Source organism: Cryptomeria japonica, chromosome 1, assembly GCF_030272615.1.
Source record: "Cryptomeria japonica chromosome 1, Sugi_1.0, whole genome shotgun sequence".
In the NCBI taxonomy this organism is placed as follows: Eukaryota; Viridiplantae; Streptophyta; class Pinopsida; order Cupressales; family Cupressaceae; genus Cryptomeria; species Cryptomeria japonica.
Window position 1 is genome coordinate 72,224,113 of NC_081405.1, and position 144,179 is coordinate 72,368,291.

The window sequence follows — 144,179 nt, forward strand, 5'->3', positions numbered from 1 at the left end:
GCTAAAACCTAGAACAACTACTGAAAGCAAGAAAGATGGGTCCCGGCAACAAGGCCTGATCAGGTACCCAAATACAATGAAATCTCTATGAAACGGAGAAAAAGGAGAAAACCCAATGGGAAAAAACTCTTCTCCAAAAAGAGATAAAAGAACATGTTGAAAGAAATAAGAAAGAAGGAAGGCCTCATAAAGACCCCCCAAGGACAACTTCCTTCACCCCTAGCATAGAGCGCAATTGAAGATAGCACGGCGATGCAAAAGGTTTCGTGAAGATGTTTGTAACCTGCTCGGTAGTGGGAATGTACTCCAAAATGGGAGAACCATCTCGAATCAACTGGTGGATAAAATGCATGTGAAGCTCAATGTGCTTCATCTGTTGATGCTCTACCGAGTTGTGAGAAATATGAATAGCACTCTGATTGTCACACCAAATAATAGTGGGATTATCAAGAGGAAAAAAAAACTCAGTCATCAATTGTCAAAGCCATAAGATCTCCTGATTAGCGAGCACAATAGCTCGGTACTTAGCCTCTATAGATGATAATGCATGAGCAGTCTTCTTCTTGCAAGACCATGTAATAGGACCAGAGCTAAGACAGAAAAAAAAATCCAGAAGTAGACTTCTGATCAGTGACATCACCAGCCAAATCTGAGTTAGTGTAGCCAACAATGTGAGGTTCCCCTAATGTGTAGTGAATGCCATGATAAATAGAGCCCTGAATGTACCATGAAATATGTTTGGTAGATTGCTAATGACTCATGAGGATCATGGGAGAATCGAGAGACAAGGCCAACCGCAAAGGAAAGATCCGGACGAGTGTGTGTTAGGTACAACAAACTGCCAACCAATTGTTTGTAAAGTGTAGAATCTACTAAAGGAGTGGGACAAGTAGTAATCAAAACAACCCCTGACTGAAAAGAAGTGGGAGAAGGCTTTCAATCAAGCATGTCAAAGTGTCGAAGCATGTCAAGAGCATACTTCTGTTGGTAAATGTAGATCCCATCAGAAGACTGAATCACCTAAAGACCAAGAAAATAGTGCAGAAGACTGAGATCTGTCATCTCAAAGTAGTCCATCAAAGCTCGTTGAATATGCTGAATCATAGAGGATGAGCTACCTATGATGAGGAAATCATCAACATATAGCACAAGAATCGGGATCTCGCCCTCAAGAAGTTGAATGTACACTGTGTGATTGGAATGACTGTGGGTGAAACCAATGGAGAGAAAGAAAGAATCCATCTTCTCATACCAAGCCCGAGGGGCCTATTTGAGACCATACAATGAACGCCTAAGTTAGCAAACCAAAGAACTGTCCTACATAAATCCCTGAGGCTGCTCCATATAGATTTCATCCTGTAGGTCCCCATGCAAGAAATCACTCTTCACATCCATCTGAAAAATGGGTCATCTTTGAGAAGCTACAAGAGATAGTACAAAGTGAATAGAGTTCATCTTGGCGACAAGGGAAAATGTCTCAAAGTAATCAATACCCTCAACCTATGAGAAACCCTTTGCAACAAGACATTATTTGTACTTATCAATCGAACCATCAGCAGCATTCTTAGTGTGATACAACCAGCGACACCTAACCATCTTTCTACCCTTAGGAAGAGGACAGAGATCCCAAGTATGATTCCTCATCAAAGAAGAATACTCCTCCTCCATAGCACAATCCCACTCAGGGTGTCCTATAGCCTTTGAAAACTTCTGAGGATCATCTGAAATGGCATGACTCAAAAGACTAGAACCCACAGTATGAGAACGGGTTCGACGAGTATCCGAAAAATCCTCGACCATAGATCTTGCCACCTCAACAATAAAGCGAGCCCACTTGGGCATCTAAGGTGGAGGCAGGGATGGTGGATCATCAACAATATAATTAGAATCATCCTCAAAATAATCCTGAAGAGATGCAATGGGAGGATTAGGTAGAGGAGTAGACACTAGAGACATAGCATCCACTGTGGGAAGGTGCTCATCAAACTGAACATCCCATCGAAATAGGACCTCTCTGGAATCAGGATCAAACAGCCTGTACGCCTTAACATCCTCACAATAGCTGACAAAAATGAGGGGTTGGCTCTTCCGCTCCATTTCTTTCCTCTGAGCATCGGGAATAAATGCCCATGCATCACTGCCAAACACTCAGAAAAAAGAAACATCAGGCTTGTCATGAGACCAAGCCTCCTCAGGAGTCATATGTCGAATCGCCTTGTGAGGCATCTGATTCTGAATATAGTTGGCACAATTGACTGCCTCGGCCCAAAAAGATGAATCCATGGACCTGAACTGAATCATAAAATTCACCATCTCCCATAAAGTTTTGTTCTTGCACTCAGCGACACCATTCTGCTGAGGGGTGTAGGGAACAGTAAACTGATGCTGCAAACCATGCTCAGTGCAAAAATATTTGAAAGCCTAATTCACATACTCTCCCCATTATATGTACATATCCACTGAATAGAACAACCAGACTACTTCTCTACAAATGTCTTGAAGATTCGAAATGAATCAAAGACATCAGACGTGTACTTAAGAAAGTACGCCCATGTACGTCTGGAGAAGTCATCAATAAAAGTGAGTACATAATTGGCCCCATAAAAAGGAGTAGGGAATGACATGAGATCACTGTGAATCAACTCCAAGGGTGTCAAATCATGAGGGGCTCTTCCCTTCAGAAAGGGATCCCTGTGATGCTTACCAAACACACAACCATGACAAACACCATCAGTGCAGGAAATCGGTGAGAGACCAAGAACAAGTGCATGTGTACTCATCTGTTGAAGATATCTGTAATTGACATGGCCCAAGCACTCATGCCAAAGATTACTCACTGAATCTACATGTGTTATAAGAGACAAACCTACACCCACAAAGGGCTCAAATCCATCAAATCTATAAAGATGAGATGCAGTATCAACATTCCCAGTAGCCACAACCAAATCAGAGTCATGGAGGTCCCAAATAACCACATCATGTGGTAAGAACTCAATTGTCTTACCAGAGCCAGAATGGAAAATCTAATAAATGGACAAGAGGTTTGTTGAGATGTTAGGGACAACCAGAACATCCTGCAGAGTATCCCCATCCAAAGAGATAGAACCTGAACCCAAGACTGAAAGCTGCATTGAGTCACCTACTGCAATCTGTGAAGTACCACAAAAGGAAAGAGAAGTAACCAACTGTTGAGTGTGAGTCATATGGTGAGAAGCACCAGAATCTAATATCCAAATGGACCTATAGGTCGAAGCTCAAGCAATGAGAGCATGACTTTTCCCTGTGGAAGGAGAAGATGCCTGAGGTGAGAAGATGTGATGCTGCTACATGGCTTCCTCTAAAGCCTCTAAGAATTTCCAACACAAGGAAACTGGATGTCCTTCCTTTCCACAAAAACTGAAAGTGTCGCTAGATTTCTTCTTAGTCTTGGAGAAAGACTCACCAGACTGTGAAGATTTCTCATGTTTTGGAGGAAATGGTGGTTTAGAGTCAAACTTAGGAGGTTGCTTGGAGGAATGCTCACTACCTGCAGAAGGCTTCTTTGGCTTCGGTTTCTGCTTTTGCTTCTCCTTAGAGGACTCAGCAACCAATGCTTTGTTCTTGGACCCTGAGAGCATGTCCAGCTGAGAAAGGTGAGAATGCTCACAAAACACATCAAAGGTAGGAATGGTGAAATGAGCACCCAAGCCATCCATGGTGGAGTAGAAAGCAGAGGCAAAAAATTGAAAAATGACCTTGAAGCTTCAAAAGAATCAAGTGAATGCACTCTATGTCTGTCTTGATCTTGCCACAGCCATGGTAAACAGATCTGGTACTCTTGAACTTGTTCAAAAAATATCAATTGTGGGAAAGGAATCAGGTGACAAGGAAACCAACTATGCCTCAATCTATAATGTCTGAATCTCATCAACCCTCCCGAAGAGAGACTCAAACTTCAACCAAATAGCGCGAGGAGTGATAAACTCATCAAGGTGAAAAAGAAGACTATCGGAGATATGCAAAGAGAGCAAACCCATGGCCTCATCCATCTTGTTTCTATGTTGAAGAAGCTCATAAGGACGTTGCAATAGAGGTCGAACCTCATCCAAATAAGATCACAACCCTCGTGCCCGGAGAAGCCTCATGATGCGGAGCTTCCAAGTGTGATAGTTGTGTGATGTCAACAACTCAACTCAAGGATTTGCCATGAAAAATCTACACCTACACCTGCTTATGGTTTTTTTTATTATGTGATCTTTCAGAATAGACAGAAGATGCAGAAGGATTTGTTTGTTTTGAGATTTTTGGTGTTCTAGATTTCTGATATAAATGACAAAAAGCGAGAAAAAAAACACCCCCCCCACAATAGATAAACCCAAACCCTAGTACATACCGATGAGAAGGTAGTGCATAAGCAAAAAAACCTCAAACTGAAGTCTCATGTACTTGACGAAAAATCTAAGAATCAAGATCACATATCTGAATAGAGCATGTTGAGATCTTTCCAACGCCTATTCATTTTCAAAAAATGGAGTTTGTTTTCCCATTCTACAGCCCCGGAAGTGCAGAAAAGAGACCCCACTTTAATTGGAAAAAAGTATAGTCAAACAGAAAATTTGGAAAAAAAAACTCCAACACCACGAGGTCTGTCTTGGAACTAGCTTTCCAACGCCTATTCATTTTCGAAAAAATGACTCTATTGCTCAAGTTATGAAGAAAAAACCAACCCCCCCTTCAAAGGCAATAGGGATGGGCAACAGGGGCTCACTGGTGGCTGGGTCGGGCAGAGGTGGCACTCTGGCGGTGCTCCGGTGACGCTCTGGGGTGGAGCGACAGAGGCACGGTGGTGGGGAGTGGTCAGTGAGTAGTCAGCGAGCGGCACGGCGGGGGTCGGCGGTGGGAATGGTGGTCGACGGGGGTCGGTGGGCAGGGAGGCTGTCGGCGGGGGCCGGAGGCCGGCGCCGGCATACAGACTATCAGGGGGTACGGGGACTTGCGAAACCCCTTAAAAAAAACTTTTTTGATTTTTTTTTTAAAAACCTTTTGCCTTTTGAATTTTTTGTGATTTTCTTTGCAAAAAATCAATTTTCGGCCTGCATGCCGTAAAAAGGCAAAAAAAAAAGAATTTTTTCTTGAATTGCATGTCAGGGTCGTACGGCCTTGTACTGAAGAAAAAATATCCCCAGAGGCTCGGGAGTAAAAAATTGTCAAGTTTTATATTACCATAGGGGTTTTTGGGCCTTCTGAGCACTATGGTGAGGTTTGTTTAGGCCCAAAGTGCTCAGAAAAAAAGGCCTATCCTTAGGTGCATAAAAAAACTTCTTAAAAAAACCCTAGATCTACTTCCAATGCAAAAAATATCAAAACAAGAATAGATAGTTGCAGATCTGAAGCTCTGATACCATGTGAGAGTTGAGAAATACAACACCATAGGAGCCCAAAAGATCTCTGCAAGTTGAATAAACCTGTTACAAGGAGAAGCAAGGAAGCAACAATAGAAAAAGAAATACACAAAAAATATGCTCAAAAAGATGAGAGCTCAATATTCACAAAAATTATAATATGATAATGATACAAAGAAAAGAAAATTAATCTCTAATAGGTCAAAAACCCCTAAAAGGGAAAACCTAGGCTTGCACATAATAATTAATAAAAGAATTAATTATTAAGCACCTAATGTTAACTTAAGTGTAAAAAAAGATAAAGGGAACTTAAATAATTAAATAAATATTGTTTAATAAATCAAGTAAAGACCCGATTACTCTAACACAATCCATCTGCAGATATCACAATCCCAAATAGACTAACTCTTCGTTCATGACACTGCACTTCTTAATGTTTATCAACAACTTTTTTTCTCTCAACCTCTGCAAAACTTGTCTCAAATGCAACATATGTTCTTCCTTGGTCTTATTGAATATCAAAATGTCATCCAAATACACAATAACAAACTTACCTAAGAATTTATTCAATACCTCATTCATCGACCTCATGAAAGTACTCAGTGAATTAGACAATCCAAAAGGTGTCACCAACCATTCATACAATCCTTCATTTGTCCTGAATGTTGTCTTCCACTAATCTCCTTCTCTGATTTTGATCTAATGGTATCTACTTTTCAAGTCTATCTTTGTGTAGAATCTGGCTCCACTCAAACAATTCATTATGTCATCCATCCTAGGCAAGGGAAATCGATACTTCACTGGGATCTTGTTTATTGCTCTAGAATTAGTACACATCCTCCATTCTCCATTCTTCTTAGGTGTTAACACTGCTAGTACTGCATAATGTAACGTAGTCAAGGTAGGGAGATCTAATGAAGGACAACCCAACCTTGCAGCTTAACACATAAATCATGCACAACATATCGATAACCAGTAACAAGGTTCCTAAAACAAAAGAAAGAACAACTGGTAACAACAAAGAACACAAAACCGGTAAACAATGTGAATGAATCTTATTATAGTCTGAAGAATTACACATGCCACATGTTGGATTGCAGTCCAGGATACAAATGATGCTTACAAAAAAATTATAAGATCCGCAGATCATCCACATATCATATCGGCTTCTAGGAACGGTTTGGCTTCGAGGAATAGTCTATCGGTTCTACCCTAATCCGGACCTTAGCCTTCTGACCTCAATCCTACCGGATCAGAATCTTGTCGAATCTACATCTTTGCTCGATCTCATAACTCTATCTTCTATCTTCTAACTTCTATCCTTGAATGATTCAGAGGCTTCCATTTATACCATCCGCAAATAATTACAACTCAATCAAGTCAGCCCAAAGACCAACCGGTTCACGAAATGTGCAAGGGTAACATGTCGGCTCAAATTACTAAGAACAACTCCAAAGCATAAAACAATGTACGGACTTCTGGAAATACCATCCAACACCCACAAAAACATGTCTAATGATCCGCAAGTCACGGAGAACAATCGCAACCCGAAATCATCTTCACTCAACACGCTGCCAGACTAACCGGTAAGAACATATCAACCGAGACAATATTGGAATCCACATCTCACCAGAAACAAGCCCAAAAGCTATGAAACTCGAACATGGTAAAGACCATGAACACAAGAGGATAAACCTAAAATTGTGCAATGCTAAACACTCACACATGAAGGAATACCATGATCTCCAAGCAATTCCACTGAAAACTGCTCAACCAGCAAGAACTAGACTGGTGCTCCTGCATCATACTCTCAGGGTAAATTAAAAAGTGAGTACCATCACTTGATTTGGTTCAGTGATCGGTCAGTAGGTACTTGCAACTACCTCAGGGGGCTCGATGATCTAACCATAGCTTCTGGTTGCCTCTCCACGGCGATCTACTGGTCCAAACTGTGGCCTGCCTCAATCGGCGATCTGTTCAAGTCTCCACCCACTAACTTTATCAAGCTCAAGCTTTAGGATCGATGGTCTACCTAAAAATATTTCTCTGCCTCATGTTCGGTGATTTGAACAAGTCCACAAGTTTCCTTAATATTCTCTCCAACCAACCGGTGCACAAACAACACTCTATCCAACAATAGGTTCACAAACCAACTCTAATACCATTTGACACAGTCAAGGTAGGGAGATCCAATGAAGGAAAGCCCAACCTTGAACCTTAACACATAAATCATGCACAACATACTGGTAACCGGTAACAAGGTACCAGAAATAGCAGAAAGAACAACCGGTAACAACACATAACACATAACTAGTACACAATGTGAATGAATCTTATTACAGTGTGAATAATTACACATGCCACATGTTGGATCGCAGTCCAAGATACAAATGATGCTTACAACATAATTACAAGATCTGCAGATCATCCACATATCATATCGGATTTTGGGAACAGTCTGGCTTCAAGGAACAGTATGTCGATTCTATCCTAATCCAGACCTTAGCCTTCCGGCCTCAGTCCTACTGGATCAGAATCCTGCCGAATCTAAATATTTGCTCAATCTCATAACTCTGTCTTCTATCTTTTATCTTCTAACTTCTATCCTCAAATGATTCACAAGCTTCCATTTATAGAGTATGCAAATAATTACAACTCAATCAAGTCGGCCCAAAGACCAACTAGTTCATGAAACGTGCAACGATAACAAGTTGACTCAAATTACTAAGAACGACTCCAAAGCATCAAATGATGTGCGGAGCTCCATAAATACCAAACAAGGCCCACAACAACATCTCCAATTATTTGCAAGTCACAGAGATCAACCGCAACCCAAAATCATCTTCGCTCAACACACTGCCAAACTAATCGGTAAGAACATATCAACTGGGACAATACCGGAATCCACATCTCACCGAAAAAAAAGCCAAATGATATGAAACTCAAACACGGTAAAGACCACGAACACAAGGGGATAAACCCAAAACCATAATGCTAAACACTCACACATGAAGGAATGCCACGATCTCCAAGCAATTCCACTGAAAACTGCTCAACCGACAAGAACTAGACCGGTGCTCCTACATCACAAGGGCTCAAACTTTCTCTGATCAATCCTTTTCTCAATAACTCCTGCACTTGTCTGTTCAATTCCTCATTTTCTGTCGGTGTCATTTGGTGTGCTTCTTTATTAGGCAAACTAGCTCCGGGAATCAGGTCCATGCAATGACTGATACTTCTTAAAGGGGGTAATCCATCTGGTATATTATTTGAAATGATGTCTCCATACTCTATCAGCAACATTTTTATTTATTTTGATTGTTCTCCTTCATGCTCTGATTGTCAGTCTTCTTAGGAACTAAGGCAAAACACACTTTCTCATGTCTCATCCCATCCAATAATTTCCTTCCCTCCACCAAAGAAATTCTAGTACTTGTACAAACATCAGTTCTCAAAGGCTCCTCCTAGGGTAACAAGGTATGTGTCATCCCATTTGCAACAATTGTATATATGTTCTTCCTCCCATCATGTATTTCTTGTCTATCAAACTGCCAAGGTCTACCCAATAAGATATGACATATATCCATAGGCATGATATTACACAAAACTTCATCATGATAAGATCCAATTTTCAATTTCACCAAATATTGTTCACTTACTAGTATCTTATGATCATTATGAATCCATGCTATCTGATAAGGCTTACGGTGCTTCAATCTCTCCAAATTCAGCTTATTCACCATCTCCTCCGAAACAAGATTATCTGAACTACCACTATCAGTAATGACTTTACAACACTTATCGAATACTTTACATCTGGTCTTGAACAAATTCCTCCTCTGCAAGGGCTCTTCATCCTCTCCAATATGATACAAATCTCTCCTCGTCGCCAACAATTCCTCATCTTCCAGTTTCTTAGCTGATCTGGTATGGTCTTCTTCTACCAATGTTTCTCTCCTACTGCTCTCTGCCTTCTTACATTCAAAATCACAATGTCCTTCTCCTCCAAACTTAAAACAAGTTCTTCTAAACACTCTTTTATCTTGTCTTTTGTCTTCTTTTCCATAACCCTCATTCTAGTATTTATCAAGTTCTCTTCTTCGGTAATAATTTCTAAGATCCTTCTAGTACGAACTACTATCTCTTCTAACTTCTTTGTCTCTTCTCTAATCTATACAAGTCCTCTTCCTCTAGAATAGCTTCTTCCTCCTTGAAATTTTCTATTGTCTTTTGTTCAACTTCTCTTCCGCTTTCAGCGCATATTGATAAGCTTCCTTAACACTCTATAACTTGATTAGACTGAGTTCATCTTGTATAGACATCTAAAACCTATTCATATACCTAGGAACTTGTTCAATCTCATCATCACTTTGTCTGGATCTAATATTCAACTTGTAAAATGCTTCAGTATACTCCTTCACACTAGATTCCTTTTGCTTCAGATTCTGCAACTTCCAGAATAGATTCACTTGATAATCAATAGACATAAACTTTGATTTCAACTTGTTAACCATCCGCTCCCAAGATTTAATCTTCTCTTTACCTCTTCTTTGTCTATCTACCTGAAAATGTTCTTGCCAAAGAGATGCATGTCCTTTCAACTTAGTGCAAGCATGTCTTACCTTCCTATCTTCAGTAGTGCCTTCAAAATCAGAATACTTTTCCATCTTCGTGATCCAATCTAGCAATTCATCCTAATCTAATTTGCCATCATAATCCAGTGGGATAAAATGTGGTCTAGTATTCGCTCTAGACAATGCTCTTATAAACCTTTCTTCATCCGGGTCATTCGTCACTAGGTTTTCTCCTTGTTCTCCAGCTACTTCTTCTTCCTCATCTTCACTCACATTTTCAACATGTCGACCTCTTCTTTGGGTCATTTCAACAACTTCCAATCAAGTTGTAATTCCTCTCAACATTTCCATCACAACAGGGTCTGCATATCCACGCACTCCACCACCTCTAATATTTCCTCTTCGTGCCATCTTCATGCCAGTCGTCTGTAGTTGTAGGTCGGATCCTCAATCTGCCACCCTACAAAAAAGTCTAATAGGACTCTGCAATCTCAGAAATGAAATCTTTCTCTGATACCACTCGGTGCAGTCACGATAGGAGGGCCCTCAAAGTTAACAATCTAGACCATGCAAGAAGAGTTCACACAACAGAAGCAACACAATGTGATGGAGGCAATGCAGAAACAAACTAGATCATATCATGAAATCAATTACAAACTTTCGGCAACATGTGGGCTTAAAAGATTTGACACTCTAGCATGATTACATACATACTCAAGTACAATATCCAGGCTCCAGCAAGAATGAAAACCAACTTCGGACCTCTTAACCTTCAAATTTATCTTCTATGTGCTAAGAACTGACTTCTACAAGTTTAATTACATTGATTTATATGATCAAGAATGATATTTGTCGGCCCAAGATCAAACGAATGTCGATGAACAAGATGTAACATGTAAAATAACAAGGTCGACCTCCGCCAAAGAGATCCTTCCAAAAAATTCATAGAATGAAGTGTGGACCCAAAGGAAAGTCAACCACACACCAAGGAATGTTGGAAACAATAAACTAAAGCTCCGCAAGCTATGAAAATTGTGTAGGGGAAAAAGCGAGACTAGGTTAACATGCTCTAATCCTACCTTTTGACACACATTACGGAATACGAAAGAGCCTAGAGGTATCACACAATTGGCTACTTCTTTGTGAAAGAGAGAGCCACGGGCTACCTATTAGGATTTCTATTCCTTTGTTATAATTGAAAGATAAAATGATGCAAGTTCAAGTCCTAATCCCAAAATGAACTAATAACAAGATTGCAGAATTGAGATTAAACAATGAACAGTTGTAAACACAAGGACGAAATAAGAATGCAGATGCATACCCAGAGTCAGAATCTGAGTGAAAATGTTCGGGACGGGGGCGCGGGCGCCACTGTCCTGATACTGTGCCGGAAACTACTCCTGAAACTGTTGTCTTGCACTCTGGAAAACTGTCAGAAATGTTGTCTGTCAGGAGGACCAGGGTGCCCAGCGCCTCTGTCCTAGGGACCAGGGCACCCAGCGCCCCTGTCCTGGCAGGACCAGGGCGCCCCACGCCCCTGTCTAGGTCTTTTGCTCTGCAATTTGGTGTGGAGTGCTGTCTCGACCTGCTCTTCCCGGATCTGTAACCTGCGGCGTCGTCCGAGTCCCGAAACCTGCACTTGTATCTGAAAAGGGTATGGTGGGCGGCTATATAGGGTTTTGCCTTAGTCAAACCCCCGCTTCGGTGATTTCCACCTCCACGAATAGCCAAGTTGTATTGTAAAATGTATTGTGTGTGCAGACCTTGTGTGTGTGCAAGATCCTAAAATGCAAGTAAGCAAACTAGAGCAACCTAGAAAGTAAACCCTAATTGCTTGTAAATGATAATGTAAATGCTCTAAATCAAGATGCAAAGTGATCTAAAGCATGAATAAATGATATATTGAAGCTTATGCAAAGACATGAAAACAACATGAAATCATACCCAACCCCCAAGGGAGGGGTACAAGCCAATCTTTAGTCGGTAATCTCCTATTGTTCTTCAATGTCTTCCAAGCCCTAAATGGATGAATGAAATTGATAAATGCTTGATAGAGGGATGTTGAATGTTGTTGAAGTCTTCAAAGATCTTCTCTTTCACTGCATATGAGGTTCCTCCAAACAAAAACCGGATCCTTTCAAATGAAGAAAGAGAGCTCTTATGTATGAAACCCTAGGTCATAATTTCATCTTTTGGCCGACCTAGAGATTGAATCTCCGACCAATTTCTTGGGGTTAAGCTTTATTTTATGATTGGATTGTGCTCCTAAAATTTTAGGAAAAATGTCCGGGACCATGTGCACTCCGGGCGCCACGGTCCCGACAACTTTTCACCAAATTTTCAGGGCCGTCGGATATGATGATTTTAGAGAGAATCCCGAAGTTACAAGTGATTTCGAGATGTTTTGACCCCCGAAACCAAGCCCCCAAGTTAAAAATAGGACTTAATTAGGGTTTTTGATTGAATTATGTATTGGAGGAATAAAATGAAAAGGGCACACTTTAACGAAAGGGCCCAACTTTATGATGTGGAGAATGGTGAAATAGGACCTTAGACCTAATTAATTTGATTAATTAAGTGCTAAAGGAGAAATGCAATGCAAAATGTAAAATGCACCAAGGCGGGTGCTAAACTAGGTGTGAAATTGTACCACCCTAGCAAGTGCGTACAATTTACGACGCTACAAAAATGATCTGCAAGAATTGCCAATAGCAAATAGGTCCAAGCGGTTCTGGTGTTCCATGCTAGAAAACTGTCTCAGATTCTGGAAGTGATAACTTGCCGAAAAAAAATATAAACATCTCGCAAACTTAGGATAACACAGATGAACATGTCCACGAACAAAATCCAACTCCACAAGATCTAGTGAGAAAATGCAAAGAAACGCATAAGGAAATGTTGAAACTACAAAACAGGAAACAAACTAAAAAGAAAATGTTTTTGGTTGATGCGAGATTGCTATGAACTAGGGATTCTCCTGCATCATTTAGGCTCAAGACCAAGGATCTCACTATACCTGATTTAACTTGCAAAATAAAGGTGCAAAACCTTAGGGCAAGATACAAGGGACTTAGAATACTGAGAAGCATAATCTCAAGTTAACTACATAGACTACTAAAGCACCCATTATCTTTCAATGGGTATAGGGAAATAATGAATCATAATGAACAATATATCCTAATCATGAAACTATACTTGAACCACTATGTCAAGCAAACAATATCATGGCAAACATCTTTGACTTTATTCATTATCTCAACACACTATCGCAATGAAGATATAATCATCAAAGCTCATCACAATCTGAAATTTGCACATCTGGTACTTGCATATCATTCACATCCAATTCACAACAATCAACACACTAAATCACACATTTTCACTTCCATTTATACAATTTTATAGATTAAACCCTTAACTAGGTTGGCCACAGACAAAATATACATGAATTACATGAAGTTGGCCACCCGAACCAAAAATACATAATGTAGTCCACTTCAGGAGATAAAGGGGACCCAAACATATCACAACACATCTTCCTAAGTCGCTTCCAACAAACCACACACACTAACACTCCCTCCAAGGTTGACGACAAAAGTAACATGTATAAAAATAATGAAGCACATTAACCAATCAAACCAAATGCATCATTTGATGTAAAATACTCAATGAAAATATACACACACCATGGTGAGACCCATATCCATATTCTAACTCAACTTGTAATGCATATCCAAACCAAAAAGTATGATCCAAAAAAGATACACCACCTGAATCAGCCAAAGACCAACACAAATGACATCACTAAACATAGAACAACATAACTTCACATGTTGATCAAACCAACACCAGAAAAATAAAGTGGAACACTACACAAACCATATGAACATATCCTCCAAGCCACAACTGTTGAATCAACATAGTGGAGCTCTCTATACCAGTCATGATAGACAACCTTACTATCAACAAACTGCCACAACCAACTTCATCAACAAAGCAACTAAGGACCTCAAAACATAATAGTGTAATATCTATAGAATGCATACATTATATATATAACCACAAGCCATGAACATCAAGAACTAGAGGAATGCAAAGTATTCTTCCATAAAGACATTTAAATACTCTTTCTTGCATATTGAAACTTCCACTACACTAGCCTTCTGAAAACACCTCATACTTACTCAACATCACCACCAAACAAAAGAACAACATCTGTGTGAGGCCCTACCCCGATTCAGTTTGACGTTTTCAGTTATTTGCATATTGAGACTATTATGGATGCTTTATTTTATGCATTATGGACTTAGAACTTATATGATTCCATGATTTGGATCTCACTGACATATGTTGATGTTTTATTTCATGCATGATGATTATGAAACTTTAGATATGTTACTAGAGTAGAATTGCATTATGATGGTGAATGTCATTATTGGAAATTTGCAGGATTTTATTTTGATGAAAGAAAATGATGCTTATTTATGAATGGTTCAATTTTGGGAAATTATGTTAATTGTTTATGTGAAATTGAATTTGAAAACAAATGAGATATTGGATTATTGTTGCCTAATGTATGAGTGTTTGATTTGCAATGGAATCCATGTAATTTGATTATGAATAATTGTGATTATTTGGAGTTACTAATGTGTTAATTGAGATGCGCAGGAAAATTATCCATGTGACCATGGAATTTAATGGAGAACCAAGCCTAGACCAATGTGCGTTTGTTAAGCCGGGAGTTGTCTATTTGGAGAGACAACACCCCTCCCCTTGTAATGTATTTTATTTGCGATGTGTATAATGCTTGAGTGTAAAATTTAATTTATATGTAATTGTGTAATCCTTCAAGAGACCCATTTTCCATGTGTGATTTTTATATTGTAATTTTGTTGTGTCACTTGACACATGTGTTGATTAAGTGTCATTGATGTTGACTTGTCTCTTGGAGGGAGTTTTGTTTCTACCCAAGCCATTCAAAAACTTGAGTGTGGTCCCAAATTTGTCTTGGGTAGGGAGTCATGGGAGTGGTCAACTCAAGCTTGACCCGTAGGTAAACTTCAGAGGGGTTTCCAAAGGGTTTAATGGACTCCTAGGGTAAGTTTTTAGGCTTTTCCAAAGGTCCAAAGGGTATACCTATGGGTTAGGGGTGTTTTGAAACATGTGGTTTCTCCCATGTGACTATGAAGTCACTTCAAAAAGTGGTGTTTTCAAGATGCACGAAAATTGAACTTAGAAAGTTCTCCCTAGGATAGAGAACCTTCCCTTTAGGAGTTAAGCTCTCTTCCCCACCCTCTTCCACCTTTTCCCTTTCCAATTTGAGTAATGTGCAAGAGTTTGGGAAGGGCAACCAATGGGAACTCACACCTCACCCAAGGGGTTGGGAAGTGTGTGAGAGGCCTTCTTAGGCAAGAATTTGTAAACTTAGTGAGTAATCACCCACTCTCCTTTCTTGGAGATTTTGCTTGTTTTGAAAAAAGTTAGTAGGAGTTTGGCATTTTTAGTGGAATTTTGGAGAAAGTTAGTGTGGAATTGGGCAGCTCATCCCCAACTAAAGTTAGCAAACCTTTTGGCAGAATAAGGTTGGTTACTCCCTTCTTTCTCTTGTTATGTTGTAAATGATAGTTTGTGTTGTTTTGTGAAAGGAAAGAGTTGCTTGTAAGATTGTGTTTATGAAGTTTTTAGTTGAAATTAATATGTGTAGTTTTCTTTTCTATGTATTTGTTTGTGGTTCTTGTGGTTTTTGGGAGTGTCCAAGATCTCCTATCCTTGGGAGGGTAGGAAGATCTTGGGGTGGAAGGAGTTTGACAGCCATGGGTGAGAGGCTCTCCTTATGGAGAGTGTTCTCAAGGGAGTCCTTGGTGACCCTTGATGCATAGCCTTGTGTATGCATTTGGGGGTCATAAGGGGAGCATATATGGCCTTGAGCCTTTTTGGGGGGGCATAAGGGTTGTGAAAGCTTTTGGGTTGCATTTGTGTTGCCATGAGGTGGCTAATGTAGTAATGTTTTTGGTATGCATTCTCCCCATTGGTACTTGGTCCACTTCCACCCATGGAAGAGTCACCATGAAGTGGTGAATGTGTAGCTTGGGAAGGGGTATTTGCATGAAAGTGTGTTTCTATGTTTGTTGTGGGGTTGCATGTTTGTATCCCGTCTAGTGCTTGGTTCTCCAAGCTCGGGGGTGGCTTCTAGTAAGACTAGGCTGGGAGGTGAGCTTCCCATGGTCAAAATATGTTTTATTGCAGGTTGCATGGGAATGGGAAAAGAAGAAATAAAGGATTTTGTTGTTGTTCTTGTGTTGCAGAAAAAGAAATGTTTTAAAATATATATATATAGGGAAGAAATGGAAGGATTCAATGTTGTAGTGTCTAAAAGGAGCATGTGAGAAATTTTAGTTTTTACTTTCTAGAAAGAGAAAAGGATGTATTATTCCCATTTGTATTCATGATTATTTTGTATCCATAAAGTTACTTGATATCTACTTGATAATGAAATATTTGTTGTTTTCCCTATTTTTAGTAGTTACAAATAAAAGAAAAATAATGTATTAGTTTTGATGAAAATTTTTATGTTTACAAAGTGAAGCCATTTCATTTATTATGTTTTCTGCAAGGAAATGGATTTTAATGCTACATGTTCTTTACAATGTTAGGCTGCTGTAAACTTAAGTAAAAACAGTCTTTAATTTTTCTGTTCATTGCAGAAATGAGATCTGTAATATTAATCTTTTCCTTGCAAGAATACAAAAGAATATTTAGCTTTTAATATTTATTACTTTTAAATGTTATTTGGACAAACTGGTTTTAGATACAGTTCTGATAATATTTTAAAACAGCAAGAAAATCTATTAACCTTGTTAAACCAGTCCTTTTAAAATATATATATATATAACCATTAAGAATCATTTAAGAAGAATCTGTTTAAAAAAAAAAATACTTTTCCAGATCTGTTATTACCAAAAAAAAAAGGGAGTAAACTGATAATATGATTAAGAATATCAAATATAGACACGGGTATATATATATATATATATATATATATATACATATATATATATACATATATATATATATACATATACATTTTTATATATATATATACATATATATATATATATATATATATATTTATTCATTACAAAATCTGCCTGTTCCAAAACAGAAAACCTTATGCATTTTTATTTTTACCAGTTTATATACACATGTATAAACATGTATATATATTTATATATATATATATATATATATATATATATATATATATATATATATATATGTATAAATATATATATATATATATATATATATATTTATACATATATATTTATTTACAATGATGCTATTACAAAAAAATATATTATAGAAACCGGATCGTTCAACCTTGCTTTAAAGGAAAACGAAATAAAACGTTTAACAACCATTAAACGTTTAAGTGAAACGAAACCCCTGCAAGGTCGGCTAGGCGCGGGCCGCAGCAACCGGCGGCGGCGGCCGCAGCCTGCGGCATCCGCAGACTGCGGGCGGCGACGCCGCAGCCTGCGGCATCCGCAGACTGCGGGCGGCGACGCCGCAGCCTGCGGCGGTGCCGCGGCTGCGGTGGCTGCTCCGCCCCTCCCTTTCTCTCCGCCGCGTGTAGACCCTGCCTGCGCCGTGTTGAAAAACTTGCTCCGCCTCCCCGCGCGCGCGATGGTTGCTATGGACTCTCCGCCCGGTTCCTCTCGCTCGGCCCTACTCCGCCCTTCCCTCACCCACACTCTTAGTAAAGAAAAAAAAAGAGGGATGTTATTTTAGACGCCCTAACCCTAGTTCGGGTTAGGGCAACACTCATAAAGTTAATCAAACATGTGTGTGTGGTGGAAGGGTTGGGGGGGGGAAAAGTTTTTTAAAAAAAATAATAGAATAAGGGTTTCACTCTCCCTCCTTCCCTTTTGGGATTATAATTAAATTCATAAGTACGGGGTTTAAAGACAAATGAATAATTAGTTGTATAAATATATTTATATATATATATTTATATATGTGTGTAAATATAAATATATATATATATATATATATATATATATATATGAAATGCACATAAGCAGTCTTAAATGGGTATTCATTAAGAACTAAATTTGTTAATGGTTGAACTAAGTCTTCAAAAAAGGCCACATGAAGAAGAATTTTTGCAAGGGAGGATTTATTTCCTAGAGGGGTTTAATTTCCTCGTTTAACTAGAGTCATATATTTGATTTTAAAATTTAGTAATGCTATTTTTTCCTTTTAAATTATTAAAGAAGGTAGAAGGAATTTTATAAATAGGGTTTTCTCTTAAATTAATGATAAATGTAAGAGCAGTTCAATAAAGTAAATAATTAAATAAATAAAGGAGAGAGTGAGATTTTATATTTTGGGGGGGTAACTTTTAGAGGATAAATACCTCTATGTTGGCCCCTCTATTCTGAGAATTAATGGGCTTGTTTCAAACTAACGAATATTTAATTTAACAAATTTAATCAACCTAAGCGTTAGGATGAGTCAACATTTGACCCACGGGTTGGATGAACTATAGTAAGTTTTTACCTTATTTTAGAAATCTTATATTTAGTTAAAACTTTCTTATTTGAGAATTTAACCATTTAATAGAAGATTAATAATCTCTAATTGGGGAGATAAAGGCTCGTTTTCAACATAGGATATTTTGACTCATTAAAATTAGTTGCTTGGTTACAATGAGACATAGTTAAGACCCAACAAGTTGCATTACTTTATTTAAGTTAATCGTACTTAGATGGATATTTTAATTTAAGTTGCATTATATTAATTAAGAAAGTTGATAATTAGTTAAGTATTTTAAAAAAAAAAATTCCGTTCGTGCCCAAGAGTGGGCATGACAATCTGAACACTCATTTTCAAGCCATCTACAACATCTCCACAACTAAACAACTACAACTACCACACATAGTGACATCAATGGCAATACCAGACAAGTTGACATCAATGACAATATAAGCAACACAATTTAAGTTTCCAACAATATTTAATGTGACAATAAAGGTATTGAATAAACGTTTGATTTATTACCAAAACCCTATACATCAAGATGGTCTAATTGGGACATTCAAGTGTCATTGTTTATGTCTTTATAGGAAAATGTATAAGTAGTTTGACTTGAAGATTTTATTCAAATTAACGTATGGACACAAACAAATTAATTTGGTAAATAATTTGGCACCAAGTCTAAGGTTGCATATTTGATGATGTTTAATAAGGAGGAATCTTTCATATCATATAGGGATGGCATAGAGAGAAGAAATTTATTTTGGTGAGATGTAGTAATTGTAATGAAAATATAATTTCATTTGCAATCATAAATTTAATTTATAATCCTCAATATATTTTTAAAATTCATTAAAGTTACATTTGAGAAGGATAGGATTTAACAATTTAATTCATAAATTCTCTCGCATGAGCATGCAAACCTAAGAATTTATAAATAAGAAAGTTTGATAGAAATTTTAATAGTAGTGGTCTTACTACAAACAATAAATTGTTATAATAGAATACAATAAATTTTGGTTTCCATTAATTGAATATACATGATAGAAATGAATGAAATAATTATTACATTCAAGTTTTATTTCAATAGTGAAAAAAAAATGGAAAAGAAATTTGGAGGAACAAAGTAAAGAGGACTAATAATATTTGATATGTAATGTGATTAGGTGATGAGAAATATTTTTTATAAAATTGCAAGTAAATAAATATAATGAAGTGTGTGTGTGGAAATGGTTATTAAAGAAAATATCTAGATTAAATATCAGTAGAGATAATATGTTAGCATAATTAAAAGGAAATAGAAAAAGATTATAACAAAGAACAACAAGAACATCCATCACTAAAAGACAACTAGTGGCACCAAATTTCATCCATGACTTATCTACATTCTTTGTTGTATGTGTCATTAACAACTAGTGGCACCAAATTCCATTTGTTGACTTATCCATATTCTTGGTTGTTGTATTTGTCATAGTTTTCCAAAACGCATTGTTAGAACATAATGTTATTAGGGATCACATCCTTATAATATTTATATATAATGTTCTAATATAAGATTATAAAACCTTATATATTATATGTTTTATAAGCATATCCCATTTGAAATAATTATAATCTAATAACTATTAGATTATTAATTATTTATGAGTGGGGGCTATTGAAAAGGTGTGACTAGTGAAGCCACCCTTCCTCCTATATTTAAGGAGGTTCTCTCTCATTTGGGAGTGGTGATAATTTGGAGCTTTATAGTGAGTTGTATCACTATGAATATGAGGTATTATTGGTCATGTGGAAGTATTGGAGGAGTGTCCCCAGGTTTGAGTCTATTTTATGATAGACTATATTTGTAAGTGTTTTAATAAAATGATGCTTTATGAGGTTTTTTACCCGAAAGGGTTATCCCCATGTATATCTTGTGTAATGTGTAGATTTATGCATGTATTATTCTCATTTCATTTATTTTATGATCTTGTTTATAATGATTAGTATCCTAAGATCCTAATATGGTATCAAAGAAGGTTAGGCTAGTACTAATCATTTTTATAGGTTATACTAGAAGACATATAAAACTTGGTGGAAATTTTATTTATGCTAAATCAACACACATGCAAGGCCATTTGTGCTATATATTTAGTGTGTCTTCTCTATTGATTTAAAATCGATTTATCAAGGTCAAGTAAGGAAATTCTAACTATTCCTTTTTATAATTGTGATATTTTCAATAATATTTCATTTTTTTTAGCATTGGTTTGTGAGGGTCAAATATTTGATTATTAAGTGAAGTATAACATATATATTTTTAATAACATTAAATTTCATAATCTTATTAACTTAAAATTAGTCCATTATAAGAGAAGTACATAGTCACAAAACCCTTTTTAGTGCCAATTGTATAGAAAGTTGTGCTTTAGTTACTAGATCAAGTCCTTTAGAAAGTTAGATGTTGTTTCTCTTTAGAGAGATATGTGAGGTTAGTAATTATAAAAAATAAGATTGATATAAGGCTTATAAATTGAGGTGTTTAACCTTAAAATTGAATTCATGAAGTCTTTTATTAAATTTGATGTCTTTATAAAAGTCAAAAAACTTGTTTTTCAACTTATCAAACGAAAATAAAATTCATAGCTCTTGAACATGACATTTCAATCAAACACCATTTTACTTGTAATTTGATCATAATTGATAAAAGATAATGACATTTTCTTTTATGAAATAATATGAAAAATACATTACAACATTCAATCAACATTTTAATTTATCCATATATTTAAGTTTGTTAAGTATAAACTTAATCAAACCATTATTTTATAGGAGTTATTAAATGAAATCTTCAAATAAATTGAATCACTTATTGAAGCCTTCATCTATATCGAATTTCTTATCTTCATGAAATTCTTCATACAATTGTGTGTCCTTATATTACTCAAGGAAATAGCACTTATCCTTATAAAAGTCAAAAAGGTCTTTCTTTGCAACTGATTGAAGGTAAATGAGTCGCAACCTTTACTAATTCATTTTTGTTAGGTGGCTATCTTCCCAACTGACACCTCCTTTCTCACACTCCCTATATAGGAAAATCAAATTCATTTATTTTGTACCTACCCAACTATCATCGCAGTCCATGAGATATAATCTATTTGAGGAATTCTTTCAAACAATTTGCTTACCTTCTGCATGATGATAAAAAATGTGGATTTAACCTTTCCACTAATGAAGCATTTCCATAAATATATTTTGGTCAAACCATGCGATTAGATCTCATTGGAGAATTATATCAAACACTTCAATTGCCCTGAAAATTCAAACCTCTATTTATATCAGTCGACTTCCACTAATCAATGCTTGCCTCTGTCCGAGAAACACCCCGACCATGCTCTCTATGTCCTCCTTCATGCTACCATTTTCCCGAAGGCTATTATTGTTTATGGTGAATGATTATCTTACAGTTTTATGATAATCCTAGAAGCACCAAGTAACGCACACATATACTAGGTAGGAAAATTCATTTATTTGTCAATCTGCATGAGTATGGATTTGCACTTTTTTTATAGTAGAATGTGTAGTGTTAAAAAAAATTATTTCATAGATATTCTTATCCATGCACACTTATTTCAAATTTTGTGCTCATCCATGCTCCGTCGCTCAAGAATCTTATCAAGCCACCAGTAACTAATATAAAAAAATTCTACATTTTGGGTGTTAATAACCTTTATTAAGCCTTTGTTCATCTTGTTTCACGACAAACACATTCCTTTCAGATCGGATGGTAACACTGTCTATATAAAAAAATCAAAGTTATGGAAAAATTGTTGCCTATGGAACTACAAACAAAGTCGAAAACATTCAATGATTTATGCCTCGACAATGTCGTAATCAAGAACAATTCTTGTTAAGATGGTAGGGTATGTCTCATTTTGAATCCTTCCCCAGTCGTATGCATCTCTAATGTGACCATGTTACTATGTTAATATTTTGAATAAATCACCACTGTTGAAGCAATAGAAATGATTCCTAAGACTAGGGAGCTCAAGACAACCAACCCATCCATAAACAACAAAACTTTTGATAATTACCTTCCTAAAATATTAGATAAGATCAATTTATTGGTTGAGTAATATCTAGTTTAAAATGTGTATTAGACCTTTGGCTGGCAAGGGATCATTTTTCTATAACTGTTTTTCGGAGAAGCATGAGGACAAGGGTGACAATAATGACCATAGTGGTCATGTGGCAATGGATAGCATGGATGGGTAATATATTGAGATCATTCTTGCACTCTCACCATGTCAAAATAATTTCTCACCTTTGATAGCTGGTCATGTACCTCCTTAATGAGAAGTGACAATATTTTTCATTTCAAAATTTTATAAAAAATTTTATAGTTTTTAACTTCATGTTCAATAAAATATTGGTCTACACTCCTAATCATGATATATGAACATGTGAGTTTACTTGGTAATTTTAATTGGAGCATGATCTTAGATAGCACCTACAAGAGAATGTTTAATATATGGATTATATAAACATAGTTGGTAATAAACTTAAGTTCCAACTTCATGCTATTAAATATAATTATAAATTGTTTTCAAGGAACAAGTATTCTTGTGTGTGCAAGCCTTAAGAAGCATCTATTTCTATATAGTAAATATGATATTGTTGCAATATGTGGGTTAAAAGGCACTTTAATCACATTGATTTTCCCCCATGAATCTAGAAAAAATTGCACTATTGATGACTATAACATACCTAATAAGGCAAGGGTTATGGTCAATATATGGGAAATAAGAAGAGGCCCAATTGCATGAGAAAGTCTCTTAATCTTACAACTTAAAAATCCATGAAATATTCTTCGAAAGGAAAAAGTTAAGACTTAAGCTTGCCCCCATTTTACTATTGGAGTGTGAAATTTTCTCAAAATTTGTAACCACATTAAATAAAAAGATAGCATGATATCTCATTAATTGTTAATTGACTATAAGATTAAACATGATAAGAGGTAAAATATTTACCTATATTTCACATTTTTTTATAATGTCATGTATTGAAAAAACCCTCTAATACTTCTTAAGTTTAATGGACCTTATTATAATGGGTGGCTATCGTCCTTATAAACTGTCTGAGGAGCAAACCTGGAAAGGATAGCTCACCCGTTTCCTTAATTTTTTATGGATCATTACTATATGTAGTAGTATGTCTATTTTTTAAACAAGACAACTAATTATTCATGCTTATTCTCTTGAAAATATATGTTGATCTCCTTGCTACGAATTATTAGACTATATTTTACATTTAAGAGGAATATTATATGATCTTTGACAAATGACAAAAAAATAATATTATGTTTTTTCTTTGCACCAAAAATGAAGTTGATTACTATGTTACTAACTATATTGTTTCTTCTATGGCGAGGTTATGCCTTCAAAACATATGGTGCAAGTTCTATTACATGGATGGTGTAATACTTTAATGAGAAGACTAGCTTTTGTGTCTTTTAATCAAATGGGCAAAATATGAATGTAGCTCTTGAAGAATCAATATGGCCTTGAATATTTATGGAAGAGTTCCATTTGGATACATATGAAAGTACCATATTACTTGAAGTTACTTTACTCTTTCTAGAGAATATCATTTCTAAAGATCAAAATGAACATTGAAGATCATGGGCACCTCACTTAAGTGAAATCATTCTATAATAAAGGCACCTTGAAGATCATGGGCACCTCACTCAAGTGAAATCATTCTATAATAAAGACACTTTGAAGATCATGGGCACATGCTATATGTTGAAATTTTAGCCATCACTTTGAAATCCTCTATGCAGTGATTGGCTTTAGGTGATGCCATTAAGGGGGAGTGTACATGACACCACCTAGTGGCTAAATCCTAGATGTAAGACCTAATAGGCATAAGACCTTTAGGTATTATATGCTCCAAATCCAAATAATGCTTGGCCTTAGGTGATGCCATTGAGGGGGAGTGTGCATGTCAATGACACCACCTAGTGGCTAAATCCTAGTTTTTAAATCCTATGGGTAGGCATATGTCCTAATAGGTATGAAATAAGACCTATATAGGAATTAGTAAGTCCTTTAAGCCTACAGATAGGCATATGTAAGTCTTTTTTTATTTTAAATACTGCAAGTAGGCATTAGTAAGTCCTATAGGCACATTTGTGCTTAAGTTCTACGGGCATATTGTAAATTCTTCTCCTTGTAAATCTTCCACTTGTGAAAGCATTGTATTAAGTCCTACGGGCACTATGTAATGAACCTAGGGAGAGGCTAATTTGAGGAGACCATCGCTCCAATATATTTTTTTAAGACCTCATAGCATCATTTTTAAAACACCAATATTATAAATTATGACAAGATGACTTTCATGTAGTCTGGAATGCATGATCTTCATGTTGGCATATATTTATGTCCCTATTTATCATTGTCAAAGAAGACCTACATTACTGGGGTACTTTATTTTTTCTTTTATAGAAATTGACATGTGATCCCCTATTAACATTAGGGGGAGTGTTAGAACATAATGTTATTAGGGATCACATCCTTATAATACTTATATATAATGTTCTACTATAAGGTTATAAAATCATATATATTATATGCTTTATAAGCATATCCCATTTGAAATAATTATAATCTAATAACTATTAGATTATTAACTATTTATGAGTGGGGGCTATTGAAAAGATGTGACTAGTGAAGCCACCTTTCCTCCTTTATTTAAGGAGATTCTCTCTCATTTGGGAGTGGTGAGAATTTAGAGCTTTATGGTGAGTTGTATCACTATGCATGTGAGGTATTATTGGCCATGTGGAAGTATTGGAGGAGTGTCCCCAGGTTCAAGTCTATTTTATGATAGACTATTTTTGTAAGTGTTTTAATAAAATGTTGCTTTATGGGTTTTTTTACCCGAAAGGGTTTTCCCCATGTATATCTTGTGTAATGTGTAGATTTATGCATGTATGATTCTCATTTCATTTATTTTATGATCTTGTTTATAATGATTAGTATCCTAAGATCCTAATTTCTAACATGCACTCACAACAAAAATGAGAGTAATCCCTAGAGTACAATGTCTATGTGTGACTATGTACTAATGACAAAATACAAAGCTCTTGTTTTCTCTACCCTCTTGCATCCATGCATTGGTCTTCTATCCTCACATACCAAACTTAAATTGTAGTAAATAAAAATATTTAAACTCAAACTAAAAGATATATAACATTAAATTCAAACAAGAGATATCTAATATTTCCCAAAACATTTTGTGTAGAATGTATCAATGTGTTCTTGAAGATATGTTGACCTCATTTGATGCAAAGTGTTACATACTATGGTGGTGTGGAAATAGGGTTCACTAGTCTAAACATACAAACTAGGAATCGAACCCTTTCACATCAACATACATGAAACAATAATCAATAGGCCCAACTTCAAACCCTTGGGAGATTTGGGAACAATGATTGAGTTATTCTCTTTTTGTGCTTTTGATATGACTAGATGAGATGCATTGAGAAAATACAAGAACTAGATATAAAGATGCAAATTTGACAGTAATCAACATGAACATTAAGCTATAGAATAGATATGCAAATTATGAACAAAAATATGAAAATGGGATTCAAAAAGGAACCTATGCTACAATTTGATCTTGAAAATGCTAGACTATGTAGCTAGGCGCCACTGTCCTAAAGGTGTCTAATGCAAATTATGTGAATAAATTTCAGATCAAGATGCTCTACAGATTATCTCTATGAAATTTTGTCAAAAAAGTGTCAAACATTGTAGCTAAGCTACAACGTTTAGGGTTTTCTACTTCTCTAAAGTCTATATATGTTCATCGTAGTCTCTAGTTCACAAATCTATAATCCAAATTCACCAAATCTAAATCCTACACATTGAAAAGAGAGAAAATGGTATTGGGTTCTATAGGGGCTTGGCTAAATCAAACCCTAGGTAGGAATTAACCTCCCCTACAACAAAATGGATATAAAAGAGAGCTCACCCTTGCAAGGCATAGGCTGAAAACCTTAAGGAAAAGCAAAATTGTAATGTTAAACCTTTACTATGAATCTTCTTGCCTCGAAGTCTCATGAAAGATTGATGTTTCTAGGTGAAATCTAATGCATGCCTTCATATGAACTTAAACATGTATTCCATCTTGAATGCTTGATTGCTTGAATTCTTGATCTCTCCTTCACTGCCTTGAATGTGACTAAATTCTTGTTCAATTTACTTGATGATAATTGAATTAGGATATGAGAGATGTTTCAAATGAGGGGGTAAGACATGATTTTATACTCAACCTCATGAAACGTGTTAAAATTTTGAAAAAGGCTAACGTCAGGAAGAACTATCTTGCTAAACATTTTTTGACCACTAGAGGGTTCAAATTTAGGCCTCTTTTGGTTGGACCGTGGTGCTAGCTTGTGTCAAAGTCCAAGGGAATAGGATACTAGGCATCTTAGTTTAGGAGGACTAGGGCACTAGGTGCCTTAGTCTAGGAGGACTAGGGTGCTAGGTACCTTATTCCGAACCTCCTAGGTTGAGATTTGGCTAGAGAGCAAGAAAAAGGTGTTGAATCTCCAGATTTAGGCACTATCTTGAGTTGAACCAATCAAGTTTGGGGAGGAAGGGAGAAACACTAAAGTTAGCCCCAAATGAGTATGATATTGTATGAGGATACAATTTATGACACTAAATTTAGCCCCCACTTTAGCGAGAGTATGACCTTATACTCATTCTCTCAATAAAGTACAAGATAGCATCAAAATACGTTCACCAAGACATTAAAGAGATAAGAAAATGCTAAGTCCTTAAGGAATTAGGATCTCATCGATCTAAAATATCAAGATAAAGGAGCAACATGATCAACATAGGTTAAACAAACATGGAGCATGCAAGAAAATAAGAGATATGCAAGGTCCAGTAAGGAATTGCTTACTATGAGTCATATGAGAGAAGAGAAGAGAAGAGACATGACTTCGTGGTCTAATAAGGCTACTTTTAAGTCATGTTAGAGAAAGGAGAGTCAAACTAGTCTAGCAAGGTGTGTTATGCTAGTCAACTCTTGCAAACGATTACAAAGAAAAACCTCAATTTGCTAGATAATATGACAAAAAATGACTACAAAATGGGTCTTGCAACATGCACCAAACACAAAGATTACAAAACAAAGCCTCAACTTGCAAAGTAATCGGAAAATGTGATTGCAGTATGCACTAAGCATATCATGGTGTGTGGTTAAAGTGTACAAACCAAACTTCATGGTGTGTGGTCAAAGTGTACAAACCAAAATTTATGGTGTGCACACTAAGTGTTAACATATAGTGGATTATATGCTCGTACGTTAAAGAATGTGTATGTCTTACTAGGAGCAATTGCTTTAAGGTAGCATATATGCATTTGAAAGGAAAACACATTACAACAATGAAATGCCCCCAAACATAGGCATATCAAAGGTGAAAGTCACAAGACATGAAAGAGAACATAAGGGATCCATTATCTAGGGTCGATGTGTGCATCAAATAAATCATGTATATCAAGTATGATTGTTACAAATTTACCTCATCCCTCAAAAGTAGTGAAATTGCGAGCACAATGGAAGAAGAACACATAAGATGAACAACACAAGGCTTTCTAGGTCAAAAAATGGTTTAGATCTATCAATCAAGGTTTACTAGCTTACTAGCTAACACCCTATTCAATATTCCAAAGTCACTCAATTTCATGGAAATTGTAATTACACATATCCAAATCATAAATTAAACATTATGTATACCCACAATTATATTAGGGATTCATCCATACCAAAATGCATTAAATTCAAAATTCATGTTTATTCGGAAACCCTTCTCTCTAGGTTGCTTCTACACTAGAATCTTCCTATCACATTATAGGGTTTCAACATCAATAGAGACATTAATTGAGAAAAATACAGCTTATTTATTAGATTTAAAAATTATTCTTAAAATATTTTTGGAGAACTTCAAATCCAAATTCATCTAATATCTTATTTCTCCTCTAGGTTTCACCATGTTTATCCCTACACAACTAAGCCTAGTTTTTTCATCAAACTCAATCTAGTTTTGAATTTTCAAAAATTTAATTTTTCATAATTTTTTCAAAACATTTTATGATTCTTCACTATCGTGATCCTGTCTAGTTTGAAATCATAATTCCTAATTCTAACAAATTCACAAATTTTCCATTGTTTTTTATTGAACAAGAAATGCTAATCGAATCATAACAAACACCTCTTTCACATTCAAGATCCTATATTCTTTATTAAAAAGTAAGTGAAATGTCTATTAAACTAATTCCATGTTAAAATCCCACCTCAATTTCTTTAGCAAATTAAAAAATAAATTGATGAAGAACCAAAATCCAATCACAATCCTTTCTAGAATGCAATGCTAACAATCTCCTCTAAAGAAATTATTCTTGTCTTCTTTTATAAAAAAATATTTTTCTATTCTAATCCTAATTATAGAATTAAAATCAAGAAATTAATATTTTATCTTTTATTAAAAGCATTTACATTAAAATGTCATTTCTTCCTTCCTAGCAAAAACCAATTAATATTAAAATAATTATTTTTCTAGTTATTTAATAATAATATTTTTTCTAGATCATATTTACTCATAAAATCCACTCATAAACTAACTTTAAGATATTATTTATCTTTAATTTTCAAATAGAATAAATATAATAATTTAGTTTCTTAAATTCTTATTATACAACTTTTACATTCAATATTTATTATTTAATAAATAAATTCAAACAATCAATTTATTTCTTTTTACCAAATACTAATAAAAAATAATTAGCAAATTAATAAATAAAGTAGTTGTATGCACACATCATACATAGAAGGAAGCGAATTCATCTCAAAGGCAATTTCAACATAATTCACTAAAGAGACAATCCACATCTAAATTATCGTGGAATTGGATAAAACATCTAATCATTTATAATGAAGGATATTAAGAAAACATGGCATTCCTCTCCTTGGCATGTGCTTGGGCACTTGGGCGACTTTTTTTAGTGTTTTGAACCCTCTAATTATGAAATTCTCTCTTTGGTACACTCTAGAACACTAGTGTGTTTTTTTCAAAATTAAAATTCTCCAAAAAAAATTGCATCTTCTCTATCAAGACATTCCATAAACGTTGATGGTCAGTTTTCTATCTTAGAATATCTTTGCCTCTCCTTCATCATTCAAATTTTCATGATCAACTTTTTTGATCAACTAGAAAACTACTTCTGTTTGCCTTAGAAAGGTGTTAGCAAAAAATGACATTGACAATATTAACAACCATTACTTGAACATGGACTCCAGCATGATTTTTTATTTTTATTTTATTGAAATAATGCAGGATAAAAAGAATAATACAAGGGCAGTAATATAACTGCCAGCAGTAGCAGCAAGAAAACTAAACAGTAGCAAAGAAGACCATCTGAAACAATTACAAAGCATAAAGACAACTCAGTTGCTCAACAACCTAATACATGATAATAGCATAAACTATACCTCTAACTTAAAAAAAAGCTTGATACATAAGAAGCTGTACAATAGAACAGCTGTAAGACAACTAAACAGCAGCAAGGAAGACCATCTATAAATAATTACAAAGCACAGTAGACAACCAAGTTGCTCAACATCAGCCTAATACAAGATAATAGTTAAAAACAGGACCTCTTAACATAGACAAAATCTTGATAGATAAGAAGCTTACAATCTAAATTTTAAAATAACTTTGCATCTGGACTAAACAGAATAAGTCTTCTTTGTGAAGCCTGAAAAATTGAAGTTTACATTCTTCCAAAATAATTCTGGACTTAGTCTGCTCCTTGGAGGCCCCATTCAAAATTTAATGTATCTTTGGTTAATCAAGCATGACTTAAAAATGAGAGATGACAAGATTGTGTTTTACAAGTTGACATGGTACGAAAAAATGTGTACAATATACATCTAGGGGCACGTCATTATGAGTAACCAACTTGTAGCACACATAACCCTTGTTTAAACATATAGATATAATGGACATTTTTTGTATTTTAGTTATGTCGATGTTACATTTCAATTTCAATAATTACAATTTTTATTTCATTTCTAACAACTAAAGCTTACTAAAATAATACAAAGTGTACGCAAAGTTGTTATTTGAAGTACGTATTCAAGAAGAACACTTCTAGTTTAAATAGCAATTATAGTAACTTCGCACATGCTTCTCCAAGGCACTTTGATTTACTAGATATGACTCATTTCATTATACGTGACTGGGGAGCTTGCGTTTGTAAACATACTACATCTGGAGCAGAAAAAAGCAAGGTGGGGGGTGATCATCCAAACAAAATCAATAAATAAATTAGACCAAGAAAGATAACCCAAATCCAATTTGGTAAGAAGAATTCATTGATTTACATGTTCATTAATGTCCTAAGAATCATAGCAATCATTGTGATAAGGATGGACACACCAATGCAAAATGCTCAAAGTCATGTCAAAAATTGCATTCAGTATTCTAAAAAATCAATGGTATCCTTGCAAGTTAATGAGGGGTGGAGATGGACTATAATTGTAATATAGTTGAGAGAGTGGATTGCAATGCTACCAATATAGCTATCATAGAATCCAAAAGAGAAAAAATAACGAGGATCTTCATAATTATGATTGAAACCAAAAAGACTAAAGTATATGTACTAATGTTGGAGTTTCATTGATAATTGTGACTTAGATTAGTCACCCTTCTATTTTTTAGTGTTTAATCAATAACTATAACTTGGATCAGTCACCCTCCTTTGAGAAAGAACGAGCACAATTACTTCAAGTTAAGAAACAAAGTATGGATATGTCTTCTCAAGTTGTGCTCTAATGAGCCATTGATTTTAGTGAGTGATATGTCACACTATAACAACTTCACATATACCATCTTTTTTGCTTCATAGTATGTTTGATGTTCACGTCTATGATTGACCCATCTTCATAGGAATATTATAATCAAGATTTGACCCTTTGTGTTGGTCTTTTTGTTGCTACACCACAAAGTAGCTGTAAACCAAGATAGAGAATAAGGTTGAGTTCAGAGGAACCATGGTACCCCCTTGGTGAAATTAATTGGCCCTTAACATGTAAGCTTGTTTTTTCATGATGGTGTCTATTGCGGATGTAGTTAGGCTCTTTCACTAGTTCTCTTTTAGCGTGGCTTTAGCTGGCGGATCTTCAACAGTAAAGATGAAAGATTGGCTTGCAAGCTTGTGGATGAATTAAAAAGTTTCCCTTTCTTTCAAAAATTTCTACACGTCAGATATTCGAAGCTTCAACCAACAAAAAAAATTTATATAATGTTCACAATTTTATTTATACTTGTGAATGGTTGTAATTCCATGCACTTGTAAGTATATTTGTAATTTGAGTGACATTATTGTCTGTTGAGTATGTCAGAAACTAATTCCATTCTTCTTAACATATCACATGGCCTTGAAAGAAAAAATTCGTAGAAAACCACAGTTTTTTATCACTAGAAATACTGTAAATTTCTAATTTGTAGAAATCACCACATTTTGTCAATGTTATTTTTATTATAGAGAAAATGGCACCAAAGAGCTTAACTAAATGTAATCCCAAAAATAAAATAAAATTAATTGTAATACCAATTGCTCACTGAAGAATGTATATTGCATTGTCAACAGAATAACTCTTTAGAAGGCACAGTTCTAGAGTTGGATAAAGAAACGTGGTTGGCAAAGAAGCTGTAATGATTCTATTTAAAAGCTGCATCCCTAAGAATGAATGTTGTAACATCTTCCTATGTAAATGCTTTTCTACAAGTGCCGAATGCATTTCTAATTTGTAGAAATCACCACATTTTGTCAATGTTATTTTTATTATAGAGAAAATGGCACCAAAGAGCTTAACTAAATGTAATCCCAAAAATAAAATAAAATTAATTGTAATACCAATTGCTCACTGAAGAATGTATATTGCATTGTCAACAGAATAACTCTTTAGAAGGCACAGTTCTAGAGTTGGATAAAGAAACGTGGTTGGCAAAGAAGCTGTAATGATTCTATTTAAAAGCTGCATCCCTAAGAATGAATGTTGTAACATCTTCCTATGTAAATGCTTTTCTACAAGTGCCGAATGCTTTTCTAATTTGTAGAAATCACCACATTTTGTCAATGTTATTTTTATTATAGAGAAAATGGCACCAAAGAGCTTAACTAAATGTAATCCCAAAAATAAAATAAAATTAATTGTAATACCAATTGCTCACTGAAGAATGTATATTGCATTGTCAACAGAATAACTCTTTAGAAGGCACAGTTCTAGAGTTGGATAAAGAAACGTGGTTGGCAAAGAAGCTGTAATGATTCTATTTAAAAGCTGCATCCCTAAGAATGAATGTTGTAACATCTTCCTATGTAAATGCTTTTCTACAAGTGCCGAATGCTTTTCTAATTTGTAGAAATCACCACATTTTGTCAATGTTATTTTTATTATAGAGAAAATGGCACCAAAGAGCTTAACTAAATGTAATCCCAAAAATAAAATAAAATTAATTGTAATACCAATTGCTCACTGAAGAATGTATATTGCATTGTCAACAGAATAACTCTTTAGAAGGCACAGTTCTAGAGTTGGATAAAGAAACGTGGTTGGCAAAGAAGCTGTAATGATTCTATTTAAAAGCTGCATCCCTAAGAATGAATGTTGTAACATCTTCCTATGTAAATGCTTTTCTACAAGTGCCGAATGCTTTTCTAATTTGTAGAAATCACCACATTTTGTCAATGTTATTTTTATTATAGAGAAAATGGCACCAAAGAGCTTAACTAAATGTAATCCCAAAAATAAAATAAAATTAATTGTAATACCAATTGCTCACTGAAGAATGTATATTGCATTGTCAACAGAATAACTCTTTAGAAGGCACAGTTCTAGAGTTGGATAAAGAAACGTGGTTGGCAAAGAAGCTGTAATGATTCTATTTAAAAGCTGCATCCCTAAGAATGAATGTTGTAACATCTTCCTATGTAAATGCTTTTCTACAAGTGCCGAATGCATGGGCATGGCCATCAACATTGTTAACATGGTTTTGAATGTAATGTAATCCACTATTCAAATAGATTTTTTGGTTTTTAGTCATGAAAAAACGTAGAACCAACAACCTCCAGCCTAATGATGTGGTAGCAAACACTTTGCTTGTCACTTCTTTGACCACAGCCAGCAAGTGATATTTATTTTGTTAAACATTATGATATGAATCTGTCATAGTCTTCTACTATGCTTGATCCTCAGTATCCCATTAACCTGGTTTGTTTTGGTATGATAACCTGGAGTATACCTACATGCCAGTGATGTTTTCTTTGCAACAATATAGATTTTTTCCAATTAAATGAAAGAATTTTACGAATAAATAGAACTAGTCATACTATGGAAAATTAAAAAACATAAGATTTTGTAGATTAAGAGTGCAAATGAAGACAAACAACAATTTAATATTAGGGAAAAAAATCACAAAGCAGTTCAAAAATTTAAAGTTTTAAGATGAGATGTACTGAAATTAACAAACATGATATTCGAGAGAAAAATAGTAGTTACAGACAATTTTGCTTTGACAAAACAAATTCTGCCATATATTCTCAAGCAAAATTTATTTTCTTCTGTTTTCCACAAACCAATAAAGGATTTGTAATACATTGGACTCCCTTAAAAATTTCCCAACCTGTTTTCATCTGTTGAGTACTAAAAAGACAAATAGATTCTGTTGATATGTGCATATTGTATTTGATATAATTTAAGTGGGGACACTCAAAAGAATTGTCAGATTTTTTACAGAGTGAAAGGATTCACATTAGGTAATAATCTTAATAAGTAAGAAACAGACAGGCTTTCCTATTATACCTCGATCAAGAAATTTGCAGGATTGCCTTTCTAATATAGAAAGTAATAATACGTAGTCCAGCCAGACAAGCTTTCCTATTATACCTTGATCAAGAAATTTGCGGGATTGCCTTTCCAATATAGAATGTGATAATTCCTAGTCCAACCAGCGAAACAACAAGGGTGACTGCCAATACTGTTACCATGGTTGTGAATGTAATGTGTGGACTAACAAAGAATACAACAGCAATGGCACCACTTTGCCATATCTTCAGTTGAGAAAATGAAGCTTCCTGTTGACCACACAAATCAGCATGAAAACATAAAATACTTTAGGAGTGCATCATCAGTTTGGAAATACCCATAAAGCAAGAACCAAATTGCAAGAATAGTACCAAATGACATTATGAATAAAGGTAGCAGTAAATTGCCAATTTGCAAAAGCTTGTCAATCAAAACCAAAGTGAAACATTACATGCATATAATTAAAGGTCACGTACAGATGAAATTTCACATCAATTATCTACAAAAACATAAACCTAATCAAACACTCAAATATCCTCAAATAATAAGCAATGTTCCAAAGGGATGCATCCACCCTGGAAAACCATGCATTTCCGAGATGGGGACGTCCCCAAGACTTGGAAACTCCAAGGGAACATTCCCCCACCATCCCTCCACCACCACCACACACCCTCTGTTGTTTCCGGGACGTTTTCTCTGATAGGGAATGTCTTTGAGATGTTTCATGCTGAGAAATGCCATAAGGGGACACTGGGATTTCCCCAAGACTCCCAAAACGTCCCTTGACCTTGGAGGGCACTTGCAAACTGACTAGCAAATTTTTAAGGCTATTTGGTATCATTGAGTCTATCTCAGGCTGTTTGGCATTATCTGGGGGCAAACATGGTTGCATAGAGTGAGTTTTAGGAGGTTTTAAGGGATTGTTTGGACTTACAATAGTGATGTTCCAGACCTGCAACATATTTTCCAGTTGTATCAGACCTGCATTGTCGTATACAGTAATTTAAATGTGTGTTCGCTACCTGCTGTGATCATTTTAGCTCTCTTTTCAAGGTATTTTCCTTTAATGTTTTCTATTGGGCACTAGTTTCATGCAGTAATCTAGCAAGTGTCTTTTAAATGTGCTGCCCTGTACCAGCATTTGTATCAGCTTGTAATCGTTATCAATACTTAAATAGCAGAGATAGCTTTGTTTCGGTTTGCATGGTTCTTATGCTTGTTAAAAAATAAAAGATCATCTAGGTTGGTCATTACACATATAAAGATGTTTTTCATGACGACAAAATTGAAATAGATTTGTGCTATTATTTCCATATCTTGAGCTGAAATGATAGGGATAATTAGATCTTTTACTGTCTTTAGGATTAGATCCTTTTAAGATACTCCAACACAATCTTTATAGGGGTTCTAAAAAAAGCTCTGAGGAGTCTAAGAGGATTTTTGGGGCGAGATTAAATTGTCCTGCGTTTATTTTTGGGAAATAACAGTTCATGATTTATGCAATTTACTGTAATAACACTACATACTTTGATCTGGAGCATATATGAATACAGGCTCTCAATGTGTATTATCTCCAGATTGTGATACAATAATTTTTGGACAAAATAATCAAGGATTGTAAAGTCCATCAATGCACATTTGCTGCATTTGTATTGTTTTCATTGTTAGTCTTTGCTCAAGGAGCACTATAATTTCTTCCATTGAAAATAATAAAATTTTGCTGTCACACAATGGATTTTGATGTAGGATCGCATTATTAGCCTTTTACAGGTCAAATTGTTATTAAGTAACTGTTCCTAAGTGACCATTGAGGTATATTGATGTGTTATGAAGTGAATATGTATGTCGTAGTGACTTTGTAACCTTGAATAGGCACCAATCAGTTTTGTTTACCCATAGCCCCAGAATTGATTTTGAAACAATAAATCTTAAACCACCTCTATATTTGTTTCATGTTATTGTTTGAATCCTCATATCTAAATCAAAGTGATTACAAGGAACTTGCATGTTTTATGACATAATTCACAAATCCTTGTCAAAAGTATATGAGAGTTAATCTACTAGGCACTGGGTAGAGTTGTTGCATATGCATAATCAATGTCATAAAGGGAAACCCACGTAAGTTTTGTAGAGCTTTAAGTGTACAAGAAAACATAAGTGAAAGTGTTTCTTGTTTGTTGGCCTAACATCCAACAGCTTTGAGCATAACATCAAGTTGATGTTTTAGGAGTTTCTGGAATACAAGTTGGGGAACCAATAGATTGGCAACTCTGTTGGGGAGAGATGAGTAATTTGTCATGGGTTAGAACCTAAAATGTATATATCTAATATGTTGCCAACAATTTTATGAGATTTTTTATTTTAATTTCCCTTCTTATGACTACGACTTTGTCAAAGGTCAACCGGTGAAATTGCATAAATAGCATCAGACATGGACGATAGAAGATCTCTATACAAAATAATTCACAAAAGAAATTGGCAAGATACTTGCAAAAAGACAAACCAACGTGGAAAGCTAAAAATAAAGGTAGGCATTCCACTCCTAATGCTAGCTCTCCAAAGAAAAATGAGAATATTAACGATAGAAATAAATCTTCTAATGGTGATATTGATAGACTTGAGAATGGATTAAACTTGGATAAAGATGAAAATGCTTGGATGGGTACCAAATACCATGAGATCTTGAATAATCTTGAAAAAGAAAAAGAAAGGATATAGATAGAGAATTTATTTTCTTGAGCAACTCCCCATGAAACTAATTCTAGAGATGTTGTATTTGATAAACATGTTTTGTTGAAAAGCGCACGATTACACTGAGAGGGGAGGTGTTGTGACCTAATCACACATCACCCCATCCTAGATGGAGACCCCCTACTTTTTAGGCCCTCTCAATCGTTTGGTTTTGTTTTTTGGGGTCTTTTGGTGGCAGTCTCATCAGTCTCTCTGCTTTGCAAGTGTTTGGGGGTCAAATTGATTGAGTCTTCTTTTCGTTTGAGTGAATTTGGTGAAGTCTAGGGCATGTTTTGTCAATTTTAGGGTTTCTACCTTTAGTCCTAGATTTTAGGGGTTTCTATTAGGGTTTTTGAAAAACTGAACATATAAATGGAATCAAGACCCTTCAAGGAACCTCCGAGTAAAATTTGAGCCAAAACGGAGCAACTTTCTATTTTTAGAAAGTTCCTATTTTTTAGGGATTTTATTGAGTCCCGGAATGTCTTCATTTTGCCAAAAATCAAACTTACTATTTTTAGTAAGTTTCTATTTATAGTAAGTCATTATGTGTCCTGTTTTAGGGCTCAAACACTGACGTTCTAAAAAGTTTCTATTTTTGGAAGTTTATTTTTGGCAGGACCATTCAGGCAAGGTGATGAAGATCAAGCATCCACGACTACTTCTAATTCCGGAAAGTCAGAAAGTAGACAAAATCACTCAAAAAAATGGCTAAGTGTTAGAAATCCATTCCTGAAAAGGAAAGCTCAAGAAATTAACCTATGTCCGAAAGAAGCAAGATTGAAAATCCCTTGCCCGGAGCAATTCACACCCAACTGCCAACCAGGGCGCTAAACTGGAGGTGTCATGGAGGATTCAAAGATCACAAAATTCCATGACATGCAAAATTCAGCCCAAAAAGTTGAAAAGGTGCCAAAGTGTATTATGGATGGAAGGATGGTAAAAATAGTGAAATCCATGCCAGGGGTGTAATAGCGCCCAAAGGTGATGGAGGGCGCTAAAACCAATGAGTCTTGGAATTCATAGTAAATCAATGAATTCCTTGCCTTAGTCAAAATTGCGCCCAAGCATTGTGGAGGGCGCCAAATTGGGGGGTGCAAGGAATCCGTGGAAATATTGAAATTCCCCACCAAGTGCAAAACGCCGCCCTAGGAAGATGTAGGGCGCTAAACCTCAATGGTCTTGGAAAATGGTGCAAGGCATGAATTTCCCTCCTCAAGACTAAAATGCACCCATGTCCTGGTCAAAACACTATAAGGAGGTCAACGTGGAAAGCATGAGGAATGATGAATTCCATGGCCAAGTCAAAATGGCGCCTAAGGGTGATGAAGGGCGCCAAATCCAAGGGATGATGGAAAATCCAAACGAAGTATGAATTCCTCCACACATGGAAAAAACCGCCCTACTCCTCAAGAGAGCGCCAAAATGGTATGCTCAAGGAAAATGGACAAAACAATGAATTCCTTCCTCAAGTGAAAATGCCGCCCTAAGGCATGGAAGGGCACCAAAGTGGAGAGGTTAGGGAAGCATTGAAAAGGTATGAATTCCTCCACCTATGCAAAAATCCGCCCACAAGTGAGTGAAGGCATCAAAATGAAGTATGTAAGGAGAACTTTAAAATTTGTGAATTCCATTACCTTAGCAAAAATCCGACCAAGAATGTCATAAGGCATTGAATCCAAGGGATGATGGATAATTCAAACAAAGCATGAATTCCTCCTTCAGTGTGAAATTCCGCCCATGTGCATGAAAGGGTGCCAAAATGCTTAGGTTTTGGAAAATGTGTAAAGGAAATGATGATGAAATTCCAAGGCATAGAGAATTCCATGACTAAGTTGGAAAACTAAATATTGTCTAAGGCATGAAAATCCAAGGGTCAAGGAGGAATAAAGCAGAAATCCCCTCCGGAAATTTTTTGAAATTTCCATTTTTAGACACCAAATCTTGTCAGAATACCGTAATCTTTATAGATTTGGAATCGTGAGATATTTTTCTCTCTAACGGGCCCGAGTCCTAAATTTTAGGGAGATCCCTAAAAAAATAGGAGATGTTGGAGAAGCATGGAAAATTCCCTCCGGAGTAGGAAAAGTCAAGCTAAGACGATGAATCAGGCGAATATTGAAGAATATTCCAATTTCCCTCAAAAATTTGAAAAAATGGAAAGTTAATGAGTTGGTAGAGGGAATATTCTAAGTATGACGCATGACTTAGTGCATTAAATGAAATTTCCAAATTCGAACTCAATTACAAGGGAAGTTCCATTTGCATGGTGCGGTGATTGGGAAAGTATGACGCATAATAAATTCAATTGCCAAATTAATGCCTCCCAACTTAGCAGCACGATTTGAAGAATTCTATATAAGAGTGGAGATGCATTTCATTTCTCACGTGTAGGATTCAAGAAAGAAGGATTGGAGAAGTGAAGAAAGGTCATACTTAGTCGATTTTCCATCATTTTCAAGGTGCTTTTCAGGATGGCGGAATCAAATAAGGCGGCTACTATCACCAGGCAAGCACTGATCAAGGCAGAAATGAAGGGCTTCCTTCCTATTTACCAAATAAATTCCAAGTGGAAGGAAATCAGCAATACAAATTTGGGCACATTCAACCTGGCTTCCTTCAAGATCAGAATGTTCGGAACAGTAAGATATAATCCATCACCAACGGCTGTCAAGTTTGTCAAGAGCAGAATTGTTGCGGAAGCTGGTTTTCCTCCTGCTATTCAGTGTCCAGATTTGATTCTGGAATGTGCGAAGCATTACAATCTGAAGCGGAAGAGAATTTCAACATCAGATGGCAGGTTGTTGGCGACATTGACTCCGAAGTCAATTGGTGAAGCTTTCGGAATCCCTTCACACCATCCATGACATACAGGACTATTAGCAGAGCTCAAGCAGTGTATGATGCGGGTCCTGCCAGGTGTGCTGACATGATCAACAAACAGTGGCTGCTAAAGTCTAGGCCACATATTTCCAAAATGCCAAAGACTCTCACTATCTTTGAGTTCAAACTGGAATATGTGGACCTAATAAGATGCTGAGCAGGGTAATGGGATGTTCACATACTGTGAATTTTGAAACATGGATGTTCTTCTACATTGGCTAGATCATGAATGCAAGCGGGCTAGTCGATTGGGCCAGATTGATTAGTCATTACTTGCACGAACAGCTGAGGAACTTGAAAGAAAGTAAGTCTCAATCCTTCTTCATGAGCTCCTACATAATTTATATGCTTGCACGAAGGGGAGGATTTGATGGTCTGCCAGCAAGTCGAATCATGGCTTGCGGACCAGCACAGCTAAAAGTGCATGAGTGTTATCCTCAGCTGCATCTTCACAATGTTAGTTCTTACAAGCTGGCAAACGACACCTTCACTATGTACTTGGTGCGCCTTATGCAGAAACAACTGCATGTAAGGGTGTCACCACAAGCAAGGGCCCTAGTTCAGAAGTATGGAGCCATGTTCTTACAGTTTCCAAAATTCACCTACATCAAGACGCAGGGATTCTCATTCCAGTCATACAAATTGCCAAGGTATCCATCCGACAAATTCATATTGTTGGAACTCATGAGGCAGCTAACAGCCTCTGATCAAGTATAGAAGAAGAAGAAGCAGTTTATCGAATTCCCAGTTGTCCTAGGAGATTTCACGGAAGTGTGCCCAGGTTTGGAAGCAGCTAAGAGTGCAGCGGAGGAGTTAGCATTATATCGCCTGCCATTTTATACATCTAGAGCTCAGTATGATCCTTGCCGCCAAATCAAAAAGGTTGCTGGTATGAAATTCGTACACAAATTTCACTTAGAAGATTATTGGGCAAGTGTCGAGGATGACCTTGAAGTCCGGAGGAAAATGTATTTCAGACTGCCCCTTGACACCATCAGGATAAGTGAAATTTACCAAGTGTTGAATCAGGTGAAAGAGGATTTGGACCTAACGCAACCTGAATTTGAGAAAGTGAAAGATCAGCCCATTCAACTACCAGACTGGTCGGAGCCCGAAATTGATGATTTGAATATCCTGGCTAGACCAGTGCTGAAATTCACTAAACACTAGGTTGATCGATAGATAAGGAAGTTGACGGAAGGAAATGTTCATTTGACATATCAGTTGATGGGAAGTCTGGATTCCCATAGTGAAACAACTGAAGGATCTTCGCAGGCCCAGGCAGAAGGAGAAGTCTGGCTTGATAAAGGGAAAGGTGCTCCGAAGAGGCCAAGGACAGGAAGAAAGATATCCAGCAAGAAGTTCATCATGAAGCCCAACATGAAATCCATCAGGAAGCCCCTCATGAAGTTCAACAAGAAATGCAACAGGAAGAACCTCTGCAAAAGAGAGCAAGGGTATAAAGGGTGCAGTCACCGGCAAGTTCTTCCAGTGTACAGGAGGTAGAGATATTCGCACAAGAAAATCCAACGGATCCACCTCCAGCACCAGATATACTCAGTATTAGTGCTTCACACAGAGCCAATCAGCCAAGAGGTCAAAGACAAGAAAGTCCTCCACACCAGGAAGAGACTCGTCAGGATAGTTTCGTAGAAGCCATCCTTGGCGAAATGGAGGAAGAATCACAGGAGCAAGAGCACATGGAAATCCATAGTCACTCCATTCTTGCTCCTAATTGGCTGATAGAGAGGTTGAGGAGGGAACCGGAAAAAGAAAATGATCCAACTCAGGAATTAGAAGAGTTGTTGAAGAGGATGGATCAGCCAATAGAAAGGAAGGCTCCCCGGAAATTTTCCGAAGTCATGAGGGATGAATCCGGATCCCGGACCTTGCACATTGTTGAGCCTGCAAAGGATAAGGACGGGAATGAAATTAGGCAAGAAGATTATGTTATCAGACAAGTTGATCTTGGTCCTGCTTCCACAGGACAAGTAATTGGAGACTTCGAAGGATCTTCCTTAGCCATGAAGGAAAAGATGCTAAAGACAAAGGCAAAATGCAAAAGGCCGAGGGAAGAAAATAGAGCTTTATGTGAGTACATTAGAAGTCTTAAGCGGCCACTCAAGGAAGCAAGTCCTTCATTCATTCCTCCTTCCCTCCATCAGGAAGTTACTGATGATGCTGAGGTAATTAGAGCAATGGCACGGAATTCCAAAGATTGGATAGAGGATGTCTACACTGAAGCAGGAAAATTCATTGAGGACTTGGGTCAGCTTCATTCAAGGTTCGTAGCCCTTCTTAACAGATTGGAGGTAGCAGAAGGATTGTGGGAAGATGTTCACATTTATCAAGACTTAACCATTCCACGGCTCAAGGCTCTAACAAAGATTCTAAGGCAAACACTAATTGATGGGAAAGTAATTCAAGAGAGCGAGGTTTATGACTTTCCCCGGTGGTTCTGCGTTGTTTGCTCGGGAAAGAACACCTTTGACAAATTTAGCATGGAGTCTTTAGCCTTGAAAGACTCAATCAAAAGCGTGCAGGAAGAAGTCATCAATGCAATTGAAGCACTGTTCGCAAAGAGGCTCAATGAGAATGGAGTAACAGTGAACTCCCTAAAATCTCAGTTGCACGAGTTCTTCTTCGTAGGTTCATTCACTAAGGAACATTTTGCAAATGCTTCTTCATTTTCCAGTACAATGAAGAGGACACTAGAAATCATGATGGAATGGGAAAGCTTATTTTCCAAGAGCGAGGAGGAAATTACCTTGATGGAGTTTGATATTGAAAATGTGCCAAGTATCTCCATCAAAGAGCTAGAAGCCGTCATCAGTAAATTCATTGCATATGCAATTAATGAACGGGATAATGGTCGTCCATTCTTGGATGAGAATCTTTTGATTAAGTAGTGGCAACGCATTTACTGCTAGAATATTTTTGACTTAATGGTGGCCCGATCAATGCATGTTGAATGCATGAGGAATCTTTTTGCATGAAGCCATCTTATTAATGGTTTTATGACAAATTCTCTACGCATGTAGCCGTCGCATGGGGAATGATGGGCATTTATTTCTTACATGGGAATATTTGTTGTATTTTGGGCAAGTCTGATGTAATGGGGTGCATTTAATGCACCAATAGACGCCATTTTTGGGCTTTTTGAATTAATTATATATGGGCATGATGGGTATTAATTGCTGATTCCCACCTTGTTGCATCTTGAGTGGAGAATCTTTTTGGAAAAAAACCTAATTAGGGTTTGCATGTGGCCAAGGCCAGAGGCCTATATAAAGGGGTGACCCCCCTCATTTGAAAAAGAGGAGAGATTGTTGTCTAAGATTGTTGCTAAGAGTTTTTGAAGCAAACACTTAATACATTGTTCCATTGTTTGTGTGTTCTTGTGTTGCTTTGGAGCTTGCATGGTCTCACTCTCTTTCATAGATTAGATTTGCTTTCATGTTGTTAGATGAACTGGATTTGATAGGATCGCTTGTTGCAAAATTCGAGCTCACACTTTTGGTGTGCAATTGATTGTTGCATATTGTGCAAAGTTAGCCTAAGCCTCCGTTATTTGTGTATGTTTAACTTCGATTATCAGAAGAGATTGTTCGGTTTGATGGTTTCTCTTGATAATTTGAAAATCGTTAACACACCCTCTGAAGATTGCACTGCCTTCGTGTAGTTGTGCATTGCTGGCGAAGCGAAGCGTGGTTGGATTTTGCATAAGTTATCCCATCTCCTTGTTCGTAGGATTAGATTAGTCTTAGTCCAGTTTTTCTAAACCCTTTCCTCATTTACTTTTTTGCACATTTTAAATCCAAAAAACCAAAAAATAGAGCTTCCATTGCAAATCATTCGCATAGAAATCCTTGAACTTGCATAAATTTGTTATCCTCTTCAAGTGAATACGTAAGGCCCCTTGGGTTAACAACAAACCCATCAACCAACTGAGTCACGTCCACGTGCGAAAGGAACCTTGAGATTAGCCGTTTGATCTTTCTTTGCAATCTTAGCATACGGTCTAAGTTTAAACAAGAGAGAGTGAAGTGACTGTTGGAAACTTTATTCTGTGTTCGACGTAGTCCAAAAAAAACACGTCAACAGGAGGGTGAATCCGTATAATATAATTCTCTACTTTTTAAAGCTTAATACCATAATCATATCAAATGCACAATATCAACAACATAAGATGCAAAAATTACGCAACACAAGTAGAACACACGGAAACTCTTAAGGGAGAAAACCATGACACAATATTGCTTATATATAAAATCTCTTACAACTTTGTAGGCATCAACCCAAAGGAGACATCAATCCCCTCAATTCATAAGCACCAATGTACTAGAGGCACCAACCCCCTCGTCTAAGCACCAACTTAGTGAGAGACACCAATCTCTCCTTTTAGGAAGCACCAACTTCCAAAACAAAACTAGGTTCCACCTTGAATGTGGCTTCTTCAATGGTTGATGGACATTATGATCTCCTTTACTTATTCATTCCACAATTCCCCTCTTCTCATTAACCTTAAAATAAACATACTTGTGCAATCACATATACTTGCACATTCTTTTCTTCATTACTTCTCCTTGAATGATCTTCATATATCTTCTATTATGTCCTTTCTTTAAATCTGCTGGTTTTTGTATGATGTATCTTCTATTCTTTACACTCCTTCAATAATGAATGATCTCCATAGGTCTTTTGTACATTCTGTTGCAAGGTGTGCGCCCTTGGTCTCCTTGTGTTGTGGTTGTATCGGGCATTAACAAGTTGATCTTTTGGTGCAACGGCAACCACACTTGTAACAAGTGGTATCAAAGCTTGGTCACACGTGCAAACCCCTTGCTTGCGCTGGGGGGGATTGTTGCAAGGTGTGCGCCCTTGGTCTCCTTGTGTTGTGCAGCGCAACGCAGCACTCGGGTTTGTGGCATAGCTTAACTGCCTCCTATGGATTCTATAAGTCTAGTGGTTGTATCGGGCATTATACAGTTGATCTTTTGGTGCAACGACAACCACACTTGTAACACATTCCCTTTCAAATTTGCATACGGATGATGTAATATTTTCACAAAATTTACCTTCAAATATTTCTTCTCAAGGTCTGCTCAGAAATCAATTAATTATCATTCTTCTATACTCAGATATCTGCTGTTAATTTAACTGATTTTTCATTGTGTTCTTCTTCACAAAATCTGCATATAAAATATTTTCTAAATCTACTCTAGATCTGCTTTGATTCACATGATATCATATTGCAATTTCTCTCTCAGCAATTTTCACAATTCATTCTCTTTTTATATTTCCTCCATATACCCCTTCATGAAAGGAAGCATCTTTTTGAATAGATATAACTCTTTAGAAAGACATCACTTTTAGTAAAAAAATTACCTTTTATAAATCGGTGCCTTCTATCTTTTTTTATTTTTAATAAACATAAATGTTGTTCTTTCATAAGCACTGCCTTATTAACCATTTCCTAACAAAATCGCTGCACTTTAACGAACTTAATCACTGTCTATGTTTTATGGTTGCTTCTATAGTTTGGAATTGCTGCATATCCAATATGACTGCTTTTAATCGTTATTTGTAGATAAGGCAATTTTGCCTTATTCAATATTTGTCGTATTCACCTTTCATCCTATATGCTTTCCTTTGTCTTATATGCTATCTTTCGAAACCATTCGTTGCCCTTTATAATGCTGCACTTTATCATCTCTAATTTGACTTTAACGTAGGTGCTTCAAGTAATAGTTCAATTTTAATTGGTACCCCTTTTGTCTTATGTGCCCCTTTTGTCTTATGTGCTTTTTTTGTCTTATATGCTATCTTTCAAAATCTGTAGCTTCCCATCATATTCAATATAATCTGAGCATGCCACATTCTCAGTACAGCATTTGCATTTCATAAGCATTATCTTCTTTTACTCCTGCAATAACAATGATTCACATTTTGGAGTTGTTTATGCACCTTATTATAGATCACGTTGGGTTTCAAGAATTATACTTTCTTCATTATGTTTGTACACTAATTCACATCATCATAGAGCTATGTTGTGTCTTTATGTCTACGCATATATCAACAAAGCAGTCTCCTTTGTTAGATACCTGCATTAATTTCCCGACGCAACTGATTGGTCTTCATGGTTGTTATCTTTGGCAAAATACACATGCAACTTAATACATGGAAGTTCATGTAGTAATGATATTTCCTCTCCATGATTCTTGTTAGATCCTAAAATATATTCTCAATCAATCAATGCAATAACTGTATCTCTTACATTGGTCTTCATTTCCTTGGAACCATCTTGAAGCTTTCAACAACTTTCCAATTGCATACCGATCCAATTCCATCTCTTTATATGCAAAATGCTTTTGACATCACTGACAATAATGTTTGCTACCTTTGACATCAATATGTCCAACAATCTCCTACAACACAAAGAAAGCGTCCATTCCGATATAATGACGTTGTTTCTGGATCAAGAGATCAAAGAGACCATGTGGAAACTGATGATGATTCACTAAAGGCAATTAGATCTGAAAAGAAAGCTGAAACTTCAAAGGAGTTAAAACTTCCGAATTTAAGGCTCAGAGGATAAGAGACGATTTGAAAAGAAGGATTGAACCATTGAGAAAAATGTAAGTCAACTGGGCAATTCAGTTAATCAAATGAAATCATCTCAGAATATTCCAACTATTAATGTTGGAGGTTCAGCTTCACAAGGGTTACAAGTAAACGTTGGGGGATCTGCTCCTGATGGATCAAGAAACAATCCGACTGGAGGAAGTGGAGGCCATATTCCTGCAAGACCACTCTTGAATCTATAAAGGTGTAGACAATTGAAGTTCATTAGAATTTTAGAATATCCAAATCCTGTTCCAGTGAAGTGAGAACTGCATTTTTGAAATAATGCCTTGTCAAGAGAAGATCATCTGAAATCATTTATAAATTTAACTAATGATTATGAGATTGAAGATGAAGATGTCCTTATGAAGTTATTTGTGCAATCCTTGACTGATGAAGCCAGGGAATGATACAAAGGGCTTTCTGATGCAAGTATTGGTCCATGGGATGAATTTAAAAGATATGGTGATAGAACAGATCCAAGATTTATGATCAACAAATTCACTAATATCACAAATGGAATGAATTTTGATTTTAATGTAAGATTCATTAAGATCATGAATAGAATTCCTGCTTACCTCAAACCTGATGAATTCATGTGTTTGGTCCTATACTACAATGCTTATGATGCTAAGATGGGTTACATGTTGAGAGACAAAGACCCTCAAACATGCAGTGATGCATATAGGATGGCTACTCATTTAGAGAGTAACCAAAGAGCATTAGGGAAACTCCATAAAAGGACTGATATAAAAATCTTGTCCAACGAAAAAGGTCATCAGAATAAAGGACCTACATCTGAAGATAAATTGGACAAAGTCATGAATGCTTTGAAGGATTTGAGTTATATAGTAGGCACAAATGAAAAGTTATTGTCTCGTGACAAGCCAAACTATTATAGACAAGGAAGGATGCCAAAGTTGTCAGATCAACCTTCAGTAAAAATTGGCATAATGGTAAAACAGTACATAACAATTAGAAGGGGTTATCAAATAAAGAGACACCAGACCCTCTCAAGAAGCCTGGAGCAAATAATGTAGAAGAAGCTCCCTGGTGTATAACTTGTCAATTGCCTCACTCTCTGTTGCAATGTACAGTGGCGTAGTCTTTTGAAGCTCATGGAAATCATTGTGATGAATGCAATAACCTTGATCATGATATGGAGCAAGAGGATGAATACCAGAATATAAATATGATGTCTACTAATTCAAATCTTGAAGACTATCCCTCATCAAATGAATCTGAGGCTGAATTAGACATTGATGACAAAAGGTATATGAAGAACAACTTTCACTGGCAGTTTTTTTTAATGATGAAGAGGAAACATGTCAAGTTCACAATCTTGGGTCTTTTGGACCAGATTTTAAGCTGGGGAGACATTCAAATGAAGAGATCAGAGCTCTAACAATAGAAGCCACTGTCAAGTAAAAAACAATTATAACTTGAGAAGCAAAGGAAAAGGCAATGGTTCAAGAAATGCACAAGGTCTATTCATTAAGGAAAAGAAAGAAGAGAAAAGGAATCCTACTCATGCTAAAATATTGAAGTCCGAGGAAAGAAAGTTGGTGCACTATAAGGGGAAATTGTGTCACCTTTGATCAAGGTGAACAAAGTAATTCAAAGGATGTGCCTATTCTTAAAAACACTAATGCAAAAGAAAGGTAAGTTTACTTGGTCCTAACAATACTTCTATTTGCAACGTGCTCAGCTATGTGCCTATTGATATGGCACAAATTTTTTTCTCAGATCAAAGTTGCAGTACCTCTACTTGAAATAATGAGAATAGAGAACAAAGATAAAGCATTGGCCCTTATTTATGATGTTACATCAAGTTCTAATAATTTAGACGATGCTAGTCAACAAGTAAAGGACAAGAAGTGAGTGAACAAAGTTGATGGCAAGGATTCAAGTCATAAAATCCTTGAGATTTATTTGGGGACCACCCTGAACAAACGTCCTTCTTAGGACTCATTTTATGTAACCTTAGTGATAAATGACAAATTAGTAAAGAATTGCATGAATGACTCTGGGGCATCAACCAATGTCGTGCATGTGTCAAGCTTGAATCAAGTTCGTCTTCAAGTCAGTAAATCTTATGGAATATGCTTTGCCATGAGATCAAGAGTACCTATTATAGTTATTGTGAGGATGTTGAATTCAAGTTGTTGCATTCCCATAAAAGACTTACAATATGAATGTCACAATGGCTGACATAACACCTCAATATGGGATGTTGTTATCAAGAAGATGGTCTGCAACAATGGGGAGAAGCATACAAATGGATTCATCCTATGCTCTCATCCTAATCAATGGCAACGATGTGAAGTTAGATAGACAAAAATGATCTCCTGCCCTTGTAGAGTACACTAAGCCACATCAGGATGTCTGCTTCATTGACACAAGTATAGACAATTTCATAGTCGAAACAACTAAACCTGTTCAAGTTGGAACAACATTGCCTCATCAAGATATCCATGCCAACCCTGATGAAAGTGGTATTTTGTTAATGCATTTTGATGGTGCATGTTCAAAAAAAGGATCAGGAGCTGGTGTGGTTCTTGTTTCACCAAGTGGTAAGTCCTTCAAATTCTCTTTTTCTCTACACTTGGGCAAAACCACCATTGAGTACTAATGCGCTTGTATCCATCCGTGGCATGCAAATCCACATCCGAATCCAGGTCATCATATCGGTATGCGGAAGCGGGGAGTATGCAGACACTGAATGCACAAACAATTAGGATTAAATTTAGCTGTGAAGTATGGAATTAAAAATATGTCATAGGAGATTCAGAATTGGTGGTTTCCCAAGTTAGAGAAAAGTAAACAGCCAAGCATAAAAGACTTAGACAGTATAGGGTTGTTGTGTAGGATACCATTGAGTTATTTGATGCATTTTCAATTGACTGGGTCAAGAGAGGGAAGAATGTTATGACTGACTGACTTGCTAATATAGCCATTAGATCTGAACACATACCTTGGTTGGGATTTCCAAGGTTGAAGTGTTGACTAGGCCTTCAAATCCTAACGACATTTGCCATTGGTAGATTTTCCGTGATGATCAAGATATACTCAAGTTCCTCCATTGTATTTATGAGTACCATAACCAAGAAATTGATTTTCAGAATTTTGCAATTGGTGGTAAGGAGACTTTTTTTGGAAAGTCATCCAGTTGAAGACAAACAAGCTCCCAAAGCTTGGACTGGTGGCGTTAGGCTGAGTTTTTGATGGTGCTAATAGACATGTGACCAAACCAACTCTTGAGCATGAAGAAGATCTAGAGGAGATCAATCTTGGTACATCTAAATCACCAACGAAAGTGTTTATTGGTAAGAAATTGAATCCAAGTATCAGAGCTATGCTTATTGCCTTGCTGAGAAAGTACAAGAATATTTTTGGTTGGTCATATGATGGCCTGAAAGCTTACAAGGAAGACTTATTTCAGCATGAGATTCCTTTAAAGTGTGATGCCAAACCTTTCAGACAGAAGCAAAGGCCTATAAATCCAAGCTTGGCACCAAAAATGCAGCAAGAATTGGCAAAGCTTAGGGATAGTGGAATAATAAAGCCAATCAAACATTCCACCTGGGTTTCCAATCTAATCCCTGTAAGAAAAAAGAATGATGATATCAAACTATGTGTGATTTCAAAAACCTCAACATATCTTCCTTGAAGGACAATCATCCTTTGCCAAATATGGAAGCTATGCTACAAAAGGTTACTAGTTGTGATTTGTTGTCCATGATGGATGGGTTCTCAAGATATAGCCATGTGAAGGTTAAGAAGATAATTGTTTGCACTTCAAGAAGATTTTTGCAGAGCTTTAGAGTTGGGAATTCTCTAAACCCAAAAAAATGTGTTTGGAGTAATAGAAGGGAAATTGTTGTACCAGTCTCCAAGGAAGGCATAAGGATTGACCCTAAAAGAGTAGCTGCAATTAAGAGAATCCCATAGCCAAAGACAGTCAAAGGTATAAAATCATTCTTTGGTCAAATCAATTTTGTTAGGAGATTCATTCCTAATTTTGCAAAGAAAACAAAAGCCATTTCAAAAATAATGAAATGGGGAGAAACTATAACTTGGAATTAGGAACCTACTAAGGCATTTCAGAGCATCAAAGAAACTATTAAGCAAGCTCCAGTTTTGTATCACATTCTCAAAGCCCTTTGAACTATTTTTATTTGCAACTTTCCATACAATTGTTGTTGTTCTACTCCAAAAGAATGATAAGGGCTACGAGCAACTGATTTCTTTCTTTAGCAAATCCCTTCAAGCTGAAAAATTGAAATATGATGCTCTGGGGAAATAGGCATATGCACTGGTAAAAGCGATGTAAAACTTCAGGCCTTACTTGGCAGGATCCACAATTGTTGCATATGATCCAAATGCAATTGTGAAAGACATCTTCACACAACAAGAGGTCACATAAAGATGTAGATGAATTAATAAAATTCAAGAATTCAACATTGATATTGGCTAAGCTCATAGCTGAGTCAAATCTTGAGCTTGTTGAGGTAAATGTCACACAAGAGGAAGGTTTTCTAAAAGAATGTAGTCTGAAGTCTTCCCCACGATACAAGGATGTGATACAATACCTCCATAATATGAAATGTCCTAAAAATTTAACTCAAAATCAGAAAAGAACTGTAAAGGTTCAAGTAATCAAATATGTTATCACTAATGGTGATTTGTATTGGAGGAACAGAAATGGTGTTCTCTTAAGATGTTTGGATGAGAATCAATCTTCTAAGGTTTTGTCAAAGATGCATAGTGAAAACTATAGTGGGCAACTTCATGGCAAGAAAACAGCCCACAAAATTTTTAGAGCTGGGGCGGCCAACATTATTTACTAATACACAAAAAATTAGTGAGAAAAAGTGATGCATGTCAAAGATTCTCTAGCAAATCGAAGAATTTTGCAGCCTTACCTCTAAGGCCAATAGTTGTAGAAGCCCCATTCCAATAGTGGGGAATCAACTTCATTGGTGAGGTCACAAAAGTCTTGTCGCAGATTCAAGTGGATCATTGTAGCTACTCACTATTTCACTAAGGGATTAAAGCTATCCCAACCAAAAGAGTAACCAACAAGGTGGTTGTGGATTTTGTAGTAAAGCACATTATTTATAAGGTTTGGAGTCTCAAGCAAGTCTATCATAGACAATGCAATGTGTTTCAAGTCCGAAGAGCTTGTTGATTTCTACTCGGGGTATGGGATTGACCTATCATATTTATCTCCCTATCATCCATGGGGGAATGGACAAGCTAATTCCAATAATAAAAGCTTGATGAAGATCATGAAGAGGATGATAGGAAAGAATAAGAAATCTTGGGATTCAAAATAAAGGTTAGCCTTATGGGTTAATAGGGATACATGGCAAAAATCCACAGGAAAATATACCCTATGAGCTGGTATATGGCATGGATGCAGTAATTCCTATAAACAAATTGCCGACTGTTTACAAAAAATTTCAAAAATATGATGTAGATGTGTTAGATGCCATTATTAATAGGATAGACCAATTGATTGAACTTGATGAATCCAAAAGGCAAGCCCAAGTAGTTAACATGAGGAAGCAGCAACAAGTATGTGCTTGACAAGAAGGCATGTGCCAAAAAGTTTGAGGTTGGTGATCTAATATTGATGCGAAATGCAAGTTTTCAAGATAAGGATATGCATGGCAAGTTTGATCCTCTATGGTTAGGACCATATACAATTACAAACACTCATGGAAAAAATAATATTTTTTGAAAAGCATGCTCGGAGAATTTCAAGAGTGGTAAGTGCATGGCCAATTCTTGAAGCATTACTTTCTTGAGCTCTACTCTCTTTTCCATGCACATTTGTTTAGTCTCTTCCCCTATTTGGTCTTGTGCAATTGTCATGGTCTTTGACTCACAATGTAGTGTGTTTCCTTCTTGTTTCATGTGTTTGTGTTTGTGTTGGTTTGTGCCTTAAAAGTCTCTAGATCCTTTCCATATTTCACTAAAGCATGCATACCCAAACAAGAGCCTCTATTAGGTCTTGCAAGTTTTCATACCCCCATTCCTACCTAGGCACCCAAGTTGAAAAGATAAAAATTTGTAAAAGTATGAGAATTGCCAAGGTTCCCGTCTTATGGATGCTCAATTGGGTATCTATATTTTAAGTTGTAATGAATTGGGCTAAAATTGAAAAAGTTATTGATTTGTGAAAGTTTTCCCCTTTAGGATATTCAAGCTTTGTGGAACTTTCCTTTGCATTAGGACTTATCCTATAACCCTTCAAACCTCCACCTCATTCCTTCTTGCTTTCAAATTCAACCAGATTCACCTTTTGTAGAACTTCTAGCCTATTTAGGATATATCCTATAGGTGCATGAATCTCCACCATATCCTTCTTCTTTCTTTTTTTTTTGCTAGAACCTTTATTGCGAAATTTCAACCCCATCAAGGATATATCCTAAAGATCCCTAAACTTCCACTATATCCTATTAACCTAAACTTTTGCTACATACTCGTTGACCTTGCATTCCTGCAACATCCCAAGACTTCCTATTGCAGAACTTCAACCCCATTAAGAATATATCCTCAAGATCCCTAAATTTTCAATATATCCTATTAACCTCCAAACTCCACTACATCCCTATTGACCTTGCATCTTGACAACATCCCAAGACTTCCTATTGCGAAACTTTGACCTCATTAAGGATATATCCACTTCACCCCAAAATCTCCGCAACATGCACTTCACCCGAAAATCCTCACAACATCCACTTCATCCCTAAATTTCCACAATATCCACTTGACCCCAAAACTTTTCCAAAATCCGTATCTACCACAGGTTTCCACAAAACTTTAAAATCGTGTATTTGATCATCGATTGAAGTGAGGAACATGTTGTTTTAATACCATCAAACAGAATGCATGTTGCATGAGGACATCTACTCGCGAATTTCTTTAATTTCACTATAGAAATGAATTGTGCCATGCTATTGATGATGAAGACTCCCATTTGTCATGAAGAGTTGCACTCAATGCATTAAACGTTAAACCCAAAGCAAGCTCCCCCTTCTCAACAACCATGTTGTTTCATTTTGCCTATAAAAGGGGAAGCACAATCATTTCTTAGGGGATCTAAAAAAAGTTCTAAGGCATCTAAGAGGATTTTTGGGGCAAGACAAAATCATTTTGTGTTTAATTCTAGGCAATAACAATCCATGATTTATGCAATTTTTTGTAATAACATTGCATACTTCAATCTAGAGCGCATATGAATACATGCTCTCAGTGTGTATTGTCTCCAATTTGTGATACGATATTTTTTGGACGAAATAATCAAGGATTGTAAAGTCCATCAATGCACATTTGTTGCATCTATATCAATTTCACAGCTAGTCTTTGCTCAAGGAATAGAGTAATTTCTTTCATTGAAAATAATAAAATTGTTGCTATCACAAAACGGATTTTGAATTAGGATTGCTTTGTTAGCCTTTTGCAGGTCCAGCCTTAAGAATCATTGAACGTGGTTGAACAGCTAAGGCCCCAACTAATGTTTCTTTGTGGGATGTCCAATTGATCCCCAAATAAAAGTCTCTTTTATGAGAAGTGTTAGAGGATCAAGAGAAACCAATACTAGCCAACTTAGTCGGAGAGCTTGAGCAAGCAAAGGCAAAAGAAGTTGGGAGTGTGCAACCCCATACATCAACCACATTTACAAATTGTAGCATCATAAATTGTACACCCCTAATTAGGGTTGTCCAATTCCATGCTTAGCTTAGCACCCACCTTAGTGTGTTCCATTGCATTTTGCATTTTCAAGGTTTCTTTAGGCATTTAATTATTAATTTAATTAAATCTGAAGTCCTCTCTCATCAATTCACATATTATAAAATTGGGCCCTTAACCCTAAGTGTGCCCCTTTTTATTTCATTTCAATTAATCCTGATAAAGTCCTAATTCTAACCTTCAAGGTGCATTTTCGCATATCTAAATACCTTGGATTGACCCACCGAGTTGGATTTGACTTTGTAATCACGATATCTTGCATCCCTAGAAATTTGGCAAAAAGTCAGCCGAACTGAAACGACCACCACATTGGTCCCAATTTTTTCTCCCCGAATTTCGAGAGCTTAATTTGGCAATATTATAATGTTCAAATCCCATTTTGTGTGAAATTTGATCAATTCTAGGTCAGCCTATGATCTAAATTAAAGTTAGGGTTTCATATATATAACCTTTCCTTTCCTCATTTGAAGGATCCAACAATCAAGTAATTGAAGGAGACCTCTTATAAAGTAAAAGTGCAGGTTTCATGTGAAGTCTTCAATCAGCAAATTCATCATTCACCAAGTCTTCATCAATCTTTTTCAACATCCATGGAAGCTTAGGAGATATTAAAGAATAATAAGGAGATCACCGACTATTGATTGGCTTGTACCTCTCCCTTAGGGTTTGGTATGGTTTCATGTTATTTTCATATCTCTATGAGAGTTTTTAGATCTACCTATCATCCATTTTCAGATTTACATTATTGCTTTAGATCCATATTGCATGTGATTTGAAGCATTTAAATTATGTTCATTTAGGGTTTTACTCAAAACATAGGGTAGAACTCTAGTTTGCATTCTAGCTCATAGGAATCTTACAAATGTTGTCGGGAATAATCATTATGTTATGTTGTCATATTATGTTATGTTGTCGTCGGTAATGATGGGTTATGGCAGTCAGTTAGTCTTCCCGAAGGGCAGTTGGATGCGACGGTTCGCCGCACCCCTTCGGGTATTATATATTGCATACCTTTCCTTCGAAGTAGCATCATGATAGTCGTATCTGGGTGTAATGTTATAAGCACTTGATGTACATGGACGGTTGAATTAATACAGAGACTAGTTCTTAAATATATTCTCATTATGTTCTGTGCATTTACTTTCTGCATTTAAACGTTTACCTGTATGTGGCAAACATCTGGCACCACTGCCTAGGCATTCTCGGGAAAGGAAGGAGTGGATGGCGTACGGATACGATGGGCCTACCCATCCGTGAGATTAACCCAGAGGCCGACGACATGCAAATGGAGCTCTAAGACGGAGAAGACAGTGCAACGAGGGAATTCTCAATCCTACTTCAGGTGGCCATCGAGACTTACGTCCAAAGAGAGGCCACAGAGGCTGAAGTCCCAACAAGTGTCGTGTGGACCACACTGGAAGTTAGCCCCGCAGCGAATCGGTTGATGAACCACCTCCCGCAGTTGCTTGCACAGGCATCACTGGCACAGCGAACCCACCTGGAGGAGATTACCCGTGAGGAGCGACGCCAATAGGTCCTCCAACAGTACGAAGAAAACACGTCGTTGGGACGCAGAGCATGATGGCAAGAGGCGAAGGGGAAATTGAACCCTATAATAATCCCGACACAATGTTGACATAAATTGTGGCCGAAAGGGAAAATAATAAAAGTTTTTTTTTGTGTACATGGTGTGTGCTTGCTATGTACGGAAGTGATTTATGCCCAATATACTAAATAAGGACAAAAATAAAAAGATACAAAGTGATGAATGGGAAGTGGCACAAAGAGCGTTGAATCTCAGACAGCAAATAGAATGAAGGCGTAGGCTAAGGTAGCTTGCCGAGGGACGACCGACCGAGGGGTTGCTCGAAGGGAACCCAGGAGGTGTCACGGAGGTTGCGGAGGTTGCGGAGGCAGAGATAGACGGAGAGAATTACACTCTCTACACTGTCATAGGGTTGCCCGAAGGGAACCTAGGAGTCACAGAGCGTGCCGAAGGAGAACTTTGCAATTCGCCAGAATACCACCATAGGGTAAGAAGTCGCAAAGAGTTGGTGGAACAAACAAGGCGAAGTCTAACCCTGATCGACGCTACCGGAGACCTACTAAAGAACTTGTCCATTTCGGAGGACAACCGAAGGGAGACAACCAACCGGAGGGAGACGACTGAAGGTGATGATACCGCCGAAGGTGCCGGGGGAGCACAAGGGTACCGTACGGAAGGCAATTTGTTCAGTTCGGGGTCAGCAACCTTCTCCGGAGGACCAACGAGTGGAGGGTCAGGTGCAGGAGGCGGAGGCGGAGGATCACCAGGTACAAGCACACAAGGCATCGGAGGAGCGAGACCCAACGATGGGATGGCAAGTAAGCAGAAGCTATCGAAGTTCAACGGTGACGGGAAGGAAGATCTCGTCCGCTATTGCCGCACTTGCGAAACCATATGGTCAGCGAATGGTGTTATTGACCAGGATGAATGGGTAACACAATTTCCAGCAACCTTAAGGGGAGTGGCCATCGACTGGTACTCCGATACAGATAAGGCCAAAGTCGGCACATGGCCCAACCTGAAGGAGTTTGAGATAGAGTTCCGTCTCCTCAGAAACGACAATGAAATAGTAGCCGAAATCTATGGCACAAAGCAGAACAAGAACGAGACTATCCGAGCCTATAGTCGGCAACTCAAGGAACTGTTGGGGAAAATGGAGAGTCAACCAGCGGATGGGTTGAAAAAGAGATGGTTCATGGAGGGACTGAAACACTCCATCCGGAAGAAGATGAAAATTGTTCCACCAACCTCGTACGAAGATGCATATAATAGAGCGACGGATCTCGAGAGCGAGACCAAGACATCCAAGAAGAAAAAGAAGAAGGATAGCTCGTCCGAGGGTGATGACTCTTCCGAGGGAAGCAGCAGCGATGGCGAGTCCGGCAAAAAGGTGCAAGCCCTGCAGAAGGACATGCTGAGGATGATGAAAGAGCTGAATGTTATGAAGGGAGGTCCGAGCAAGACAGACGAAGGGGAGCTTTGGTGCATGGAATGTAAGACGGACGGCCACACAAAAGGCTCCTGCCCAAAGAAGGCCTATTGTGATATATGCCAGTTGATGGGGCATCCCACCAAGGAATGCCCCTACAACATGAAAACACAAAACCAACAAGTATTGCTTACGCAAGAACAACCAACTACATCGGGCAATTCCGGCAGCTCCCAGGCGAACAACAATGCAACATCGGGAGGCTACCGAGATAACCGGTGGGGAGGACGAAACAACAATAACAATACAAGGAGCCAGATCCAATACGACTCCAAAGGCCGACCAATGATACAATGCAGAGCGTGCAACCAGTGGGGGCACTTCGCCCGAGACTGCTCGAAGGGAGAGGCCACACAATATTTGTGCAAATGGTGCGGACCGGGAGACCACAAAGACGCCAACTACCCGAAGTCCGGCGTTAACTTGCTCAATATCAAGGAAACCAAAGAAGAGGAAGTGTTGGCCGTAACCTACGCCCAAGCCAGACAAGCAACGTGCCCAGACCTGGAGATGGAAAAGTGAAGGGTACGGGAAGCACAGGAAGAAATTGAGAAAGAGATACGAGAGAGGGCGAAGGCGAAGGGTACGGTGGGTACTTCCAGCCGACTAGAGGCAGAGGAGGCTATACTAAATCAAATTTTAAAACTAGAGGTGCCTGTGAAGGTACATGATCTCCTCCAAGCGATGCCTCAATTATGAACAGAGCTGTTGAATAATCTCTCCCAACCACGCACCAATACCAACCACCGCACGGATGTTCTTGGGGGATCTGCAATAGACCCCAGGCTACTGGCAATTAACACTGGAAGGAACCCGACCATTGTGGAGATGGGTATCCTTGGCACCATTCTAACCGATACCATCATCGATGGTGGATCAGGAGTGAATGTTCTTCCAGAAGAAACCTGGCGGAAGCTAGGGAAGTCGACGTTGTGGCCATCTACATTCAATCTGCTGGGAGCAAATCAGCATGAATCAAACCCATCGGGACACTGATGGGCCAACAAGTTACCATCGGGGCACAACCCTTCATACTGGACTTCGTGGTAATCCCACTACAGAAAAAAGGGTATGATGCGATCATAGGGAGAGGGTGGTTGGTGGCAGCCAAGGCCACCCACAACTGGAAGAAGAACACTTTGTCTATGGAGAATGGAGGAAGGAAGTTCATCATAGACCTCGGGACGCAGTTGGTTAGTGAGGAACCGGCATCATCTTTGGAATCGAAGGGTGAAGAGAAGGCGACCTGAGGGACGAAGGACGGGGCTGCATGGAGCCCAACGACAAAGGAATTCTCAAACTAGGAGAGTGCTCTGAGGATGAGACAGGGTCATTGAACGGGCTCTTCCACTAGCAGATGGAGGATCACGAAATGTTTCAGAGCTACAGGCTCGAAGTAGAGGAACCAGAGCAAGTAACAGAGGAGGTGTACCTACCGGAATACAGAGAATATTGGAAGGGAGACGCCCCAAACCTCAATGACGTAGATAATCCCAAGATCATTCGTGTCGACAACGATTGGAACCCTGTGTGGAAGGACACAGCCTTCAAAGTCTTTATTCTTCTTCTTCTTATGTACGGGAAGGAGACCGTGGTCCCTCTAGAATTTATGGTTCCAGGTCTTCGGATGGCCATTGAAAATAGACTTGCCATCAATGGGTCCAGATTGAAACCCTACCACAAGAAGCCCGCAGGGGAACCGAGAGGCCGGAAGGACACCCGAGAGTCCGGAGGGGGGCCTGAGAGGCTGGGCAGGCGACTCACGAGGCACAGGACCAAAGCAGGAGACTCTCGGGCAAGGCAAACCGAGAAGGATGAAGGGCGATCCCAAAGGCACGAGACCCGAGCCGAAGAATCTCTCGACAATTAGATTAGGAAAATAAATTGAAAAAAAAAAGAAAAAAAATTGAAAAAAAAATAAAAATGAATATATATTTTTTTTGCAAGTGGTGGTGGGACCACCGTACGGTGGAACCACCACGGGAGACCACCGTGCGGTGGGACACCGTACGGTGGAACCACCACAGTCGACCACTATGCGGTGGGACCCCCATACGGTGGAACCACCACAGTCGACCACCGTGCGGTGGGACACCGTACAGTGCACCACTGTCGATGGAGGTCACCAACCTCTGAGGGTGGAACTCGGCGGGTATTCATCCACCGTACGACCTTCCCAGCCACCGTACGGGAGACCAATCACCATACGACACCAAGCTTCGGGTGACCCCAGTCGTCGTACGGCTCAGCCACCATACGGGTTCACTCCACCGTACGATAGCCCACTCCATCGTACGGCAGACAACCTTTGTACGAGCTCAGGACATTACAGTTCATAGCCCTGAAGGACCACGGCAGCGGCAGTTTAAAAGAGGGCGAAAGTAAAAATACCATGGCACAGCAGGGATAAACGGTGGTGATGGCACGTGAAAAAAAAACGACGACCAGATTGAAAAATCATTCGATGGAGTCTGGAGCCGGGATGCTGAAAAAATGAGAGTGGAGAAGAAGGTTTTTGGCATCTTAAAAAAAAGGAAAAAAAACGCCGACAAAAATGATGTGCACCATGGACTTTCGTGTGGTTCCGAAGGTTGTACATTAGTGTTGGCGACGAGGGCGCTGCCCCTCGACCTCGCCCTATGCGCTGCCCCTCGACCCCACTGGGGTGCTGCCGCCAGACCCCTAGTTTATTTTTAAGCTACAATACACTTTTGAGTTGGGCGAAGGCATCAGAGAAGTCACAGTAAGTGTTAGGGTTGTCCCGTACTGTGAGAAAGAAGCCTAAAGCTAAGCATTGGCGGGGAAGCCATAAGCCGTAGAGGGAGGCGGATTTGGAGGTTGCGAACAAACAAAGTTTGAGGAAGGCATTACAGGCACGTGAGGTCGTATGGCACCAGGGAGTTATTCAATTCAGTTATCAGCCTTTGGGGAGTGTGATGGAGGATTTGAGGCGTCTCTTAGCCTTTGTGCCAGAGGGTTGTGGTCACTTCCAGGCATGAATGGTACGCTTTGAGGAACTCGGAGTATGTCTCGACTGGACATGAGGTTGCCTTGGTGGATGCACAGAGGGCTCGGGAGGAGCTGACCACCAGGTTGGAGGCAGTAGTAGCGTGAGACTTAGCTCAACGTACCCAGGAGTTGGATGCCGCGAGGCCAGTGTGGGTGGCTATCGAGGACAAATTGGCTAGGGAGACAGTATCATTTGAGTAGCAGTTGGTGGAGGCTGAGACTGAAAAGTGTGTTTTGCAGACAAGTTTGGTTTAGGCACAGGAGGGCTGTGATGTTATTTATGGCAAATAACAGTTGAGAGAAACCTATTTGGCTATTAAGAGATGTAGACATTGATGTTCAAAGGGTGAAGTTACAAGTAAAATTCAAAGTCATTTAGATGGATGCTATTGATTAGTATCCAACACTCTTGGAAAGACCTTTTCGCTTCCAAGCTAGAGTTAATATGTGATTTGAACAATGCACAAGGAGCTTTGAAAATAATGAAAAACACATTACCATCCCATTAGATTGTGCTACTAAAGAACCGTTGTCATTTTTTTGACACCCTTGGTCCATCAACGAGAATCGATCAGAGATACGTTCTATGGACCAGTTTGGCCCTAGTTGATCAAGCGCCAAGTCAGGGAATCAGGAAAATGCTTAAGTGTTCTTTTATCATGAGGTGGACTTTGGGCCTTCTCCCCTCATCCTTTTATGTTGCCTTCAATACCTTGAGGTCCATTGAACCATTCTCCCTCCCTTTTCCCAAAGGATTTCGGATTTTGGGGAATTGGTCCAACCCTTACTCTTTTTGTAAGCGTTAGATCGTTTCCTCAAACCTTGAAATATGAAAAACCCTTCCTTTGTCGAATTTTGGGTTTCGGGGAATTGGTCTAACCCTTACTCTTTTGGTAAGTGTTAGACAGTTTCCTCGAACCCCAAAATACAAAAACCTCTCCTTTGTCGGATTTCGGATTCGGAGAACTGGTCTAACCCTTACTCTATTGGTAAGCGTTAGACCATTTCCGCAAACCCTGAAATATGAAAACCCTTCCTTTGTCGGATTTTGGATTTCAAGGAACTGGTCTAAACCCTTACTCTTTTGGTAATCGTTAGACTGTTTCCGTGAACCCTAAAATGCAAAAACCCTTTGTTGGATTTTGGATTTTGGATTTTGAGGAACTGGTCTAGCCCTTACTCTTTTGGTAAGCATTAGACTGTTTCCTTGAACCTCGAAATACAAAACCCTTCCTTTGTTGGATTTTGGATTTTGAGGAACTGGTCCAACCCTTACTCTTTTGGTAAGTGTTAGACCGTTTCCCCGAACCCCAAAACCTAAAATCCTTCTCCCACTTCCCTCTCGTCTCTTCAGTCTTTCAGACTTCGAGGTTCTCAATTCCTCATCATTTGTGATGATTCCCTGAAGGCCCGATGCCCAATCTTTGATGACTAACAACACTTCCAAATGGTGTGATCGACACTCAAGGATCTTAATGCTTCACCAAGCCCGTTCAATGACCCCGTCTCATCCTCGGAGCACTCTCCTAGTTTGAGAATCCCTTCGTTGTTGGGCTCCCTGCAACCCCGTCCTTTATCCCTCACGTCACCTTTTCCTTCACCCTCCAATTCCGAAGATGATGCCAGTTCCTCACTAACCAACTACGTCCCAAGGTCTATGATAAACTTCCTTGCTCCATTTTCCATAGACAGAGTGTTCTTCCAGTTGTGGGTGGCCTTGGCTGCCACCAGCCACCCTCTCCCTAAGATCGCATCATACCCTTTTTTCTTTAGTGGGATTACCACGAAGTCCAGTATGAAGGGTTGCGACCCGATGGTAACTTGTTGGCCCATCAGTGTCCCGATGGGTTTGATTCCATGTTGATTTGCTCCCAGCAGATTGAATGTAGATGGCCACAGCGTCAGCTTCCCCAGCTTCTGCCAGGTTTCTTCTGGAAGAACATTCACTCCTGATCCACCATCGACGATGGTATCGATTAGAATGGTGCCAAGGATACCCATCTCCACAATGGTCGGGTTCCTTCCAGTGTTAACTGCCAGCAGCCTAGGGTCTATTGCAAACCCCCCAGGAACATCTATGCGGTGGTTGGTATTGGTGCGTGGTTGGGAGAGATTATTCAGCAACACCGTTCGTAATTGAGGCATCGTCTGGAGGAGGTCGTGTACCTTCACAGGGACCTCTAGTTTTAAAATTTGATTTCGTATAGCCTCCTCTGCCTCCGATCGGCTGGAAGTACCCATCGTACCCTTCGCCTTCGCCCCCTCTCATATCTCTTTCTCAATTTCTTCCCGTGCTTCCCGTACCCTTTGCTTCTCCGTCTCCAGGTCTGGGCACATTGCTTGTCTGGCTTGGGTGCGGGTTACGGCCAGCACTTCCTCTTCTTTGGTTTCCTCGACATTGAGCAAGTTGATGCTGGACTTCGGGCAGGTGGCATCTTCGTGGTCTCCCGGCCCGCACCATTTGCACAAATATTGTGTGGCCTCTCCCTTCGGGCAGTCTCGGGCGAAGTGTCCCCACTGACTGCACACTCTGCATTGTATCATCAGTCAGCCTTTGGAGTCGTATTGGATCCGGCTCCTTGTATTGTTATTGTTGTTTCATCCTCCCCACCGGTTATCTCGGTAGACTCCCGATGTTGCATTGTTGTTCGCTTGGGAGCTGTCGGTACCACCCGATGTAGTTGGTTGTTCCTGCGTAAGCAATACTTGTTGGTTTCATGTTTTCATGTTGTATGGGCACTCCTTGATGGAGTGTCCCATCACTTGGCAAATCTCACAAAAGGCCTTCGGACAAGTACCCTTCGTATGTCCTTCCTCTTTGCACTCCGTGCACCATACATCCCCTTCAGTCCAACCCGTGCTTCTCATTGCTTTAAATTCTCTCATTCGCTCCATGTCTTTCTACAGGGCTTGCACCTTTTTGCCGGACTCGCCATCGCTGCTGCTTCCCTCGGAAGAGTCATCATCCTCAGACGAGCTATCCTCCTCCTTTTTCTTCTTGGATGTCTTGGTCTCGCTCTCGAGATCCATCACTCTATTATATGCATCTTCGTACGAGGTTGGTGGAACAATTCTCATCTTCTTCCGGAGGGAGTGTTTCAGTCCCTCCACGAACCATCTCTTTTTTCAACCCATCCGTTGGTTGACTCTCCATTTTCCCCAATAGTTCCTTGAGCCGCCGACTATAGGCTCAGACCGTCTCGTTCTTGCTCTGCTTTGTGCCATAGATTTCGGCTACTATTTCATTGTCGTCTCTGAGGAGGCAGAACTCTATCTCGAACTCCTTCTTCAGGTCGGGCCATGTGCCGACTTTGGCCTTATCCATATCGGAGTACCAGTCTGTGATAACCCCTAAAGGTATCACATAATGTAAAAGTATTTGCATAAATATATTTATAGATTAATTAAATAAATAAATTAATGATTAAACTAATAAAATATATTTAAACATATAGTAAATATCAATCAGATATTTAATAGGACAAAAGAGAATTATTTAAATAGATCTTTGTAATAAATAAAAATTAAAAAAAAATAATAATAAAAATAAAATAAAAATAATAATAAAATGAAAATAATAACAAAATAATACATAATAAACAAAACAAATAATAAACAATTATATATTTAATTCCCCCCACACCCAATCACCTCCGCACAAGAGGTGCGACGGTGATCACAGCCTAAGCTATGATCACCACCGCACCCCTCCATACGAAAGGGCACCGTGAAGGGGTATAACCCCTCATGGGAGACTAATAAATATGGGGGAAAGGAAAAGGAAGGAGTAGCAAGCGGGTGGGAAAGGAAGAAGAGAGAGTGGTTGCGTACGAACAGGTATGTGTGGTATGCTTTTCACGTAAGGTTATTAATATGTTAATATATGTAAATAGAATATAGGGTTAGTAAGCTATGACAACTTGCAGTATTTAATTAATGAATATAAGTAATGTGTTAATAACAAGGAATGTAGGTAATTAGCATGTAATGTTATTTACTTATTTAATGAATACAAGATACAGATTAACACGTTAGGGAATGAACATGTTAATATAGATTTAATTAAGGAGATTAATAACAATATGTTGATAGTTAGGTATATTTAAAATATATGTTAACAAATACATTGTTAAGAATATATATTAATAATGTGAAATACGAAATGGAAATAATAATAAATTGGCAAATACAATATAAATAGGATTAAATAATGAAGGCCATAGGGGGGGGGAACTCCCTGATGCCTAATGGAGGGATACGCGAATCCCTGGTTGGCTATATATATATACTGATGATCTATATGCATATATGAATGGCTTGGTTGACATGTTCATCCAAGAAGAGTTGGATCTGGCCGGTCCCCTCTAATGGACTTGGGTGATGAGGAACATCACCCAAGGCAAGGAATTGACTTATGCTCTGCCTTGGATGGCTTGTGTGTAAGAAATTACACTCAAGACAGGAATCAAATTAAAACCTTGGTTCCTAGATGGCTTGGATGTAAGAAATTACATCCAAGACAGGAATCGAATTAACCTTCGATTTCCTGGATGGCTTGGGTGTAAGAAATTACACTCAAGACAGGAATCAAATTAAAACCTTGGTTCCTGGATGGCTTGGATGTAAGAAATTACATCCAAGATAGGAGTCAAAGTTCACCTTCAACTTCCTGGAGGGTTTGGAACCAAGATGGGTTCCAAGAAGGCGAGCTTCAGGGCAGCCTAAGAATATATCGCCATATGGCGTCCATATCCTTTTTATTAGATAAAAATTATGATTATGTTAATTAACTATTAAAAATAGATTGCAAATTTAAAAATGGTTTATTTATATATTTATATGTTGTATTCTAACAATCTGTTTTGCAAGATAATGATCTCTAACTAGTAGGGACATTACCGTGGTATCAGAGCATAATCCTGCCAACCTATGGGAGGGATTCTTAGTTGATGATCACATATCAGAGGAAGAAAGGTGCAAAAGCAATGGCCGATCAATTAGCCAAACAGCTTCAGGCCTTCATGGAACAAACCAATGAGAAATTCGAAAGGATGAGCCAATTAATCATCCAAAGTACAAACAGCAACAATAGAGATATGACAAACCCTAGGAGAGAGACACACTCTAATCACGCCGATAACGAACGATCTCCTCAAAGTTCTAGACAAACAATTCCCAAATTTCTACCTAGAGAGGAACGTGCGGGAGAGGAAGAGGAACCAGCCACACTTGGGGTAGAGAAGATTGCCCAAATTTATGCCAGATTAGAGCCGGAAGTTCAAAGAGTAGTTTCCTTCAGAGATTTCTGCGAATCCAAGGCTAACGAGGGTAGAAGAAGGAAGCCTATGGGTAATGACCTCAAAGCTAAAATCAACAAAATGTCCTTACCATGCTTTGATGGGTCAGGTAAAGACATCGCCCAAGCTTGGGTACAAAAACTAGACACATACCTCTCATACAATCCCATGACCGAAGGAGATGCTATAAAATTTGCCATACTACATTTAACAGGAGCAGCCCATAATTGGTGGCACAACGGTCTCATTACCCTAAGACACAAAAATGTCTCCACCTACAATGAATTTACCTAAAAGCTCATCAGCCGGTTCGACCAAAAAGACTCCGAATGGTACTTCCAAGAATTAACACACCTTAAGCAATTAGGAAGCATTGAAGACTATATAGACCAATTCCAAAATTTGTCAATAATGGTCCCCGACCTATCTCAGAGAAGGCTTACCTACATGTTTTTAGAAGGCTTGAAAGACTCTATTAGAAATTTTGTAAAACCCCTGGAACCACAAAATTTAGGGGAGGCCATTAAAAAAACTAGGATGGTCGAATTTAGTGCTCCCAAGAGTACCACAGCCAAAACACCACATAGAAATGAGGGATTCCAGAAGGACCGTCGGGAGAGGCCCTGCCGCTCTTGCAAGAAACCTTGGAGTGTGAATCGCCAATGTAAGGAGAAGGAGGAACTCAAGGAGAAAGGGTTATGTTTCAAATGTAAAACTCCATGGGGGAGAGAGGCCATGAATGTAAACAGGGACAAATAAATAACACCGAAGAAATACGAGACGAGGAAAGACCTTATAAAAGGGCCAGATTTGAGAACAACGAATCAAGTACCTTGGCTGTCATCACCCAAGGGAGTGAGAATACATGCTTCAAACTCAAAGGAACTATCAAAGGACAGAAAGTAATCGCATTAGTTGACACAGGAGCCTCACATGACTTCATTAGTAAACACTTAGCAGTAAAAAGATTGTTGAAAATGCAAGAGTTTGAAGGGTTCGAAGTAATCATGGGCAACGGAGTCATAGACAAATGCACCAAAATTATACCTCAATTGGAAGTCATCCTTGGAGGACATACCATTACAAGAAACTTCTTTGTGGTGAACCTAGAGAATGACATCATTTTGGGAATGCCATGGATAAACTCGTTGGGACGATTTACCATGGATAGTCCCAATCGGGAGATATGCTTCCAACATGAAGGGAGAGAGATAACATTAAAGGGGATTCCCGACGGCTCTCCAAAGATAGTATCATGCAATAAAATGGAGAAAATCCTTAGACATAATCAAGGAGAGTGGGTTGCCCAATGTATGGTCTTGGATAGATCTCCAATCGGAAGCCAAATCATTCAAAATGATATACAATCCATCCTTGAAAGACACAAAAAAGTCTTCGAAGACATTCCTCCTAGGTTACCCCCAAAAAGGGGATTTGAACATTCCATTGAGCTAGAAGGAGCAAAACCAGTCATTACCACTCCTTACCGCCACCCCCACAAATTCAAAGAGGAAATTGAAAAAACCATAAAAGAATTATTAGAAATGGGACACATCCAGCCAAGCAGCAGCCTGTTTGCTTCATCAGTAGTATTGGTCAAGAAGAAAGATGGGACGATGAGAATGTGCATAGATTACTGAGCCCTGAATAAAAAGACTATAAAGAACAGATACCCTATCCCAAGAATCGATGAACTAATGGATGAACTCCACGGAGCAAAATACTTCTCTAAAATCGATCTGAGGTCGAGATATCATCAGATTAGGATGAGAGAGGGGGATGTACCCAAAACAGCATTCAGATGTCACTATGGACATTTCGAGTTTTTGGTTCTACCATTCGGCCTCACTAACGCCCCGGCCACCTTTCAGTCATGCATGAATCATACATTCAGGCAACAATTACGGAAATCCCTTCTAATATTCTTCGATGATATACTCATTTACAACAAGACTTGGGAAGAACATCTCCTGCACATTGAGGAGGTATTGAATATCCTTGAATCTGAATCCTTATATGCTAAAGCCTCCAAATGCGAGTTTGGGATGAGGGAAATCATCTACCTAGGACACAAAATTAATGAGGCAGGAGTAAGCGTGGATGAGGAAAAAATCAAGGCCATCAAGGAATGGCCTACCCCTAGAACATTAACACAACTAAGAGGGTTTGTGGGACTATGCAGCTACTATAGACGTTTTGTAAAAGGATTTTCCAAAATAGCAGCACCCCTCACCGACCTAACCAAGAAAGGAGCTTTCACATGGAATGACCAAGCCCAACAAGCCTTTGAACAATTGAAAAGAACCATGAGCTCGTGCCCAGTATTAGCCATTCCTGACTTCTCTATACCTTTTGAACTGCAATGTGATGCATCGGGGGAGGGAATTGGGGCAGTCCTCATGCAAAAGAAACACCCCATGGCCTTTGAGAGCCGCAAACTTACCCAAGCAGAAAGACTATTCCATCTATGAAAGAAATGCTAGCCATAATGCATGCCTTGGCCAAATTTCGCCAATACCTCGTCTGTGGGAAGTTTGGTGTGAAAACCGATCATAACAGTCTACGCTTCTTCTTGAGCCAAAGGGACCTAAATGACAGGCAACAAAAATGGGTGAGCAAAATACAAGCCTATGACTTTGATATAGAATATGTTAAAGGGGTGAATAACAGGGCAGCAGATGCATTATCCCGAAGGGCACACCTCAATGCCCTTACCAGCCTCTCGAAGGATTGGAAGGAGGAAATCCTAAAGGAATATAACCAAGATCCGCAAACCAAGGAAATCTTGGAGGGAAACCTTCCCAATGAAGACTTTAAAGTTAGGGGAGGCCTCATCTTGTACAAAGGAAGGGTATACTTGACCCCTCAAACCAAATTCAAGCACAAGCTCCTAAAAGAATTCCATGATAATCCCCTGGCAGGTCATCAAGGATACTATAAAACCTATAAACACATAAGAGAAAAGTATGCATGGAAAGACCAAAAAAGAGATGTCCAGACATACGTACAAGAGTGTCTAACTTGTCAAAGAAATAAAATCGAACTCACTTACCCAGCTGGATTGCTTCAACCATTACCTATTCCCAATCAGAAGTGGGAGAGCATTTCGATGGACTTCATAACAGGGTTACCAAGAACACAAGGGAAAGACAGCATTTTTGTGGTGGTAGACAGACTCACGAAGTATGCCCATTTCGTGGCAGTCTCCACTGAATACAAAACCTATCAAATAGCCAATTTGTTCTTCAGGGAAATTTTCAGACTCCATGGACTCCCTCTGAATATTGTCAGCGACAAAGATAGCAAGTTTATTAGCCAATTCTGGCAGGAACAGTCTTGACCCCTAGTACCAGTTACCATCCCCAAACAGACGGGCAAACCAAAATAGTAAACAAGTGGATAGAAGGCTACCTAAGGAATTATGTTACAGGGCAACAAGCGGCATGGGTAAAATGGTTACACCTAGGAGAACATTGTTACAACACGACACACCACATGTCAATCAGGATGAGCCCCTTCCAAGCCTTGTATGGCTATGAGACCACAAGCTTTGGAGAACTAATAAACCAAGAAAGTAAAGTACCAAGAGCACAAGATTTTGTTCAACAGAGTAAGGATATCATGAAGACCTTGAAAGAGAATCTACAACAAGCCCAAAATCAACAAAAGATCTATGCAGACAGAAAGCGTACGGAAAGGACGTTTGAGGTTGGAGATCTGGTGTTTTTAAGACTACAACCATACAAGCAATCTTCCCTCAAGAAGAATGGGGCTGAAAAATTAAATCCCCGATTCTACGGACCCTATAAAGTAACTCGAAGGATTGGGGAAGTAGCTTATGAAATAGAACTTCCAAAGGACAGTAAAATACATAATGTGTTCCACGTCTCCCGCCTCAAAAAGGTTCTTGGACAACACTTGATTCCGTGCAGTGAACTACCACCCTTAGATGATGAAGGGAAACTCACCTTGTACCCTGAGGTCATTCTGGATACACGGAAGAAGGCACTAAGGAACCGGACCATTACCGAACACTTGATTAAATGGAAGAATCTTCCCCATGAGGATGCCACTTGGGAAAAAGAGGAAGATCTTAAGATGCTTGAGGACAAGCAAAATTGAGACGGAGGGATTGTGATAACCCCTAAAGGTATCACATAATGTAAAAGTATTTGCATAAATATATTTATAGATTAATTAAATAAATTAATTAATGATTAAACTAATAAAATATATTTAAACATATAGTAAATATCAATCAGATATTTAATAGGACAAAAGAGAATTATTTAAATAGATCTTTGTAATAAATAAAAAATTAAAAAAAAATAATAATAAAAATAATAATAAAATGAAAATAATAATAAAATAATACATAATAAACAAAACAAATAATAAACAATTATATATTTAATTCCCCCCACACCCGATCACCTCCGCACAAGAGGTGCGGTGTTGATCACAGCTTACATAATAAACAAAACAAATAATAAACAATTATATATTTAATTCCCCCCACACCCAATCACCTCCGCACAAGAGGTGCGACGGTGATCACAGCCGGCACCGTGAAGGGGTATAACCCCTCACGGGAGACTAATAAATATGGGGGAAAGGAAAAGGAAGGAGTAGCAAGCGGGTGGGAAAGGAAGAAGAGAGAGTGGCTGCATACGAACAGGTATGTGTGGTATGCTTTTCACGTAAGGTTATTAATATGTTAATATATGTAAATAGAATATAGGATTAGTAAGCTATGGCAACTTGCAGTATTTAATTAATGAATATAAGTAATGTGTTAATAACAAGGAATGTAGGTAATTAGCATGTAATGTTATTTACTTATTTAATGAATACAAGATACAGATTAACACATTAGGGAATGAACATGTTAATATAGATTTAATTAAGGAGATTAATAACAATATGTTGATAGTTAGGTATATTTAAAATATGAGTTAACAAATACATTATTAAGAATATATATTAATAATGTGAAATACGAAATGGAAATAATAATAAATTGGCAAATACAATATAAATAGGATTAAATAATGAAGGCCATAGGGGGTGGGGGGGGAACTCCCTGATATATATACTGATGATCTATATGCATATATGAATGGCTTGGTTGACATGTTCATCCAAGAAGAGTTGGATCTGGCCGGTCCCCTCTAATGGACTTGGGTGATGAGGAACATCACCCAAGGCAAGGAATTGACTTATGCTCTGCCTTGGATGGCTTGGGTGTAAGAAATTACACTCAAGACAAGAATCAAATTAAAACCTTGGTTCCTGGATGGCTTGGATGTAAGAAATTACATCCAAGACAGGAATCGAATTAACCTTCGACTTCCTGGATGGCTTGGGTGTAAGAAATTACACTCAAGACAGGAATCAAATTAAAACCTTGGTTCCTGGATGGCTTGGATGTAAGAAATTACATCCAAGACAGGAGTCGAAGTTCACCTTCGACTTCCTGAAGGGCTTGGAACCAAGATGGGTTCCAAGAAGGCGAGCTTCAGGGCAGCCTAAGAATATACAGCCATATGGCATTCGTGTCCTTTTTATTAGATAAAAATTATGATTATGTTAATTAACTATTAAAAATAGATTGCAAATTTAAAAATGGTTTATTTATATATTTATATGTTGTATTCTAACAATCTGTTTTGCAGGATAATGATCTCTAACTAGTAGGGACATTACACAGTCGATGGCCACTCCCCTTAAGGTTGCTAGAAATTGTGTTACCCATTCGTCCCAGTCGGTAACACCATTCGCTGACCATATGGTTTCGCAAGTGCGGCAATGGCTGACGGGATCTTCCTTCCTGTCGTCGTTGAACTTTGGCAGCTTTTGTTTACTTGCCATCCCACTATTGGGTCTCGCTCCTCTGGTGCCTTGTGTGCTTGTACCTGGTGATCCTCCGCCTCCTGCACCTGACCCTCCACTCGTGGGTCCTCCGGAGAAGGTTGCTAGCCCCGAACCAAACAAATTGCCTCCCGTATGGTACCCTTGCGCTCCTCGGCACCGTTGGCCATACCGTCACCTTCGGTTGTCTCCCTCCGGTTGGTTTTCTCCCTCCGTTTGTCCTCCGAAATGGACAAGTTCTTTAGTAGGTCTCTAGTAGCGTCGATCAGGTTTAGACTTCGCCTTGTTTGTTCCACCAACTCTTCGCGACTTCTTACCCTACAGTGGTATTCTAGCGAACTATAGAGTTCTCCTTCGACACCCTCCGTGACTCCTAGGTTCCCTTCGGGCAACCCTACGACAATGTAGAGAGTGTAATTCTCTCTGTCTATCTCTGCCTCCGCAACCTCCATGACACCTCCTGGGTTCCCTTCGAGCAACCCCTCGGTCGGTCGTCCCTCGGCAAGCTACCTTAGCCTACGCCTTCGTTCTATTTGCTGTCTGAGATTCAATGCTCTTTGTGCCACTTCCCATTCCTCACTTTGTATCTTTTTATTTTTGTCCTTATTTAGTATATTGGGCATAAATCACTTCCGTACATAACAAGCACACACCATGTACACAAAAAAAAACTTATTATTTTCCCTCTCGGCCACAATTTATGTCAACATTGTGACGGGATTATTACAGGGTTCAATTTCCCCTTCGCCTCTGCCATCACGCTCTGCATCCCAACGATGATTGTTTTCTTCGTACTGTCGGAGGACTTGTTGGCGTCGCTCCTCACGGGCAATCTCCTCCAGGCAAGTTCGTTGTGCCAGTGATGCCTGTGCAAGCAACCGGGGGAGGTGGTTCATCAACCGATTCGCTGCGGGGCTAACTTCCAGTGCAGTCCACACGGCACTTGTTGGGACATCAGCCTTCATGGCCTCTCTTCGGACGTAGGTCTCGATGGCCACCTGAAGCAGGATTGAGAATTCCCTCGTTGCAGTGTCTTCTCCGTCGTAGAGCTCTGTTTGCGCGTCGTCGGCTTTTGGGTTAATCTCACCGACGGGTAGGCCCATCGTGTCCGTACACCATCCACTCCTTCCTTTCTCGAGTACGTCTAGGCAACAGCACCAAATGTTTGCCACATACGGGTAAACGATTAAATGCAGAAAGTAAATGCACAGAACATAATGGAAATATATTGAAGAACCAGTCTCTGTATTAATTCAACAATCCATGTACATCAAGTGCTTATAACATCACACCCAAATACGACTACCATGATGATACTAAGAAGGAAAGGTATGCAATATATAATACCCGAAGGGGTGCGACCAACCATCACGTCTAACTGCCTTTCGGGAAGACTAACTGACTGTCGTAACCCACAATTACCGACGACAACATAACATAATGATTATTCCCAACAACAATGGGACTAATGTAGGGCTATCCATAGCATCCTAGTTCATTTTAGTTAATACAATAACTTCAACAGTTGTATCAACCAAAACGTCTTGCAACAAGAATCTGTGCATTTGCATATATAAGAGAAGTTCCACATCATACCTCAATTCCCTAGTATGTACTACTTTTAGTACTTAAATTTCTTGACTTGCACCAGTTGATGGTATGTCTTGATAAACAAGCATTTTAGGTCGAAACTTGAACTTCATTAGAACTCCTTCATTTCATAGTAGCTTAAGGATTGCATAGCCTACTTCCTTCTCATTGTGCTCAATAGCATTTATCTAGGAGGCACAAAATAATTTTGCGACTTCCATGTAAATTCTATGTTTATGTACTATGTCCAATTGCTTTTGAACCTCAAAAACCTAAGTTACCTTTTCCTTCCACATTTGCAAAGTGTCTTTGATGAGCCCAATTTATATTGCTCTCTAGCTCCACTCCATGGAAAAACCTACACATCCCTCTTTGGTGGGATATCAACACAACCTTAATAGTTGCAAACCTTTCTTGTTTTCTTTTAATTGTCTAATCAAAGCAATGCAATCTTGTGTCTTGTGTTCACCATCACAATATTCACAAAAAGGAAATTTCTCACACATGAAGTATGGCCTACTTCCATCAACTAAAATATGTTACTAGTGGTCGAGGTTGGCCATTGCCACAACCTATTATTAACACCTCCTTGTCTTTCACATCCATATCAACCAAAGCCTATGCCCTAGTATCCTTGATTTTGCATAACATGTTCACGGTTATACCCTTGATTCCTATTTTGTACAACATAACCTTGGTTCTAATTGCCCATAATGTGTTCTTAATTTTGATTTTGTGCAAGAATTGCAGCCATTTTCAAAAGTACTCTCCCACACTATTCCATAGCATTTGCACACTACTCCACAAGAGTTAAGTGTTGTGAGCTATACTTTGACAAACCTTGGACTAGAAATTTAAAATTACTCCCTATAATTTGTGTACTAGAGCACAAGATCTAGCATGCTTGTCATGACATATAGTGCATTCAAGAATGTAAGAGTTTACTAATTTAGTAAATGATGCAATACCTACTAATCGAGTATCACCATCAAGCAATCAGTTGGAATGTGACCCTCACTCCTACATCCTATGCACTAGAGATTTCATTGTGATTCTGATTTGCTAGGCATTTTCTCCATCCACACCACTATTTGTTCTATTTGTACTTTGCACTTAGCATTTAGGCCATATGACAATTTGCCAAGCATTTCTTAACACAATGCAACATACAGCACTTCCTCTTGTGTTGGGAGTCTACTAGTCTAGTTCCCTTTAAATATACATAGTTAAACGTCCTACAAACCACTCTTTCTTGATGACATCATTGATTGCTTGTGTAATTTTTCAACATAGCTCCTTAAATCATTGGTCATACTTGCGCACAATCTTGCAAGGAAGTTGCTTGATATCTTTTAGTGCAATAGTATCTCTATGCAACATTTTTGAATAGTCGAACTCTACTAAGAAGTTCTTTTTGATGTAATCCAAGTTTGTCTTAGTGCCATCTTTATCAAAGCTCGAGTACTAATCTTGAATTCTTCCTCTGAGTGGCTACAAAAATTTGAATCTTCGAAACATAGTCATTGACATCCTTTGCCCTCCAAGTGATCTCACGAGCCTTCCAAATGCATTCTCATTTCCTACATAGGTTTTCAACCTTGTGAGCCCACACTCATATATATAGGGTTTTACAACATCTTATTAGTATATGTGGTTGTCAACGCCTACACAATCATTACCTTAAATTGCAAATTTGTATCAGAAAAAAATTTGAAACTGAAAATTGTATTTTCAAAAGCGAAATTACCACTTCTATCACCTGAATGTTAAAGTACTTCTACGCATTGTCATTGCAGGGTACATGCTGCAAACTAGCACACTATTGCTAACAAATTCTCTTTTATGACTTGGATCCACATACAACAGTGATCTTGAGCAATAGTTTGGTTCATCATCATCTAAATGCATATATTCAATCTCAACAATAGTAACTTCTGGCACATACACTAGCATTCCATTGGACATTATGCTAACCTCTTTAAAGGTACACATGGCTCATCCTTATATGACACATCCATGTGATCTTCATTATCAATGCTTTCACTTACTCACAGTGTCTTCCAAGGCATCTCAATCAATATTTCAGTCAAAACAGCTTCTTACTTCTTCACACAAATTCCTCGATACTGTGGTTGGCTTTACCATTAGTTGTTACTTCTACATGCTACTCCATGAATCAAGCCTAGCCTTCAACCATGCAATTCCTAGCATGGTAAAGGAACTACTCCACGGGAAATGTTTCAACATGCTTCTCTCTAGCAACATCTTTACCCACACTAAAACTTCTTTAAACAATTTATAACATAGAGGAGTCAAAAACTTAAAGCTTCATCAATCAAAGAGAAGGTTGATATGCAAAGTGAATGATGTACGAATTACTAGCAACTTTCAAAAATACTTCAGCTGCACATGTCCATGCTAGATCCTAACACTTCAGCTGAGCATTCAACTCAGATGTCTAGACAGAAAATCACAGGTGAATGCTTCAGTGCTAGTTAATCCATCCTAATAACCACTAAAATAAGTGCCCACGAAACTCAACCCAAAATTCTTCATATAAATTGCTATGAAATCATTCTTCCTTTCTCTATTTACAAATCTATATACCTTTTGGTGTCTCAGCTTCAATGGATCTTTATATTTTGTATGAAAACTATCTGCATATCTCACTATACATTATTTCCCAAGACATTGTTACAAGTTACAACCAGTACAGAGTATCATAAAAGGTCCCCACAACAAAACCAAAATGTTAACCATTTTCTCTAATGATAAGATTTACATAACTATCATGGCTAACTCATTGTTGTAGCTCCTACACATTGGCTTCACAATCATATATCTCACCTAAAGTGTGTGAAGAGTTCAATACTTTCTTTTAGAGACTTCTATACTGATCATAAGAAGAATATAGAAGACTGTAATCTAGATATAGGAATTACTTTTCTACAAAACTATTAAACATAACAACCAAAACGTCCATTGAACCAGTTAGAGAACAATATTAGAACCAGATATGTTTCTTTCTATTTATCTTCACTTCTTTTCCACTATCTTCATCTCACGCCTATATTACAAATACAATGCAGGTACATACAGGCATATTTTCCATTGTCAAGTATGCACCCTAAACATATACATCACAAAGTTAAACACAAGAATAATACTTGGTCAAATATGCATGCTAGTATGAGTACATTTACAAATATTGGCACATGGTGCAGCTTGTTAGAAAACCATGGGATCAGTCCACAATGATGCCAACAGATAGAACTTTCAGCAGATAAGCTTTCAAGGACATTCAAAATATGGCTATACTGAAGGTATTGCCATGGGTTATCTTCTGCTCTTAGGTGGTCGTCTGCAGTTTTTCAATAATGATTCATGTTTGTATCCTTTGTTTTCAATGATGATTTTGCACAAGTTGAATCATATTATTTGTTAATCAGCTACCAATTTTAAAGTTTGACACATAGGTAGTTTTCATTGATTCTCACTATTTTATATGTAATCATTCCTTCACTATTGGGCATAGATAATCTTCTGCATATTTCGGGAAGCTTTCCTGTTGTTCTTTTGGTGTTCCATAGTGTCAGTCAACAATTTTTTGTTTATCTGTATTTTTTCTTTTGGGTTTTGGGCGTGGAAATTGAATGGTTGCGAAGCATTTCAGGTAGCTGAGATTTTTTAAAAACACTAAATTTTGAAAAGAAAAAAATAGAGTCAATTCACTGTAATTGGTTAAGCAATCACAGAGTATTTTATATTATTCCAAACAAAATTCTGACTTAATAATCTATGTAATATGACTTACAGTATCATGTGGAAACAGTATTCCAAGCAGAGCATTGATTTGTGTGTTAAAAATGCCATCACCCGCCCCCCATGCTGCTGCCATGCCTAGTATGTAGATTAAGCCTACTTGACTACTTCCATTGAAGCTGTTTGATAAACACAACAATCCAGCAAATAAGAACTAAAAAACTGAAATGACAAATGAGTATGTTATCATTAAAAGCACAAAAAATCTCCTATGCAATCCTACAGATCACGTTGAATGTAAAAATTTCAAAATATAAAAGTCACCTGTGACCCAACCATAGTCGGAAAAGTACAATGGCTTGAAGCAAAATACCAATATTAGTAATAATGCTGATGGATAGCAGACCAGTTGTCAGGCGCCCAGCCACCAATGAAAACTCCATGAAATATGATGTTCACGTGTTAGCAATGACAATAAACAATACAAATTAATTCTAGCAATAAGCACATTAATTTCTGAACATACAATATTGTACTCGTGTAAAAGAGCACACGTTAATTTCTTAATAATCATATTTTTTCATTATTGGACACTCAAAAAATGTTCAACAGAGGAAAATCAAATTTTCACAATATTGATTTCACAAGACAGTGTGAAGTGTAATCATTTTCAACCTCCTACAGAATGTCAGTATGATCATTGGTGGTTCCATTTTTCTGAATTAAAAAGGGATTCCATATGTTAAAATACATGTAACTATCCCTTCCCAAGCAGACAACACCAATGGCCAAACCTTATTGGTTCTATTCCAACTGCAAAATTACCCAGTTAAATAAAGGATGTGACAAAACCTTGGCAGCACAAGAAATGATAAAATGTAACTGAAAATCAAATATAATAAAAAGGATTCATTCTGGCCATACTTATTGTTTGTGGTTCTCAGGTACAGGAGGTAAAGGAACCCAACCTCAGGAAAGCATTAATCAAAAAAACTTGGTATGAATATACTGTAGTATGCCAATGTAAACATTTTTCAAAATGTCATTTGTCCTTTTTCTCACCAATAATATCCTTTATTAAAAAGTGAAAATTCAAAATTTAAAGGTGGCGCCAAATTTGAGTCCATTAGACCTATCCTTGGAGAGGTATATTTATAAGTTACATGCTTTCATTTGGGGCATGCGAGTGTGATAAATTTCCCTTCTTGTTGAGATTTTGAGCAATCAATCAAGGATGGAAACCCTTGATTTCTGATTGGCAGAGAGGAGGATGAAACCCCAAGCCACTTTGAGCATATCTGCTTCTGGAAATTGCATATGAGCTTAACCAGAGATACTTGATTGCAGGAAAGAGGAGACAACTTTGGAAATATTATATATATGCCCAGTTGTAGGCTGCGTTAGATCCTGTTCATAAACCCTTTCCATCTGATCTTCTTTAGGAGCAGGCTGGAGTGAACTATAAGGCAAATCTGCATGCTGATCCTTGCCACCACAAACCCCAACACGCTGCAGGAGATCTGATATATAAAGGAGAGTGTATATCATTTAGAGGTACCAACTTTGTTGATTTCACAGAGCGCATTTGGAGATATCAACGCAGCATCCACACCAACAGCCGCCACCCCATTCTGGATAGTTTGAACTTAAAGACCAACAGAAGTGAGGCGAATTCAGGTCGGATGCAACCTCAAGGAGAAATTGTGGTCTGGAAGTGTTATCTATTTATTAGGGCAGCTTGGTGGAGCCTATGTTCAGGTTATCATATTTACCTCTACTGCTGTAAACTGAATTAAATCTGGTGTCATTTACATAGTATATACATATATCTATTTTAATTCAGATCTACAGAAATAAAATTCCACTCTGTTCTCTACAAGGAGTTTAAATAGAAATTACCACTGTTACAGTTTGTGCTTGCATATTTAGGGTCTGATTAATAATCATAATTACAAGTTCACAAAAGAAAAAGGAATCAATTATAATGAGTAAAGCAACCCTATATCAGCACAAAATCAGTTTGAAGCAGCCCTAGGTCATTACACAAAAGACGTTTTTAATGTGCTATTGGATGACAAAACAAACGGGCATTACTTCTTCCTACAGAGATATTCTTTGCTGGTATATTTTCTTGCCTATTTACATTTTAGAATTTGAATTTGGAATCAAATATATATATCTTGCTATTTTCCCAATAGAAAGTGAATTTTGGAGGAAAAATATATTTGAAAGCATCAAGACACATAGTTTTTATATACAAACATAACCATGTTAATAAAATACAAACATAAAAGAATCAATGAAGCATATGGGCAAATACCAACAACCAAGGGAGAAATGGTCATCTAATAGCAACTAAATAATGGTTTCAGAACCAGAAATCACAGAACTGTTGTCTTCACATAAAGAAAATTAATGATCATTTGAATTTATTTATGGACTGTTCCAAACATTTTATTTGGGAAATATTAAAGAAATTAATTACCATTAAACCACTTGAATATGGAGCTCTTCAAAAGCAAATTGAGGAGGCCAAAAACAGAACAGAGGGAGAAAAAATACAAGATAGAAAGACTGCAAGTTTATATCATATATTCAAAGAGGTATTAAACTTGCAATAGTAAAAAGAACATCAATATGACATCAGATAAAGAGTTAACCAAGAAGATCAAGAAATATTGAGATTTAAAAAGCATTATCAATCACTTTTATCTCAAATTATGTGCTTAAAAAAGGCAAGGTCTATCAGAAACAAGAAGATATTAAAACTTAAAAGTATTGATGAAGAAGTATGCAAGAGGCTTGAAGAAGTTGTAAACAAGAAGATCAAGGAAGCATTGAATCTGTATGAAAGGAATGAAGAAATAAAATAACCAATCCAACTAGGTAGAGCAACGCCATACCAGTATTGCAACTTAGCTTGAAAAAAGAGGTATGGAAAAAATAGAACGAAAACAAAAACAAATTCAAATACAATGTGATAAACTTCATATTAGGACTAATGAGAAGTAGATGAGATTAGAATTCATGTTTTTCAACATGCAAGAAAGGGAAGATTTTTGTAATGCAATAACTACAAGGATTTAGGATTACTAATGCTGTTGAAAGCATTTTATCTGTGTGTCAAATCATGTCTACATTCTCATTGTGAAAGACAACTAGATAAACATCATCAAGTATATTGTTATCTTAATTGCTATAACTGTAAGAGTTGGCAAAAAAGACACTATCATACAAGAGTATGGAGAAAAATAAATAATAATGCCATGGGAAATGACATCTTGTTACATTAGTCCCAAACTAAAATGAAAATCAACAATATGAATGGAAATATCATCTCTGAAATATTTTGCTTATGTGGTAACTCAATTGGTCAAGGTTTTGTTGTGACATTTTCACACATTGCCCCATTGCAAATGGGGACCTGTTGTGACCATTTCACACATCGCCCATTAAAATGGGGACCCCCTCTTTTCGCTTTTTATTTTGCCTATTCTTCTCTCTGCTTTTAGGGTTTTGAGTGAGTGAGTGGTCTGTCTGGGCTAGGGCTAAACCTTAGGAGGTTTCTTCCGAATGTTTTTCAAGCTGAGTCCAGTCAAATTTTGAAAGTTATTAAGCATCCTTCCGAGGGTTGGGATTATTGAAATAAGGTGAGTCTGTCAGGAGAGTCAGATAGGTCTTAGGTTAGGTCTAATCAGGGTTTTGGGGTAAAATCCTAACTTTGTCTAGGTGTTAGCATTTTGAAGGTGAAACTATGTATTCTTGCCTAGGTAAATTTTGATCAAATTTCGGAGGTAAAATGATCCCTGAAACGGAGAAATCGCTCCTGTCCTTCACTGGAGGCCCAGGGTGAATTTCATTCCAAGTGCAATTTCTTATTTTGCGAGGGCTTGCTAACTGATTCCTGGCCTTGAAGATGACCTAACTCTGCCTTGTGAAATGTTTGGAGACTTAAATTTTGAATGGATTAGCCAAAAAGGACAAAAGCGCTCCTGTCCCTCTCCAAGGGACCAGGGCAAAAATGTTATTTTATGCATATTTGTCACTGACTTTTCTATTTTGTTTTGTGCAGGGTCTCCAGGAAAGAGAATTGGACGTGACTTGGTGTTTCTGAAGATTTTGAAGGCATGAAAATAATGAATTTTGAAGGATAAAGTGGAAAAGCACCCCTGTCCCTCACTGAAGGACCAAGGCGAAAGGGCTTATTTGAGTCATTCCTGGCCTTGTTTGGTCAAATTGAAACATCAAAGGCATGGTGGATGTGGAAATGAACGTGATAAAACATCCAGACTTGATTTAAAACAATGAAATGATGAAGTTTTTGCCTAGAAGGTCAAAGGCGCTCCTGTCCCTCACTGAAGGACCAAAGCGATTTTCTCTATATGCACAATTTTAGACCTTTTTTGGACATTAACTCTTATTCGTAGCGTGAAGTAAGATGAAATCTTCCCTAGCAAAAGAATTTCGAGGTGAAAGGTGAGACAATTTGGCCTAGATGGCAAAAAGTGCTCCTGTCCCTCACTAAAGGACCGGAGCTTGAATTTCAAATTTGCACTATTTTTGCAAGATTAAAGTGATTTTACGATTTGAAGAGGTCAAGGGAAGCATGTTTTGTCCATTGAATATAATTTAAGTGGTCCACAAAGGAGTAAATCAACCCAAGTGACAATAGGCGCTCCTGTCCCTCACTGAAGAACCATGGCGTTTTTTCAAGTTTCTCCTCTTTGTTTGAGATTTTATGGCAAAACTTGACTTGGATGGAAAGGACGAATGATGTTTTATGCCTTAGACACAATTGAGGGTTTAAAAGACAAGGAAATATTCCATGAAATAAAAAGGCGCTCTTGTCCCTCTCCAAGGGTCCAGAGCGATTTTCCAAAAAGTGTAAATTTCTTGCAAAGACAAGGCAAGTGTTGTGATCGAAATGAATGGAAGAAGACATGATTAGCCCATTGAAGATAATTTGGAAGGTTAGCAAAGGACAAACAAACTTGAATTTGCAAAAAGTGCTCCTGTCCCTCACCAAGGGACCAGGGTGAAAAACATGTTATCTAGCCTTTCTCGCCAATTTTGGACAAATCAAGGTCAAGGCGCAAGTTTGAAATAATGTTTAAAATGCTTCGAGGTGGAATTGAGATGCAAGAGTTGCAAATTTTGATGACAATTGGCAAAAGTGCTCCTGTCCCTCTCCAAGGGACCAGGGCGAAATCTCCAAATATGCCCATTTACCTTGCATTTTGAAATGATATTTTTAGTACTAAGACTCAAGAAGTAGTGAAATGTGATATCCTACGCCTGGAGGGTAATTTGAAGATTAATATGATCAAGAATTTGCACAAGGACTCAAAGCACTCCTGTCCTTCACTGAAGGACCAGGGCGATTTTTATGAAATCAACAATCTCCCTCCGAGATTATGCTAAGGCAAGGTTGTGCGAGATAGGAAAGGATCTTCTAAAGCATGGTGAACAAAGATTTGACTTCAAAATTTGAGAATCCTAGCCTAAAATACAAAAAGCGCTCCTGTCCCTCTCCAAGGGATCAGGGCGAAAATCTTTGGAAAATCAATTTTACCTTGCAGTAACAAGTTAGACATGCATGAAATGAATGAGAGGGATCATTGCTTACCCCACAGCGAGAATTGACAAATAAAGGTGAAGGATTAAGACCAAGAAATGAAAAGGCACTCCTGTCCCTCTCCAAGGGTCCAGGGCGAAAATGTCCTAAGGCACGTTCCTTCTAAAGATCAAGTGAATTAAACTCAAGACTCCAATTAAAATGCCATTTTTAATGGCTAGATGAAGTGTTGGCGATTAAAAATGAGGGATGCAAGGCCTAGATTGAGAAAAGTACTCCTGTCCCTCTCCGAGGGACTAGAGCGAAGTCATTGGCATTCATTACTTTTTACCTTATTTCAACGTTAATATCCTCCAAATCGCATTAGATGCCAAAATTGCCAACTTCGAAATATTTGAAAAAATTTAAATTAAATTGGCATTTAATAAAAGGCACGTTGGCATTTATTAATTAATTTTGAGCCTTAGAAAATCGAATTTTTTATTGTTAAGGCATTTAAAATTAATTTTTGTGAAATTAAAATTAAAAGATGGAGCGCTTGGGGGTTTATTTCATTCATTTTATCAAGTCGGCCTCTTCTTTTTTTTTAATTTTATTTATTTTTTGGCCTATTTCATCAAGTCGGCCTATGGGGAGGTGAAGTGATGAGCACCCTATATAATAGGGGTGTTTTGAGCAATTTTAAACAATCATTCACTCATTATTTCAAGTGCGAACTTGGAGAGCAAGAAGGAAGTGCGAAATCTGGTCTAGTTGGGGCGAATTTACCTCAAGTGTTGAAGACTAAAGGTTGTGGAGTTGATGCTTGTGAAGACTAAAGGAGGCACATTTTGCTAAAAGGAGGACTTCGATCTACATTTTGCCTAGCCAAAGTTCACCTTATTTTTGCATTATTTTTTAGAATTAATTCTCAAGTGGAGGTATGGCGAGATCATCCTAGTCCCAATGTTGAAATTTTGAATTTTGAACTTTAAGTTTTTGAAAATTGCATAGTTAATTAGGAAATGATAACTCAAGATTTATCATGAAGTTTCCTAATTAATATCTTTTAATCTTCATTGCTACTCGCTTCAAAATATGTTACTAATTATGAAATGTTGTGTAGGTGTCAAGATGGCAACTCCAAAGGCAGGAGCATCTACTAGTCGTCCAGCTCTCATGAAGGAAGATCAGAGGAATGAAGAATTGGAGACCAAGATCGTGTCCAAGTGGAGCAACATTGGAGATACCAACTTGGGAAACTTCAGTGTGAAGAAGTTTCGAGAGGTCCCTTACATTGGAAAGCCATCACCTATCGCAAAGAGAATAATTGAAAGCGGCATCATCAAGGCGGCCGGTTTCCCTCCAACAGTCCAGTGCCATGAGCTGATGATCGAGTGTGCTCGCCATTATGACCCACAGTCAAAATCAATCGTATCCAAGGAAGGGAACACTTTGGCATACCTTTCGAAGGAGGCTATAAGTGAAGCTCTCCATCTTCCAGAGCATAAAGATATGATTTACAAAAGCCTAGAAGGAGCCAAGTCAATGTATGAAGATGATCCAGACACATGCTTGAGCATCATCAATAAGAATTGGTTACTCAAAAGTCGTCCTTGCCTGAGCAAGATTCCCAATACACCACATAGGATCGACTTCCAGGAGGAATACAGAGATTTGATAACTGTGCTCAATCAAGTTACAGGGGCTCCTCAGGCCTTCTACTTCGAAAAGTGGATGTTCTACTTCATCCAAGTGATAGTCCAAGGAAAAGGAACGATTCATTGGGCTAGAATTATTAGCCATTGCCTGGATGTGCAGTTAAGAAGACTAAAGCCTACCAAGTCATTCCACATGAGCTCATACGTCATATATGCCTTGATCAGGAGTTTCGAATATGCAGGACTACCTCACAGAGGAGTGATCGGAAGAGGACCCGAAGAAGTGAGAGTTTGTGACTCTTATGTTCATTTGCATCATCCACCAGGAAGTGACTACAAGTTAGTCAATGATACCTTCACGATGAACATCACTAGGATATTAAAAGGCGGGATTCACAACCGACTATCTCTAGATGCACAAGAGCTTGTAAAGAGGTATGGTGCTTGGTTCATCCAGGTTCCAAAGTTTACTTATATTAGAGTTCATGGGTGTCCTTCACCTCCCTACATGTTGCCGAGGTATCCGACAGACAGGATAGTGCTACTTGAGGTGACTAGGCAGTTGGCAGACTATGCGAAGGCATTCAGACATAGGCATAGAAATGGAATTCCCGTGCCCATCATATTAGGGAATTCAGTTGAGGTATGTCCTAATGCTCTAGCCTTGGACGATGCAGAGAGGGAGTTGGCCTCATATTCATTCACATTCTTTGCCTTGAGAGAGAATTTTGATCCTTATGGGTATATAGAAGAGACATATGGTAGGAAGTACAAGCACGAATTTCAAGTAGAAGACTTTTGGATGAATCTCTCAAATGATTTAGAAGTGAAAAGAAAGATGCATTCTAGATTAACTTTAGATTTCATCAGGAAATGCAAAGTTTACAGAGTGGCCGATCAAGCTCAGGACAGTGGCAGACATCTCCAGTCATCCTATGACAGAGAGGACAAAGCAATGAAGATAGATTGGAACGAGCCTGAGATCTCAGACTTGAGAGCTTTGATAGCCCCAGTTTTGTCATGTACTCGCAGATGGGTGGATGTACAACATCAAAAGTTAAGAGAACAGAACGTACCAATGACTTTTACTTTGGAGGAAAGACCAGAAGAAGGAGGAGCAAGCGCAAGTGAAGACAATTCTCATCCTAGAGGCGCGAAGAGGAAAGAAAGACCCGAGAAAAGGGGACCCTCCAAGAAGAAGCAAGAGGCCAATCGAGATCGCTCATCAGGTACATCATCTCGACATGAGAAAAGGACAAGTCAAGTTGAAGGACAAGAGATGACGATGCCTGAGGTGGATGAATCTATGGAGTCAATAGTACAGAATGATAAACCTGAAAAAGGGAAGGCACCTCAGCATTCATCAAGTCGATCTCCCCAAGTCAATGAGCTACATGAGACAAGAATGATGATGAAGTGACATCTCCTCTCCGAGAAGACGAACCATTGCCTAAAGAAATACAAGTTAGAGAGACGAGATCCGCCATTCCAGATTGGTTGAAGGAGACACTGACAAGGGTGATTGTGATTGAGGATGAAGATAATGTAATTGACTTAGAGAGCCTTGTAGGAAATTCTCAAGAAGTAACGGAGAGGAAGAAGGCCACCAAGATGTCCAAGATGATCAGAGATGAGACAGGGTCCAGGAAGTTGCAGATAGCTACACCAATAGTGGACAAGTATGAAGGTGAAATCCTTGCAGAAGAGTACGATGTAGAAACATTTGAGTTTGGTCCACTCACTGCTGAGCAAGCACTGGATGAGGCAACCGATTCATTTGAAGTACTTAAAGACAAGCTTAAGGAAGAAATGGAAAAGAATAGAAAGCTTGAGAGAGAGAGAGAGGTGCTTGGAGAGGCTACTTTAGCCATCTCAATCAGCCCTTGGGGCGTCAGGATCCAGCAGTGTCTCTTGTGCAAGCACTTCCCCTTGAATCAGTTGGCGAGGCAGAGAGAGTCAAGAGCTTGGTTCAGCTTATGAGCTCTTGGATTGACAAATACCACACAGTAGCTGTTGAATTTGCAACGAGAATGATGCAGACAATCCACCGAGCTATCCAGGTCCTTGAGATCGTCCACAACCTAATGATAACAGTAGCCGCTTTCGCTCACACTAGAGATGTTATCATTCCTGTTCTACAAGTGATCAGACAAACACCAAGAAAGATCCTAGCACAAGAAAAGATAATGGATGGAGGAGCTCATAATTTACTTCAGTGGTCAACCCTACTCCAGATGAAAGAGGTTCTTTTCGAGGACATCAACACCAAATGCAATCAAGTTGAGGGCGTCATCCATCCAATTCAGGACAAGGTGTTTGAAGTGTTATGTACCATTCTCGGTAGGAGGATCGAAGTTGAGACCGATGTGGACCTTCAAGAGTTGGAAGAAAGAGTCAAGGTTATCTTTTGCAAAGATGAGAGTGTCATCACAAACGAGCAACGGGATCAAATGTTCGCTACTATGCTCCTGATTGAGAAGATCAAAGAGTTCGAACCTGGATGGGATGCGGCTATTCTCAAGGCCTTTGATTAGGTTATCCACTTGGAAGAACGAATGAGGAATCTTCCCGAGATTCCTATTGCTGAGATTGAGGGAATTGTGTCCAGATTCATTGCATATGCTAAGAAGGAACATTGGAAAGGGAATAAGGTTCTAGAAGAGAGGTCGTTATAAAATGATGTGGCATCTTAATTATCATTGGTCTATGTTTCCTAGATTTTTGTGCCAATTAAATATTTGGCTATGCATTTAATAATGTTCAACTAAAAAGGGAACTTTTTGTAACAAACCCTAATTAGGGTTTAGGTGTCAAAATCTCAACCGTTGATCTTCTTTTGATCTGGGCTATTCATTGTAATTGAGGATGCTATATATACCCTCACTCATTTTCATTTTGTAATTAGATGATTAGATATTAGAGATTGGATAGTTAGAAATTAGAAGATTAGAGCTTTTGGAGAGAAGAAAGTTATTTTGTAGCAAGATTGAGCATTGAAGAAAGAATTTCAAGCAATTGTTCTCTATTTTGGCTTTGAGATCAATAAAATATTGAAGTTATGGTGTTTTATTGCAATTCTTGTGGCTATTTTCATAGTTGTTTACTTTCTTGAATCATTCTCGGTCGAAGTAGCATTTTAGTTTGAAGGACTAAGTGTTGGGCTTGATCTTTGGTGAGATTCACGTTCCAAACCACTAGCTTCTTACTGAATGTAAGGACGCCTTGTGTGGTCAACTAGAGATATTTGGATTGCTTAAACCTTCAATCATTATTGAACTATTGATATGTACCTTTATGGTAGTGTCTATAATTCTTGATGATTTGAAAAATCACTAATCACCTTAGAAGATCACATCAATTCCAGTAGAGTTGTAATTTCTTGGCGATACTGAAATTGGTAGAATCTTACCAAGTCTGGCCTACATTGAGTCATTCTTAGGATTAGATTAGAATTCATCTCTTGCAAACCCCATCTTTTGATCTTTTTTTAAGAACTTGTTAGTTTTAGGAAATTTCTGTTCCTGCAATTCGAAAACGTAAGGCCCCTTGAAGAAACAGCATTTACAACGACCACTGGTGCTTATCCACACGTAGAGATCCTACATCGAAGAACCTTGGAGTCATCATGATAGATCCTTTTTCACGACATCTTCAGCAATCAGAGGCTTTACTCAAGAGAGGATAAGGTACCCTTGGGTATTTTATTCTGTGTTTGATAGTGTACAAAATACACGTCAACAGGACCCCTCTTTTTGCTCGTAGGCTAGGCCTTTTTTTCTTTAGGTTGCATAGCTTGGCAGTCAGTTTCAGCTTCCTAGCTCCTAATTAGATGACCTCCTGTTCATCCAGGGTCATTGCTTGAGTTAGTGATAAGTGGGGTTTGCGTGAAATGAATGGCGAAGTATCAAGGTGTATAGGGTTTATTCTTAGGAATGGATGGAGGAGCGAGAAGTGGTGAGTTTGCTTGTAATTCCGTCAAGAATTGCAAGCATAATGCCTTAAGTTCATGAACTCCAAGTCCATATTTGTGCAAGACCAAGGTGGGGATATAATATGAAAATTTGACTGACTCTAGAGTTAAACCCCTTGCACCACATACATGCATTCAAGTTTGTGCACAAAGTTATGTATGCACACCCTCTAAAACCGCTCAATTCATGCACAAATTTGTGCAGAACCCCTTGCTACTTGCGCACAGCTTATGCAATGCTAACAAAACATCTAATTTGCATAAACAAGATTTATACACAAAATTGTGCAGGCTTATGTTTAAATCCCACCCTTGCACTAAGTTGTGAATGTACACATGGAGAATGTGCTCTAGTTTGTGCAATTACACCCCCTAAAAACCAACCTTGTAATGCAAATTATCATTCAAAATATTTTCTATGTGTTGCCTTAAGGGAGCCTCTACCTGCATTTTGTGCAAGCACACCCCTAGAGTGTGCCCAAGGTCAGGTTTGTACAAGCTTGATTCCCAACTTGCTAACGCATGTACAAGTGCAAAATCCGCTCCATTTGTGTATGGAGTATGGACACCTGTTTTTTTTGCTGCATTTGTGTATGGACACCTCATTTTTCTGCTCCATTTGTACATGCACAACTCTCCATTCTGGACCCCCTAGTCATTTCAAGGCAAGGACATGATTCACATTTCAATGATGCATTGGATCAAAATGCAAGATCATTGCAACTAAAAAGATTCATGACATGATGAAGATGAAGGACTCAATAGGGTGTTCACATTCAAAGATGCAGCTCAACATCGAGACAAGGATCACACTACAAAGAAGAAGAAGCAAATCAACAACATGAAGAAGGACTTCATGTCACAACCCTATTTTTCATCACTATTATTAAATAATTTAATTATTAATTAATTAATTAATTTATAAATAATAAAAAGGGGGCATGAATATAAATATGAAGTTAACTGCTCGTTCAATGAAGTTGTGGCTCTTTACTCGTGCTCTGCCTCTAATAATCCTATTTGTGCATTGAGTCTTTTACTCAAGGCGTCTGCAAGTAGTTATCCTAATAAATTCTATGTCAACGTGACTCCAAGATAACTCCTTTATTGAAGCACGAAGCTGATATAACTAGGAGTTTTTCAAAGTAACAACCTTGAATTGCATTGTTCAGTCCACCCTCACTGGAGATTTAGTGAGAGCTTTAATCTGCAAAACACAAAAATTTTGGAGGTCTTTACACTTCACCACTCATAAGACGGTTCAAGACATTAAAACAAGAGCAAGATTCGACATTGCAATAATGAAGTACATGCTACAACAATCTTGAATTTCCTTCGCAAATCCAAGAATAAAGGTCAGTACAACAAGGAGGCCATCCCGATCAAGGACATCAATAACAACATGAAGGTACCTCTACGTCAAGAGGAAATATTTGAAGTCCAACACGAAGATCAATGCAAGGTTCAAGGTGAAATGCAACACAGGACGAAGTTCCCAAGTTTATAGTATGATCAAGAGATAGTTTGAAGAATTAAGCAAAGTTAGTAACTTTGTCATCAAAGATGATATAATTTGGGAATATGTCCCATCATCATCACATCAAGCAACTGGAAATGTTGAGCATCAAGAGATATTGCTCAAGACATAAACACTTCTTGTGATGATCTACAACATAAGCATGATGAGTTGGCACCTAGTCACATTCAACCAATCAAATAATTCAAAGTCAAGGCGTCCAAGTTCGATGTATCTAACTCATCCTACAAAGAAGATAACTACCCATGTGGAAGGAACTAAATTCAATGTACCTAACCTCATTTTTTATTGGTCCAAATTCAAGGAAGGACATGTGTCCACCATGTTGTAATTTTTTTCATTGGTCAATGAGGTGTTAGTTGTAACTAACGCTAACTAGGGTTTTATTGTTGAATCTCAGCCATTGATTCCAAATCAATCCTAGCCCTTAAATTGTATTTGAGATGTCTATACAAGGCATTACCTTCTCATTTGTAAAGTTTAATGATAAATCATTAGGAGTTAGAAGTAGAATAGGAGGAGAAGATAGAGATTGTTGCCAAGACCATGGCAAAATAAATACTTGGTATGAGCTGCTTCTGGATTCGATTGTGTGAGTGTTTTTACATCAACGTTTCGGATCACACTCTGTGATCCATCATCAGGATGAGAAAGAGATCATAAGGAGAAAAAATGATACAAGCTGCAAACCAACCACCAATTTAAAAGAGCAAGCAAGGAAGGAGGTGTCCTAGGGTAGTACAAGAGGAGGTCAAAAATAATAAACAAAGATGCAAAAGAAAACAAAAGGAAAATATAACAAATAATATATAAATAAGAAAGAGAAATTGTAAAAATATACAAATGTACAAATAAAGCAACAAGTTTTTAAAAATGAAATAGTTAAAAAATATAAAATGAAAAACATTAAAAATAAAAAATAAAATAATAAAAATATACCAAGCAAGAATTGAATACATGTGTGTGTGTAAATATGTATAAATATACCTATATATATTTTTATTTTTATTTTTAATTATTTCATTTTTAAAAACTTGTTGCTTTATTTGTACATTTGTACATTCGTATATTTTTACAATTTCTCTTTCTTATTTATATATTATTTGTTATATTTTCCTTTTGTTTTCTTTTGCATCTTTGATTATTATTTTTTGCCTCCTCTTGTACTACCCCAGGACACCTCCTTCCTTACTTGCTCTTTTAAATTGGTGGTTGGTCTGCAGCTTGTATCATTTTTTCTTCTTATGATCTCTTTCTCATCCTAATGATGGATCACAGAGTGTGATCCGAAACGTTGATGTAAAAACACTCACAATCGAATCCAGAAGCAGCTCATATCAATCACATGGATTGTGGAAATCTACTAGCATTAAAATAAATACTTGATTTCATTGAAGATATGGTGGATCGTTGTATGTGTTTCAACATGTTGCATGGTTTCTACTTCTCATAGTTTAGATGTGTTTATATGAAGTAGATTAGTTGAATGGAAGAACTTATTGTTGATTCATGGTGATACCTAATGTTCATACCATTTGGAATTTGTTGATTACAAGTTGCAGTGCATGGTTAGACTGAACTTATCTAAAAGCTTAACTTCAATTTCTCTATGCTCATTGTTCATGGTGTTGGTGTGCATAAGTGATCTGAAAATCATTCGCTTATCCTTAAGAGATTGCACCATCATTGTAGTTGTTTCCTCATGGTGAAGCAAAGCTTGGTTGGTGTCATCAAGTCAACAATCATTTCTTACATTGTTAGGTGTTAGCTTAAATTTCCTATCCCTTTATTCCTTTTGTCTTTTATTTTTCAAGTGAGTTAATTTAGATTCCACGTTCCGATTGTATTGCAAAGCATAAGTCCCTTTGTGATTACCAGCATTATCACATCATAAACTGAGTCTATCCAGAATATAAAGTCGATTGTTCTCATTATAAACCTTGAGCATAAGAGGTTTCTTTGTTCAAGAGGGGATAGAATACTTAGTATTTTATTCTGTGTTCGAGGTGTCCTAAAAAACACATCAACAAGTTCTTAAATCTTTGGTTAATATACATGTATGCAAGTTTTCCCAATTGTTATGAGCTCAATACTCTTCATCCAACACAATGCTAATAGGGAATTTGTTTCCTGTAACTAAATATCAGAATAGTTAGTGGAACCTGCCTATATGGCCTCTTAAGATTTTCAGCAAAACAGAATATCCCTTACAACTCTGATTCTTAAGCTATATATTGAACAAGGTTACTAGGAAATTAAAAACAACCATAAGATATAAGACTCCAAGTTTCAGTCCATTTACAGGGACATGAGTGTAACCCTATTTCCTAGCTTGAACTCTGTTTGGTATTCAATGAAAAAAGAACGAAAATGGCCACCATATTAGAAATTAAAACAGCTCATCTTGAATGGAAATGCCCCCGTTAAATGTTGAAAAACGAAGGAAGTAAATCCTTTCTCTTAACACTTGATAGCAACATATTATTTCTCCCAAAAGGAAAGTTACAATGTGAATGGAAATATCATCTCTGATATATTTTGCTTATGTTGTAACTCATTTGGTCAAGTTTCTTTTTAAATCTTAGATCAATATACATGTATGCAAGTTTTCCAATTGTTATGAGCTCAGTACTCTTCAACCGACACAATGCTAATAGGGAATTTGTTTCTTATAACTAAATATCAGATTAGTTACTAGAACCGGCCTATGTGGCCTCTTAAGATTTTCAGAGAAACAGAATATCCCTTACAACTCTGATTCTTAAGCTATATAATAAACAAGGTTACTAGGAAATTAAAAACAACCATAAGATATAAAACTCCAAGTTTCAGTCTATTTACAAGGACATGAGTGTAAACCTATTTCCCGGCTTTAACTCTGTTTGGTATTCAATGGAAAAAGATAGAAAATGGCCACCATAGTTAGAAATTGAAACAGTTCATCTTGAATGGAAATGCCCCCATTAAATGTTGAAAAGCAAAGGAAGTCAATCCTTTCTCTTAATACTTAATAGCAACATAGTGTTTCTCCCAAAAGAAAAGTTAAATATGATGAAGGTTAAATGCAGAAAATACACTAAAAATGAGCATGGTGTTTGCTCTTTGTCAATTGGTTTTGATTCTTTGAATGTTGAAAAAAGTACAACATATTTTCATAACGATGTTTTTTATGGGATAAACGTGGCCCACTTACAATTGCATCAGCTGCTCCAAAAATGGCCATAGCACCTCCAACTCCTGCTACGCCAATTGCAGGTTTGACTACAAACTTTGTAAACTCGGCCCTAAAATTGCAAAACAACAAAGCCACAAATAGCAATCAATATAAGTTGATGGTAAAATGACAAGCTTCAATAATGGACAAAATATTTGTTGTATGGGAAGCAAATGTTCATGAAGATTCTAGCAGATACATACCATACAAATGCTTGTTCAAGGCCTGAGTATGCAAGTAGAGGGATTAATAATAGCATCCTTTTGTCAAGTAGAGGAACAAAGGTTGCCCTTAGTAGATTTCCAAAAGAAGCTTGTGAAGAATGTATGCCAAGCCCTGCTTTTGACCTGCTTTGTTTACTTAAAAAGAATGCTAAAATAGTTCCCAATGTCATGCTTCCAAGAAATACTGCAAACAGCAATGTGGTGCCTGAGTTACTTGTGGCTTCCTGCAATCAGCAATGATAATAAGTATAGCATAGGATTTCAAAACGACTGATATGTGTGTACTTAAGAAACAAGAGCAAGATAAGTACCCATGGACCAACTTATTAGAAATAAGTAACCCAATCAACAATAGATTTGAGATAAGAACACTCACTGAACCATTCTTGAGCAGAAGAAGTGAAAGCAGGTTACCAATAACCTACAAAGAAATCAGAAGCAGTTAGATTATATAAATTGCAAAAATGAATACAAAATGGTAAATCTCTCTCTCTCTCTAGATGAAGTATTCAAGTTTCAGACAAACCTGAGTACTAGCAAATGCTCCCCAAAATTCCCCATTGAAGTTCCCAAGAACTGTGCCTTCAGGAAGGTTACATTCAGTTGCATGGCTCCTTGCAGCAGAAGTAAGGTATGTTCCCTGTAAAAAGAATGGGACAGCCATGATCATGCTTTAAAATATCATACTTATCTCAATTATCTATTTTATAATTCTTTGTGTTGCAATTAAAATAGATTACATATTACGGGTGTGGTGCAATGGTTAAAAATTAAAACACAGAGCTCTCACAAAGGAGACCCAAATTTAAATCCCCACCCGCATTATGGAAATCATCACTCCCAGAGGAGATACATTTCCATCAATGGGGGCTTTGATAATGCAGTTTAAGTTGTGAGCAGAAATAGTGCCACGACAGAATAATGCAGTTTCAGTTGTGAACATGAATAGCGCCATCCCCAGGCTGGAGCATGGTGATTCCTCAAGCACCCTAAGAAAGCAAACAAAGTTATAGATTAAAGAGCATCCCTACCTCTGCCACCCATATTATAGAAGCTGTAAATCCAAGATACAGAGACGCTGGCACCATAGTATACCTGTTATAAGCAACACCAGAAATTAGAACCATTTGCCACCTGCTAGCAAGCTCTATCATAATCTGTATATTTTATTTGCCTATCTGCACCCAGTTGTACATCACAGGAGGGTCCTTCCACACTCAGCTAAACTGAATTGCAACTAATCAAGCTAGTCTAATTGCAACAATGCAGGCTTAGTGAGTTGCAGCTATTCAAGCAACTCAAACAGGAATGGACTTCGAATATGAAAGTTAAATTCAATTGTTTCCATAAGGGAGGGCTTTGTCTATTTGGGGTGGGATATCAGCTTTTCAATCTTTGAAATTTTACCTCTTAACCCTGTTGTTAGATTTATGTAACTTAGCTGTTCCATTAAGTAATATGAGATGTATATTAACAAACGATGTTGGCCAATTCCTTTCGTTTTCATTATTAAAAAAACTACTTTGAGAACCTTACCATTTGTTTTCCTAATTCTTTGTCACAGAGATTAATTTTAAGGCATGTGAACACCCACCATTTACCAAAGTGGGTTTATTAAAAAAAACTTAGCAAAAACCTATAAGTATTTATCGTAAGTATGCATTAGCACGCTTTAGTGTTTTAGTGCTGAGAAATGCTTATGAAGCTACTTACAAAAGGCCCAATGATTGTAAACAAAGTTAGTAGGTTCAAATGCATACCATAGTGGGTACAGATTGGCTGCAATGAATAACCAGTACCCTGAAGTCCCAAGAACAAGTGAATTCTTCGTACCGAACCTTCTAACTATAGGTGTTGCTATAAATGAGCATACAGTGAATGATGTATAAAGAATGCCCAATGACGTAGTTCCTAAGTTTCCATCCTGCAATCCAAAATCATGAAGTTCTAAAACAAAATAACAATAACAGATCAAATTATCACCAAAAAATACTAGCCCACTAATTTTCTTTCGGACAAACGGCAAGCCATTAATTTTCATGATCAGATTATCATGATCAAATAATAACCCGCTACATTTTTCAACAGCACGGGATAATTCTCTCACACAAAAATTGCCACACACTTTTTGTCAAAAAAATATTGAGCAATTTTCAAGCAAAGTTTAAAGAGAAAAAGAAAAACCCTCACAGAATGTAAAGAACTTTGCAAATTCTGAGCTGCAGAATAAGCCAAGAATACAAAGAGAAACGTAAAGCTCAGAACATGAAGGTCCCTCAGATGACGGCTGGAGGTCTTCGAATGAAAATTGAGCCTCTGAAGCTCTGCAACATCAGCAGACGTAGACGAGTCTGTTAAAAGAGGAAGGCTGTCAGGAGTCATCTCTCCAATTAATTTGATGGTTATTCGACCTAATCATCAAATGGGTATGCCTTAAACCATCGATATTTCCAGCCCCAAATGTAATTGCATAGTTATCCACGAACACAAGCAGACAGCTAAAAAACGTTAACCTGCGACGGCCTCTTTCTTATTTATTCATTTGTTGACCTATGTCCTGTACATTCTGTGGATCGTTCCGATGGATTCGGCTCTTAAATTTAGCTTTATAAATGAGAATCCATTCACATAGATCAAGCGAGGATGATGGGATATGACAAAAGTAATTAAGTATGAATTGTTAGGATCCAAAGAGCGCAAATTTGATGGCCGTATGGACTGATGAAGAAAACACAAGAAAAGACTCATTTCTTTGATCATTTTATGTCTACTTCTTTGGCTTACTTCTTGATGAAGGATGATAGAATTTGATTGGAAATATAGAGGAAAAATATACAAAAGTCGTAATGTATAATAATTCAAATTATAAAAATCATATGTCTATATTTGATAGATGGTTAAATTTTCTAAAACAAACTAAAAGATTACTATCAAATTCCATTAACAATTGAAATACAACAAATTAACATTTAATCTTTCTATGATTTTGATAGAGTGAAAGTAAGAATTTAATTTAAGAATAAATTACACACTCAATATATTAATTGCAGAGACATAAATTCCTATACAGGTAGATTATATCCATTAAAAGAACTATTATATTTTAACTTAAAGATGGGCAAACGGCCATCAAATTCCACTTCATCATCCTGAGATAAGACATCCGTAACGTTACAGGCCAATAATTTTCATATTTAATGGCTATATGCGTTTTCCAATAGAAATTTTGATGACGTAAACAATTTTCAAATGCACGTCTGTACACAAAATTTCTCGACGATTAGCAAATTGAAAATTGAACTCTTTTAACAAATTCTTCCAATCACTCGAAGACTTTACTGTATAATATTAATAACAAATTCCTCGCATAACTTGGAAAACTTTACTCTTATTTGTTTACGATTGATTGTTATCGTATAACATACTTTTCCTTTGAAAGCAATCGGTTTCTACCAGTCAATTGAGTCGTAGTCAACGTTAACTAACAAAATGAATGGTATAATGTTTTTAATTAAAAAATAATGGTCTATGTTTATATAGAGTTTTTAGTTTTTTTTCAAGTATTTATTTTTGTAGTATTGCAATAATTATATTTGTTGGGTAGTAGATTGATGAATTATATTAATTATTAATTGAAAGACAAATACTAGAATTTAACAAATTTTAAAATATCATAAATATTTAGAATGATATTTAAAGTAATATATTTTTTTGTTAATATCATGAGATAACTTGACAACCAAATCATATCTTGAGTGGGCTCAAACAACCCGATCATGGGGCAAACCCAAAGCCTTAGCACAACCTTACCAATCATTTGAGTTATGCGCAATATTTGAAACAAGTGCCACATAGTGGCCAGTACTTGTCTTGTTAATTTGTAGTTGAAATAATAATTTATTAATTTATCTTTCTTGTTAATTTGTAGTTGAAATAGTAATTTACTAATTGTAACTAATACATTGTTTAATTTAATTTATTTTGTTTTATATTATTTATTCTTAAATGCATAATTATTAAATATTTTGTAAATAACACATTAATAACTATATTTTAATTATGGTATGTGAAGGTTTTGCTAATCAAGAAAATATGTAATTACATCTTAGCAGCATTAACTCTAATAATAATATTAACCATAACCTTAATACTAATTAAACCCTAATCCTATAATCCAGAATATGAATTTACAATAAAAATAATATAAGATAGTATATCATAAAAGATAATATAATTAACAATTTTCTATTGTAATAATTAAAATTGCATTGTTATTAATATACTATTTTATATTATTATTAAATTATTATTAGTATATTATCATTTTTATTTTATTAAATTATAGTTAGTATATTGTTACTTTAATTTGTATTATTATATTATTATGAAAATATAAATATTAAAGTTTTTTTTTCATAATTTTCTCTTAAATATACATGTTGAAGATAAATTCAAAAATATGTCAAAATATATTAGTGTAAAAATTTGATATTTTTTATAATGTCAAATATAAATTAAAAATAACAATTAATAGTTTTATTAATATATAAACAATAAACAATTAATAATTTTGACTAAAGCAAATCTTATTAAATATTAAAATCAATCTATATTCCAAATACTTTTTTATAAGTTCTTGTTTATAATATTTTTTTTAAAAGTGATAAATAACTAAATAAAATTAGTCACCCCTCCCATTAAAGCTCTCCTCCTCATCATCTTAACATAAACTTTAATTTAAAAAAAAACAGACACCAAAATATATAATTAAAAAAAAATTGGAAATCTGCTCTATAACAACTAAATTGTATTTAACCAATAAATGTACAGAAAGATAATTTTTGTAATTTATAATGTTAAAAATTGTACAACTAGGATTTGGTAAATAGCTGGAAAAACAAAAAACTCATTACAATAGTATTGCCTAATGGCAAGTACTAATAATATATTTGTAGATGTATAAAAATGACCATATTCCTAAATGAATATTTTATGTTCATTTCTCTATTTAATTAAATCCAATTTAATTAAATTGCCTGCATTTCTCTATTTAATTAAGTAAAATACTCAATTAAATTCACTATACCTATTTTACCATTTAATAGAATAAATTCATTTTATTAAAGCCCCTATCCACTTTTTAATTAAATTCAAATTTAATTAAAATAGTTATCCTAAATTAAATAAATCTAATTTATTTAATTGCAACCAAATTCAATTAAATTCAATTAAAACCCATTATCCCTTCATCCACTTGCAAAATCCTACACCTCCCACTTGCATCCTAACCCTCTTCCTAATTTCTTCTAGAATCCATCTAATCTTAATTAATTAACCCAAACCCATCCATTATCCCTTTTCCCTAATTTTGAGGAGGTCACTTCTCAAATTTGGAGTAAAGTCTTCTAAAGGCATTAAAGCCTTTATCCATTCAACAACCCCCAAATTTGGAAGGACTCTTACAAATTTGTCCCCAAAGTCTTCATAACCATTAATGGTTAACTCAACCCTTTAGCATGGTTAAAGAATTTCCATAAACTCAACCTCCATGTAACCCAAGGGTCTCATCAAGCATTTGTTATTTTGACCATGGTTATCCTTAAACCTTTGCATAAGAGTTTATCCTTTGGATAAAAGCTTTATCCATTGGATAACCCTAACTTAACCTTAACCCTTAACCACTAGGGTAACCATGAGGTCTTCTCAAGCATTTAATGCTTCTTACATCTCCTCTCAACCAACCTTATGTTGGCAATTGTCACCATTTCATTGGTGCCAATTGCAAACATGGATTCCCAACTTTCAAACTCAACCCTTGATTGCCTCTTTCAATCCTAGCCATTCATTGCCCTATTTTTGCTATAAATAGAGCTCTCATTCCTCCATTTTCATCATCCAAGTCTTTAGCATCACACTTATACTAAATCCATTCAAGCTTTCATATATCATTTATGCTCATCATTTAGCCTCTCTTTTAAATAGGAATTAATCTAAATATGCATGTTTAGAGTATGTTCCTTATCATTTAGCTAAATCATAGACTAATATAGCATGCTAGGATAGTCTTGTTTATTAATCTTGTCATCTTATAACTAGTTTGTTGCATTTATAGGATCGTGCATAGCTTAGGATGCATTTCATCTTAAAATCAAAGAAAGCATCCCTCTTTCTTGCATTTGTCATCCCTAAACCACTTTGCTTAGTGATCTGAGAGCAAAGACATTGGTTTGAGGGACCTTGTGAGATAGAGAACCATGGAACCAACCTTGAGAAGCTGAGCCATACTTCATGACTCCATAGCTTGCACCAAGAAGTCTTGTGGGTGTGTGAGCAAGGCTTCCTAGAACTCCATTTTTCACATTTCAAGTTCTATCGACCCGCTGTTCCCGCGTACATTTCTGGTGCCCACCATGGGGCATCACCCTATATATCAAATCAGTTTTTGAATTTAACCACTTTTGCAGGTCCACGGGAAACAAGAATCAGCGCATGGGAAACATTCCCTAGCGCATCTGGTTAACAGTCTAGCGCATCTGTTTAACAATCTAGTGCTTCCCGCCTACTGTTCAGCACATTGGGTCCATCATATAGCGCGTGAAGTATTTTCCATAGCGCATTATATTTCTAACATTCTCCTATAGGTTTCGGCGCGAGAGAAAAACAACGCGGCGCATCCGGAAACTAGTCTAGCGCTTTTGGAAAACAGCTTAGCGCATCGAGTCTGTTTGATAGTGCATTTCACCCATTTTGTAGCGCATACAGTTTGTCCTGTAGCGCATCACAGACAGAGGACAAAATTTACTTTATAACAGATATCAAATTTAGACTTGTAGAAGTCCACAAAGCCAGTGTTTCTCTAACTACTTTACTTATCGTTTTTGCAGGATTACTGACAGTTTCTCGTAGGTGTGGGAGATCATTTTATTTTTTTAATTAGGATTTGAAATAGTTTGAATTTTTTTTTACTAACGTAGCTAAGTTAGTTAAAAGTTTGAATTCTTTTAATTTCTTGTTTAAAAGATAAAATTGAACTCACTTTGTTTTGGAGCTTTAAAAGGAACAACAAAAACCACCATTTTTGCTTTTCTAGGAGAACAAATTTGCAAATCAAAAGGCTTAAAAAGAATTTCACCATCCTTTGGTGCATAAAAGGATCCATCTTTAATTTTGGCAAAGTAAATAATCACACAAAGTCCAAAGGTCATTTGCAAATTTAAAGAGGGAAAATCTTCCCCTTTCGAGGCGATTTACTTTGTTGACGAAACATCGAATTTACTTTGTTGACCACTTATTTTCAATAAATTAAAGAAATCATTGCCTTGAAAAGTTAAAAAGAACACCATGTTTTCGTGGAGCAACATCTCCATATAGGATTAACAAATCATTGCTTTGAAAGATTAAAAAGAACAATCTGATTGTCTTGTCTCGAAAGTAGAAGGTATATGCTCTCCCCTTAACTGAGCGATCAAAAATCAAGACTACTCTTACAATCTTTTCAAGCATTTTACAAATCCTTTAGTAGGCTTGCCTTCCCGAGGAGTTGAAATCAACTCTTAAAGTCATTTATGGTCGGTGTGAAGGGAACGACCTAAGTGGGAAACGACTTTGACACCAAGTGTTCCAACCCACTATAATCAAAAGTGGAAAGTGACGAAAGTCCTTTTCAATGGTTGCGCATAATGATTAGCCTTCTCCTAGTATCCTTGAGATACATAAAGCTTTTGTTCTAAAGTTTGGGAAGCCTCCTGAGGGAGTTTATAAAAGCGGTCAAACAGGAAGCCTGATTATGAACCATAAAAATAGAAACCTTGAGCCGAGTCAGTAACCAGACATTTGTAATATCATAGTGCAAGGGGTGGGGAAGAATCCGCCCCCAAGATCGCTCACCATATATCTCCCAAGATAACTACTCAATTGTGAAGCAATTCACTTTGAGTTAATTTCTGGCAAAAGGCAAAAAAATGGGCACCCTCTAGGGGGTGACACGGCTGTTTAAGCTGACAGAGTATCGAGACTAGTTGGCTATGATGTTACTTATGACCTTTAAATAAAGAGTCTTCTTGAAGTGTATTATTTATATCTAAACCTGTTAAAACATTGGGGATTTGAACACATCCTCACAGAACATACACTTTTTGTTAGATTAAGCAAAAGGGTTGTCTTTTTGGTGCTATGCTTGCATTTACTACTTCAGAAAATCATCCATCAAAACTGAAAAACTCATAACAAAAATCCAAAAATTGTCAAAAACCAACCAAAGAAAAATATCAGGACAGTCTAGCGCGTGAGAGCAACTTCTTAGCGCATGTGGTACATTTGTTAGAGCATCAAGGCATCCAGTTAGCGCTTCTGGTTGAAACAGTAGCGTTCTACCAAAATTTCAAAACAGTATTAAACAGTTAGCGCATCCGAAAAATAGCCTAGCGCATTGGAGCATCAGCTTAGCACGTAGGAGTCAAACAATAGCGCATAAAGTTTAAAAGTTAGTGCATAACAGACCCATATTAGCGCATAAACTTTTCAAGCCAAACAAAAAAACAAATTTTAGCAGTCTAAACAATTAGCGCGTGGCCAGGGGCAGTTTAGCGCGTGTGGTCTTTTATTTAGCGCGTGAAGAAAATTCGGTAGCGCATCCCATTTCTATTTTAGCGCGTGACCAAACCCAGAAAAACAGGGGGCAAAACAGTGAAGAATTTTGAAAACTTAGAAAACATTTTTGGAAACCTCTTTTCATCAGCATCATTTTTCATCAAAACAGAGTATCAACAACAGAGCTTTAAAAAACTATTTCTTGAGCAAAATTTGTGTCAAACAAAAGTTGTAAAAATCCAAAACTGGTTACGTGATAAAACATATCTATCCTATCAAAATCAGGAAACATCATCACAAGTGACAAAAGGGTCCTTTATCATTTCGCGGATTTTATCTCAAAAACACTTGTTTAAAACCTTAGCTTGTCAAATCAAGTTTTCATATCAGGAGACTTTATCCATATCATTTGACACGCTTTGTCATGAAGGGGCATCTAAACCTTCACTTTGATAAAGTAAAACTTGAGTTTTCAAAGCAAGATCAATTGAATCCAAAACAATTCAAAGGAAACCATTGATCATTTATGCATGACTAATCCCCATATTCTGAGAAGAAAGAATATTTATCGTAACACCACGTTGAAGAAATAATAACTAAGTTTTTCCAAATCTATTAAAAGAAACAAATTTTTATACATCAATCGTCAACTCTTCAAATCTCATCGAACATTCCTTCATCACGTCAAACTTTATATCCAAAATAAATCCAACGCATTTGACAAAGAGCCTTTAAAAACTAGGGCATATTGTCAAAAATCCGCATTTAATCAAATCATAAATCGTGGAGGAAAGATCAATCCGACATTCTTGCCCGACAAGTGCATCACTTACAACACACCCCGACTTGAACCACCAACTCCCAAACAACATATCGAAGAGGATTTTGCCCCCTTCGTCACAGAAAGTTTCTACTAAAATGCCTGTTACTCGCTCTCAACAAAACAAACAAAGTGAGGCACAAGCAGAATCCAGTATGAATTGAAGGTTATCAAATCCTTTTGAAGGTCCACACCTAGAGGATACTGAAATTTCTGAAGAACTTCTTCAGGAATGCCAAGAAAGTGCTTCATTCCAAAAACTTGTAGAAAGACTCATGGAAAATGACAAGGAAAAATACTTGCTCATGCTCACAAGCAAAGGCATCAAACTCCCTGAAGACTTTGACGCAGATGTGTTTAGAACAAAACCTCAACATTAGGAATATCAAGAACGACAATGAGAAGGGGAAGCACGTGAACCTGAACAAGATATCCCTGAGCAAAACATACCATTCCATACACTGTTTCAACCTAGGATCAATGCAAGGGAAGAACTCTTCCCTCAGCAAAACAATACGCCTTTGGTTACCCTTACTCAACAAATGCAAATGTTACAAAGACAAATGCAAGACATGCAATAAGGGATGACAATGCGGTACTTATTAAACGAAATCTATCCTTATCCCTTTGACAGAAGATTGCACATGATCCCTTTTCCTCCAAACTCAAACGTACCTAAATTTGACAAGTGCGATGGAAAAAGTGATCCCTGTGATCATGTCAGAGAATTCTATACCATGAGTCTTGAATTTGCTCATGATGACACCTATCTGATGAGGTTATTCCCAAGAAGCTTGGGAGGACAAACAATGGAATGGTTATCCAAAATTACACCTCCTGTCAGATCATTTGATGAATTGGTCAACAAGTTCATAACACAATATTTCTATAACATTCAACATGCTATAACCATGCTAGACGTCTGGAACACCAAATAGAAAAACAATGAAACATTTATGATATTCCTTCAACATTGGCGATGTATGGTTTCACAATATCCCAGAGATATTTCTGAAAAAGAAAATGGAAATTTTCATCGACAACTTGAATGGTGAGATGAGTTATAGGCTCAAACTCCAATGCATATTGTCTTTCGCTAAATTGATTGAAAATGGCATTCAAGTAGAAGAGGCATGTGTCAAAAAGGGAACGCTCAAATTCTTCAAAGAAGGAACAAATTCATCAAACTACAATAACCAAAACAACAACAACTTAGACAAATCTAGATTCTGGACTCGAAACAAAAACGAAGGCAGCAATGAATCACATGATTCAAAATCTAAACAACCAGTGCTCACATTATCCAAAAATCCTCAAGCTGTGAAAATTACTAAAAATGCTAACCTAGACGCTAACACATACACACCAAATACCAATCAAGGTCAACCCAACGCAAACAACACCAATGATACTCAAAAAAAAACCACAAATCAAGGACCTAATAATAATATACGTGACGACACCAACAATTTCCAAAAACATGTCTTCACACCACTAGGACAATCACTAGAGTCAGCATTCAGAGAACTCCTGGCAAACAAGATTATCTCTTTGCCTACGATCAGCAACTATGAACCCCAAATCAAACCACCTTGGTGGAATGACTCACACTTTTGTGATTTTCATCGCAACAAAGGTCATCGAACGAACGATTGCATGAGATTGAAAAACATTGTTCAGGACATGATTGATCGAGGTGATTTAATGGTGGATGGTCTCAAAATAAATGGTGACCACAGAGCCTTTAAAAATCCTCTTCCAAACTACAACAAAGATGGAGCTTCAACCTCAAATGATACACATGGATCTCGTATCAATCACATCTACAATAACACCATCAATCACATATCAGCTGAAGACCATCATGTAAATGTCATCACAATCCAAGACTAGCATGATCATGAATCTGTCAATGTAACAACTAGAGCTCAGAAATATGTCTTGAAGGGACATACATCGCCTACAACCACTACACCAAAAATCCAATATGATTTAGTCAGCCAACTACGCAAAACTCCTGCTCAAATATCTATACTAAAATTGCTGAAACTGTTTCCAAAACACAAAGACATATTGGAACAAGCGCTATTGGAAACCAATGTACCTCAAGATCTGGATGCGGACAAATTTCAAGCCACAGTTGCTCATATGATAGGGCCTCGTATTCTCACCTTCTCAGAGCATGATAATACTTCCTTAAGTCATCTGCATAACACTCCCCTCCATATTGAATTCATCATTTATAAACACCGAGTAAAAAGAGTATTGATAGATGGAGGAGCTGGACTTAATATATGTACCTTAAAACTTATCCATGTATTAGGCTTCTCAGAGGAGTCTATTGATCCACGTAAAAAGATTACCATAAAGGCATATGATGATGAGGAAAGGTCATCTAAAGGAACCGTGATGTTACCCATACAAGTTGGACCAGTGCAAAAGGATACTATGTGTCAGGTCTTAGACATAGACCTCACCTACAATATTTTATTAAGTCAGCCCTGGATACATGAAATGCAAGCAGTGCCTTCTATGTATCACCAGTGTGTCAAATTTCCCTATAACGGACAAGAGGTCTCTATATCTGCTGATCACAATCCATTTCAACATTGTAATGCAATGGGAGCAACCCAAGACAGTTTGGTTCCCCATAATAGGCAAAAATAGAAATCCTCAACAACAGATCTACAAAAGGCAAAGCCCGAATCGTTACCTGGAGATTTCAAGCAGAAAATGCAAATCAGAGAACAAGGTATGGGCGAATACTCTTTGGAACCCATGTGTTTGGCTAACTTACCAACATCACCCAGATCTCATGGATTACCCACAACATCAACACATCAAGTAACTCAGCACATCACCAAATTTGATGGTACCTTCATCCAACTAGGCACTCTAGCACATGAATCAGAAGAGAAGGACATTCTTAGCTGGTTATACAAAGATGTGGAAGAAGATAACAGAGCAGCTGCTCTGGACATAGTTCTATCAACACACCTATATGGAAAGGGCTACTTAATCATGCAACAAATGGGATATGACGGTAAAGGACCTATTGGAAAACGCAAAGAAGGAGTCATTAAACCCATAGACCTTCCTTCACAGCTTAGTAGAGACAAAACAGGATTGGGTTGTAAACTCACTTTCCTATTAAGAAAGATACCACGCGTAACTCCAAAACCTCAATGGAGAGCAAAAAAGAAGTACAAAGAAGAATCCTAGCAAGAAGCATTGTTTGAGTCAGCAAAAACAATCTGCAAGGCACGTGAATGTCAAGAACAGAAGCAACATTAGGGAAAGCTCCTCATTCATAAGAAGGCCATATCTGCAATAGTAGCTCCTATTCAAACACCAATATCTCAAAAACAAATAGAATCATCTCCTAAAGGAGGCACAGTCTATGAACAAATACAAAAAGTAGAGGCATGATCTAACATAGAATCAGCAAAGACTATCAAACTGGTATCCATCATCAAAGATCTATTTTCACCATACAACATACCTATTTACAGCACTGATAAAATCTGGGATGATAACTCAGAGACTGATTCCAATGAATATGAATGGGGTAGCTGCTCAAACGCTACTAGAGATATCACTGACAATACTAGCTCCATATCCCTTTCTCAAGAAGAGCATAACGCAGAAGATAGACTACTTGAATTTGGACCGAATAATATCTATGACGCCAAGGAAAGCGAACAGAAACATTATGAACAAGTCTATATGGAAGAAGATACCATCAAAGACCTCGACGAAATCCTTGACTTCTTTGAAACCAAATCCAATCACAATGAAAACTCTGTCTTAACACTTACAGTAGCAGAACTTGATCCACCAAACGATTCCTTACCGCTTGTCTTTCCCGACCTCATTGACTGGGACGAACCCGAAATACATGATATACCAATTTTCCCAGACAATGAATCTACTATCCATTACCTATGTACCGTTAACCTGGAAATAGGCTCTACTAGTAAATGAAGTAATGATATTTACAAACCAGGGAGTGCCAAGTCTCTCAGTCGCAAAAATGAACCAAATAAAAGATCTGATGCTGAAAACCAGTCAATGGTAGCTCTTGATCACAAAAAAGTAAAAATAAAGGATGCATCTGAAGGTGAAAACCTTTTTAAGGCACCTAAGGATGGGAGACTTGACACTCTTCCTGAACATTTTCATGAGCGATCACCCATATTGATTGAGCCCACTCAATCAATCAACATTGGTACCACAGAAGCAGCCAAAAACATACACCTGATAGAATCTCTGACAAGGGAGAAAAGATTAGCATTTCTCATTTTTTTTAAAGAAAAGCAAATTAACTTTGTTTGGTCATATGCAGATATGCCTGGAATTGATCCACACTTGATCATGCATCACTTGTCCATCTTGTTGGACCCTTAAAAATTAAAAATTTTAAGGTTCCAGATTCATACTAGGAAGCAAATCTCTCTCTGCAATTATTTAGATCAAGTATCTATTCCACTTTGAGTTCCCTGCAACTTACTTTGATGCATGAACAAAGGTGGCCGATTTCCAGGTATGTATATGGTTGCAAATACGGAAGGTACACCTTTTTGAACCATAACTTCTTCTCATTTGAACTATGTTATGTCAAATTAATTATTCCTCTATATTTTATGTATATATGAGGACCTATGTTTCAAATTTTGAATTCATACGATATCGTTTGATATGTTTTATGAGGCTAATCTAAATACAATTTCTTCAAATTTGCAATATACAATTTCAAAATTTTGTCAAAATGATTATAGTAGAATACTAAAAAATTTCCTTTTGCAGGAGTATCACGCTGAATGAATTATGAAAGCCATTTTATTTATATTTTATAATTATTTTTCCTGAGTATAATATTAATTAGGAAGTGTTTAATTTTGAATATTATATTTTTCCTCCAATTAATATTATAGTATTTAAATTATTTGTGTTACATGAAATTATATGATGCTTTTAAAACTAACACAATTTTTGAGCTTGTATAATGTGCGGGATTATTACAAAAAAGAAATAAAAGATTTTACGTTTGAGCAAATCAAATGATCAAATACTTTATAGTTGGTAGAAGGAAGTAAAAAGTTTTTATCTCAAAAGGTGAAATATTAAATCATTTTTTTAAAAATAAATGATTGGGATACATTGGGGCCCATGAGTAAAAGCCATCGAGTATTGATTGGGGTGATGACAAGCAACAGTGAACTGTTAAGTATATGTGATCTTCATACATAATCAAGTAAGCTCAGCAAATATTAGAGAAGCGGAGAGGCTATGATGAAAAGTATCACCAACAACAGCAAAAGTTCATTCACGTTTTTGCAATTCAGGCCATTTTTTGGGCTTGAATATGAGTTTTAAATGGTGATTTTTGTCTCTCAACAGAGGCCCAAACCATCCACCCTACCTTGAAGGCCATTTTTACAAGATTTTTGATATTTTTGGAGTGCTGGATGTTACACATGGGAAAAATTAAATTTCTAGGCACATTAAGGAGCATGGAGTATATCTTAAGCAAGTATATTTTTTATTTACAATAAGATTACATTTTGCATATAAATAAATGATTTTAAAAATAAGGCTATGATGAAAAGTATCACCAACAACAGCAAAAGTTCATTCACGTTTTTGCAATTCAGGCCATTTTTTGGGCTTGAATATGAGTTTTAAATGGTGATTTTTGTCTCTCAACAGAGGCCCAAACCATCCACCCTACCTTGAAGGCCATTTTTACAAGATTTTTGATATTTTTGGAGTGCTGGATGTTACACATGGGAAAAATTAAATTTCTAGGCACATTAAGGAGCATGGAGTATATCTTAAGCAAGTATATTTTTTATTTACAATAAGATTACATTTTGCATATAAATAAATGATTTTAAAATATATTTTTACTAAAGCGCAGAGAGAGGGAGTTGAACACTCAACCTCTCAACCTGACCTTCCTAACTACCCATACCTACCCTCCCCTTTTACCAATTGCTCTATTGTATTATTTGAAAATGTTTGTTAGGGTAAATTAGTATGGATAATAATTTGCAAATATTTCCACAATTCCCAGGGTAATATATTTTTATCAAGCGGAGGTAGGTATGTTTTAATCATTTGCTTTTTATTATTTTAAAGGTAAAAGTGATTTTAAAAGATTATTAATTAATATTTTGCCTTTGAATTTATTTTTTCCTAAAAATAAATGATCTCAAATGTTATTTACACAATATTTTACATTCTGGGATTTTTCAAATATTATATGAAATGATTTGTATTTCTTTATAGATTTATTTTTTCAATCACTTAATTATTCATTTGGGGAACATTTTTGCCCTTATTTTATTATATCCTTATGAAGGTTAATTGAACATATTTTCTTAAGGCAAAATATTCTAACATTTTTGCATAGGGAATAGTTTTTTTAAGATGAATACTTTGAAATTATGAGGATATTATTTTTATTATTCAAATTCCTTATTATGTGCCTTATGTGTGCAGGATAGGATGACAAATTATTTCTACTAAGTGCATATTAAGGAAGTTTTTTTTACCTATAGGCTTTAAATAATTTTTCATTTAATTATTATAATGGGTAAAAATACTTTGATAAAGAATAAACTTTTTTATAATGTTTGATGGTGAAAATCTAACGTTTTTATCTTGAATCATCTTTAAAGTATTATTGATGAAAAAGATTATTATATCAAGGATAAGTGATTATTAGCATTCAATAGTTAATTTTTTACTTTTTTGGAAAAGAGGTAATTAGAATAATATTCTTGCTTTTGGAAATGGTTAAAGCGAGAGTAAAAAAATTTCAAAATATTATTGATCCAATATCTTCATTGGGATGTTTTATTCTAAAAAGGTTATTCAAAGGAAATTTCATTTATTTCTCGAGCTTTATATTAATTATTATGATATCATATTTTTTAGGAACACTTTACCCTAATTATGTGCAAAGGTTATATATCTCTTTAGGGAAAAGTATTCTTATTTGCATAGGGAAGATTTTATCAGTGATTTTAAATATATCCCTAGAAAGTAAAAAATATGAGTTATCAAGTTATTTGATTTTCTTATGTTTTGTGCAGGATTTTTTATTCTTTAGCTTACACAGACATAGGAATTATCCTTTACTTAAAAAATTTTAATATTTTGATATTGCCATTCATCATTTGCAAAAGCATTTTGGTAAATAAAGACTTGTTTACAACATATTATCCTTTTGAGAAATTATAAAGGGATGTATTTTATCATAAGGAAAATTACATTTTGCAAGTGCTCTTACCATGAATAATGTTTTTAACTCATGATGACCTAATATATTTAACTTTACGTTATTATTATTTGCTTGTAAATATTTTCACCCTAAGTGAATAAATGATACATGGATGTATTAGGGTTGATTTTATGCGAAATCAAAGTATGAATTTTTGCAAAAGTATTTTCCCAGAGGGTTAAATATTTGGATCAAAGTGAATTACAATCAAATTTTACGTATCTGAAAAGATATAGTTTTTAATGCAAAACTTAATCAAAGGTAAGTCCTGATCAATTTTCTATTTAAGGAACTTGATTGATTCAATTTATATGCAGGAACTTTTATCAAAGTTTGTAAATGAGGAGCTTAAGCAAGAGCGGAAGTGGAATTTTATCAAAGTGAAAGATTATAAAGAATATTAATAAAGCTTTATTTAGTGTGTATTTTAGGGATTCAAATGTAATTTATCTCTATAAACCAAAGGGTGTGTCCTTTGGAAAAACAATTGTCTGTAACTCCCTCCTGTATGCGAAAGGGTGTGTCCTTTCACACATGTCTTTTGGATTAGGTATTTATAGGGAGTCTTTTTCAATTAAGAAAAGGGGTGACCCAAAACAATTCACAATCTGTCAGGCTGCCAATAGGGGCTATGGGATGTCTGTATTGGAGAAGTCTGTAGGAATGGAAGTATCATTTTGAGAAATCACTGTGTAATGGAGTATCTATAAGTGTAGCTATTGTATGCATTCACTCTCCAAAAATTAATATACAAGATTCGCTGTTTCAATTCTAGAATTCATGTATACTTTTGTGTTGATGAATTTCATTTTGTCCTCTTGATAAATCTGATAAAGGGTTTAATACAGTGTGCCACCACAAGTTGTTATAATTGAATATAATATTTGCTTCTTCATGTTCTTATAGCACTTAATGGAACCTCTGTATTGATAGTCTTGTGTTACAAGTTGCCTGAAAACTGTCTCAAGAATTTAATTGAATTATTTGTCCACAAAGTATCGTGCATATTCCTGGATAGAGGCACTAGTCTGTTATTTATTTCTAAGATTTTGATTTGTATGCATAAGGTCTTTACAAAGAAACATTCTTCCATATCCTATTTGATCTAATCCTTGCAAATTTCATTCAAGTCTTGAAAGCATTTCGTTTTCAATATACAATATCTTTAACATACACTTTTATTCATATTCAGTTTCCAGTTTTCAAAGTATTCAGCTAAAGCACATGATATAGCATAGTTGCAGAACACTAATTTTTCAGTTGTGTAAACTTGCTTAGAGGATTAAATTCACATTTAAATAACTCTTTTGTGCTTGAGAGGGAAGGGTACACCCGCCTAGGTCTTGTGGAGCCTGAAGTGCAGAGGGATTTGGTCTTCGACCATCCCTGTTCGTTGGCCAAGGCTGATTGGATTTCCTAAGGAGTTGGCAAGTCTTTGGGTTTTCCAATCTATGGTTTTGGGCACCAACACATCTCTCCAGGAGTTAAGCCAGTCAAGCAAAAATTATGAAAGATGAATCCAAAGGTGGCACTCATGGTCAAGGCTGAACTAAAAAAACTATTAGATGTCGGATTCATTCGACCCATAGACTATACGGAATGGATTTCCAACATAGTGCCAGTATCAAAACCAGACGACAGTATTAGGATCTACATTGATTTCAGAGATGTCAACAAAGCCTATCCAAAGGATGACTTTCCTTTACCCAGTATCGACATAATTGTAGACCTCACAATAGGCCATGCAGTGCTCTCACTAATGGATGATTTTTCAGGCTATAATCAAATAAAAATAGCCCCAGAGGATCAAGATAAAACAACGTTTACCTGTCCTTGGGGAACATACTATTGGAATATTATGCCTTTTGGCTTAAAGAATGCAGGGGCTACTTATCAATGAGCAATGACAACAATCTTCCATGACATGATACATACCTTCATGGAAGACTATGTGGATGATTTACTAGCTAAATCCTTCACCAGAGCAGAACACCTCAGCATCCTGACAAAGATCTTTGATTGATTAGAGAAATTCCAAGTCAAGATCAACCCTAAGAAGTGTGTCTTCAGGGTTACATCAGGCAAGTTACTGGGCTACATCATCTCAGCTAAAGGTATTGAAGTGGATCTAGCAAAGGTACAAGCCATTATGGAGATGCCACCACCAAAGAATATCAGTTAGCTCAAATCTCTACAAGGACGACTCTAATCAATCAGGCGATTCATTACTCAACTAGCTGATAAAAGTCTACCATTCAATCATTTGCTCCATAAGAATGTACCTTTCAGATGGGAAGCCAAGTGTGCAGAATCTATTTATCAAATCAAACAGTATCTGATGAACCCACCAGTTCTAGTACCACCGATAGTAGGAAAGCCCCTTATTCTATACATTTCAACAATAGATATATCACTGGGGGCACTGTTGGCACAAGAAGATCAACAAGGAAAGGAACGAGCCATATACTACATCAGCAGGACATTGAATGGCTATAAACTCAACTATACATTCATTGAGAAGGCTTGTCTAATGGTAGTCTTCGCATCTCAAAAGTTTTGACATTATATGCTAGCCCACATAATTAAGTTAGTGGCAAAAATTGATCCTCTCAAATATCTACTCAGCAAGGTAGCTCTTACTGGTCGGTTGGCTAAATGGGTCATGATTCTCAGTGAATTTGACATCCACTATACAGAACGAAGAGCTATCAAAGGACAAGCAATTGCAGATCAACTAGCTAAAGCACCGCTACCAGGAAAATAAACTATGGAGATTGAATTTCCGGACAGGGACATTCTTGCTATTTCTACCACACAATGGACCCTATACTTTGACGGATCCTACACCCAACATGGTTCAGGTGCTGGCATTCTCTTCATCACTCCTAAAGGACACACTATACCAAGATCATATCGGCTTATGTTCCCATGTACAAATAATGTGGCTGAATATGAGGCATTGGTTATAGGCATCAAAATGGCCATAGAATGGAAAATCACAGAGTTAATGGTCTATGGAGATTTGCAACTAGTCGTCAATCAAATCAACAATGACTATCAGACAAAGGATGGCAAGCTACTACCCTACAAGCAAATGGTGGATGACTTCAAACAATATTTTGTACACATCACCTTCGAGCAAATACCAAGGTTGAACAACAAAGCAACCGATGCCATGGCTACTATCGCTTCATTACTACAAATTCCAGAGCAACAGAGTCGTTACGAGTTTCTGGTAGAGCAACTGTTCTCCCCAGCCTATGACCACTCTGAATCCATGTTATCTATGCCTTAACTAGTTCAAATTCCCCTTTGTATGGACCCATATATGATTATCTAAAGAACAACATCCTACCCATTGACCAATCCTGTAACCAAAAATGTAATTTTATTGAACAAGCCGCTCGGTATACCCTTACTGTTGATACTTTGTACCGTCGAGGTCTAGATGGTACTCTTCTTCATTGCCTTGATCGAAATGAATCTGATTCCACTTTACACGAGCTTCACAAAGGTATTTGTGGCACACATTCAAGTGGGACTACTCTTGCTAAAAAGCTTCTAAGGATGGGATACTACTGGCCTACAATGGAAAAAGATTCTTACCACTTCGCCAAGAAGTGTCCTAAGTGCCAGATCCATGGCAATCTGATACATGCACCAGCATAGGAACTGCACCCATTTACAACATCCTAGCCTTTTTGTCAATGGGGACTAAACTTAGTCAGCAAAATTCATCCTTCATCTTCAAATGGACACAAGTTCATTATAACTGCAACAGAATACTTTACCAAGTGGATAGAAGCAGTCCTCATGACCATAGTAACTGGAAAACAAATTGCATCTTTTATCCTGAACTATCTAATCTGTAGATATGGTATTCCAAGTTCCATCATCACCAATAATGGACAACTGTTCAAAAACCAAGATGTCCGAGAACTATGTGAATAATTCAAAATACAACATCGGTTCTCTACGCCATACTACCCCCAGGGGAATGGTCAAGCAGAAGCATCCAACAAAACAATACTGAAAATCCTCAAGAAAACAGTAAATGCTGCATGCAAAAATTGGCATGTACAACTCAATCCAACACTTTGGGCATACAAAACTAGCATTCGTACACCTACAGGAGCAACACCTTTCTCATTGGTCTATGGATCAAAAGCTATTTTACCACTGGAGGTAGAAATTCCCTCTCTCAGAGTCTCTCTAAAAGACTTAATTCTAGATGAAGAGTATCAAGTCAACCGACTGCAAGAACTGGAACTATTAGATGAAAGACATCAGCATGCTTACACTCATCTCAAAGCATATCAACAACTCATGTGCAAAAGCTACAATCACAAGGTCATCCCTCGTAACTTCAAAATTGGTGACCTATTCCTCAAAGAAAATCCAAGAAATTAGCAAGATCGAGAAAAGAAAGGGAAATTTGAACCTAACTGGTTGGGTCCCTATGTCATCATATCAGTCTATGGATCAGGTGCTTATTAGCTTACAACTTCAGAAGGAGATGTGCTCAACAAACCAACTAACAACATTCATCTGAAGAAATACTACACTTGAGTAGTCTAATGCACAGAAAAAGTCAAAAACAAAAAAAAAATCAAAAAATCAAGAAAAGCAAATAAAAAGGTACAATAAAAGCAACTGGTGAAAACCTGGTAACAGGCGCCATTGTGAGAGGACAACTCCTTAATCTATATCTATATCCCTGCAATAGAGCACTATCAGCCATCGCCCGACACTTAGCAAACATCCATTCAGGACATACTTAGCGTAATCACTATCCTGGTTTATCTATGTATCCTCTCACCACATCTCACCATGGCTTGGTAATCACTATGCATATCCACATCATGAGACACACTTAGCTAGGGGCAATAATCATCAAAACTTGCAGCATGTTCAAAACATCAAGACTATTTGCAAAACTCAGAAACACCACATCCAACAACCAAAAACTTACTCCATCACAAAACAAAACATTGAATCACTAAAATGGGAATCACAAAAACACTATGATGGATGATTTTCTGAAGTACTAAATGTTGCATTATTGCATACAGTCTTGACTATTTTGCATTTGAACCTTTTAAATTATTGGATTCTCTACATTTTCTCAACAATGCTTCAAAGTTAGAGATCATGGGAAAACTCCAATATTTTCTTAGTCTTCTGTTTGGGAGGCGATCACTTGTACTGTGTAAATACTTGTATCAATACGTGATACAATGAATATCACTAAAGACATGATCCCACTTTACGCATACAAATGGTTTAATCTTGTCTATTTATATTCAATCCGCACTCAGGTCATCCTAATTCAATTATACCTTGATGCTTGTGCTGTCTTGCAAAATCAAACATCATGTAAATTTTTCTCAGGTCATTATGGTTCAATTATACCATTATGCTTGTATAAATTTTCACCATATCCCAAACAAATCAATGCTCAATGATGATACCTATATCGAAAGTAAAATAACATATGGTTATATCAGGATGACAAATACAAAATGAGGATGCCCCAAAAACAATTAGTTGCATATCATTTTACAATTAGTTGCATATCACTTTACAATTGGTTGCATAACAAATCATACATCTCATTTTCAAGATACATCTCACAGCATATCAAATCATACATCTCATTTTCAAGATACCTCTCACAGCATATCAAATCATACATCTCAAGATACATCTCACAACATATCAAATCATACATCTCATTTTCAAGATACATCTCACATCATACACTTACATCATGCATCATATCATCTATCTAAGCATTGCATCATCATAAAGTAAAGTAAAACCATATAGAACATACATCCATAACACATCACATGATCAAAGAAAATGGTGTCATATATATATATATATATATAAAAAAAAAAAAAAATGTACAAAATTTGTCATGTCTGTGCCCCGTACAAAACAAAGATCCAAAATACAATAGAGACATCGTCTCTCAAGTATGACTATCTCCTGAGGGAGATGGTCTCACAACTGATGTCCTAGCTCCTGGATCTCTAGGAGGATCCTATCTCGAAGGCCCTGTCACGCCTTTTCTCTTTGACCGTGACCCAGTCTCTCAAGATTGACTCGATCTTGACTGCGTAAAGCTCTGCACTCTGTGCTCCCTGGGCACCGCATCCTCATAGTGACATCGATAGTACTCTGCCTCCTTGACTCTCAAGGACAGCTCTCTCATAATGTCTTTCATCCAACCACCTGCTGTTGCTTTCTGCACACTCCCTACCAGCTCCTCCGCTTGACCTTGCCGCTCTATCTTAGTATCACGCTCTAGGGTCAGCTGGGTAATTTGACGTTGTTGCATTAATAGTTGTGCCTGCAGCTGCTATACTGTTAACTGTAGGGTCTTGATTTGGGCGTCCTCCACATGTGTCAGGATCCGAACCCGTAGGGGCACCTGTGAAGGGGTACCCCCTATCCCTCTGCCTATCCTCAGTGCTGGTGGAGGTAACTCATCAGTCCTCCTCCTCTGCACTAGTCATCTCCACTCATCAGTCCCTCACACCGCTACTATCACCTCTCCCACTCTCCCCTCCCCCCCTGCTCCGATCGCCAACCCTCCTCTCCCTCTGTCCATCACAGCTCGTCGAACTACTCTCTCCACCTTCACTCCCCCATCTCTGCCTCTATCTCCTCTCCTCCCCTGATATCCTCTCCCTCGTCATCCTCCTCCACCTCCATCATCTCCCTCATCACCATCTCCCCCTACCTCATCCTCATCATCATCGAAGGCAAGCCGCATCTCCTTAGGATCTAATATCCTGGCCACAACACGAGCTGCAAACAACCCAGCGAACTCATGTGTCATCCCAACATCTAGTATCTCGGGAGCATAGTCCCATATCTGGACCGCTAAGCTAGAGAACTCCTCTATATCTACTCCACTATCAATAGTAGGGCCCCAATCCGGTATATCCTATCTTCGACGTGCATACAAGCATGTCCCCTGTGGTATCCCCTGCTACCGACCATACTGCCGCAAAACTCTACCAACCTGGAATCTCTCGATCACAAATGACATCCGCCCTATCAAAAACTAACTCATAAAAACATAAGGCATCTCCAACCCATCCTCGGCCCAGACCTTGCAATCTGTATATGGTTGCCAAATGACCATATCAATGTCATCCAACCTCCTCCAATGCTCAAGTTTGCCCAGCTTACGCTGGACAACTAGCCCTCTATAACCATATGCATATGCCCACCCAACAGGCCTGTCTCTATCCACCAGTGGCCTAGCTGCTAGAATGTGCTCCCAGCACCATACCTGTAGGATTGTCACGCTAGCTGACAAACTGCTGTAACCCAGATATACCACTTCATGTAAATCCCTATATAAATGAGCTAACATGGCCGATCCCCACACAAACCTGCGGCCCTGTGTCACCATCTCCTCAAGCACCAATCCCCAACCTATAGAAAATCCCTTCGACCTATGATCAGGACATATGAATCCAACTATGAAACTTGCTAGTATTGACAGAAGAGGCACATAGTCTAGATCCAGGAACTCCTGCCAAGGGATCTCATACCCACACACTGTCTCATCATGAAATATGCACCGCAGTGCCTCTATCCCACCCTCCTCGATCTGCTCATACAGCAATAATGCACCTGCTACAGGAATCTGCAATATCCTGTAACAGTCCTCAGGAGTAACTGTCATCTCACCAGTGGCAAAGTGGAAGGTGTTCGTATCACTATGCCATCTCTCAGCGAGCGCTGTAAGTAAACCCTGGTTCACAGTGAACCGAGGCATATCCAATAAAGACGACAAGCCACATCTCTCAATAACATCTAAGTCAGCCTGTGCCAACCGTGGTATCAATGTCCATGGTCTAGGGAACCGCTCACACGACTGAACCACTCCCAATCGCTCCTATCAAAAAGTAAAACAAGTCCAATATCAGTCTCCACATCAAAACAAAGCTATCAAAATCAAAATCACATCAAGAACATGAAACAATTTGCAAATCTAATCAAGTTCCACATCATATCATTCCATATCAACTTGTAACACAACTCAAGTTTTCAAAAACCATATCAAAACTTGTAAAAAAACTCAAGTCTCCACATCACATAAACTTGTAACACAATTCAAGTTTCCCACCCATATCAGCTTGTAAAACAACTCAAGTTTCCAACCCATATCAACTTGTAACACAACTCAAGTTCCATGTTCATATCAACTTGTAACACAATTCAAGCTCCACACATATTAACTTGAAATAATGCAAATCAAATCAAGGTTCGATAAAAAGCACATTAATATCTACTTCAATAACTTGAAAAATTGCAAATCAAACCAAGTTATATCAGTACTCATATTGGACAAACTATCAAAAACATTCCACCTCCCCAGGCAAAACTGACCTTATCCTATGTAATTTTCTACATTCAAAAATCATCCTATCTTGTAAAACCTACTGCATGAGCTAATTAAATTTGGCTATGCACTAGAATAAATCCAAGTGCTACCCTGTTTTCTCCATCTGCTATCCTACCTACCCTATGTGCTAGACTAACTCTACGCGCTACCCTTTTTTCTCCATGTGCCAACTAATCTACCTTAAGCGCTAAACTAAATCCATGCGCTAACCTATCCCACATCTGCGCTTCCTATTTAACCCTATCCGCTAGGTCTAACCTACGCGCTACATCCCCCTGCCCATGCGACCCCCTGTGGACTCTATGTGCTAGGTTTAACCGATGCGCTAACCTAAGGCTATGCGCTAACCTAAAAACTTCATGTGCCAACCTATAAATTTTCGGACGCTACCCTAAATTGCAACCCTATGCGCTACAAAAATTTTCATATGCGCTAAACTAAGACTCCTATGTGCTAAAACATGAAAACCACATTTCAAAAATAAAAAACTGACCAAAAACGATGATCAAATTAAAAATTAAAAAGGGGTCAAAAGGGTTGACTTACCAATGGTCCATACACGACAGGCCTCCGATACCTCTGAACGTGCTTGAATCGATGCGTAGAATAGGGAATAGGCATTTTGTCTTCTCTCCAAAGGTCTCTTTCTCCCAGGTCAACAAGCACAAATGAGACAAAACAATGCACTTTTTTTCCCTTTTATAGGGTAAAATAAAATTAGGGTTAGGGAAATGAGCATGAAATTTGCTCGCAGTCTCCCTCATACCCTCGCACACATCAATTATCCGGAGATGAATCAATTTAAACATTCCACCTAGCCAAAATTTTACACAACAAACACAATTATCAAATCAAATCAAATTTTCCAAAATTTTGATTCATCTCCCAAGGGGGCATTATCACCATCATACATCAAATCTGGGGCACGACATGAAAATCCATAAAAAGAACATTGATCATAAAATCACAATGACACATCATTTTCTTTGAAATAACATGTGCACACACGTCACTTCAAAGAGGGGCAAAATGTAGACGTATAAAAATGACCATATTCCTAAATGAATATTTTATGTTCATTTCTCTATTTAATTAAATCCAATTTAATTAAATTACCCACATTCCTCTATTTAATTAAGTAAAATACTCAATTAAATTCAGTATACCTCTTTTACAATTTAATAGAATAAATTCATTTTATTAAAGCCCCTATCCACTTTTTAATTAAATTCAAATTTAATTAAAATAGTTATCCTAAATTAAATAAATCTAATTTATTTAATTGCAACCAAATTCAATTAAATTCAATTAAAACCCATTATCCCTTCATCCACTTGCAAAATCCTACACCTCCCACTTGCATCCTAACCCTCTTCCTAATTTCTTCTAGAATCCATCTAATCTTAATTAATTAACCCAAACCCATCCATTATCCCTTTTCCCTAAATTTGAGGAGGTCACTTCTCAAATTTGGAGTAAAGTCTTCTAAAGGCATTAAAGCCTTTATCCATTCAACAACCCCCAAATTCGGAAGGACTCTTACAAATTTGTCTCCAAAGTCTTCATAACCATTAATGGTTAACTCAACCCTTTAGCATGGTTAAAGAATTTCCATAAACTCAACCTCCATGTAACCCAAGGGTCTCATCAAGCATTTATTACTTTGACCATGGTTATCCTTAAACCTTTGCACAAGAGTTTATCATTTGGATAAAAGCTTTATCCATTGGATAACCCTAACTTAACCTTAACCCTTAACCACTAGGGTAACCATGAGGTCTTCTCAAGCATTTAATGCTTCTTACATCTCCTCTCAACCAACCTTATGTTGACAATTGTCACCATTTCATTGGTGCCAATTGCAAACATGGATTCCCAACTTTCAAACTCAACCCTTGATTGCCTCTTTCAATCCTAGCCATTCATTGCCCTATTTTTGCTATAAATAGAGCTCTCATTCCTCCATTTTCATCATCCCAGTCTTTAGCATCACACTTATACTAAATCCATTCAAGCTTTCATATATCATTTATGCTCATCATTTAGCCTCTCTTTTAAATAGGAATTAATCTAAATATGCATGTTTAGAGTATGTTCCTTATCATTTAGCTGAATCATAGACTAATATAGCATGCTAGGATAGTCTTGTTTACTAATCTTGTCATCTTATAACTAGTTTGTGGCATTTATAGGATCGTGCATAGCTTAGGATGCATTTCATCTTAAAATCAAACAAAGCATCCCTCGTTCTTGCATTTGTCATCCCTAAACCACTTTGCTCAGTGATCTGAGAGCAAAGACATTGGTTTGAGGGACCTTGTGAGATAGAGAACCATGGAACCAATCTTGGGAAGTTGAGCCATACTTCATGACTCCATAGCTTGCACCAAGAAGTCCTGTGGGTGTGTGAGCAAGGCTCCCTAGAACTCCATTTTTCACATTTCAAGTTCTATCGACCCACTTTTCCTGCATACAATATTGATTTCAAATTTATAAGAGTACAATAGTTGTAATATCAATTGAAAGACAATAGTTATAATTTTTTTTTTTTTTTAAATTATAGGAATACAATAGTTATAATATCAATTGAAAGACAAATACTTAAGATAACTAAATTTAAAATATCATAAATATTAAGAATGATATTTGAAGTAATATATATTTTTTTGTTAATATCATGAGATAAGTGGACAACCCAACCACGCCTACATGGGAAGAGTCCAAAGCCTTGGCACAACCTTACCAATCATTTGAGCTATAGGCAATATTTAAATTAATATATTAAATTCAGAGTTATAAGAATAAAATAGCTGTAAAATTATAAATAATGTGTTGCTTTTGTGAAATTAAAAATTTATAATTATTAATTTAATAAAATCTTAAAAATTTAATTATAAATTAATGTATATTGTATATTTAAAGAATATAAAATTGAAGTTGAAAACAAATTCAATTTTAAGTAAATAAATTTGAAGAAGATAAGAATAAATGTTTGAGTAAAAATAAAATAATTGTAAAACAATTCTAAAGTAAAAGACCTCCCTTCTAAATAAATGAACCTATATTCATTAAAATTTGACAAAATGTAAATATACACTTTTTTTCATCTTTATATATACAGATGACTTAATTTGAATGACAACAAATTAATAAATTTGTTAAGAATATTAATCAATTTTAAAACATTACAATGAAGTAACCTCCTCTCTACTTTAGCCTTAAAAACTAGGTCGTGTTGCTCCAAAGTTCTTGGCAAATGTTGGCAAGTTGATAGTTATCTTTGATATGTAAAAAAATGGAGAGCACCATTGGTTCAATAAAATTGAGATGAGGCATGATATTTTTGACAATTGTAGCAATTTGTTGTAAAATTGTTTTTGATATGCATTTGCAAAGGATGAAATTCAATGTGGCACAAATTTTGATACAAAATGTTGAATCTAAGGGAACTAATCTTTTGAATAGGAATAATAAAATATATCACAAATTTTATTTAAGAGAAGTTAATATAAATATAAATAAAATGGACATTAGATTAAAAATGGAATAAAGAACAACAACAGTGAGACCATCATAAAGATATTGAAATAATATCTAATTTGGAAAACCCTTTCAAGATAAATATAACACTAAAGTGAGGTCGAATAATGTATTTACCCAACAATTAGATAGTAAATATGCTTGAAATTGATCTAATTTTTTTATGTATCATTAACAACTTCCTTCAAGAGGCTTTCAAGCAACCCAACCAATCTCCTTAACCTAGTGATAACAAAATAATTATAGTTCAAGAATTCAATTTAAATAATTTCTTGAGCAAGACCTCCAAATAGTATTCACATAACATTGGAGACCTTTGATTTAGTGGTATTTATGTACTCTTCATGCACTATATGTGCAAAGGATGATTTTAGTTGATAATCACTACTTCCAAGTGTATCATTCTCTCAAAGACGGTAAATAATGATATTATGCTTGTTACAATATTTTAGAAAGTCTTTCAAAGTTAATTACGATGCTAGTGGAAAAGTAATTAGTGTAGTATTGAGTCAAGAGACCAATCACACACTTCAGTGAGAAATTTAGTGATAAGAGGCAAAATGCTCTTTCTATGACCAATATTTTTATTTGTTTATTCAATAGTTGTAAAATTGGAGTTATTATTTGTTATTTGATAAATTTGTGTTGCACATTAACCATTGAGCATTAAATTTTATCTATTAAAGTAATATTGAATTGTAGACACATGACACAAGTAAGCTATCTACAAAATTTGTATTTTTGTGGTTAAAAATAGAGTCGGTGAAATGAATAATAATGTAAACACCTTGATCATAATGTCAACATTATTATCCATAATGATAGTTAAACTAGAGATCACAGATAGGATTAAGGGTTTATATTCCTAGATGTAAATTTTGTAGATGCATCACACACATGCATATAGCTAGGTATGCTACATGCAAAAACCCATATGAAGATTTCTTTTATGTAGGTACTTGTCTGGTAGATGGGAATTGTGTATTTTGTTCAATTCAATAAGAGAGAATCTCATTCATGGTATGTATAGTTACACATTACATATGTTTTTTATGCAAATATGATACAATCCTTGATGGAAGAGAGGTATTATAGGGTTACACACTTGATTTTCTCTCTTATAGAAGGATATTTTAGTTTTGTAGGTGATCATAGGAGTTTGAGTCCTTGAGTGACTCTGTAATGGTATCAAAGCTTTCTATTTGTAAATCCCATTCTCAAATCTAAGGATGATTCAAGTATGAGATTGTGTTGAGTGAAATTTGGGGGATAATGAGCCTCACCACTGAGCTCAAAAGGCTTAAAAACCCCTATTTTCATATAAAACACTTCATATTTTGCTATCAAATATTTTTTGCCATTTTTGGAGGGTATGAGGAGGCCATAGATTTTTATCCATACATTTGTAGGAAATCCATATGATCTATGAAAATTTGTACCATACAAATTGGCCATTATTAGAAGTCATCAGTAGGTGCAATCATGGCATAATCATAGAGAACATTCCTTGTGCTGGCTAGTGAAAGAAGGGTACAAAACCTACATAAAATTACATTGGCATGGGTATGATTTTTTTGGTAGAGTTTTTTTTTTTTTGGAAAAAGAGGGTATAAAATTTATTCAAATAGAACAAGAATACAAATCCAAGGGCATCTAGCCCAAACCAAGACCCAACAACAAAAAGGAAAAGGGGGACCAAGGGACACCCCTTTCCAAAGAACCACTAAATCCTCCCATCATCCCCAATTAATCCTTTAAGAGAGTTAGAATAATCCAGGGATAAGGATCCCCAATCCTCAACATCCTACCTACCAGGACTCTTTGAAGGCCCACTTTGCCAAGCAATCTGCAACTCTATTCCATTCACGAGTGATATACCTAAAGGAGATATACTCCAGAGACAAGCTTAAGTTCAAAATCTGCTTGATTACATAAGCAAGTTGCCAGTTAACATACCCCAAACCCTGAGAATTTAACGCATCAATAACAATCAGTGATTTTGACTCACAAATAATCTTCTTCCACCCTAGAGAGACCTTTTTGAATGGCACGAAAAATAGCAAGAGCCTCCATTAGATTATTAGAGTGAAATCCTCTAAAAGAAGAGAAAAAGAACACAACTCTACCATCACTATCTCTTCCAATGCCTCCAATTCCTGTCATTCCAGGATTACCTCTCGAAGATCCATCTGTGTTAACTTTTAAGACTCCCTCTAGAGGAAGGAGCCATCTCCCATCAGGCTGGACTTTTTGCCTAGTGCTCCCCCTCTTTCTACCAATAGGAGCTTTCAAACCATTATCAACAAGATTCAACTTCTTTACAACTGCTATATCAGCTACATCCACCTCAAGTGAAAGATCACACTTGGCCACAATTGTTTCCTTAAGCTTTTCAACAATCCTATGCCATAGGGGACCATGCTCAAGGTCCATCCTTTGAAAGATTCTTCTATTTCTTTCCAACCAGAGATTCCAAATAATGAGAGAGGGACCAATACACCACGCGATCTAAAGAAAGGGAGTCAAAGCAGGAGGTCTACCCAAAATTTCCCAAAACTCCACCAAAAAGATGGCATGAATACAAGCCCGATTCCATAATCCCCACTAGAAGTGCTAGATAACCTTTGATTAGGAGCATTGAAAGAAAAGATGGCACACCTCCTCACCATTACTTTGACAAAAGACACATTGAAGGGCCCTGAAATCCGCCCTTATTCAAATTATCCCAAGTCAAGCACTTGTTTTGGCCTACCAACCATAGAAAAAAAATACACTTGAAACAAGAAAGTCTATTCTAGACTTGTTTCCACCAAGAGATGTCTTTACTACCATACCACTTTCTATCCAACTCAATATATCCTGAGGATGCCGAAAATCTACCTTTCGGATCAAGACTCCAGACCAAAGTATCATTCTACTGAAGGGAGCTGCATAGTCTTTGAGCAAGAATACCCACCAGTTCTTGTCAATCCTCTTTAGAACCACCCAATGGCCAATCCTAGGGATCATTCCAGTAGCAAACCCCCATTTGACCCTGAGATTTAAACTTCTTTAAATCATGAACCTTACACCAACCAAATTCAACAAAGATGTTACGGAGAGTTTGGAGATGGGGGTACTAAGTGTTGGTGTAAATAATTATTCATCTTGGATATTATTACACCTTACTTAAGTTTACTTAGGTACATGCATTCCATAGTAGTTTGGGTATGAGACACTTGGGTGTCTGTGCCACATTGGGATAGTGTGTGTAGAAGAATTTCCACCTTTTATGGTGTTGATCCTATCTTGTTGTTACATTCCACCTCACGTAGAATATTATATTATTTATCCTACCTACCCACACCTATTTCCTACCTACCCTTGTTTCTTATTAAGCCACGTGTCATGTTTGTGTGCTCACATATCCCTAGCCTTGCATATATAAGCAAGCTCATCTACATTGTTTATATAGACATAACCAACAATCAATCAACATCTTGTAATGATCCAGTTGATCATATTTTGCATCTTTATAGAATACAGTTTATTCCTATCATCTATTTTGTCTCTCTTATTTGTGCTTTCCATTGCCTCTAGATCTTGGCAAAATCTCACATGGTATTAGAGCCATTAGAGTGCCATTGGTTTGCCAATTGAGAGAAATTTGGGGTTTTGCATTTTGGAGTTTTCTATTGTAGGTTTGTATAGGAGCTTGTTGGGTCAGATCTGAGGCCACCATTGGATTGAGGAGGTTCGAGCAATTAAGAATTGCCTTTTATTTTGTCCAAATCCGACATCCGAGGCCAAATCTAGAGCCATTTGAAGGTGGAGGGTGGTGACTTGTCCCGGCATCGATTTACAATTTTGGAGCATTTTTTGTCAAGTCTGTCATCGCCATTGCGCTCAGAAGGCCCAAAAACCCCAAGATCAACTGTCATTTCATCGAAATCGGCCTCCGTTACCTCGAGTTGGAAAAATCTCCCCTTCTAACCCACTGTACGAACTTGCAGGTACAGGTCTGAAAAAAAAAATTCCATTAATTATATTTTTTTGGAAATTTTTCATTAAAAAATAATAATAATAATAATTGGGGGGGGGGGGGGTCATTACGAGTACCACAGGCCACTTGCAGGTACCGCAGGCTACCTGCGACTTGCAGGTGACCGCAAGTCTACTTGCAAGTACCGTAGGGCACCTGCGGCCACCCGTAGGGTGACGCAGGTTGCCCTGTGGTGGTCCCCGCAGGGGCCCTTGTTTAGTTTTTTAAAAAAAATTTTAATAAATTAAAAAAATCAACTTTTCTTTTTTTTTTTTAAAATAAGTTTTTTTAATAATAAAAATAAATAAACTTTTTTTATGAAGTTTTTTTTGTCTTTAATAAATTTTTATTAAAGTTTTTTTTTCATTTCATTTTTTTTCAAAAAAATGACTATCGCCTTTTTTCATTTTTTTCCTTTATTTTTTAATAAAGTTTTTTATGCATGGGCTTTAATGGATTGTTTTTATTTAGATTTTTAAAATCTTTTAAAAACACAAACATCATTTAATAAGTCAAATTGGGAACACTTTTTTTCTTGTCACTTCACACCTGTCTTGCAGTGCTTCCAACTAGCAGTCAAGGGGGGGGGTTGATTCGCTCATTTATATCTCTTGGCCACATCCCAATCGGAGGCATCTTTTTCTGCAGTATTCTACAGGGCTTCTTGGTGGCATCATCTTCATGTTTCTAGATTTGCACTATCATGTTGTATGCTCTTCCATGACCAATATTGTACTCGCACTATCATAAAGTGCCACACCTCTTTCTATCTTGTCATTGTTGACTATTTGATGTAATCCTCTTGTACACTTAGATTAGGAATATCTTGTGAGACTTGGTGCATGGCTCCAATTGAGACTTAGATTGTACACATTTGTGCATGGCTCCTGTGAGACTTGGATTGTACTAGTATTTCTGCTATTTTTGAGTATCCAAATGATGCTCACAACATATTGTCTCCATGCCTGATCTTCTTTTTGTTGCAGAGAGTGATTCATCGTCATTGACTTGGTACCTAGTTTTGTCACACTTTGACATTATTGGTGCAACATTGGCTCTCTTTCTTCCTTATGGGGAGGAATTTTGGTAATCATCATTGGACCATCTTTGCAGGAGATTCGACATTGAGGGGGGGCTTCATGGTCTCTTCTTCTCTCTTATGGGGGGGACATATTTTTTGTTCTTCTCATTCATCATTGAGAGCATTGTGTACTTTCATCATCTCTCTTTTGGGGGGGAGTTTTTTCCCACTGGGTTTTCTCCCTTTCTCCATTTGTGAGAGATTGCATTGATCGGGGGATGACCATCCCAAGAGTCATACCAAAACAAGACATCAGAACCACTATTACATATCCAAAAAAGGCCATCTTTAATAAGCTTGGCCCCTTTCTTTAGAGTGTCCCAAATCATTGATCCCTTCCCCTCTAGAGGACATCTAGGCACCTCACTACCACTCACTCCCCTTAGATACTTATGGGAAAGAATCTTTGCCCAGTTTTGATGTTGACATTGCACCACCTCCAATACAACTTAGCAGCCAAAACCAGATTGTTCATACTGGTTGGGTAGAGCCCCAACCCCCCTTCCTACTTGGGTCTACAAACTAATTCCCACTTAACTAGACTCCACTTGGTCGACAACAAATTGGAAGACCAAAGAAATTTGAGTCATGATAGAGCATCCAATTCCTTCACAAAACTAGAGGGAGCAACTTGCACAAAAAATCTATACAGAGGGAGAACCTGGAGAATTGACTTCAGGAGAGTTACCCTACCCACTGAGGAGAGCCAACACAAGGTCCAATGGCTAACCTTCTTGCAGAATTTTCCCAAAATATCATGTCATCTCCCTACACTGTGATCCCAAACTAACAGGAATTCCCAAATAAACCAAAGGAAGGGCACCAATTTGGAATCTAAGAATACGAGCAATTATGTCTTGAATGAGCTGAGGAGTATTAAAGAAGACCCTAGAATGACCAAGTCATGGGAATTTGAAAATCACCTACCAAATTGAAAATACAAACCATGAGGGGGGCACAAAAACCAATTATCCCACATTGCTTATGATGCAAATAATGAAATCAAGACACATAAACACTATAACAAAGTGTTGTAAGAATTAAGCATGAGTTGAAATTGAACCAAATTTTATCTAACCTTTCAGGCTGACTAGGTGAGATAGGATTGTTGTGGCACATCAACTTAGATGTTGACATGGCATACAAAGGTGGTTGCTTACAAGGCATGTAGAGGCAGTAGTTGATATGGCAGGATGATGTGTCACTCGTTGACTATATAGGTGACTATATGCTTATGTGGCAATTAACTAGTTGATGGTGTGACTGTTTGATCAATCGAAAAATTTCACGTGGCAATGATTTGTGTGGTATTGGGTACCAACATATCATGTTGCAAAATTTTGCATGTGTAGTACCTACATTAGTAGGTACGTAGACAATCCTAAATCATTTTTTCTTTTTACAAAGATTTATTTTAAACAACAAAACTTTACAATGATTATATTAAAAAAACATCGATTTTTAAAATAAATGAATTGAAAAAATTAATCGCATGAAAAAATAAATAAATATTTTTTTACAAAATTGTACCTTGCATTATAATGTCATTCGTACAACTAGGAGGGGAAACATTTTCTTGATGCTCTGGGATCAACTACTCTAATTTGGACAATTTGACAAGTGATCTTGTTCTTGATGTTTTTGAGCCTTTTGAGCGTAATGTTGGGGTTGATTTTGGTCCAAAGTGTTCAAAGAATTGCAAGTACCTCTCAGATCCAACAACCACCTCGAAACTTCAAATGACTCTAGAGTTGGCCTTTGGAGTCAGATTTGGACAAAACAAAAAATGTTTCTGACTTTCTCAAACCTCCTAAATTGAATGGTGATCTTATATTTGACCCATCAAGCTCCGATTTTGAGCTACAATAGAAAGCCACAAAATATAAAATCCCAGTTTGTACCCAAAAACTCTCAAAATGACTATCCAATGGCACCCTATTAGCTCTGATACCATGTAAGATTTGTCTATAAAGGTAACCTACCAAGATCTTGAGGCCTAATGGAAAGAACAATAACAAGAGAGAAATAATAGGACAAGAATGAACTGTATTCCTATTAATGATGCAATACAATATGATCAATTGGGTTCATTAAATGTACATAGGAGACCCCTTGGTTAAATAGGCCAACGTGAGAGCATAGGAGTGCATACGATTATGACAAGTGTTGTAATCTAATTACACAAGGTAAAAATTGATAACCTATCATCCCACTTAAATTGGAAAATTGATAGTGTGATAACACCACTAAAGGTGGATCACCTACCTAAGGTAGAAAAGTGAGACCATGAAAGGTGGATGTGATAATGTGATAAAACCACTAAAGGTGGAGACACCACATAAAGTGGAAAGTGATAGCATGATAACACCACCTAAAGTGGAGATGATCCTAAAAGCTCCTATGTGGCCCCTGAGCAAGCTTAAGTGACATATAATTAGGACCTAGCTGAAAAATAACCAAGGTACAACACCTTAATTACACCAACCATGTGAGATAATAAAAGTTCTATAAAAATTTCAAAGAATCTAGTGATGCATTCAAGGACTAAACACATTTATATTCGATATCATTTCATAAGAGGGAAAGTTGCAGAGAAAGAATTCAAGTTGAAGTATGGGCCCACAAAGGATCAAATTATCGATATCTTTACTAAGGTACTTTCAAAAGATACTTTTGAATATTTCAAGCATAAGCGAGGGGTTATTTCCCCTCCTTCTTCTAATTAGATGCATTAGTTGGTGCATCTATCCAAGGGGAGAAATTGAAGGTATATCCTTTGTGATTGATGTGAATACAACTCTTAGGGGGAGTAGGTAGTTCGTGAGTTACTATTGAAAGGGAAGAATGTAGAAATATGGAGAGAAATTTTCTATGAAGGAAGCAATCAGAAAGGGGGAGACAATGTAGATAAATAGTACTGTCGAATCTATTGGAGACATGTGCCCTTCATCCTTGATGTCAAAGGGGGAGAGAATCCAAATATAGAGGAAAAAGAATGTGGAGAGAATATAAATATAGAGAAAGAGAATGTATAGTTGACTATTTTGTCACAAGGGAGGATGTACAATTGGGAAAGTTAATGCAAATGATTTGTATTGCATTATATGTGTCTTGCCATCAATGACAAAGGGGGAGATTTGGCAGTTGTTGTCATTGATGTCAACCTACAACATATGTGTTTTCATTGATGATATGTCTAGTATAATGATTGTCCAAATATGGGGAGATTATTGTCAGATGAATGATAGTTGCAAAAGCTCTGTGTTGTAGATGTCCACCTTCTCGGTGTCTGATGTATATGTACTTAGTATGATGTGTTGATGCTACAATGATTTTGATAATGTGCTTGATGGAAAAGATGGATTAATAATGATATCATATTAAGATGAGGATTAGATGCATTGAGATGAGGATTAGAAGTATTAAGATGAGGGTTAGAAGCATGATGATGATATCATATTCAGATGTGATTATGAAGTATTAAGATGAGGATTAGAAGTGTTGGGGTATATTATGTCTTATAATTACACTTTACTTAAGTTGACTTAAGATAATGCATTCATTGTAGTTTGCATATGAGACACTTAGGAAAGTATGCATTTAGGGAAGTTGTTTGTAGGAGAAATTCCACCTTTTGTGGTGATATCTTGTTGTCACATTCCACCTTTGGTGGGTGATCCACCTTTAGTGGAATATTATATTACTTCTCCTACCTGCCCCTACCTACCCTTGTATCTCATTGGGCCACATGTCATGATTGTGTGCTCTCATTTCCCTATGGTCTTGCCTTTATAAGTAGGCTCATCTTCATTACAACTTATGGTTATCCAGTTGATCATTTTTTGCATCTTGATGAGAATATAGTTTGTGCTTGTATATCTTTGTCTCTCTTGTGTTTTTCTATTCATTGAGCTCTAGATCTCGGTTATTATTGGAAAATTTTTACATGCTATTAGAGCCATTGGAGCTCCATTGGGTAGTCATGTTGGAGAGATCTTGGTGCATTTGAGATTCAGATATGAGGAGCAACATCAATTGGGAGTGTCCTACACAAAACTTGACATCACCATTTAGCCCGAGAGACTTTTTCCATAAATTTTGACTATAAATTTGCCTATATTGGGCAAAAGTCATTTTTGAGGCATTAGGAAAAAAAATTCGCCATCTTGGTGGTACGGTATGGATTTTTCAAAAAAAAATGTTTTTAAAATCCTTATTTATTTATTCGCATATTTTTTATTGTTGAAAAGTTTACGCCCACTTTTCAGGGTGTTTCGAGGCCTCTAAAGTCCTCAAAATTAATTTTAAACCTTTCATTGCACCCCTCTACAACAGAAACTTTAATATCTTTAAAACTAGTTGTGATCTTGCAATGTAACTTTACTAGAATGCTTATCTAGCCAACTAGAAGCTTTGGGAAGAATTTTACACCATTTCGTGCTTAAATTAAAGCTTACTATAAATAGTAACCTCATGTAATTGCAAGGTTGAGACACCATTTTCCTATCATTCTCCCGCTTGTCAAACACCTTGCAAGAGCAAAGAGAGTATCAACACAATAAATCAATTGCTAGGGGCCATGAGGCCCATAGACTCCGAACACCATTTGAACTATTGATCTGTGCTCATAGCCTTAGTTAAAGCATCTGCAACTTTCATCAAAGTCTCTACCTTAACCAGCTTCACCTTGCCATCTTCGACCATATCTCTAACAAAATGATACTGAACATCAATATGTTTGGTTCGAGCATGAAATGGCGGATTCTTAGCTAGGCAGATTGCACTCTGACTGTCACAATAAACTGTCACTGTACCTTGTTTTATTCCAAAATCTGAACACAATCTCTTAAGCTAGATATCTTCTTTACAAGCATGAGTAGCTGCCATATACTCTACTTCTGTAGTGGACAAAGTAACCACAACCTATCGCTTACTCATCCAATTAATTGTACCACCAAATAAAGTAAAAACATAAGCACTGGTGGATCTTCTACTATCAATATCACTTGCCTAGTATGAATCCACATAATCATGAATATCAAGGGAATTCATGTCTCCAACCACATTACCATGATAATACAAATAATACTCTGAGGTTCCCTTCAAATATCTGAAGACTCTTTTTACTGCATCCCAATGAAGTCTACCAGGATTAGACATATATCTGGAAAGAGCTCCCACTGCTTGGGAAATGTCTGGTCTAGTATAGACCATAGCATACATAAAACTTCCAAATGCACTTTGGTAAGGCACTTTGCTCATGTCTTTTATCTCTGATGGGGATGTAGGACAATCTGAAGCAGATAATTTCATTCCAACTACAAATGGAACACATAATGGTCTACAATCCTGCATGTTGAACCTCCACAAAACTGAATTCACATACTTACTTTGGCCTAGCCATAGCTTTCTATTTACTCTATCTCTTCTAATTTCCATCCCAAGAATGTTCTTTGCAGTACCAAGATCTTTCATTTCAAATTTAGAAGTGAGTTGAGACTTTAGTTCTAAAATCATACCTTTCCCTTTACCAATGAATAGCATATCATCAACATATAATGCAATGTACAAAAAATGATCACTATCAAATTTATAATATAAACAGTGATCCGATTTAGAATGTTCAAATCCCAAACTCAACACATATGTATCAAATTTATGGTACCATATCCTATGACTCTATTTGAGGCCATACAAAGATTTCTCTAATTTACAGACTAAATTACTTTTACTTTTCACCATATAGTGCTCTGGTTGTGTCATATAAATATCCTCCTCCAAATCACCATGAAGGAAAGAAGTTTTCACATCCATTTGCTCAACCTCTAAATCATAAGCAATAGCTATAGAAAGAAAAAATCTAATGGATGTCATTTTTGCAACAGGAGAAAATATCTCACTATAATCAACACCCTCAACTTGAGAGTAGACTTTGCAACCAACCTTGATGTATACTTCTCAATGATTCCATCTAAACAAATCTTTTTCTTGAACACCCATTTACAACCAAAAATATTTCATCCTTTAGGCAACAGTACAAGATCTTGTTGGCATTTGGAGGAATTGATTATGTGTTGCATTGATGTTTTGTCATTGATGGCAACACCAGTTGTTTTGGTTGTTTACTGGTTGGTTCCGGTAGAGTGGTTGATTGTGATATTGATCCAGTATGATACAGTATGATTTGGTTTGTGGAATTGGTTTGGATTTGTCATTCATGTTATTCAGATGTGTATCACGATCAGTTGGTTCAATATTTGATGACTCGGGAGCTATTATTTGTTCTAGTAAGCCTTTTGGTCACCAGTAAGGGTTTTTTTGGCAGAGCTTTGTTGTAGATATTTTGATGCACGTGATAAGTGGTGTTGGTGCAACTTCTAGATGGTTCTCGGGATGTTGATGGTTATCATGTTTGTGTTCTTGTTGATTGATGGTGTTGGATTTGGTTTATGGCAACCTATTTTGGGTTTGGTGTTATCTAGGTTTTGGACCGGTTTATGTAATGTGTTGGAGGATGTTCCTGATGCGTTACCGATGGGATTTAACGATTGGTTTATATTATTTTTGGCCTAAGCCAACTTGGTTGATCATTGGATTGCGGTTTTATGTTATGAACTTATTCTATTATCTTTTAGCTGGTCAACCTAATTGTTTAGGTCCTGGGTTGGTATAAATATGATGTAAGATCTTTTTGTAGATCATGGTAATGGGCATATGAGATTATGGTTATCTAGGTGCGAATAATGTTGTAATCATATGCAGAAGGTTTGGTTGATCACAGGTGATCGAATTGGGTTTGTAAGAGAGGTTTGATACCTCCGGTATTGAGCTTAACTGGAACTATACTAAGGCATAGGAGACGTTATACTTGCAATTCAGTCTTCTTTCCGGATTGTAGTCCAATGTTTTTATAGTCAATGAGGCTCCTTTTTGTGATGAGCAATGCACTCTAGGATGTTGGCCTTCCTGCATGTGCAGGCCCCTCATATTGTAATCACATGCTTACTGTAGAAGTATTATCTGACTGTGGGTAGGCTTCCCACCGTGGTTTTTCCCTTTACCAGGTTTTCCATGAACAAATCTTGGTGTCATGTGTTCCGGATGGATGGTAACTGTTATGTGATTTATGTTTATGTTTAATTGCTATAACAATTATTCTGGTATTTGGTTTATGCATTTTGGTATTAAGTTTATGTGTTCAGGTAATAAGGATTTGAATGCTTAAAGTTCTATAATCCGGTGACAACTGATTCACCCCCCCCAATCTCAGTTGTCCTTTGGTTATCTGAGTTGTCTAATAGATCCCATGCATCGTTCTTTTTCGAAGATGCCAATTTTTCTTCCATCGCAATCTTCAGGATTCTACATCATTCATACCTAAAGCCTCTTCTATAGATCTAGGTTCATCCATATTAGTATTTAGAGCAAAAATACATCTCCAATCATCAGGTGAATACCTTTCAGGTGGTTGTCTATGTCTTGTAGACCTTCGAACAAGCTGAGTTGGAGGTTCTTCCTCCTCTTCTGAAGATTCAGAGCTAGATGAGCTCTCCTCAACTTCTTGCCTATCAAGTCATCTCGATTCAACTCTTTCGGGTGTAGAAGGGAATTGAATTACATCTTTCTATTTAGTTTGTTCCAAATACAATGTAATAGAAGGAGACTTAATTTTTCTAAAAATAACACTTCTAATATGAAATACCTTTTGTGCAACAGGATCCCAAAGCTTGTATCCTTTCACATCATAACTGTAATCGATGAAGATACATTCCACAACCTTGTTCTCCAACTTTGTTCACTTCTCCTTTGGCACATGTACATATGCCTCATAACCAGAAACTCTAAGATGTCTCAATGAAGGCTTGTGACTTGACCATACTTCCATAGGCATTTTATCAACAAGAGTTGATGTAGGAGACTTGCTAATCAGGTAGCAAGCAGTGGCAACAACTTCAGCCCAAAAATTTTATTCTAGACCAACACCACTCAACATACTCCCAGTCTCCATCAGTGTCTTGTTCATTCTTTCTACAACACCATTTTGTTGTGGAGAATACAGAGTTGTCTTTTGTCTATTAATACCATAGTCTTTACATAATCTATCAAAATCATTAGAGAAAAATTCACCACCATTATCGGTCCTCAAACATTTAGTTTTCTTTCTAGTTTGCAACTCAACCATTTCTTTAAATTATTTAAAATGACTAAAAAATTCATATTTACTCTTGAAAAAGTATACCCATGTCCTATTAAAATCATCAATAAATGAAACATAATATGTCGATTTCCCAATTGAAGGAACATCTACAGGACCAAACACATCAGAATGAATAAGATCCAAAACACCACAAGATTTATGAGAACTCGAGTAAAACTAAACATGGTTTTGTTTTCCATAAATGTAATGCTCACAGAAATCAAATTCAAGATTACAATCATTCAAACCTTCAACAAGGTTTTTATTTTTCAAGGTCCTTAGATCCTTTTCTCCAATGTGGCCAAGTCTCTGGTGCCATAACATAGTCTTTTCTGCAGGTAACATTGTTTCAGAAGAAAGAGCACCCTTAGGTACCCAAAAGCCATGTCCATCCGCTGAAGGTGAAACCTTCAAATCTTCTGACGGAGTATCCATAGATTTACTTTTTACCGAATTGCTATTACACTCAACAATGTATGCCTCTAGCTTATACAAAGTGTCAAACCTGACACCTCTAGCAATCACCATAGCACCCTTAATCATCTTACATCCTACATTAGAAAAGACTACCTACACACCTGCATCTATCAGTTTGCTCATAGATAATAAATTTCATTTTAAACTAGGGATATGCAACACATTGCTAATCCTTTTTATTCTACCATCAGGATGTTAGTGTTTCATAGCTTCGAGAGCTATTTTCCAATTGTTTAAGGCAAGTTGGCCTTCTTGTAAACAATAATATTTTATCTTTTATTCTCTAAGGGGGGCCAACCTAGTGAAGAGGTTGCCTATCCTTGTATATATGAGAAGTGATTTCATCTCATTTGATAATCAACAATCACTTCATTATAATTCACGTTAAGCAAGCAACAAAAGTTCACCATTTCTTAGCAGTAGGAGTTCATTCTTAGCATCAATTCACATTCCTAGAAGAAGTTCACACTTGTAGCAGCTAAACATCATCTTGTAGAAACAAATCATTATCTTGTAGCAGTAGATCACCGTTTTTTAGTAGTAGACCCAAGGAGAAACATATTCATTTGTATCTTTGTATCTAGTAGAGGTGCTATTATTCATTGTATCAAATTCAACCTTGTGTTGGGCCTGAGTTGTAAGCAGATTTCTGCTCTTATTCCTTCAATATATAAGAGATGTATTTGTTAGGTTTTTTCTCCCTCGAGTAGAAGGGTTTTCCCAGGTTAAACATCATGTTCATTGTCTTATGTGTTGCATTTTCTGATTGCTTACATTTTTTATCCCAAAACTAACATGGTATCAAAGAAGGTCTAAGAAAATATCTAATCAGATTTGTTTAAGTAGTCAAGTAAACTTTTCATCTAGGATAGATCTTGAAGGCAAAGTATTGCAGATCTAAGGTTACAAATTATTTCAAACTTAAGGGCAGATCTTTGAAGGAGAATTTGTGTGAAAAAAGATGGTGAATAGTGTCAAGGTATAAGATAGGCTTGATGGAGCCTCAAACTTTAACTCTTGGAAACCTAGGGTGCTCATTGCATTAGAGGAGAATGATCTTCTTGATTTCGTGGAAAGTGATATGCCTGAGCCTTCCGATGATACTGAGAAAATCTAGTGGAAGAAAAATGGCACGAAGGCTAGAAAGATCATGATAGACTCTGTGATGAATCACCTAATACCAATCATCTCCAAGTTGAAGTCAGCTAAAGAAATGTTTGATACTCTAAAAGGATTGTATGAGATCAACAATACCAATAAAGCCCTTGCTTTGAGACAACAACTTCACCATGTAAAAATGGATAAGGAAGATTCAGTCATCTCATTCTTTATGAAGATTGCTTATTTAAGAGATCAATTGAGCATTATTAGAGACATTATTGTAGACAAAGATCTTGTTATGTTGGCACTAAATAGTCTTCCCCAATCTTGGGAGCCCTTTATCCAAAGCATCAATGGGAGATCTAAGTTTCCCAAGTTTGATCGTATTTGAGCTGATTGTATTCAAAAAGAGTCCAGGTTGGTAGTAAGAGGAATCTGGCAAATCTATCATGATGTATAAAATCAAGTTCTTGCTACACATACTTCTAGAGAAAGAGGTAAAGGAAGAAAGAGGAATAGAGATAGAGAATCAGATTCTACCCCAGAACTAAAGAAGAAGGATCTCTCTCACATTCAGTGTTTTAGGTGTGACAAATATGGTCACTTTTCTCAAGATTGCAAATTAAGGTCTACACAACTTGTTCCTACTGTATCAGAAGGAGCTAAGCTCTAAAGTGGATTCAGAAGGTTTCTTATTCTAAATTCGATCAGTTTCTTTGGAGAGGAGGAATTAACATTTAGAGGGAGTTTGACAAACAAACAAAGGAAACCTTGGACGAGGAGGTCAAGAGGTTGATGCTAGTACTTGGAGCTTCAGAGGGAGTCACATCATCATGAAGATTCCTTGTAGTGTATATTTCTCTAAGACATAGAAATATGAGTTGAAATCCCTTGTAGTGTATATTTCTCTAAGATAGAGAAATTTGAGATGAAATCCCTTGTAGTGTATATTTCTCTGAGATAGAGAAAATTTGAGGTGAAAGCCCTTGTAGTGTATATTTCTTTGAGATGGATAAATATGAGGTGCAAGCCCTTGTTCATCTCTAAGACTGAGATGAGATGTCATGTTGAGAGACTCCATGATGACATCACTTTGAGAGACTTCATGATGTACCCTTGTACTTGTGTTTCTTTCCACACATGGGAGTAGCCATGGTGGACGTCATGTTGAGATCAACCTGTTAATGCCCAATACAACCACTAGACTTATAGAATCCATAGGAGGTGGTTAAGCCATGTCACAAACCCGAGCGTTGTGCTACACAACACAAGGAGACCAAGGGCACACACCTTGCAACAATCCCCTCCCAGTGCAAGTGAGGGGTTTGAACTTGTGACCAAGCTTTGATACCACTTGTTACAAGTGTGGTTGTCATTGCACCAAAAGATCGACATGTTAATGCCCAATACAACCACTAGACTTATAGAATCCACAGGAGGCAGTTAAGCCATGTCACAAATCCAAGCGTTGTACTGCACAACACAAGCAAACCAAGGGCACACACCTTGCAATAGACTCCATGACGATATCACGTTGAGATATTCCGTGATGAACACTTGTACATGTTTTTCCTTCCACACATGGGAGTAGCCATGGTGGATGTCATGTTGAGAGACTCCATGATGACATTACATTGAGAGACTCTATGATGAACCTTTTTTTTTTCACAAATGATTGCAGCCATTGTCAACATCATGTTGAGAGACTCCATGATGTAGATATTTGGAAAATACCTCCCTAGCTAAGAGGGAGTGTTAGTGTTTTATAGCTTCGGGAGCTTTTTTCCCCTTGTTTAAGGAAGGTTGACCTTCTTGTAAACAATAATATTTTATATCTTTTATTGTCTAAGGGGGGCTGACCTAGTGAAGAGGTCACCTACCCTTCTATATATGAGAGGTGATTTCATCTCATTTTATAATCAACAATCACTTCATCATAATTTGCATCAAGCAAGCAGTAGAAGTTTGCCATTTCTTAGCAGTAGGAGTTCATTCTTAGCAGTAATTCACATTCCTAGAATAAGTTCACACTTGTAGTAGTAGATCATCATCTTGTAGTAGCAGATCATTATCTTGTAGCAGCAGATCTTTATCTTGTAGCAGTAGATCATCATTTTGTAGTAGCAAATCATTTGTATCTTTGCATCTAGGAGAGGTACTATTATTCATTGTATCAAATTTGACCTTGTGTTTGGCCTGAGTTGTATGCAGATTTCTGATCTTATTCCTTCAATATATAAGAGATATATTTGTTGGGTTTTTTCTCCCTTGAGTAGGAGGGTTTTCCCAAGGTAAACATCATGTTCATTGTGTTATGTGTTGCATTTTATGATTGCTTACATTTTTGGTCCTAAAACTAACATAGGAAACCTGATCCTAACTTTACCTCGACCAACAATGTCTAAATGTGAATCATCACCCAAGTACACCTTGCCTCCATTAAATTCTTCATATTCAGAAAACCAATCTTTATTGGAAGTCATATGAAAATATGCACTTGAGTCAATTAACCATGCATAATTACTTACATGAGTAGCCAAAGCTGCAATGAATGCATCACCATATTCCTTCTCGGACTCAAAATTAGAATCAGACTTCTTCTTTTTCTTCTTCTTTGCAGTCCTTACAGATGTGATGTAGTTTACCGTAATTCCAGCATATGACTTTGGTCCTTCCAGGAGATTTGGATCTCCTTTTGGATTTGGACTTATTGTGCTTCTCATTCTTCTTGCTTTTTTCCTTAGGTCTTCGTCGAACAGTTAGGGCTTCCTTTGAACTAATGGATACCTTCCTTCACATCTCTTCACCAAGTAGGGAGGCCACCACATCTTTAGACTTCAAAACAACAAAAGTACTACTGATAGCCATAACAAGAGAATCCCACGAATAAGGCAAATAAAAAAGCAAGATTTGGCATTTCTCCTCTTCGTCCATCTTAACACCAACATATACCAATTGAGCCACTAAAATATTAAATACTTCCAAGTGATCTACAATTCATCCACCCTCTTCCATCTTCAAGGAATATAATTTCTTCCTCAAGAAAATCTGATTGAATAAGGATTTCACTTAATACATTTCACCAAGCTTAGTCCATAACTTGTTTGCAGTGTTCTCTTCATGGACATTGATTAGAACGGAGTCTTCCAGACTCAATCTGATTAGACCCTTGGCTTTTTGATCCATGACATCATACTGAGCAACCGCAGTAGGATCTGCAGGTCTTGAGACATTCACAACAACAACATCCCACAAATCTTGATCTATTGGCAGATCTTCCATCTTCAGCTTCAACATTTCAAAATTACTACCATTAAATTTCTCCACCTCTATTCTCCCTGACGAACTTGCCATCTAAAAAATCCTGCAACAAGATCAAAAAGTGTCTTCTGCACAAGCTCCCACTCAAATATGGATTATTTCAAAAAACCCAAAACCCACAACTGAAACCAAAGGTGATCAGGCTCTGATACCACTTGTAGGAAGTTATGTAGCAGAACAACTTCCTACACTAACCTTGAGAGGAGGATGATGCAAAATTTTTTATAGATCTTTACAAAAGTTACAAAAACTTAACATAAATAATCAAAATATCATGCATACCACAACACAATAACATAATGATTTAAGTGGGGAAAACCCTTTCAGGAGAAAACCCCACACTTCAAAAGTAGCTCAATATATTATTCAACAATCAATAACAAATTACAATATACTTGTAGAGAAAGCTCTTCATAGGAGTACCATTAATCAAAGACTTAGAGGTAACTCAATTTCCATAAGACTCTTACACACAACCTCTATTTCACACACCTCATATATTGGAGATACAATACAAGAAACCATCAAATAGTATTATAAAACCATGTGCCAAAACCACCCAATAAAGTAGAGCCAACCTTATCTCCCTTATAGATGCCTTATGACGTGTTAAAACACACATCAACATGTTTCCCTCCTTTTACAGCTTATTTATATGTCCGATACATTTTATATTTCCTATTTTAGGAGTACAAACTTTCAAAGGCCATAACTTGAGAATCGTGTAACCTATTGACGAACCATTTGAAGCGTCAGAAAGCTTGTGAATTACTCCATTGCCTCTTGAACCACTACATTGTTTACACCCACTTTTCAGGGTGTTTCAAGGCCTCTAAAATCAAAACTTTCATATCTTCAAAACTAGTTGTGATCTTGTGACGTAACTTTACTGGAACTCTTATCTAGCCAACTAGAAGCTTCGGAAAGAATTTTGCACCATTTCATGATTAAATGAAAACTTACTATAAATAGTAACATCATGTAAATGCAATGTTGAGACACGATTTCCCAAAAATCCTCTCTACAAAAAGGGAATTCTTCATCTTCTTCCAAGAAGGGAAATATGCCTAAGAAGGAGCGACCAACTTGTTCACATTGCAAGAAATTTGGTCATAATGAGAATCATTGCCACTCAAAAAAAAATTATGAGTTGACTAACATCATTAAGAATAAAATAAATCAATATTCCATCCACCTACAAGAAGAAGGATTCATCTCCTTTCACTTCCTCACAGTTAAAAGGAAAAGGGCAAGCATTTGTGGCTACAACAGGTTCTTCACAGCAGTGGATACTTGACTCAAGTACCTCTCATCACATGAGTTCTATAAGGGAGTAGTTTTCTTCATTGGAGCCATCTAAGGTATGCCACATTTTCATTGGTGATGATACACAAGTGAAAGTTGAAGGTAAATGTTTAGTTTCCATGGATGATGGAACTTTTGAGAATGTTCTCTATGTTCCTAAATTGACCACCAACCTCCTTTCTATCTACCAAATCACCCACTGTAGAAATGGAAAGAAAGTTGAGTTTACACCTGATTCAGTTGTGGTAAAAGAACTTGAGAATAATGACTTGGTAGCAGTGGGACAAACCAATCACAACTCACAGTTTTATTCATTCTCCCACTTTCTGCCTCAATCTACTTCTATGGCCTTGCTCACTCATTCAAATTCAGAAAGTAAGATATAGAATGAGAGGCTTGGTCACCTCAACTACTGCTATCTTCAGTAGATTATCTCTAAGGACATGGTCATAGGTCTACCTCAAATCATTTTTTCAAAGGGTGTATGTTCATGGTGCTCCATGGGTAAGCATCCTAAAGAGAAGTTTGATAAGGGGAAGTCTTAGAGAGCTTTGGAAGTTCTTCAATTGATTCACAGTGATGTAGCAAGCCCATTTCTAGTGCCTTCATTTAGCAAGGCTCGCTATGTCCTCACCTTCATTGATGACTACTCTACTTGGGTCTACTTTCTTGTTCACAAGAGTGAAGTATTTGATAGATTTCTAGCCTTTAAGGCTCATGTTGAGAAGCAATCAAGGAAGTTAGCCAAGATCCTTCGCACAGACAATGGAAGGGAATATGTGAATAATAGACTTGAGTAATTTTTTTACTCTTGAGGGGATTGATCTTCAACACTTAGTTGCCTACACTTCACAATAGAATGGTGTTGCAGAAAGGAAGAATAGAACCCTTAAGGAGATGGCTAGCTACATGATTCGTGCTCATTCTCTTGGTCCAGTTTTTTGGGGAGAAGCTATTAGTTGCACCACAAACATCCAAAATCAAGTTCCCCACAAAGATTTAAAGGGTATTACTCCTTTTGAGGCTTGGTGTGGTAGGAAAATAATTGTGAGACATTTTAGGTCTTTGGGTGTCCAACATGGGCTCACATTCCTCCATAGAAACACAAGGCATTGGAACCTCATAGTAAGCCTTGAATATTTGTTGGATATCTTGAGAGTGTTAAGGAATATCACCTTATGGATCTAGAGACACATGAGGTATTCATTGAGAGGAGTGTTCACTTTGAGGAAATATCTCATAGCTTAGCCTTGCATCCTCCTCCTCCTTCCTCCATTGTGGATAGTGATAATAGTAACTCAGATGATTATTCTCCCTTAACTTTGACTCACAGGCTCACAACTCTGTAAGGCTCAATTTCATTTGAGGAATCTCATCCTTCATCTCCTCCTAGACCTCATTGGGCTTGACAAACTCTTGAGTCAAAAGGTTCTCTTGTTGGGGATCCTTCCGACACACAAAGGACTCGCTCACAACATCAAGATCTTCCACATTCCTACATTGCTATTTCTTCCAATCCATAGACCGTCTAGGAAGCTTCAAGAGTTCCCGAGTGGGACTCATCCATGGGGGAAGAGTATAGTGGACTTGATGAGGAACAACACTTGAGTTAGTCCCTCTCCCTAAGGGGAGAAAGATGGTTTGATATAAGTAGATCTAGCAGATCAAGTTTGTAGCAGATGGTAGTATGGATAAGTACAAGGATCAACTTGTTGTAAAAGGTTTCTCATAGGTTCTTGGTATCAACTACAATGAGACCTTTGCACATGTAGCTAAGGTGAACTCCGTTTGCTTGACACTTGCTATTGTTGCAGCTCATGGTTGTGTTGTACATTAGATGAATTTGAAGAGTGCCTTTCTTCATGGGGATCTTGAAGAGGAGATTTACATGGAGCATCTGCAGAGATTCATTTAGGATTCTTCTTTGGTTTGGAAATTGAGGAAGCCTATATATGGCCTCAAGTAGGCCCCTAGGGCTTGGTATGCCAAGGTGGATTCCTTTCTTCTTTCTACAAGATTCACTAGGTGTCATTCCAATCTGAATGTCTAGATTTTGTGACAAGATGACTCTCATTTGATACTTGTGCTCTATGTTGATGACTTGATCATTACGAGGATCACATTAGTAGTGTCAAATCTACTTTATATGAGAGATTTATTATGACTGACTTGGGCCCTTTGCACTACTTTCTAGGCATTGAGATATCTCAGTCATCTTCTAGGATTACTCTTACGCAACCCAAGTATGTTCTTAATCTTCTAGTACAATTCCACATGGTTGATTGTAAGCCCACGCCAACTCCCTTTCTTTCAGGAGTCAAGATTGATGCTAAGTGTTCCACTCCACTTGTTGATGCCAAATTGTATCGTCAGCTTGTTGGGAGTCTCATCTACTTGACTCACGCATGCCTTGATATTTCCTTTGCAATTGGCATGGTTTCACACTTTATGCAAGAACCACATGAGCTTCATTAGAAAGTTGCCAAATGCATCTTACACTACATAAAAGGTACACATCACTATGGGATTCAATATGCACTAGGCACATGACTTACCTTGGTTGGTTACACAAACTTAGATTGTGTTGGCGATCTTGATGATCATAAGTCCACTTCAGGTTCTAGGTTTTATCTTGGTTTGAGCCTTATTTTTTGGCAAAGTAAGAAGTTGTTGGCATAATTGGTATAACTGATGCAGATCAAGAATGGTGACTGAACTGGTAAAGGACTGTTTGTGATGACATTGTGATGAAGAGATTGAGATTGTAAGATCGGATGACTTTGATCAGTTATTTGCATTGTCATTGATGGCACCTGATGTTTTCTATGTTGTATTTTGTCATCTAAGTCTTTTTGGTCTACTAGAAATG

At 37.1% G+C, this 144,179-nt stretch overlaps 1 protein-coding gene across 1 annotated transcript; it reads right to left on the bottom strand.

Moving 5' to 3' along the window:
• Nucleotides 1-34,043: 34,043 nt before the first annotated feature.
• Nucleotides 34,044-95,896, bottom strand: LOC131041892 (UNC93-like protein 3). Its single transcript, XM_057975122.2, has 10 exons — nt 95,330-95,896; nt 94,900-95,063; nt 94,171-94,234; nt 93,666-93,779; nt 93,516-93,560; nt 93,119-93,363; nt 92,895-92,985; nt 77,304-77,416; nt 77,032-77,158; nt 34,044-34,686 (listed from the first exon to the last, which is right to left on the bottom strand). Exons 1-10 carry the CDS (start codon nt 95,519-95,521, stop codon nt 34,504-34,506), a joined length of 1,338 nt encoding a protein of 445 aa, XP_057831105.2. The 5' UTR covers nt 95,522-95,896; the 3' UTR covers nt 34,044-34,503.
• Between the last annotated feature and the right edge of the window lie 48,283 nt (nt 95,897-144,179).

Excerpts from the sequence above, each read along its gene's own strand:
- LOC131041892 (XM_057975122.2), bottom strand. The coding sequence starts at position 95,521 with ATGACTCCTGACAGCCTTCCTCTTTTAACAGACTCGTCTACGTCTGCT. Across the intron at positions 77,417-92,894 it reads TTGGAGCAGCTGATGCAATT|TTTTCATTGGTGGCTGGGCG; the intron begins GTAAGTGGGCCA and ends TATTTCATGGAG. Across the intron at positions 34,687-77,031 it reads TACTGTTTCCACATGATACT|GAAGCTTCATTTTCTCAACT; the intron begins GTAAGTCATATT and ends TGTGGTCAACAG.